This window comes from Macaca fascicularis, chromosome 20 (assembly GCF_037993035.2).
Source record: "Macaca fascicularis isolate 582-1 chromosome 20, T2T-MFA8v1.1".
In the NCBI taxonomy this organism is placed as follows: domain Eukaryota; kingdom Metazoa; phylum Chordata; class Mammalia; order Primates; family Cercopithecidae; genus Macaca; species Macaca fascicularis.
Genome location: NC_088394.1, coordinates 452,771 through 564,636, shown reverse-complemented (window position 1 = coordinate 564,636; position 111,866 = coordinate 452,771). Strand labels below are relative to the sequence as shown.

The following is a 111,866-nucleotide window of genomic DNA, read 5'->3' as shown; positions in this document are numbered from 1 at the left end:
CATCATCGACCCACAAATGAGAGGTACCGTTTTCATTCTAGGAGGGAAACACTACAAAACACGTATACTTTAGCCCTGTAAGTGAATTCTTCGGACATTCCTGTGTCCGCTATCAAATGCAGCATATCACCTCAAAAGGCAAAGTTCTATAAGTCACATCCAAGGAAGGGAAAAATCATTCTAAGTTTTAGCCATCCAGTAAGAACCTGATCCAGAGAAGCCTACTTGTTCCAGACTCTAAGCGGCAATATATTGCTACAATGTAATGAAAACAAAGGGATAATTAAGAAAATTTCAATGCTAATAAAAGGCAAAAACATAATTAGATTTATTCTACTCTAGACAGAGCAGCCGGGCAGTTCACCCATACGTTATGAACGTTGCTGTTTTTCAGACAGGGTCCCAACTCTGTCAAGGCTTGACAGCAGGGGCGTGATCTCCACTCACTGCAAGGTCCGCCTCCCAGGCTCAAGCGATTCTCTTCAGCCTCTGGAGTAGCCGGGACTACAGGTGTGCAGCCATCATGCCCAGCTAATTTGTGTGTTTTCCGTAGAGATGGGATTTCACCAGGTTGCCCAGGCTGGTTCCCTGGGTCTCGAGTTCCGAGGCTCAAGCAATCCGCCCGCCTCGGCCTCCCAAAGCGCTGGGATTACAGGCGTGAGCCATCACGCCTGGCCCTTTTTTTTTTCTTTCCTTTTTAAGCGATTAATGTGCTTCAGAGTCTTGTAGGCATTTAAAAAAAAAAAGAACAAGCAAATTCTGTAAGGGAAAGAAACCATTAACATGTTTTACACACCTCAAAACTCAAAACAGAAATACTAAGAATAAAATGTATTTTATTCACAGAGGCATTCTTAAAGTTCTGTAAAAGTGACACCATGGACACCACCACATCACAGACGAGTGTGGCAGGACTGCTCAGATTCAGAACACATTCTAAACAGTCCTCCTGCCACTTTCCTCAGTGGGAACACTTTATTCTGTCTTTTATTCAAATTAAGTATCTTGCAAGGGAGTTGAAGAAAACTGCAGAGCAGATTTTAAAACTTCAATGCTTTTCTCAATTTTCGTCACATTCTGATGCATTTTTACCTACTACACGGCCAATAAGTTTAAAGCTTTTTGCATCGATAAAGACAATGCTCCTTGTAGCAATAGGCTTTTTCTTTTCTATACAAAGATCTATAACTTAAGCTAGTAAACTGGGCATTTCACAAAGATTTTGCACAATTCCTAGCACAGATTTTAGCAAAATAAAACCATTATCTTTCTGCAATTAAATAACCAAACATAGGAAACTGCACAGTTAAAATAACCATTCCATTATTTTATATAAACACAAATGATAAAGGAGAGTATGCTTTGGAAAACAGTGTTTCCATAAGCTAATGATGAAGCAGAAGACAGTTCCTCAGCCTCATATGACATTTGACAACCGAAGTACTCTGGCCCAAGCCCAGCCCGGTTAAATGGAGGGGAAGTAAACATGTGACCGACCGTGGTGGGGCACTGTGATAGCCACAGTCCAGGAAAGAACAGCTGACATGTTTCTTCTTCATGGGAAAACTGAAACATACTCGAGACACCTTAATTCTTTAAAACGCAGTCTGCCCCAGTACTAACCTTAAGCTCCCATTGATAAAGATTGCGATAACCAGAGGTGTTTATCCAGGCCCTCGAAAATCACGGACATGGTACATACACAACATTTTCAAACACTCAATGCTGCCAGTATGTTAAATGCGCTGTGATACCGGAGGTCTTGTGCGGGACCAGAAGCATCGCAGCCTGGTTACCTTCCTGGTGTTCAATGCTTTGTATGTGCAAAGTCTGCTGTTACAATTTACTGGGCTTAATGTCATTCAGTTTGTCACAGAAGAGAGCTATGACATTTACTTAATTCCACACACAGATTCTCAAGTTCATCTTCCACCAATGACTGCTCTGTCCACAAGACAGCGGAGGGAAGACCCAGGAAAGGCCTGGGAGATGCCAGGTGCTCACAAACTGCTATCAGTCTGCTGGTTCTGGCTTAAAGGAAAACAGACATAGAAGAAACTAAAAGGACTCACTACATCTAATATCACAATGTTCTCAACTTTACCTTAGCCAAAAATAAAAGCGGAATAGCAAAACTACTCCAGGGCATGATTCCAGGGCTAATCTGAAACATGAAATATTTAGAAGACAAAGCTTATTGTGAGTGCAATTAATATACACATAAAACACTGGTTTCGCAAAACCCAGTCTTTGCGATTGCTTTTATAAAAAGTAAAATTCTCATGAGGATCACATACACTAACTGATTTTCAAATGAAGGGACTGGTAAACTTCAGGGCATATGATTTCTGCCACACACGAGGGGAGCAGTGAGAGAGAAGAGCTAGGATCAAGTGTGCTGAAGCTGTCCTAGGACTGAAATTCAGTTTCTGCCAAAACAAAAACACAGGAGGCTGTCAACTTCGATAGCAAGCTCTGCTTGAGAGCGTCAAGATGTTAAAATTGCAAAGGGGCTTCTCCCTGCTATAGGCACGCGTGATCCTTGCAAAAACATAGCTCAGCATCATCAAAAATCAGGAAAGAACACAAGCTTTCCAGACACGAAATCCAAGAGCAGAAGGGAGCAGAGTCCAAGCTTGCTCGGCAGAACTGTTCCCGGACAACAGCACAGAGGACGTCACAGGGAGGGCAGGGCAAGCAACAGCAGCTTCCGTGATGCCGCAAGCAGGGCCTGAGCCAGGAGAGCAGTCTCCTCCAACCTGACAAGGAGGCGCGAGGAGCCACAGAGAAGTCAATTCAGGGTGTTTTCAGAAAGGGGCAACAATGAGAAAATCTGGTCTTACCCAACCACCCCCCATCCACGGTAACAGCTAAACTCGCACGTGCGTCTGTCACCTTCCCCACCCCCTCTTGCAGATGCTCTTCCTGCACCCGGGTTCCTGTCTCCGTGCTGCTCCTGAGGCCACACCTGTTGCCATCCAGTAGTGACCACGAATTCACCTTTGTCCGGGCGAAGCAAACACAGAGTTCACACACTCTTGTACAGGTTTGCTGGCCGAGAATCTAACCGAGCTGTCCGATTCCAGATGTGCTGGTACCAAGGAGAACGCTCGATGTCCGGCATTTATAAACGGTATCAGTGGGTTCTCCTGGGACTCCCAGGCAGCCGAACGAGGGAGGGAGCTGTTGCCCCGTTGCCCCGAGCCAAAGCAGCGCTGCGAGGCAAACACCACAGGCCACATCACACTCGAGCACCGACTCTTGACAGTTGCTCGTTTGTGTGTTCAGAGTTCAGGGTACAGGCGACAGACAGGCCTGATCTCAGCCATGGGACAGCAGTGATTGCCCACAAGTCCCGTATCTAAGCCCCGACTTGCCCATCGGCCTTCCTTCAGGAACAATGCCCACCTCACAGTGCTGCCATGAACGCTAAGTCAGCACGTATATACACAACCAGATTCATTGCAATTGTGCTTTCTACCCCAAGTTAATACAACCAGGTGCTATCATCGAGACTGAATAACCAATATTAGAACAGAAGGTCAGGCCAGCGATGGTGGCTCAGACCTGTAATCCCAGCACTTTGGGAAGCTGAGGTGGGTGGATCACTTGAGGTCAGGAGTTGCAGACCAGCTTGGCCAACATGGCAAAACCCCATCTCTACTAACAATAATTTATCCAGACATGGTGGCACACACCCTGTAACCCCAGCTACTAGGGAGGCTGAGGCATAAGAATCGCTTGAACCTGTGACGTAGAGGTTGCAGTGAATGGAGATTGTACTCCTGGGCTCCACCCTTCCAGCCTGGGTGACAGAGCAAGATTCTAATAAAACAATAAAAGGTCAAGATGAGAACTGATTGCCAAGGTCCACAGTCCATATACTTAAAACACAAAATTCATTAGCTAGTACTTGATCAAGTTGCTGCTTTCTTCATTACAATCTTGTATATCCTTCTAACACGGCTCAAAATGTTTACATTTGAACACACCTCGAGTATAACAAAAAATAAAGTGCCTGTATTTCACAAACGAGCAATTTCCAGTAAGGCTGCATCCTGCTCTAGTTAATCCTTTGACAATGTAAAACTGAGCCATCCTGACATAGCACTGACACATGGTGCAAGAAGAATGACCTCCAATTAAATCGCTAGGTTTAGAGAACACGTAAATATAGTTTATCACTAATTCACTAGCCATTAGCAAGATTTTAAAGGAAGAAAAATTATCAGGACTGTAACTAGGAATAAAGGCAAAAATAAACATGAAGAAATTAGTCACGTTTAAATCAATACCCTTTCTGTGAGGCCGTAACAAAGTATACACAGCAGGGGCACAAACTGTCATGCTAAACTGTCACCAAGCTCTCTATGAAGGTGGTAAGAGCGTCCCAAGTCGCAGAGCCTCGTCTTCCTATTTAAACCCTAAACCGCCAATACCACTCAGCATGCAGTGAGAGCTCTGAAAGCTCAGAGGAATGCATGATGGGATGAAGGGCCCTAGCCCTGCCATCACCCTGCTGCTTATTAAAAATATAAAACAAACCCCTGCCTTCAAGGTGCCCAGATCTAACTAGTACAAGGTTTTGCTTTTAACAAGTTAACTACGAATGATGAAGACTCTCAACAGCTGTGCGAAATGTAAGGCAACCTCATAAGAGGAACTTGGCTGAGACTAAACCCAGAGATGGTTTTTTTAACCACAGAAGAGGAAAGAACTGAAGAACCTTACAGAAAGTTGACAGCAATTTCTATTTCTCTATGGTAGAACCTGGAATTTACCTTTGAGACAGACTGTCCTTCTGTTCTGAAAAATCAGATTATTCTTGCAATCCTCCATCAGGACTGAAATTCCCAAAGGCATGGAAAACCAAGTACTAATTTTAACCCCCCCCCCAAAAAAAACTACCTATGATCTTAGATGTGAGATTTAGTATTCTCAAATTCCAAATTTGGAAATATTTTGCACAAAGTCCTTATTTTCCCTGTTTACTTGAAAGCTCTCTATTCTTTTGTCCTAAACATCTTCCTTCTCATCCTTCCAAACAATATCTGAAGATGAACTTACATATCGTTTTCAATGTTACAAAGAAGATACTACATTTGTCATGAACTGTTTATATTCACAACTCTAGGAGGGATTTTGCTACATCGTGAGGAATAACACGAGGCAGTAAATACGCCACGAATAAAGAACAGTAGAAAGTGGACACATTTCCTGATGAGTGCCGATTTCTCATTGAGCTGCTGACAAAGTTATAATACAGAAAGCTAGACAGCTGCTCTGTTAGTTCTACCTCACTTAAGTGACCGAGTCATTGTTGTTTCGGTTCCCTCTCTCGTCTGGGGATGAGACACACCTCACAGAGCTGTTTATGATTTCAGGAACACACACATCAATGAAGTGACTGTTCCTAAATCGTTGCAAAGGGTAGAGTAACCTGCCAAATTTCAACTAGGTTGTAACAAACAACTGTTTTCATCCTACACGCTCCGGTGCCAGCGAGATGGTGCGTTCTTGGATCCCTGCGGGAGCCCTATTCCTGGTGCCATAGAGCGCACACACACATTTACATCCACATAATGTACGTATATGGCACACTGTAACACGTGTACCTGCATAGAGCGTACACGCATCCGAATACGTGGAGTGTACATAAGTGCATTACGTGCGTACAGAGTGCACACACATCCAGATCCATGTAGGGTACATGCAGAGTGTACACACATCCAAATATATATAGTGTACAAACAAGTTCACTACGTGTGTACAAGCATAGAGCATACACACATCCATATAGCAAATGTACATAGGTATGCTAACATGTATGTACATGCAGAGCATGTACACACGTCTATATGCATACAGTGTACACAGGTATACTTATAACCTGTATGTACATGCATATGGCATACACATGCACATCCGTATGTACACAGGTATGCTATTTGCTATATGTATACACATGCATATAACATACATTCTTATCCAATGTACGTAGGTGCACTACAGCATGCATACACATGTGCAGGGTACACATATGCACAGGTATACAATGTACATCAGTACACTAACGTATAAAACGTATACACATATGCAATAGTGTACGTACATATGCAGCATGTATACGTATTATTGTGTACATATCCAGAAGTTTATTCAGTGTGCATAGTGTACATGCATGCTTGTGTGCACATATGTATATATACATCTGCAGAAATAATGTGCACATACCCACATGGTGCACGTACACAGGTATGTATGTGGCATTAAATACATGCATGTATGTACACATGTAGAACAGATAGGTGTCCAACTAGTGTGCATATAATCATCCCCATACACACATATACACATGTACATGCATGCCTACAGCATGCACGTGTGTAGGACACAAATGTAGTGTACATACCTATACACTGTAAATACATGCAGTGGAAATACACGTAGTATGTGTACACCACATACACACATGTACATTTATACAGTACGCATACACCGAGACCCAGAACGGGTCATGAGTATTAACATGGCGCAAACGCTTCCAGTTCTACCTCAGTGAATTTTTTTCAAACTATAATAGAACTCATATAAAAAGGGTTTTAAGGAAATCAATACAGCTAGTGACAAAAACAGTGGGAAGGGCACAACCACTTTCCCTCAGAGTTCTGGGCCTGACCGTGGAAGTTCAGAGGTTTCCTAATGCAGTACACATCAGAACTGACTCACAATGAAGCACTCCTTAAAAATTAAAAATGTGTCCTCATGTTTTGGCCTTTGAGACAAAGCCTCTTAGTTAATCGATTTCTGACTGAATTTGACTCACAGTACTCTGGCAGATTCTTCATTTTCTGGTGAGACAGACGAATGTCCCAGGGTGAGGGCAATGCCAGCCGTTTCAGGGTCAGCTTTTCGAGGAGCGATGTCTGGCAGAACACAATCCAACACCATAGGAGGATCCCCCACCCAGCCACTTAGACGCTTTCTGGTACTTACTCTGTCTGTTTCCCTTTCTTGAATTCAGCTGGGGGGAGAAAAAAAACCAAAAAAATCAAAACCAAAAACAAACAGCCCATGTGTTTGTGTGTCTGAAAAGTGAATACATCCACATCCAACTTTCTAAATGATACACGGCAGGTGTTGATGGTCACCAACCAGTGGCCACTGTTGACAAAATACAAAGTCATCTGCAAACATGAACGAGTTTCTAGGAATACAAAAGTCAAGGGAATTTACTTCACATATTAAAGCTCTCAAGGGTGCTCATCAAAAATATATTTAGAGGTTTTCCTTTCAAGTTATTTTTGAAGATTTTTAAGTTGCAATACTTAAAAGCCTCTGGGAAAAGAAAGGATACAGGTATCTGGCAGATTTATACTAAATGATTTTCATGTCTTTTTGATAAAGTTAAATAAGGTCAGCCTTGAAGTAATGGCTTCCACTACTCTGAGGCTGTGGATGGAATCCACACCACCACCAGACAATTGAATAAACAGCAAGGCTGCACACACAGGGCACAGGCAGTGAGCCAGCCTGACTAGTTGTCAGCTTCTGGGTCAGTTCTACCCAGTTCTGGCCAGGCCCCACTGGAGATGAAAACCTGCCCTTTAGAAGCCTTCAAACCCCACCTTTCAAAATCTAATCCTCTTCAACTGAGGCCCAAGTCCAAAAATCTACTGACATCTTAGCCCGCGTTAGGCCAGCTGTCCCCCAGCCTTTTTGGCACCAGGGATGGGTTTCATGGAGGACAATTTTTCTGGGGGGTGGTTTTGAATTGCAACTGTTCCACCTCAGGTCAGGCAGCGGATCCTCATAAGGAGCACCTCCGAGACCTCTCACAAGCAGTTTACGATAGGGTCCCAGCGCCTAGCAGAACACACAGCTAATGATAGGGTCACAACACCTAGGAGAACATGCGGCTTATGATAGGGCTCCAGCACCTAGGAGAACAGGCGGCTTAGGAGAGAGTCCCAGCACCTAGGAGAACAGGTATTAAATGAGTTGGCAAAGCCAAAATCCACCGGATCTACCACTCCAAAGCAAACATACACCACTGCCCAATATTGATGTGAGCCAAAAACAGGGAAGTCCTGAGGGCCCACACTGACCACAGCCAGACACCACTTCTGCAAGAAGCAAGCACGCACCTAGAGATCACCAGTGATGACCCAGGAGAGCAGCTTTGAGCAGAGACAAAGGTGAAGGAGAGGCACATGGGCCAGGGTGCTGGGTGTGCCCGTCTTTGTGACCTCACTGAGATTGCTGACCTCTGGCCCTTGGTGTCCTTCCTGTGGAGGAGGTAGCCCCCAAATCCCTGCCTCCCTTCAGCACTGACTGAGGCGGCCCTGAAGTCTCCCCAGGGCTGAGACTGCTTCTAAATCCTGTTATCTGCACACCCACATGAAAAACAAAAAACAAAATAACAAGTATGCAGACAGGAAAATAAAAATACGTGAATCCTCCCTTATTCAACAGGCATTTAAAAAGTAACAGGAAAATTGTGATAGTCTTTAAACAACCACCAGCTATCACGTCCTGTTGAAATGTTTTAGCTAATCAGGAACATCTTTACCAAGCACTTGTGTGTTCAGGAAATCAGTTGACAGGTCCCAAATAACCTCGGAGCCTGCGACCTGACCCCCACTCACGCACATCACCTCTCCAGAGGAACGTGTCCTGGACACCTTTCAAATGGTGAGGAACAGGAACAAGGGTAGCTTTCCCTCAACACCACAAAACAAGCTCGACCCCGAGGAGCCCGGAGAACAGCGACGTTTGTTTAGATGCTTTCCCACTGTCCTTGTCAGAGCAAACATTCCCATCCCACACCGCCCAGTGTTTAACTCTCCCTGGGATACCAGCAGCCGTCAACCCTCAACAAGCTGGAAACAGAGGCCAAGCTGACAGGAGGCCTCTCTCCATTCCTTACTGAATTCGCTCAGGACACGGATGTTCCCAAACACATATGGCCCCGAGTATTCCACACCTGGGGAACATTCAAACAGCAGACTCTGCAAAGACGTTCCCCTCAAGAGAAACTCAGTTTCTAACTTCCCTTAGGGAAAAACAGGAGACCCAGAACTTTCCAGAAAATCAAGTGTGAGAGGAAGCCACTCACCTCTGGCACTTCCTAAATCTGCCTTCCCGCGGGTGCTCAGGGATGTCCCCGCGACAGCCCCGTCCACCCAGGACGGCAGCAGGGCTCAGGCAGCAAGCACCTGGGCAGCTGGCGAAGCAACCCCAGGGTGAAAACGCCATCCCAGGCACCACTTCCCGGAGCCCCTCAGCAAGAAAAACAGAGGTGGGACAGAACCGAGGGCTGACTCGAGGCTGGGGAGCCACAGACCCGCACAGCTCAATCATCGGACATGCTCTTCTGTGGACAGAGCCCAGGGAGAGGCCAGCACAGAGACCCTCGTGCCGGCTCCACGGCCAGCGTCCTCCAGGGCTGCAAGTTTGTGATCACAGCTTCAGAATTTGGTTCCAGAATCTTCCGGAATCAAAGACGCACCAAACTGTAAAGCTGCCAGGACAGCAGGGCCCAGGAGCAGGCTCAAGGGAGGACCACTTAGAAACCCCACACACAGCATACACGTGTGCATGCTTACTCCACACATGCCACCGCTTCACCCAATAGTATACACGCAAACACATGTATGTACTCCATACACACCCTCAAATACACTCACCAAATATGATGCGTGTACACACTCCACACACACCCTCAAATACATACGACACACATGAACATGCTCACTCCACCCACACCTGCTAAATACACTCAACCACACATGCACAAACGTGACACACGTGCACACTCATTCCGGACGTCACACCCCTCACCAAGTACACAGGTGCACACACCTCCAAGTTCAGAACCTGTAGACTCCACAAGCTTTGGTTTCCCCCACTGTTTCTCTCATCACATGAGATCCACACACAGGTGTCATTTACTGACATCTAACACCCGGGGAGGCCCTTAGACAGAACTGCAGTCACAAGTCGGCTTCATTCAGGCATTCATCACCAGCCTCCTGAAGCCACCTCCTGTCCCCAGGGGGAGCGGGGGCCGAGACCGGAGACGTCACTGGGCTTACAGATCCCCAGGCTGGCAACCCAGCGAAATGAGAAGGGCTGGGCCACGGCCCTGGAGGGAGACGGGTACTGGCTCAAGGATGCGGAACATGAGTCCTCATTTCCAGACAGTGTCACCTACGACAGCGTCAGGTGAAAGCCAGTGGTTTGGCATTCCTGGGATAGACAGTTCTGGAAATACAAGGGAAGTTTTTACTCCTCCCCTCTGAACACATGAGGTCCATGGTCCCCTCACATCTAACACTGGGAATCCGAATCGGTGACTCCTTGTCCACCTGAGGACCACCCAAGAGGATCCACACACCTGCTACAACAGCAGCACCGCACCTGGTCTGCAGGGGAGCAAAGCAAATCCCACCTTTATGACTAAAACTGGATTACCCTGACACTGGCAGCCTGCAGTGTGTGTATCGTCAAGCCCCCACGTCTGTGCCACCTGCAAGAGGAACACAAGCCCTTAGTCCCAGGTTCTCAGGACGGCCTGTGAGGTAGATGCTGGCACCTTCCCATCTCCCAGGGGAGAGGAGAGAAGGCCACGGTCAGGGCTTGCATATCAGGAGGGTCGGGATTCAAACCCCATCTGCCTCACAAAGCAGCCCTTACCATTCAAGTGACTTCTATCGTCAGCCTTAAAATGTACCACAGTTACCAGCAATTCTGAGTGCTGTTCCTTGGGACATCATAAGCAAACATTTTGTTAGAAAGGTTTTGCCAAATCTGCTTTCAAAATGCTATGGTATGAAATGACTAATGAAAATTTGAGCTATGAAATAAAGCACATAGTTAAATGAATCCCAAAATGACTATCGCGAAGGAAGTTTTAACTTGAAGTGAAAAATATCCTCCAAATGACATCAGCCAGAATTATCTTCAATCATTACTGATCCCATATGCTTCAGGAATTATACAGCATCATCTCAGATATGAACTTAAAACCATTAGCTGAATGCACATTTCAGCACAACCAAAGTTCTGCTATAATAAGCAGCACAGGCGTCTCTGGAGAGGATTTTAATTGGGACTACAAACGATGTGCACGATCGTGGTAAGAGGTTTCATGCTGGCTGTTCTCCAAGGTGCGACACAGAGAGACACCACTAACCTCAAAGACACCTGCTGCTTTGTAATGAGATGAGAGACGATGTGGACGGACTACTGTAAATATTCGAAAAGGAGAAACAATGCAAGGAAAGAATCGTATCAGTTACCCTTTACATTCTTAGAAAAAAACGATTTTTCTTTTGGGATGATTTTAAAAGAAAATGACATTTCTGGATTTTTTTTAACTTTTCTTTCTGAGACAGGGTCTTGGCTCTGTCGCCAAGATTGGAGTACAGTGGAGCAATAGCAGCTCACTGTAGCCTTAAGTGATCTTCCCACCTCAGCCTCCAGAGTACCAGGGACCACAGGCACGCACCACCACACTCAGCTAACTTCTGTTATACAGATGGGGTCTTGCTATGATGTCCAAACTGGTCTTCAACCCCTTGGCCTCAAGTGATCCTCCTGTCTTGACCTCACAAAGATTTAGCCTAAGCGACCATGTCTTATCGGAAAACAGACATTAGAGCAAATGCATTTCTGTAAGATTTTCTACCTCTTTTCACTGGAGAAAAAGGTAACTTGCCTCCAAGGGTCGGAGACAAAGACGTTACTGCAGACAAGAGCGCTGTGCATCCCGGGAACCGCTACACCACGAGGCACGGCCGTGCACACTGGACGCAGGAGTAACAAACGAGGCTAGCACAGGCCGATGCTGGCCCTCTCCAGAAGCAGGCCTATCCTTCCTCCTCTCCTCAGCCCCCTCTCCCTTCAGGCCTCAGTGGCTGCTGACAGCGGAGAGGCCACAACTAGAGGAGGCTCTCAACTCCACCAGGGACAGGAGTCCCGGACGCTGGGGACTCAACTGCTGTCCTCCGCATCCACCTCCTTCTGGTCCAGCCTTCTCAGGAGCCAGGCGTGGCCACTTTGACCCTCTTTTCCCTTCTGTGGCTCCTACAAAAAACCAGTTCAGAGAGCCCAGGCTGCCTTGCACTCCAGGGATACCTGGCACAGGCCCCCTCCATGTCCTTATCCAAGCTCCTGGGGCCAGAAGGGTCTTGCAATATTTCACTTTCCAGTTGACCATCCCCAGCCTGAAATCCAAAGTGCTCTAAAGAGCATTTCCTTCGAGTGTCATGAGGAAGCTCAGAATGTTTCAGGTTTTGGAGCATTTTGGAGTAGGGACTCTCAGCCTTAATTTGAACCTCTTCAAGGAAGCCACACACTGAAGCCCCCGATGTCCACCCTACACAATCCCAGCACACCATCTGAAGTCCTCAACAACAGATTTTCTTTCTTCAAAAATAACCACAAGTCACAAACTCACACGCAATCACAGAAGGGGGTTGTGGACACCCACACAGATGATGAAATTTAACTGTCACATTTTTACCTAGGTAATTTAAAGTCATTCCTCAAAACACACCTGTTTTACTGAGTTGCATTTTAAGGTGAACACACACAAATCGTTTCAGGGAAACAAACGTCACTTTGGGCTGCGTGTGGTTTCTTGACTCCCGTGAATAACTCAGCGTTCACCCTCACTTCTGGATAAGGGAGACGATGCAAAGAAAACTGTTAAAACAAAGACATGAAAACAAGTTTAAGAAGGGTTTGAAAGGTTCCTCCTGTCTTCCTGGAGGGGAGACGAGGATGCCTGGAAAGCTCACGGGGGACAGGAGCACAGCCTCCTCGGTGTGTCATGGACGCTGCCTCACCAAGGGGAGAGGATGATGCCTGGAAGGCTCACAGGGGTGGGAGCACAGCCTCCTCAGTGCTTTCTACACTCAGCAGCTTCAGAAATTCCTGCAGAAGCAGAACACATCATGAGAACTGAGACTGGAACACCCCAAAGAAAGGGATGAGGGGTCAAAAAAAGCATTCGATCATTACCAAGGAGCGCGGGCATGAAGCCGCTTCAAAGACCATGTGAGAAGTCACTCATAGGCGTTTCAGAAAATAAGGGTAGTGCGAGATTGCTCGATCAGCTCAAACAGGCTGCCGTCCCTCAGGCCATGAAGTCCCTGAGATGAGCCTGTCACTGAGCAGAAGTCACTCGCATCTCTGCCAGAGAAAGTACTACAAGCTGACACATAACCTCAGGAAACCTGGGCTTCAGCCGGTCAACAGTGAGTCTGACATGGTACATCCCTCCAGATAGTTAAAGACCCCAGGGGTTCATCGGACAACCTCGAAGGGCTGTGTCTGTCCAGCTCCTTTTCCAAGTTCTGGATGATTTTTCCTAATGCACTATAAGCAGCATGTTCCAATAGAGATGTAATTAACTGGATGGGTGTCCTCTTAATTTTGAAATTAGAAACACACTTGGCCAGGCACGGTGGCTCATGCCTGTGATCTCAGTACTTTGGGTGGCTGAGACAGCTGGACTGCTTAAGTCCAGGAGTTCAAGTCCAGCCTGGGCAACATTGCAAAACTCCATCTCTACAAAAAATACAAAACTAAGTCAGGCATGGGGACACGTGGAACATGTGCCTGTGGGTCCTGGCTACTCAGGAGACTGAGGCAGGAAGATCACTTGAGCCTGGGAGGTTGAGGCTGTAGTAAGCTGTGCTCACACCACTGCCTGGGCAACAAAAAGGTTTTTTTGCCTGTCTCAAAAAAACCAAAGAGAAAAAGAATTATATACCTGACTAGGCCAAAATAAAAGAGGCCTTCGCTCCCTACATAAAGGGCTTTCAGAATTCACTTCCATCCTTAGGAAAGGCGGCCAACACCAGGCTGTGTCCCTTAAGATGCCCTGTCTCATATGGGAAAAAAAATCAAGAGAAATCAAATAAAGGCCATAAAATACATCAGTTTCAACACTAAAATTTGATAGTATGCTTTAAATTGAAGATGAGTTAAGTCACATTTCCAAACCTCTGAAAGCACGGTTACTGGGAGGGAATGGTTTGCAACACACAAACGCAGCTCTGTAAAAGTGCCCAGGCTGGATGAAGGCTCAAACGTCAGTGCGAGGAGAAAGTCTGAACAAACTCTCTCCTGCCCTGCTGCTGTCCTCTTCCAAAACACACTGTTTATCTGTCAGTTTAGAACAAGGCCTAGGGAGGTGGGAGGCAGGCCTGGGAGGGTCACCTAGCATCCAAGCTCCTCACCCACACAACTGCACGAGGCTGAGCTGAGCAGTACACACAAACACAACTAATTCTCCCCAAAAAGAAGACGGAAGGCAGCACACTGCCATGCCAGGCACCCTGCAGATGAGAAGATTGAGGGGAGCCAGAGGTACCTTTAATCTTGCTTGCATGGTGGAGGGAGAGGAATAATGCCACTCACTTGAGTGTTGCACAATTCTTTCTAGCACTGAGTGGCAGAAAACAAAAATTATAGATGCTTCCTCAGATAAATGTTTCTGAAGAACTGAACATAAATTACGTTCAGGAAATAGCATTATGAATGCCTTAAGTGCTTCTGTTTTCAATAATCCCAGAGTAATTCTATAAACCCGGGAATCAGTCTCACCCAACTCCAGGATCACGGCCCAGGTGACGTGGGCACACATATCCTGAAGCTCCAATACTCAACTAAAGTGGGGCGAGTGAAAATGATCCTGGGTATAATTTACACGGACACAGGAAGGTGGCTGAGCCCCAAACCCCTAAACCAGGAAGACCAGTGTCCTTCAGGGGCCTCACCTCTGTCCTTTCGCAGCCTCTGGGAACCACCACTCTGCTCTCTACTGACACAAACGCCCCTCCCAAGGTACAACACCAGGAAGATCATCATTCAAAACTGAGGAACGTGGCAGAACAAAGCTGTCAGGAGATTTTAATCACCAACACCACTTGTTACATGACCCAAAGATGATTAAAATCTCAGGCCCTTCAAGACTGAATGCTATCTATACTTAAATGCATTTCATCACCATATTGGGGGGTTATTCCTTTGTTTTGCTGCAAATATATCCAACTGCTGTAAAAGGAAAAGGCAATTTGTTAACGAAGCTTCTTGGAGTGTCTCAACAGGCCTCGAGGTAGGATAAAAGGCAGGACTTCCTGGCAGAAACGCTCAGCTCTGAGGTCAGGTGGAGTTCTTGAGCACCAACCAAGGCAAAATAAGGTCGAAGACCACACCACACTTTCCTCAATCACATCTTCATTCCACCTTTCCTTCTATTTCTCACGACTTCACTGGGAGAAATTGTGCTAAAAGAAAATGGAAACACAGACATACATAGGAGACCCTACAGATGCTGAGAATGGGTGCAGCCATCACAGTCCGAATGTCCTTTCAGGGCCATCTGCCCTGGCTGGGATCCAAGTATCCGAGGGCAGGATTGTATGTCAGACCTGTGAAGCCAAGATTACAGCCACTGAACGGCAGTTTTCCATCCCACGGAAACCGGCCTTGCTAGGGGCTTCCTCGGGGACCACCGACCTCAAGCCACCACCCGTCAACTACTTCAACTAACCTACATCATGGCAGAGGCCTCCCTAGGCAGACCAGCCCTGCCCAAGTCCTGCTTCATGGCAAACCCTCCAGACAAACGTCCTTGGCCTCTTCCGGGAGGCTGTGCTCGGAAGGTGCCCTCATTTACTTCTGTGGCTCCGAGACATTTAACTAGAGCCCAACACATTTCTTCCTGTTCACATAGTATTGAGTTAATAGATTTTTATGAGTAAACTTTCACTGGGAAAAATACCATTTCCGGAGCCCCAGTGACCACAATGAAAATGTTTTTACCTTCCCTTACGTGACATCGGCAACGCCAGGTCCAGGAAACGTTCTGGATCTCAGATAATGGCAAATCCACTCATAGTAAGTCTTGGTCTTGTTTCACAAGCTATCAAATGCTGCCCAGAAGCAGGAAAAACCCCACAACGTGGCAGGGAGGGGCGACCAGCGTGAGTTCTAAGGCCAGACCACCCGGATCTGCTGACAGCGTGGTGAGGGGCAAACAGTGCAGGGTCTAAGGCCAGACCGCCCGAGTCCCGCTGACAGTGCGGCTTCAGGAGTTTCCTAAACCCTCTGCTCTCCAAGTTTCATGTCAGAAAAATGCAGTGATAACCGTGTCCACCTCGTTTAAATATGTATATATATACACACACATATATATATATACTCCAAACCTACAGCCCTATAAAGGTCATTAATCCTAGTTATCCTCAAGGCATTGAGCGATCAATAATGAGCCATCCCCCTGGCTGCTGACCTGCCACAGCCCCACCCTCCGGAAACCCCGCATCCACACCAGCCACACAGGATGAGGCCAGGGAAGGAGCAGGACTGTGTCTTGGGAACTTAAACTCTGGAAGCTGAGTTAAATCAGTGCCGCTCAAATCTTGTCACCAACTATCTTGTTAAATTGGGAGATTCCATCTCTGGGGATCTTGAAGGAACCTGAGGTTCTACATTGAGTGAGATGAGCACTCGTGCTGCAATGAGACGGCAGGGAAAGCAACCGAATCTGGGGTCGCAGCTGCCTGAGGCTTGGGTCCCACCGGGAAAGTGGCACCAGGGCCCTCAGGACAGTGGCGGAGGTCCCAGGAGGCAAGTCCTGGTGCAGAGACTCATGGACCCAAAGATTGCTCCAGGGCCAGGAGGGGCTGCTGCGCTGACAGCCACGAGGCAGGCAGCCTTCGAGCTCCTCCAGCTGCCATCCTGCAGGCAGGGAGGACAGTGCCCAGACCACCCTGGGGCTCCCCCCAGCCTGCCAGGCTGGTACTCTTACTCCAGCCACTGACAAGAGTCCCCATGTTGCAAGCTAGGTTGAAACAGTGCCTCAGGCCTCGGGGCACATGCACCCCCCTGCAGGGCTGGGATGGCTATTCCCACACATCCCCAACTCACAGCAAAACTTAAAAATGAAAGTTGGAAGATACAGCCAGGAAACCAATGCTCAAGAAGCAACTCCAGGGTGACTCTTCCTAGAGCTATTGCTATTGAACATCTTTAAAAACATTTCCAGGGTGACTTCCTAGAGCAATTGCTGTTGAAAATCTTTAAAATTCTTCATTTCAAAATTAGCTTTTATTACACTGTCTTCCCTATTCTACCAAGACTCTAGAAAACAAAACCATTACAATTTCCAATTCTATCTTATAGCAAGTTAGAAATACACGTTTCCTCAAAGGATTCTACATGTTTCCTTGGCAATATCCTTTCCACGCCCCGTACTACTGCCCACAACAGAGAAGGCTTTTCCAACTCAACCCAACCCAACCCAACCCAACCCAACCCAAGGGCCCTGAGACAGGCCCCTAACGAATTGTCTACAAACTCTTGAAACAGGCTTGCCCTGACAAATCATCTGCAAACTCCATCTTCCATTAAAAACAGTACCGAAAATGAGCATATTACCACTTTTTAAAAATTACTGTAAAGTGGACAGTGTTCAGTTCTGTGAATTTCGGCACAAATATTCCCATAATCATCATCACACAAGCAGAACAGTCCAACAGCCCCAAACCCACTCACGGGGCCTCATAAGCATACCCTCCCATTCTCAGCAACCACCCTCTCCGTGTCCTCCCATGACTCGGGTCTATCTTTTGCGAGCGTTGTGGCAAAACACTCGCAAAATCACAATTTCCTGGGCATCGTGCTTGGAGGTGCACCCAGGGTGTCCTGTGATCAACAGCCAGGCCTCGGGGCTGCTGGGTATTTATTATTCCACATATGGCTGTGGCACATTGTAACCTGTTTTGGACAACTATAGACAGCGCTATTAACATCTGGGCACAGTTTTTCTTAAACATCAGATTCTGTTTCTCTAGGGTAAATACCCAGGATTGGGGTCACTGGGACCCACGTTTGTGTGAGTTCAGTTTTGTAAGAAACCGCCAAGCTGTCTGCACCGTGCTGAACCCCAGCATCGCACAGGAGTCCCGACTGCCGGTCCTCACCAGCACCTGGGGCTGTCGGAAGACCTTAGTCAGGCGCTCCAGCAGGGGTGTGAACAAATTCACTGTGGCTTCGGTGCACATCTCGGTGCAACCAGTCATGCTGAAGGTCATTTCAGATGCTTTCGGGCCATCCTCCCGTCCTTCTCAGCGAAGCATCTGTTCAGGTCTCTTCCGCTTTTAAGTCAGGTGGTTTGTTCTCTGTCATGAGCCGTGGGAGTCCTGTACATTCTGGATACGAGTCCTTTGCCGGCTGCATGGTTCGTAGACATCTTCTCCCCATCTATCGAAAATATGTCTCTTCAATTCCCTAGGGGTGTCTTTTATATTAGAAGTTTAATTTTGATGAGTCTTACCTACTTGTTTTCTTCCTTGATTATGGATCATGGTATGGCTAAGAGCTCTCACCCTAGGTCTCCACAATTTCCCTTTCTTCTGCAGGTTTTGTAGTTTGGTATTTTACATTCAGGGCTATGATCCACCTTAATTTTCATACAGAAATTTCTCCCTGTTTTCACTCTTTTGCATACGGCTGTCCCATAATTCCAGCACCATTTGTTGAAAAGACTCAAATTCCACTGAACTGCTTTTGCATCTTTGGATCTGTTCTGGACTCCACTCTGTCAGCTGACCCGTGTGTGTGCATCCTGAGCATAATTTATGACTTTAGTGGCTGTCTCTGTGAAAAAAAGTAACTCTGTCTGGAAGCAAAAACTACATTAGAAGTGCTCTAAATAAGATTCTTCCTGTTGTCAGGAGAGCAAAGCCACTGCCCTAAGCAGAGGTGAGGCCTCAACAGCTCCCAGGCACAACCTTAACACACAATGGGGAAGGGAATTCATTTCAAGGGCCACAACATGAGACCAGCATAGCCATGAAAACTGCAATAATATCACAACAGAATGAAATTCATAAAGAATTGCTCAGAAGCGTGTGATAAGTTACATAAATCACTGTTCCTTAAATTCTGACGGTTGACTAGAACAGATACAGCTTCACGGTACAGTTCAAACAGCAGAAAGGTAGGTAGGGGTGGTTTCCACACCACACAGGGCCTGCAGGAAAGGGACACTCTTCCTCTAAACGGGAGATCCCGGGAGTGATGTGATAAGCCATGGTGAGAGTCACAGAACTGTGCAAGCCGGAGTCGCGGCCTTTGCCCCACCACGGAACCTGTGTCCATGAACGACGAGGCTCAAATGTCAGGCCGGGGCAACCGAGGCAGTTATCAGGGGACAAGAAAACGAGCGCACGGTGGAGGCAAAGGTCTGAAATCGCGCGGCAACTTCGAGTCAAGTGGGACAAACTGACTCAAAATACAGGTTCCAAAAACCACCACAGAGAGCTGCTCCTCGGCTCTGGAAAGGCTAAGTGACTAATGCCCACACTGAGCATCTGCTCCCAGAGACGACCCTGGTGACCTAAGGCCCAGCTGCTCCGAACCCGCGCCGAACCTCAGTGAGGAACTTTGTTGGTATCTTACAGCACATTGACATGTTCCCTTAAAATCTGGTATTTCATCAACAATGCAGGCGCCAGCTTGGACTCATACACATTTCGATTAAACAAGATAATTTACACCCTGACCGTGCCAGGTAAGAGGTTTACTACAATCTTTAAACAGAGCCAGAGGCTACAGTCTGCTCCTCCACAACACCATGTCTCTACAAGTTCCATGGGTTTTTACTTTCCATGTCTTCACTTGCCTAGTGCTAGAAAGCAGATAAAAACAGAAGGAACCCAGAAACACTATTGAATGAGACTCAAATATCTTGCAGTCATCATCGAGATGAGATGTTTATTAAACAGAAATGTTCTCCCCTGTAGAAAGCAGCACACATCAACACGCACCGATAACTGTCGCCAGCATTCCAGATCATCTTCCCTTCCATGGCCACAGTGCAGGGCAATGGACCACGCACACCTGCAGACCCACGGAAAGCGGGGTGACACGGCCGATTCTTGTAGCGAGCAGGCCAGGGTGCACTCAAAGAGCATCTCTTTCCAGAGGTCTGCCATGGAAAGTTACACATTTATTCCACGAGTTAATGGCACTGCACCGAACATTTCTGTAAGAGTCTCTAAGCAAGTATTTCCTTCTGCCTACAATGGCCCGACACAAACTGAAAAAGCTCTTGGAGCTGCCAAAGACTTCAATATCCCCTTAACTATTGTCATGCACATCCATGTGAAGAGACCACCAAACAGGGTTTGTGAGCGCAACATGGCTGTTTATTTAACCTGGGTGCAGGCGGGCTGAGTCCAAAGAGTCAGCGAAGGGAGCTAAGTGTGGGGCCGTTTTATAGGATTTGGTTAGGTAAAGGAATATTACAGTCAAATGGGGGTTGTTCTCTGGCGGGCAGGAGTGGGGGTCACAAGGTGCTCAGTGGGGGAGCTTTTTGAGCCAGGATGAGCCTGGAAAAGGAATTACACACACACAAAAAAAATCATCGCTTAAGGCAAGGACTGGCCATTTTCACTTATTTCTGGTAGAATGTTATCAGTTAAGTCCAGGCAGGGCATTTGCACTTTTGTGATTCTTCAGTTACTTCAGGCCATCTGGGCGTATATACGTGCAAGTCACAGGGGACGCGATGGCTTGGCTTGGGCTCAGACGCCTGACAACTACAGTCTTTACTTTTAAGGTGTGGGGTAAGATCATATAATCCCCAACTAAGCTCCTGATGCTGTGTGTGGCATCCAGCAACAGCACGTTCCATTCCTGGATTACATTTGACTCAAGAGTCCACAGTGAGAACAATTTCTGGTGAATGAAACACCAGGCAGGAGGGTGATTCCGCTGGGCAGCTCTTCACACACAGCCCAGGAGCTGAGGGGAGAGGAAGAGGCCCACGCGCGTCCACCGTGCTCACGCCCCCTTGGAATGCGCCCCACACCTAGAGACCCGGACCCAAGGGAAATCTGACCTGAAAATGGGCAAATCCTCACTTGGCAGAGGGACAGGGACTCGGGGCCACAACTTGACCTCAGAGCAACACAAGTGCAGACACAGCACCCCAGGACACCCTCTCCACCCAAATTCAAGGAGGAAAACCAACGCCCCGCCCCCTTGCGGAAACCCCCGGCTGCTGGAGCAGACGCCTGCCGGCGTGTGCAGCCTCTCCCGTCCCACGTTCCGGGCTCAGCACCTGTGCCTCAGCCCTGGCACTGCTCGCCACACCCACAGGTGTGCCAGGAGGGGCAGGTCCTAAGGTCTCCACTGCACCAAAGCCTGCAAGGCAAAGGGGCAGCTCCCTCCAGCAGGAGTCCAGAAGCACACACTGCACCAGCGTCAAGGCATGAGAATTCTCCCCTCGGTCTCCGAGTCTCCAGTCTGTTGCCCGCCACGGTCTTCTGCCAACGGCGAGGCCCAAGCTGGGCGGCACATTTGGTTCTCACCATTTCCCTTGTCAAATCAATACTGCAAACATATCCAATTCATCCTGTCACTAAAAATGAAATAATCCGCCATCTCCATCACAGATGATGCAATCAGGTTTTCATTACCGGGTTTTTCTTTTGTTTAGTTTTTTGGTTTTTTTCTATTTTGAGATGGAGTTTCTGCTCTGTCGCCCAGGGTGGAGTGCAGTGGTGCGATCTTGGCTCCCTGCAACCTCTGCCTCCCGGGTACAAGTGATTCTCCTGCCTCAGCCTCCCAAGTAGCTGGGATTACAGGTGCCTGCCACCATGCCCGGCTAATTTTCATCTTTTCAGTACAGATGGGGTTTCACCATGTTCACCAGGCTGGTCTCGAACTCCTAACCTCAGGGGATCCACCTGCCTCCTTCTCTCAAAGTGCTGGAATTACAGGCATAAGCCACCACTCCCGACCATTACTGGTGTAATTTCTAAGCCACTCTCTCACACCCACTCCCTTTTTTTTTTTTTTTTTAAGAACCAGCTTTATGCCTATATTTTTTCCAAGAGAACCAGTTACCCCATTTCAAGTACAAATAAGACACGGTGTTTAAAAACCAAAAATGCCCATTTGCACAGAAGTCTCCAAATACCCAGTCGATTTAAGCCTTGAGAATAAGATCAAGCTGTTGGCTGAATACAACTTCCCTTTCCATCTGTCTGCCTGTGAGTTAGACACAAGGATGAAGCCACGAGCTAGGGACATAAAGGCAGGAACCAAGGTAGCGGAGACTCCAAATAAAAGCTGGAAGACCAACACAAATGCACCACACCCTGCACACCCTCCTCTCCTTCCTTTTCAGAATTTCCAGAGGATGAAACAGGGACCTTCTCAGACGTCCCACGATGCAGGCGGCCAGAGGGGAAGGCGGCGGCAGCCTGAATGGGGCGACCGGGAAATCACATTCCACAAACAGAAATTCTCCATGTGCTTTACATCCTCTGTCTCTGAAGAACTATGCCAGGCTAACAGTCGCTAGAAAACCGCATTCAAGTGTCATTTCCCATTTCAAGCAAAGAAAACAGTGGTGGGGCATGAGGGAAAAACATAGCCATGTGTTCTGGGCTATTAAATAAGGTTTTTTCTGTTATAAACGTATAATTTTACATTCTCAGATTTCTGTATAATTGATATGCTTCCTAATTAGCAGACATAGTAATAAAAAGTGAATTCCAAGTGTAAGATCGGAGGAACCGTTCACATGGCTTCAGGTTCTGCTACTGTGTTTCAACTTAAGAAAATGGTTCTGTGTGTTGGTAACAAGGCCTGAGAGTCTGTGTGAGAGTCAGTGTGGCTGTAATCAGGGTTCGTGTTGGTTCCCTAGCAGAGGATGTTACACTGTTACATTATCTTCTACAAAAAATCCTGAAAAAAATGAAGACTGAATAGACATACACACCCTCCCAAAATAATCCAAATGTCCACCGATATGAAAAACAGATGAATTACGGCTTCCATCGTGGAATATTCTTCAGCAGTGAAAACAAACTATAGCCACAGGTGCCAACTAGGATAAAGAAAACCTTTTAAACACGCTTCAAGTGAACTGACTAGGCAGAATTCCTTGATTACAGGCATCTGCTCCAAAAGGGTACTGTTATTAATCCTGTGATGTAGAATGATAGTTAGCAACCCTGTTTCGGGGCACATCTAGAAAAAAGCAAAATAATGACTACACAATTTTAAATTCTTTGTAAATTATAACTATTACTATGAAAATTCTAAAAATGTGAAAATCTTCCCAACTGTTATTGGACACGCTTCAAAATAAATACCCTGGCATTGCTTGCCACACCCACAGTTGTGCCAAAATAAATGAAAATATAGCCCAAGGTAGTAGAACTGAAACCTGAAGATGTACGAGCCGTCCCTGCCTCGCTATCTATACATCGGGTAGAAATTTAAGAGCAGGTAGTGACACTGCAATGCAAGGCTCAAACCAACTGGGTATTTGGAAACTTCTATGCAAAGTGGCATTTTCGGTTTTTAAACACGGTGTTATTTGTACTTCAAACAGGTAACTGTTTGGTTCCCTTGGAAAAAATATAGCCATAAACCTGGTTTTTTTAAAAAAATACGGGAGTGGGTATGAGAGAGAGTAGCTTAGAAATTTTAAAAGTATCAGTAGGGAGCAGTGGCTCATGCCTGTCATCCCAGCACTTTGAGAGGCAGGCCCAAGGGGCCTTTGAGGACACCGGTCTCCTCTGCTGCCTGCCTGCTGGACTGACCCCCCATGACATTCACTGGGTTTCCACCCCTGTCTCATTTAACATCCCAAGGGTGGTCTTCATCCTCGTCTGGGGCTCCGCTCTGCCCCAATTTCCTAAATCTCTGCCTTCAGAGTCTGAAACACCCACGCCCAGGGTCACCTTAAGTCCACGTTTACCCCAGAGAGTCCCCATTTTATGTTTTCCCAGCATCGTCTTAGTGATAATTTATCCTGTAAATTCCAACTGCCTTCACACCTCACCCCTGCTGTCTCCCAGCAGACCCCACTCAGATGCACATGCCCCAGACCCACACCCAGGTCTGTGCATGCTGCCCTGCTCTGCCCATGTGGAGACCACCTCCCTTTCTTAAGGAATCAGCTGGCGATCATCTCCTTGTGGAGGGCTGCCCTGACTTCCAACTCTCTCCAGCAAAGGCAGAAGCCATCCTCGGTACTTCCCCAAAACTCAGGCCAAGTATGAAGATGGCGCAGACGCTAGCTGTGCCTGGGATGCCATGGGCAGGGTCCCCAGATGCTCTGCACATGGCCCGGGGCACCGCCTGAACACAGCAAGTACTGAAGAAACAAAACTGATGTGCACTGACCTCTGATAGGGCCTCCTTCACCATCCACATCTGTCTCCCCTCTGGACAGTAAAATCCACAAGACACGGAGGGCTTGTCTCACTCATCTTCAAACTCCCAGGGTCACCCTGGTAGGTAAAGGGGACTCAAATGTCTTCTGAAGGAAGCGACTGGTTAGCTGCCAAGTTAAAGGGCCTCTGAAATTCAGAGCTCTGCATAGGAGTCCAGCACACTTTATTATGAATGACTCCAACCACGGCAGAAGTGGCCGTGGAACCAGTGCTAACCAATTCAGGGTTTGTTCACTGTTTCTCAGTTCATTATCACAACTCATTCTCACAGAGCAGCCGCGCACAGATCCTCAGACGTCTACAGAGTGGGACGATGGCGCCAAGTCACGTGAACATCCTGTTGCAGACTGGGAGACACCGGTCAGACACGGACCCAGGCAGAGCACAGACCTCGCGTTAAATCTGCTCCCTGTAAACAGCACTCCCTGCCAGGCCCTTTCCTATCTGCACAGCTTCTACAAATTCAACTCTCGCACCTGACACCTAAGAATACTGCACACCCCCATGTGAACCCCCCATTTACCTCCCAAAATGACCCGGCATGGCCGAGTACAAAAAATTTCAACATAAGGGAACTGGAGGGCATGTGGGACTTTCTCGAGTCCCTGCTGCCTCCTGATGGGAGGGCCCAATGCTTCACACCCCTAGTGAAGGGCGGGTCTCTTCGGCCCCCCGGCTTTGACTTGGAGCTTAAATCAGCATTAACTAATTTCACTTTCCAGGACCAACTTCAAAGGCCTGCAAAGCCAGAGAAGGGAGAGGAGATGGAACACGCCCTCACCTCAGACCTGCCGCAAGCACGCACTTCTCAGATGCGTCCCAAGGTGCACAGCGTGTCCGATGCCTGTTTCACATCCACCGACCTGCAGGTCTTCTATGTGGCATCAGCCTCCTGGGCACTGGGAACAAGAGGTATAATGGCAAGTCCCCTCTGCAGCAAAGGTGAGGCAAAGGAACCCAACGCAATGGAACTGACCTTTTTCTGACAGTATCAAAACAGAAGGAAAATACTGTACAGTCAACTCCCCCTCACGCAGGTTTATTTACCTGTGACTCAGAGGCCATGACAGAGAACTTCAGGTTCTTACCGATTCCTATTTTCCCCATCCAGGAAGCCTTTGTTTTTAATATCGTACGAACTTGCCATTTTGTAGGCCAAAAACAGCAAATATCGGCAGTTTCCTACGGTTCAACTGAATAAAATATGATCATGGCCTTTTGTGAAACCATGACGAAAAGGTGGATATCTCAATATGTGTTTCCAGACTGGCTTTGTTCCTGAAGCAGTAACTCTGTTCACTCAGGATATTAGACACTGAAGAATAAACATCAATATCCCACCAAGAAAACCAAAGGAATGAAATAATTTTGCATCCACCTTGGAGCCTTTTTAGGACAAGGCAGGACACAAACTTTTAAAAAGCTGCAATTGTCCCTCTGTATACACAGGGACATGGATTCCAGAACACGCCCCGAGTTTACCCAAATCTACGTATCCACAGGACTCCACGGCCACCCTATGGAACCACATGTAGGAAACATCGGCCCTCCACAAAGCCAGGATTTTTCAGTAAGGGTTTGGTTGGAAAATAATTAACATAAGTGATCCTTCGAAGCTCAAAACCTATGTTGTTCAGGGTCAGCTGCATTTATTACTTGTGTCATATCTGAGGCCTGAAAGCCATCATTCTCGGTACCTTAACGTGATGGTTAACAAACTAACTGTTCTGATTAGAAAGAGGAAAAAGCTTATTTTTAAGCTGACAATGAGAGTGGATGCGGCTACGGTGAACGGAGAACAGACCTAAGCAAGCACCAAGGCTGGGGTGACTGCCTGTGCTCAGACCCACCAGGGCCTGTTCTTCCACCTCCCTCTGCTGAAAGGGATAACCGCTTCTCCCCCACGACTAAAGGGCTTTTTTTAAATATTCACACGAGAAGTGCTATGAAAAGCTGAAAGGTCACAGATAACATTTTAAAAAATAAACATTAACGTAAGCATTTAACAAGCCCATTATGATTTTAAAAAAAAATGGTATTAAGTTCTTGGGTTTGGTGGCTCATGGCCATAATCCCAGCACTTTGGGTGGCCGAGGTGGGCGCATCACCTGAGGTCAAGAGTTTAAGACCAGCCTGGCCAACATGGTGAAATCCCTTCTCTAACAAAAATACGAAAATTAGCCAGGCATGGTGGCAGACGCCTGTAGCCCCAGTTACTTGGGAGGCTGAGGGAGGAGAATCACTTGAACCTGGGAGGGAGAGTTTGCAATGAGCCAAGATCGTGCCATTGCACTTCAGCCTGGGCGTTGAGTGTGAAACTCCATCCCAAAAAGAAAAACTAAGTATAAAATTTTCCTTCCAATGAACCTATAATTCAGCCACCGAGGTATCCTATAGCTACTTATTCAGCCATGAGATACACCACAAGAGATATAGGCGAACAGGACACAGTTCTTCCCTTCAAGAAGGCTGCACCCTCAACAAAAGGGAGGCACATACTCCGAATGGAATCGGCATAGGAAACAGATGCTGCTGCAGGTTGAACTGGCTGCACAGAGCACCCACTCAGGTGTCTGAGAAACAAGGAGCCGCTGGTGCCATCACCTTCCATACCTGAGCTGGGACAGTGGGGAGCCTGTCATCACCAGGGACAAAGAGCCCCAGAACCACACAACGAGCTTACAAACTCACCGAGGCGATGACTGAGCAATGTGTGTGGAGTGATGCGAACACGCAGATGTCAGGGCCACGCGCGGCGTTGGTTTTGTGCATCAACCTGAGCATGCCCGGGGTGCCCAGATGGCTGGTTCTGCATTATTTCTGTGTGAGATGCATGTTTGTCTCCGGACTGAGTGGAGACCCATCCTCGCCGCTGTGGGGGGCACCACCCTATCCACCCAGGGCCCGAGTAAAACAGCAAGGCGGGGAAAACTGGGTTCACTCCACCTGTCTGGCTGATGGGCCAGTGACATCTGTCTTCTGCAGCCCGTGCTCCTGGGTCTCAGCTCCTCAGACCCTGGTGGGATCTGCACCCTCCGCTTCTCAAGTCTTCAAGCCACACCCTCTCAGGACTATAGCTTGCAGGCTGTGGGTCCTGGGGCTTCTTGGACTCTGTAGCCCCTGCAGCAGGCCTCGCCCTGGAGACACACGCACACCTGGCTGGCTGTCTCTCTGGAAGCCCTGACTAAAAGTCGCCCCTAAAAGTGGTCTTCAGGGTTTCTTTCTAGCCCTAAGATCCCAGCGCCCCTCCTACAATTCTAGGCGGAAAAGTGAACGGAGACCAATGGACAGAGGTGTGTGCGAGGACACGCCAGGCAGGAGCACTGGGCAGGAGGGCACTAACGCTCACTAAGCAAAGAATCAATGCTGCTTGCCACAAAAATGAGAGCAGTAAAGATTTCTTCAAACAGAAATGAGTTTGTTTCATGATTTGCTCTTAATACATAAGAAAGCATAAAAGTAGGCCTATTAACAATTACGTAAGTCTTTACACGCCCTTGAACTACTTCTGTCCCTTTGTGTTTTTATAGAAAATAAGCCTGAGGTTAAAAAGAATAACGTCACTGGCCACAGCTGGGGCCACGCGAGGACACAGCTTATACCCCTGAGGTCCCTGGGTGCCCCATATCCTTCCCTTGCTATTTATGGAAATATGGGAGAAACCAGGAGGTCTGAGCATGGACATAGCCGTGCTCCCAGGGGCCAAGGAAAGCACCCATCTGTCCAGTCTTCCCTCCACCCCGCGGTTTCCTCTTACTCAGACTCTTGGGCTGACGTGGCTCATGCACTCAGCAGCGCCATCATTAAACGTTTAGCTTCGCATCACGAGGGCCTCCTCTGGCCTCCTCTGACCACTCCTGAACCTGCAGTCAGCACTAGTCTGCAGGACACGCGTGGACAAAGTTGATGGATCACGGCTTCCAATGAGGAAGGTGCAGGCAAGGAGTCGGAGAGCCGGGGATGGAGCAGCACTCACCCAGGGAGGCGAAGGCCAACAGCGGCCACCACCGAGGGCCTCCCTTCCCACCCTGAGGGCAGCTCACCCAGGGAAGCGAAGGCCGACACCGGCCACCACTGATGGCCTCGAGGGCTCTCCCCACCCAGAAGGCAGTTGCGATCACATTTCCCATAGCACCAAGAGACCCTGTATTGAGCACAAACCTTTCCAACCTTCGAATCAATAAGGAATCACAACACAGACATTCCCTCAATCCAAATGGCCAGCCCACAAAACAGACACGCAATTATACACATTTCCTGTGGGAAAATCAGTCAGTCCCTGGGGCCTGGGTGACAGAGGGAAACTGTCTCAAAAAAAACAAAGGAGGTACACACATACATGCCATGTTCTTCTCTCAAAGAGACGGGCCTTTTTTTAAGATTCCAGAAGTAAATGTGGTTGTCACCCTGCTTTTGAGAGGATGGGCTGTTTTTTTTTTTTTTCTTTTTTTTTTCTTGAGACAGTCTCACTCTGTCGCCCAGCCTGGAGTGCAGTGGCCGGATCTCAGCTCACTGCAAGCTCCGCCTCCTGGGCTTACGCCATTCTCTTGCCTCAGCCTCCCGAGTAGCTGGGACTACAGGCGCCCGCCACCTCGCCCGGCTAAACAGACTTTCCTCCATGCACCAAGGATGCACCACGGGGGCAGTGCTGCCGCCGCCTCCCCAGTCTCTGCTCAGGGTGGGGCAAGGGGAGCTCCGTTGTCTCCCGTATACACCGTCAACAGGCCAGGTGCTCAGAAGGAGGCTTCCAGGACTCGCTGTAGGCATTCGTCAGCAGGGCAGGCAGTGCCTCGTGCTGGTGGGCATACAGCAGTAAGGGGGTCTTGCACTTCACTCCCTGGGCCCAGCCCCTGAAAGAGGGGAAAGAGACACCTGTATCGTAACTCATGTGTATTTATAGATACACAGAGACTCTGCAGTGCAAGGTGCAGAACTAGAAGGAATCATGGAAATAAGAGGGAAGACATTTGGTTACGACTGGCAGAGCCACCTCAAGCCTCAGCACTGCCTGCCGGAGCCCTCACTGACCAGACTCCTCCAGGGTCACTGCCACTGCCTTGCCCAGCTCATGACAGGGCAGACAGTGACAGAGCCTCAGAACAACCTCCCACTCTTTCCTCACCAGCCCAGGGTACGAGCTGTTCATGAGTGTCCCAAAGCCTCAATGCGGGAACACAGAGGTGACTGAGCAGAAAGGGGGACAGCCACAATGGCCGCGGGTGTGCAGATATTGCGGGGCACCCCAGCAGCCCTTTCCATCTTAAAGAGGACGGCCACTGGTGTGCGGATGCTCCCGCGTGACGCAGTCGTCCTCTCCACCTTATAGGGGAATGGCCACGGGTGTGCGGATATTCCCGGGTGCCCCAGAGCCCTTTTCATCTTAAGGAGATTTTCACAGTCTCATATCAGTCTCCAAACTATTCAGTGAGGTTGGAGGAGTATCACTGTGGGCCAACACTGATTGGCACCAAGTAAGGGCAATTTTATAACCATGTCTCAACCATGAAACAATCAGGTCTTTGGCCATCTGGTCTAAGCTTTTTCTGTAACAAAGTTGGATAATTTAGTTGAACTTTGGTTTTCCAAAGCTTGTTACAGAAACCACATCTTCCTAGGTGTGGCTCTGTGGTGTCACGTGCACACATCAGTAGCCAGGCTTGCCAAGACTCACAGCACGTTACACGTTCACCTGAGAAGGCTGCTGAATCATTGAGGGCTCTGGCGTGCTGTGAAATGAATTTGCCACTTCAGCCTACACTCTACTCCCTTGTTTGGTTAAAGAAACCCAAAAAGCAAAATTTGTTTTGGCCAATCGCGTGCTGACCCAACTACAGAGGTTTTAATTAGAGTACTTTCATTGCATCATAGAAAGCAAAGTCATATAGATCAACTCATTATTACCACTCCAAAGGTTTAGTAAATCTCCAGATAATCAGGCAAACATTTTAAGAAGCTACATTAAGGTTTACAATACTCAAAATTTAAAACTACATCCCTGCTTCAAAAAACCACCATTCCCATTTTAGATGGCCAAATGCATATGAGAAAGAAAGAAACGTGCTGAGCGCATTTTTTGGGTAATCTTATGGAGAAACTGCCACTTTAAAAATGGCTCTAGTTCCTGGCTCCAGATGGGTGTGGTGGGTTGCCTCACTCAATTTCAACTCCACCTGAAGCTGGGACACTAGAAATCCATTCCCACACTCCAGGGCACCAGAATTCCCACTTCTGGAAACAGCCTGGAATGCAGACCTGTAGCAGAGAATTCTTTCCTGCCCACCCTAACTGTCCTCTGTGGAAGGCGACAGTCAAAGACAAGTCCACCCCCCTAGTCGCAACTGCACCACGAAGAACCATTTCAAGGTGGGAAGTGATTGATCAGTGGGAACAGGCAGTTTAGCTAATCACTTATAAGGCTGAGAAGGGGGGTTTGAAGACCTGTATCTGGTCTTGTCCTCGGTAAATGGTCATCCGCCAGTCAGCCTAAGCCACATGGGAAGGGGCTTCTTGCAGTAAAAGTGGGGGCGCAGTTGTAGGGAAGGGGAATGTCTTAACCATCACTGTTTTGCAGGATCACAGGGCTCAGGCAATGTTCAGTATTGTCACACACCAAGGTTTTTACAGTCTGAAGAAAACTACAGTCCTAAGGTATCAGTTCTCAAAGCCTTAAGTTCCTCCTGCTAAGATTCCCAGAGGGTCTCCACTTCTTGCACCGAACCCCAACTTGCACAGGCACCTGCGTCTTCCTCCTGCAGCAAATGCAGATAAGCTGTGGCTCTGCTGCAGTAATGATGCCATGCAGCCCTACCACCACAGCAGAGCAATGGCTCTGGCCTGAATGTCCCCAAAACCTCATGCTGAAACCATCTCCGACGGGATACATTAAGAGGTGGGGCCTTTGGGAGGTCCTGCTCTCAGGACTGGGGTTGGTGTCCTTCTTGGGAGGCCTAGAGGAGCCCTCCTGCTCCTCCACCACGTGAGTTCTGACGAGACGACCGCTGCCACGCAAGACCCGGCGAGATGCTGCCGTCTGTGAGCCACAGGCCCTGGGGCACCAGATCTGCAGGTGCCTTGACCTTGGACTGCCTTGACCTTGGACTTTCCAGCTTCCAGAGCTGTGAGCAATAAATGTCTCTTTACAAATCACCCAATCGACAGCAGCCGGACAGAGACAGTAATGTCACAACACGAGTCACTTTCTCAGTGGGCCAGAGGACTCCCCATGAGCCACCACCGTAAAGCAAGAACTCCCTGGAGGATGGAAAGGGGTTCACAAGGAATTCTACCCAGCACCAGGGTGTCTGTCCTTTCTTGCAGGAAGACAGCTGAGCCATGGCAGGAAACTACAGGGTGGGTGGGGCTGGACAGTAATGTGTCACCTGCTCATCTAAGCCTCAGTCTCCTGCCTCTCATCACGACAGTGGGGGTAACACCCCCCTCACCTGAGCTGTAGGGGGAGGTAAGAGTGCTGGGTGATTAACAATTGTTAGTTCCACAGAAATAAGGCAAAGAATCTGCCCCATGTCTTATAAAACCAAATCAGCCCAGGAATTCCACATCACTACTAATTTGCATGGGAAAATACCAGATTCTCCTAAGTTCTGGCATGTCATTTGTATTAATAAAGTTTGCAGAGTTTTCACATACTAAGTATATAAAACAGGAAAATAAATCATGCAATTTGGAGGCTGAAGCAGGAGACTCACTTGAGCACAGGCGGCGGAGGTTGCAGTGAGCCGAGGCCTCGCCACTGTACTTCAGTCTGGGTGACAGAACGAGACTCCATCTCAAAAAATAAAAAAAAAAAAGATTTTGCTGCTTCATACTAGTAAAGTGGGCAGATTCTACACGCCAACTCTTATTCAAAGGTCGCCTAACACTGACTCAGGAACTCTGGCCCTGATGTGCTTGGAGTTTTAATCCTAACAGTGTTAAAGACCACTCCCCCAGGAGCTCTGAACAAGTACTCCAGGTACACGCTGAACAAGACCACACACTCTGACCGAAATCTAACTTCCCAGACCCAAACTACAGAACCACAGAAGACACTGCTTCTGTCCAACTTTGTGTTCTGCCATCGTTTGTGTCCATTATTTCCTACAAACCATCTCATTAGAATTTAGGGCACACAAAAGGCCGATACAACAGGGTCACTTTTCAAAGGTTTGGAGGTGAAGAACAGATACAATGCATTAGCTTCCTATTGCTGCTGCAACAAATTACCACAAATGCAAACCTCCTCTCAGCCCTGGAAGTCAGGAGTCCCAGGGCTGAAGTCAAGGGGTCAGTAGCTTGTATTCCTGCCTGGAGTCTCCCAATTCATAGAAGCCACCATGCAGCTTGACTCACAGCCCCACACCCCTCCTACCACTGCCCCGGCCTCAGCCCTGCACCCCTCCGGACCCTGCCCCTGCCCCACACTCGCCCTCACCCCCACAGCCCTCTGGCCTCTATCTCGTCCTCAGGTCTCCTCCTCTGAGACAGACCCTCGTACTGCCTTCTCAAAAGGCACATGTGAAGACACTGGACGCACCTGGACAACCCAGGGTCCTCCCCCATCTCACTGTCCGTTACACTCACATCTGCAAAGCCTCTTTTGCCATGGAAACTTCATTAGACTAACAATCATTTAACAAGTCCATTCTAATGATGTGAAAATTGGCATTGTTTTCCTCCTAATGAACAGATCAGTCACCCATGTAACCTATAAATATTTGACTATTAAATATACAATACTGTAGGAGACAGAGATGAGGAAGACGGTTCCTCCCTGAAAGACGACTGGACCCTAGACGGAGGGATAAACATTCTGAACAGAATCAACATAACTCAACATTTGAGTCGGAGAGGCCAAGCAATAAGACGTTCAAAGAAGCAACCAGAAAGTATGTACTGTGCCCGTAGTTCACATCTGCACCTGGCGTCATGAGTACGAGCATGCGGACACGCACACAGGGCCCAAGTGTAAGATCAAATATAAGGAGCTTTCCACTGTAGTATTTAACTAGATCTTATTACAAAATAGCCTCCTGATTTTTATCCAAAAAGTTCTCTGTAATTAAGGAAATTAATTTTCCCCTAAAAGGCATTTCTCTAGCTATCATTCCATATAAACTAAATGGGCATATTAAAGAAAAAAGACAAGGCCGGGCGCGGTGGCTCAAGCCTGTAATCCCAGCACTTTGGGAGGCCGAGACGGGCGGATCACGAGGTCAGGAGATCGAGACCATCCTGGCTAACACGGTGAAACCCCGTCTCTATTAAGAAATACAAAAAACTAGCCCGGCGAGGTGGCGGGCGCCTGTAGTCCCAGCTACTCGGGAGGCTGAGGCCGGAGAATGGCGTAAACCCGGGAGGCGGAGCTTGCAGTGAGCTGAGATCCGGCCACTGCACTCCAGCCTGGGTGACAGAGCGAGACTCCGTCTCAAAAAAAAAAAAGAAAAAAGACAAATGTTTGACTTTGGGGGTTTGCCTACGACTTGAATAAGCATGATTTTCTTCTGGCCAAGCAGGGAGCAGCTGGACCAGACTGGAGGGAAGGAAGAACAAATTTCCACTCTGACCTCAGTTGGGCACCAGAGTCTTCCCTGTCAGAATGTGGGTGTGGTGCTTCCCACACACCAGCCTCTGACGAAACTCAGCCCAAGGGTGTGGGAAAAGGCTGTCTACTTCTGAAAAATCTACAAAGTGCAGACACATCAAAAGCTTCAGAAGACTGTAAAGGGCCAAGGAGACCACTACACCCTTGGAGTTTACAGAAAATGGTCAGCATCACACGTGCCTGAGGTCCAGGGTCAGCTCCCGGCTGCCGCGACGCCGTGAACGCAGCCCTGGCTTCCCCTCTGATGCAGAGAGCTGGTCACTCTGCCGGCAGCACTCAGAGCTCAGAACATTCTAGAGGAAAGCAACGTGTTCCTTTTAAAATGGGGAACCGGGGCAGCACAACTGAAGCTCTACGACTGTCTCAACTACTGGGTTTCGGGGTAGCATTAGGAAATCGTGAGAATCCAAATCTCAATTTCATACAGATTCCAGATTCACTGCAGGTTCCAGAATTTCCTGAGACATTCTTCCAATTTATCACTCAGGATTCCCTTGCCAAAGCTAATAAAGTCTACATTCCTTACGGAAAACCCACCATAAGCACCACCACAAATAAGATCAACTGACTGACGCCCGCCCTTCGCACCAAACATAGAAACTGTTACTCACACAAGACTGTGCTGGAGGCAGCTCTCAGCTGAAGCCGAATCCGTGAGACTTCATTATCCCCCATTTTGGATCGAGTGTGAAGACTGTCAGCAAACCAGGGCCCCAGTGTAAAGCAGAGAACAGATCCTCTGATGCCTGCCTGAACATTTCCTTCCCACCTCTGTCTTGGATATTGAACACCCTCAGAGCTACTGAGTCACCCACATTTGCAGGTCATTTATCCAGCCACCAGGATAACACAATTATGCGATAAAAATGCCTTCTCAGGGCTTTGTCATACTCAACAAAGAAGCTCAGAAGGCTAGGTAAGCGCAAGAAAGGGGGAAGCGTCCTCCAAACAGACAAAAACCAAGGAAAACCGTGCAGAGACTCGAGAGAGAGCAGAAACACAGCCCGCTGTAGCCTTTCAGGTCCTGCTGGCCGCAGCCCTGCGTTACGTGGCACCATTTCCACAGATGCATCCTGCTGGGCCCACTTGAAAGGTCCCGCTTGCGAGACACTCACCCCCACTTCCAGCTCCTGCAAGACCCGCTGCAGCCCCACTCCATCCTGGGGGCCGACTGTGCAAGTCTTCTCGGCGAGACCCCTCAGAGCCTACTCAGTGTCTGAGACTGGGAAGCACCAAGGATCCAGAAAGGCACAATCCCGTTCTCCTCGTGCTGCTTTCTGGGTTCCAAGTTGTCTAACGAGTCCTGCATAAACCCCGGGCTGGGGAGCCAGCCAGGGCCCAGCAGCACCCAGCTCATGCGCTCCACTCACCCCACAGAGGACCACGGAGGCCCCAGCACGCTCTGTCCGCGGGGCAAGACACCAGAAACAGCCACAGTTCAGGGTTCTGCCACCCGCCCCGCTGCCGTCATTACCTCCTGGGATCTGAATTCTCATTGGTTGCAAAGGTGATCCCACAGCTCCGCTGCCTTAATTACCTGCTGGGATCTGAAATTGTATTGGTTGGAAAGGGGATCTCATTGCTCAAGCACTCCCTGCTGCCTCCTTGCAAACAACATAAAAAATCCAAAACCCCTTGTAAAGAACGTTTACTATAACCTCAAAACAAGACACATCCCGAGACCAAGGAAGATACACACGCACATCTGACACCCGGTGGACGTCAGTGACCGACGCCACGGCTTCCGTGTGGCGTGTGAAGCAGGAGGCCTGTCACGGTGACTCAGGCTGGGGTCTGAATGGGGGTCTTCCAAGCAACTAGGCAACCAGGACGCACACCCCAAAACCCAAGTCCCCGCACTCATGTACCTGGCAGAAATGCTGTGTGGCCATCGACGCCAGTTGTGAACCAAGACCGATCTGTGTCCTGTGGCCCTCACAACGTCCGTACATGCCTGGGCCCAGCAGAGGCCCGCACGGCACCCTGCTCGCCTCCAGTGGGGCTCTCTCCTGCCAAAGGGGATGGCCCTGAAGTCCGTTGAGATTTCCAAAGCTCTACAAAGTCGTGCTTCCTCCTGCTTGTTCAGAAGGCCTAAAGCCCTGAAGACACCAGTGAGAATTGACCTAGCCTCTTAAGGCAGCTCAAATACCTAAACACAGGAACGCTGGACCTCTCTGCCCTCGAGAGCAGCCGATAACACACTGGGCTAAGCAGAAGGTACAGATGTCACATCCAGAAGCCAGTGGCGCTCAAGATTGCATTCCAGGAGCCGCCCATGTGAGTCCCTCCAAGGCTTCCAAGTCCCACTTGATTGTTTTCATCGTATCTCTATAACATCAGAGACATTATATCTCACGGTATCTATGAGATCGTCTCCACTTTTATGAGCACATATGCTCCCTGACTTACCATGGGATGAAACTGTTCCAATAAACCCAGCGTAAGCTGAAAATATCCTAAATAGAAAGTGCATTTGACATCATAGTTTCAACTTACAACGGGTTCATCCAGAGGCAGCCCATCTTGGGCCAAACAATGCACTGAGTGTGACTAGTTCACACCATCACAAGGTTGAAAAAAAAAAATCAGATATGTAACAATTGGGAGCCAGGGACCCCTCTGTATTGGGGCTCCTGTCTTCAGAGACAACAGAAACCTCTTCTTAGACAAGAATCACAATTTATAATCCTCAAAATGTTAAACTTAGTTTAACAATCTAGACGTTCAAACAAAGCCAAAGTAGGCCCACAAGGCCGTTTGTGCCCTTCACTAAGACGCACGACTCTATAATAACCCTCACCACAGCCCCTCAGGGTGGGTCCCAGAGGCAGTTGAGGCTTGTGGCTACGGACACTAACGAAACCAAAATCAGAGTACGCAGGTGCAGTCAAGTCATATGACTTCTCCACTAGCATGTGCACAAATGTTCATCAGCAAATCTCATCTTCGCTTTACCTCCCTCCCATGACCTAAAAAGGAGTCCACTACACACACCCATACACACACACGCCACTTCAAAAACATAATTAGTACTTGCATTCAATTCTGGGCATTCGGAATAGACCTAATGGGTGATTAAATCTCTCCTCCAACCCATTGCTTAGTCTTCTTAGAGGATGAAGGATTTTGCATAACACAAGTCAACATATAAAAGATCTGCTATAGAAACAGACTTTCAAGTGGTCCTCATTAGAGTGATTCAACTAATATACAAAGGACCCAACACACTGTGTATTAGAAGAATGATTAATTTGTTCCCCTAAAAATCCTAATATCTACACAGAAAAAATACCCAATACACATTTTATCATTCTTTACCAGTATAGTCATACAAAGGAGTATCACAAAAGCAAAAGAACAGATTTGGTTTGACTCACAGTTCTAAGTTTAATATAAAATTGCTAAAACCACCAAGACAAACATGACTATGAAATATTTAACGATCTTCACCTAAATTCAAGTCACCATTCAACCACCAATACCTCTGCTCTCCTTACGGGAACTTTCCAAAAGTAAATTCTGGAATTAACAGGACAAAATTTTCTGGTGATAGAAATTAGGAAGAAATTGGTTGAAGGCCGTTCCTTGGCTGTCAAACTTTTTCTCAATAATATTTTGTAAAATAAAAGCATCAAACAGATCTTTACATTAACTTACAATCTATCAAGCAATACTGGAGCAAGCTTTAAATATTAGCCACATTCTGTCAGGGCTGACTAACATTAAATCAGTATCAGTCTCATGTCTTGTAGGATCCACAGCTCATCTTCTTAAAACCACTTAAGATTTCATAATTAACTCAATTAAACAATGTAAGTCATCTCCTTGATCTTTGACATGAAGGGGTAATTTTCCCCCAAAATAGTACCTCTTTCCTTGACATGATTTAATCTGTGGTTAGAGTATTTAACAGGATTTCTTTCCTTCTTAGAAAATAAAATATACACCTTTCCAATATGAAAAACTCTAACTGATAATGCCATAGCTTACCCAGGTCAAAAGCATTTTTTTTTTTAAGTTAAAAAAAGAACCTAACTGCATCTTTGGACCTTATGTGAGGTAGTGTCCAGGGCCACTGGGACCCCTACTTGGCCAGTGTAGCTGGGTACCAATTAAAGACAGAAACCCAAGCATTCACTCAAAGCCCCTTCCCAGCTGTTCATCCTAGTGGAAGAAGCCATGAGTACAAACGAATGCGGCATTCTACGGAGGGCTTTGGGGATAGGCTGCTTGAGAACATCAAAGTGGCTCACGTCCCCCGAGTATAAAGCCAGTGACTGCTCTCAGCTTCCATCCACAGTAGCCAAGGTCTGGAATCACCTGAGTGCCCGTCAACAGGGGATGAAGGGAACGTGGCCCGAACACACACAGGAGCAATACTCCACCACACAGCGGAGAGCCCTGTCATCCGCGGCAGCATGGATGGAGTTGGAGGACATTACGTTAAGCAAACGAGTCAAGCAAGGAAATGGCTCATGTTCTCACTCATAAGCAGGAGCTGAGAGCAGATCTCATGGAGGCCAAAAGTAGGTGGTCAACAGGGCCCAGCAGAGCCCACTCATAAGCAGGATGGGCAGAGGCTGGTAATGTGCACAAACACGAGACCTACTGTTGATAAATCAGCAGGGGGATGGCAGTGGGTCATCTACTGTGTATTTCAAAACAGCTAGGAGAGAATAACTTAACATAACCAGCACAAGGAAAAGAAACTATTTAAAGTGAAAGACATCCCAAGTACACAGATTTCATCAATATAGGGGTGAATCAAGGTATCACATGCACTCTGAAAATATGTACGTATATTATGTATCAACAGAAACAAAAACCAATGACAGAACCATTTGCGAAGCACGTGCAGGAGAAGAATGGGAAGCCTGACATGGTGTGGCTGTGTGTCCCCACCCAAATCTCATGCTGAACTCTAACCCTATGTTGGAGGTGAGCCCTGGTGGGAGGTGATTGACTCATGGGGGTGGTTTCTAATGGTTTAGCACAATCCCCCAAGTGCTGTCCTCATGATCGTTCTCCTGAGATCTGGTTGTTTGGAAGTGCATGGCACCTTCCCCTTCACTCTCTCTCCCCTTCCAGCCATGTGAAGACATGCCGGCCTCCCCTTCACCTTCCACTCTGATTGTAAGTTTCCCCAGATGTAGAAGCCTGTACAACCCACAGAACTGTATGCCGATTAAACATTTTTTTTCCTTATTACCCAGCCTCAGATAGTTCTTTATAGCAGTGGAACAACAGTACAGTCCTCAGGACCAGCAATGTTTTCCTTCTACCCAGCGGCCAACAAGGTCCTACACCGTAGCTGGTTTTCCAAAGCTTTGCCAGAATGCTGAAGCTGTTTTGGGGATACTAACTTTCCCCATCTCTGGCAAACCAGATGGGGCATCCTATTTGCCTCTTACCACCTTTCTCAGAGAAACCCCACCTCTGAAACAGCCTCCACCAGGGGCCTCCTTCAGCAGCAACAAAGCTGAGTGTTCCTTGCACTTCCCTTCTTCTGAACAAGTCAACATCTTAAGCTTGTTTTTCCATCTTCCCAGCTCATTGAAAAAAATATCTTATGCTTTCTATTTTCCTGACACACACACATGGAAGAGAAGTGCCGTGAGGGCAGGGGCTCTTGTTTTCCCGGATCTGAGCCTGGCCCTCAAACACTAGCCGAATACTAACACGATATCCAGAGGCAGAAATGCAAATATCCATATGACTTCAAATACCCTAAGGACCTAACAGGCCGAGTGGCCCATGTAACTATGGTGTGCTGGGCCATTCAACTGGTGTCCAAATCCCTGTCCAAGTGAGCTCTTTAATTTCGAGACTTTTCAGACAGCTGTTTTGTTGTTGTTGTTCTGTTTTGTTTTTATTAAAGGGATATGTTACAATTATAATCAAGAATATCCCAGGCCGAGTGTGGTGGCTCGTGCCTGTAATCCCAGCACTTTGGGAGGCCAAGGTGAGCGAATCACCTGAGGTCAGGAGTTCAAGACCAGCCTGGCCAACATGTTGAAACCCCGTCTCTACTAATACAAAAATGAACCAGCCATGGTGGCAGGCACTTATAATCCCAGCTACTCAGGAGGCTGAGGCAGGAGAATGGCGTGAACCAAGAGGTGAGGCTGCAGTGAGCCAAGATCGTGCCACTGCATTCCAGCCTGGGCAACACAGCAAGACTGTCTCAAAAAAATAAAAATAAACCAATACTCCCAGTTAGTTCTTCACCAATGTCAGATACCTCAGTTTAAAGAAAAATATGAAAGCATGTTTTCATATTTCAGTGTTGAATTTAACCATATCTTTTAAGAAGATATGAAGATAGAACTTCCTCAAGGATTGGGGGAGAGAAAAGCAGTTAAGAAAATCTTAAAACCTCAGGAGAAAAACAAGTATGGGTTAAGACCTCAAGGCAAAACTTTTTCTTTGCACTTTGATTTCAAAAGAACAGAGATGCCCAAATTATGAACTCTCCCATCTGCATTTTATATTCGTCTGTGTCCTTTGAAAGGCTGGAGATGGGATCCCAGGTTCCAAAGTGCCTGGCCGTGGCTCACATCAGGCGGCATCTTTCACAGCCGTTTACTCCCCTGACTCTGCCTAGAGAGCTCTGTGGCCCAATTTACAAAAAAAAAAAAAAAAAAAAAAAAAAAAAAAAAAAAAAGTCCTAATTTACTCACGTTCATCACTTTCAGCAGAGTCTCAAGAAATGAGACAAATATTGAGACTCCACAGAAGCAAGTACTCTCTTCCAAAAAGTCAAGTGTCAGGTTCCCATGAGCCAGGCAGCTTGCTTACAGAAAGCACTGGCTGACTTGCTGGTTGAATGTTAAATGCATTTAAAATGTTAAGTGATCAAACGCCCCTCCTAGTGGGTGTGCGCGTTGAGCTGGCTGCAGTAGTGATGCAGACCACGTTCTTTCCTTTGGTTTTGCTTCAAGCAGAGCACCCCACACCCAGGAAGAGGCCGAAGGACGGCATCGAGGTCTAGGACAGATTTAAGGAGAGCTGCAGGCTGACTGCCTCATCTGCAAATAGTCTCTCATTTCAGAGAAAATCACTGAACAGAGTTCATAACACGTGAATTTTTAAAATTCATATTTCTAATTTCATCCCATTAGAACTTTTGAACCTCCACCTCCCACCTAGAGAACGTCAGCTCAAGCCGATCACAGCGCAGTGCGATTTTCTATAAATAATGTGCACGCCTGCATCTGAGCTGAGATGTGAATGTCTGGAATGTGCCTGCCAGGCCCAGGAGGAACTGCAGCAAGTGTGGGGACACAAGCCGCTAAGGAATCTGATTTGGAGGGAACTGGAGGCAACTAAAACTAGGTCCACTGGTTTTTCTTGGTAAGGTTTGACCAGGCAAACTGTTATCACTGTTGCTAATTTATGGTAATTGGCATGGGGACTTAACAGTAAGTAATTAGAGTAATTACAGAATTTGCTACTCAATTACAATGGCACAGATTCCTGAGAATGGAAGAACTGTTGCCCAGGAATAGAGTTCAAGAGGTCCTCCCCATGCTCCGAGGAACATGGCATTTCCACGCACCCCTGCTTTGGTCCCTGGCCACCACCATCCTGATCTCGGCCATCTGATGGCATCAGTCCCCAAAGCTGGAAACACCTGACACCTCTTGTCACCCTCCCATCTGCCCTGCCTTCCTCCAGTCCGGGATATTCAGGGATGCCCACATACAGGACCAGGAAACCAGGGTTATCCCAAACCAGTGCCTGCATTCAAAGTCCTCCACGGCAGCACAATCACCAATGGCCAATACTCCCAGAACCTTCCACCTCAAAACGGGAGCACATCTGGATTCAAGCTGACAATGCTGCATTCTCTTTGCCATGTACACATGGAGGCATGTCAGGTTCCACCTAAAGGTATCAGGTTCCACGCTGCTCAGGAGCCCAAACCTAGTCACTCTGCATGATCTCAATTCACCATCCACAGAGAAGCCTGCAGTTTTCCTCTGGTGCACGGTGTGGATGGTGGATGGTGGATGCATTTCCCCTGAAGACTCGGAAACAGAAGCCTGGCCAAGGAGGCCAGTCACCCCAGCCCCTGCAAGGCCCGGACGTGACCCTCTGCTGTCTGCACACAGTACCCAAGTCTAGCAGTGCTGGCTCTGTGGTGGGATCCATCTGGGCCTGCAGAGGACCCGGGGCACAGGAACCGTGCAGCCTGGCTGCAGCCGGAGGCCTAAGGGATCCCCACGAGGCTCTCCAGCCTAGGTGCCCTCACCACAGGCAGAGCCATGCAAGAGAGTTGCCTGCTGAACTGGAAACGCCCCAATCTGCTCAGCCAACACAGAAAGACAACAGCCACCTACAGCTGCTGAGCCCCAAAACGTGGCCACTGGGCCTGAAGGGTTGAATCTGGAATTTAATCTGTGAAGTTCTTTTCAAATGTGTTTAGCTATGTAATCAAATCTTTATTCTAATTCAATTTAAAGGAGCCTCTGGCTATGGGCTCCCTTGTCGGGCTTCACAGCTCCAGGGAGTAAGAATGGGAGAGAGAGAGGCCCAGAGCCTCTCTGCATTCTCCACGTTAATTCAACAAGTCATCATAAGGAAAGGCACTCCAGCAGGAGAGGTGTACACGGGAAGAACTGGGTTGGCCCTGACAAGCATGACCCCCATGGCATCACAGCTGCCTCAGGCAACAGGCAAAAGACAATGATGCCCACCTGGACAGGCCACCGGATGTGATGATGCACCCCCAAGCCCTAGTCCCACAGTAGCCAGAGACCACCTGCTGCTCATCCCGGGTGAAACAGGCAGAGCTACCGGAGCCCTCAAAAGCAGGAAGAATTAAGGAAGCGATTCCCACGACACACGTGACACTCCTTGGAGACAGACACAGGCTTCGCTGTGAAAGTGCAGAGGACGGTGGAGTCCCTAGGCAGGCTGCTTCTTCCAACGATCAGGAAGAAACCAGATCCATTTCCTTGTAGGAGAATCATTTGTACCGTGATTAGACAGAAGACAGAAGGTGGCTGATGTTATCAAATCATCAAGCACCTCACGGCTGCTTCTCCAAGGAAGGCCTGGAAACTTGCAGCCACCCGCGTAGGGGCCGCAGTGTTTACAATGGAGATACGGGTGACCGAGGTCTGGCTTCCTCAGGGAAGCTACATTTGAACTTTCACCACTGAGGAATCGGTCATTTACAGTCACTCACCCTCAATGCAGAAGAGGGCTCAAGACACTGCACCAGACTTCAACACTCAGGGTTGGGGTCAGGGTCAAATTCACAAGTTTTACAAGATGTATTTCCTTGGGATGCCAGAAGAGATGCAGCTTCACACCCCTGACCTCCATGGTTTCCTTAGCCCCTTCACCAGTGGATCTCACCAACAGATGACACATCCACGCCTCATCCATGGCAGCACAGAAAACCACTTGGAAGACAGCCACTCCCACCAAGCTTCCTGACTTTGGTGTTTAAAATCTGCATCATTTAAAATCTGCATCTCATACGTGAGATTACACTCCTCCGAACAACGACATTGCCACTGTCATTTCACCCAAAAGGGCTTTAGGAAGTGACACGCGGTCCAGACGCCAGAGGTCGCCGGCCGCCTTACTCTAGCCTAATTCCTTTGTGCCTGTATGGAGGCTTCACAGATACAGCCCATTAATGACTGTATGAGAAGCTCAGGGCATAGACGAACTCAGTGCTGAATTTTTTCCATTTATCACCCTTTGTTTTGTCCAGAAGACAGCTGAGAAAGGCGGGGGCAGATCATCTCCTCGAGTGTAATGACTCTAGCCACTTCTCTTCACCCCAGGTCACCACTCAGTCAACACCCTTTTGAGAAACCAAAGCAATTCTGTTCCCTTCACTCTGGGTTCCAAGCACTAAATTCCTCCGTTTTATCAATTAGATTATCAAGCAGCCGTTTGTAATCTGGACTGCAATCTGATACGAAATTTAAAGCTAATTTAAGTTGCGGTAATAGCTCCTATTCACATTGTAGATAAGGCATGAAGGAAAACTTTAATCTGTTCATAGGACCAACTTTGTAAACAAACCAATTATTCAAGCAATGATTGTCTTCAGTTAGATGCAAATTACTTTGCTCATAAAAGATTTTCCAGTAGGAATTTTTAAATCCATGGTCTGTCTTTTCTGAGCCTGTCTCTGCACCTTCCCCTGAGTGCACAGCAGGACTTCTCAGGGCATCCCATCAGCAGACCCACTGAAGAGAATAAGCCCGCAGCCCCCAGCCCAGGAATCAAGTCCGAGCCCCAGCAGCCCCTCGTCCAGCCGGGGCTTCCTCACCAGCACAGCACCCAGAGGTCTTCCAGGTTTAATGCCACGTGTGCGTGGAAAGTAGAGTGCTGGAAGGAACACAATAGACATTCAACAATGCAAATTCCCCCCTGGAACAGCCCAGCAATCCTCTGTACCTTCCCCCAAAGTACCCATGCTAGGCAGGCGTAGAGTCCGATGGGGGTGCCTAGGAATCGGCATTTAACACTATTCTGATGAATAAAAGTTTGAGAGGTCGGTCAGCGAGAGGCTGTCGTGGCCTCCACTCATTTGCAGGCTCTGAAGAGACACAGATTCAGGTAACAGGCCAGACAGGACAGGACAAGGATGGGGAGGTGGAGGGCAAATTCCATGGACCACCATCCGCCCCGCCATCCCCACTGAGACTCCGTGATTTAAAGAGAGGCAAAGCCAGGGAGAAAAGATGCCCGCACCACACGAGCGACTGAGATTTCACCTAAAGCACGCAGCATGTGGCTGAGGGCCAAGGTTGGGCAAGCCAGGAGCACAGAACGGGGTTCACTGGCCCAGAGGTGTCTCCCACACCCACACCCCGTGCAGACCTCCCAAGCACTGCCTGTGTCTCCTGCCTGGTTTAGTTCCTCCCCGCCTTCTACTGTGTTGGTTTCTCAGCCGCCACCCACCACCACACAACCCTCTCTACAAGCTTGGTGGACTGAAAAGAGAGGGGGCGGGTAAGATCTGGGCTCTGGGGCCAACGTCCTGCCTGAGACATTAGTTCCAACCCACCTAGCTGTGATGTGAGCCCCCGAGATTTCTCAAATGTGAGATGGGAAGCTAACTGAACCCACTCACCAGGACGGCTGTGCAGACTGAGATTACATATAGCCACACCTCGGCATCCACCACACGTGGGACCCCAGTCGTGTTGCCCCTGATGGGAATCCCTCTATCTATGCCCCTTCTGCTACCAGAGCCAACTCCCAGCAGTAGCTGTGGAGGGTGCATCCTCTATTCCCACTCCACTCCCCTCCCATCGCTCCACGCCGTGACCTGCCACGCAGCGGCCACCAGCAAATCCGGCCCCACTGGATAACCGACCACCAGCCCCCCCTCACTTTGGGGCGTCTTCCACTTGCAGTTCCGAAGCAGGCCGAGAAACCGCCCTCAAGGGCAGTCACCTGTTCCTTAGTGCATGTAATGACCTGCCACGCAGGACCACCAGCAAACCCAGCTCCACCATCCAGGCCCCTGTGGATTAACCGAACCCCCACCCCCCACCTTGGAGCGTCTTCCACTTGCGGTTCTGAAGGGGGCCGAGAAACCGCTCTCAAGGGCACTCACCTGTTTCTTATTGCATGTAATGACCTGCCAAGCAGGGCCACCGGCAAACCCAGCTTCACCGTCCAGGTTCTGGTGGGTAACTGCCCCCGTCCCCCGCTTCCTCCTGGGGTGTCTGGGAGGCTCAGAAACTGCCCTCCACGGGCACTCACCTGTTCCTTATTGCACTAATACCTCATTTACAGAAATCCACTTTGACTTTCCAGCACTGCAGTTGTGACAATTTAGCAATCCTGCTTGCAAGCTACAAGAGCTTGAGGTCACGTCCACCTCACCAGTATCCCAGAGACCCAGCACTATCCCACTGTGTTTAAAATTCCAAAATACTCCTTCAAAATGCTACTGGCATTTGCTTTGCACATAAAATGCTAACAACCTTCAAGTGAAACAAATATCTTCAACAGTTTGGTACAACGACATGTGAGTTACACATCTGCCAAGTTGTAAAGCCTCATGCATTTATAACATTTTATGTACGGTCAAATGGTTCATTAATATAAATTATGAGAATCTCTAAGAAACAGGTTTTTTCTGGCATTAGATGACCTAAGGAAAACTGGGTTCTGGCTGGCTTGCGGGCCTGTAGAGACAGACATATCTGCTGACACAACCAAGCTCCTTCCCACTGATGTGGCCTCATCCCAGGCCCCTCACCCGGATGCCTGCAGGCCCCTGGAGGAGCAAGCTGACCTGTCCACATTTCTCAAATGCACAGCTGTTGCTCACACTGCAGATAGAGTTCAAGGCACGAGCAGGCCACCATGCTAAAAATACCACGCAGCGTCCACGCCAGGTGACGGTGGTTTTCACTCCATCCCAAAGCCCCAGGTATGAGTTTACAGCCATGATTACCACATGGATTTTTAGACCCTCAAGACATACTTTGTTTCCTTTTATGCAACAAAGTTAAAAGACTATCACTCAGATATAGGCTCTGAAACTGTGGAATAATTATTTGGGAACAGAGCCTCTGCCAGATCAGGATTAGCACTTGGGAAAACACCCCGTGACCTCGGTCCACACAAACCCATCCAGACCAGAAGCCTCCCGCACTGTAATTTCTGTGGATTTCTGTAAACGAGGTATTACTGCAATAAGGAATAGATGAGTGCCCTTGGAGGGCAGTTTCTGAGCCTCCCAACCACACGGCCACGTTCAGGCTGAAGCCGCACCACCTCCAGAAACACTGTCCCTCGCCGAGGTGTGCCTGGCTTCTCCCTTTTTCCAAAACTTAACAAAACTTGAAAAGGACAGGTCTGTGTAGAAAAACACAAACTACTTGCGATTCCTCTTCCCAGTTCAGGCTGTAGGAAGCTCGTCTCGGCCCTCACCGTGTTCTGACTGTGGCTTGGTTCCCATAAGAAATAAAGTCAGAATTCTAGTCCCTGTCTCCTGGGCAGTGTGGCAGGCATACATACCTTCAGTTATATGAGGAAAGGCGTGGCGAGCCCCCTTCCTTCAGTAAAACTGCACAGTTCCCAGAACCCTGATGCCATCTCCCTCACACCACTGTGAACACCTGGACAGAGCACATTTCAATGCGTGCACATTTGTGGGCTAGTTTTCTATTTCTCCACTAAATCACCCCAAATTTAGCGCCCTAAACTCTGACTTATTTTCTCACATTTCTGGAAGCTGGAGTCCAAAACAGGTCCCACCATCTAACGTCGAAGTGGCGGCAGGGCTGGCTCTGGGGAAGCCACCGTCTCCTTGCCTCCCGCAGCCTCTAGAGGCTTCTGCATCCCCTGGTCCATATGGCACCCACTGTCTTCAGGACCCACAGCGGCTCTGACGGCCCCTCAACTGGAAGACGCAGAAATGTCAGGAGCCCGGGAATCTAGTGCTAAGGCCAAGCCTCCCCACCCTCCCAGCTCCTCACACACTCCCGTGTGAGCTAATATAGATTCCACTTTAACTAGTGTCACCTGTGTAAGGGGTAAGTGCCCAGCTGTGAACTGGTTAACCTCGCCCACACAAACCCCGAGAATAAACTCACAGGCCATGGACCACTCCACAAGCAATAAGTGACCACCTGCTCAGGGACCTCCATGCCCCAGCAGAGCCCTCCGGTACCTCCTTGTGAGCTCAGACTGGCAGCAGGGTTCTGCAGCGCCACAGGGCCCTGGATAAAAAAGACAGCTCCCATATCGGGAGGCACCGCCCGCGGTTGGGTTCCCAGTACTTTAATAGCCCAGGTGGACAAGCCGGGGCGCATGCAACCCCATCACCAGAATAACGGCTGCACGTGGCGAGTGCACGGGTGGCCACCACTCAGCCCAGCTGGCCGCGCTAAGCACATCACCACCGTGACGCCCAATCAGATTGAACTGCTGGAACAGTCCCAGCATCGGCCCCCAAGAACATTCTGGATCACAATTCAGAGTAGTGATTGCGATCAGGGCCACATGTGGCTGAATGTTTTTACAGGAGGACACCACAGCTGGACTGACGCCACAGCTGGATCTGGCTGGACTGAGAGCATTTCCCACTGGACATTCTTACAACACCATTTTATTTGCGCTTTATTAAACTTCTATGGCTTTTTTCTGCTTATCTACTTTATGGGAGTGTTTCTTGTTCTTATGACTGCGGTGATACTTCAAGCTACAACTATCAATGTGTAAATTAGTTTGGAAGTCGCCTTATCATTAAACATTTCACAAGCAAGCAGTCAGAGGCACCTAACCCGGAGGCCTCTTTTCTTCTCTGAGCCAAAGCTACCTTGGACTCAAAGAAAATGGCACATGGAGGGGGGCTGGATCTCCAGCGCCCATTCCTAGGGAGCCCCCTGGGGAGCAGATATGGAGGGAGAAGCCCTGGGTTATGGCACTGTCGTACTAAAGAAAAGTCTGTTTGGGTAATGTAAGCACCAGACTTAAGAGATTAAGCAAACCATGAAAAGAAACTACTAACCACAGCTTCTCCAAAACAGAACTAAACTCCCTTCCTTTAGTTTGAATTGGAAAAGCAGAAGTGATGATCAGGATACAAAAAAAAAAAAAAAAAAAAAAAAAGAAATGACACAGTATCTGAACACAGGAGAATAATCAAGGGCCACTGTCTCTTCCTGTGTCAGTGGGAGCCTCGCATCTAAACTGGATTTAGAAGGTTGCTACTTTGGACTGAAAGGTATCCCCAACTCTAGTTTGTAAGCAAGTGGAGCAGAATGCTTCAATTATTTCAAGGTTTAGCGGTAAAGCTCTGCAACTCTCACAACCATTTTAATTGGTGTGAATTTTAAAGTGACTCAATCTGTTGGCTGGAGTATCTAACGGCTTAACCACGGGGTCACGTTGGAAAATTTTTCCAATTGCTTTTGTTTTTCCTACTGAAGATGCATTTGAACGTTCTTGTAGTTTGCAGTTGGCTGGTTCTGATGTTTGGTCCTGAGGAAGCCCAAGTATCCGTAGAGGAAGAATCTGAAACCTCAAGCCACTCGAGTGCTGTCTGGGCAGATGGAGACCCCAACCCGAGGGCCACTGACGGGCTCAGCATGGGCGCAGGGCCGCCCGATGCAACAGGCCACGTATTTGCCGGTTACAAAACATCATAAGCACACACCCCCAGGTGTGCACACACGCTCTGTACACATCTGTCCCTATCAACACCAGCACACACCCCCAGGTGTGCACACACGCTCTGTACACGCTCACGTCTGTCCATGCCAACGACAACATACACCCCGAGGTGTGCACACACGCTCTGTACACATCTGTCCCTGCCAATGCCAGCACACATCCCCAAGGTGTGCACACACATTCCATACGCGCTCACATCAAGGTGTGCACACACGCTCTGTACACACTCACATCCCTCCCTGCCAATATGAGCACACATTCCCAGGGGTGCACACAGGCTCTGCACATACTCATGTCTGTCCCTGCAGCCTGAGTCAAACAGTCACAGAGAGGCAGAGGAGGAGGAAGAAGGATGCGATGGGCACTAAGGTCCTGGGCCAGTTCCCCTTCCTACCTCGGGAGAGACCCCTCATGTGATCCTGCCATCACTCACCCTTCCGCCTCCATCCTCCATCCTCCCACAGGGATCAGGAGGATGCCCACTGCACAGAGCTGTGATGAGCATGAACAGAAGATGGCAGGAGCTCACGCCAAGGTGCTGAGCACGGGGCCTACGGAGTGCTTCTTTCTGCTGTGGCTGACATCATCAAACAGAGACTGACACAGCTTCTGCAGAGAATGCCACTTGCTAAGAAACTGAAACGTGTGACCTAGGAGCCTGTGAAGGTCTAAGAACAAACCAACAAACCAAATGGTTTTGTTTGTTTTTCAAACACCATAGCCTGTTTTTTCTTTTTTTTCATGCTCTACCTTGGGTATCATTTAGTTTAATTTCAAAGTAAGTCCAATAATTACACAAAATCACAGGACTGGGCATGGAGCATTGTTTCACTTCATGTCCTCCAGCCTTTAGGACACATTAAGGAAAGACATGATTCCAGGATTCCCATTAGAAAGGCTGCCCTGAGGCACCTGCTGGGGCAGCCAAATTGCAGCTGTTGATGCTGCCCCCAAGCTGCTTGGATGAAGCAGAAGATTCCGGAGATCTCCTCTCTTCTGCCCCTTGTCCAGGAGAGAAGGTGGGGGGAGAAAGGTGAGAGAAGATAGGAAGAAGGAGAGGGGAAGGAGGGAGAGAGGAGGGGAGAGGGAGGGAGAGAGGAGGGGGGAGGGAGGGATAGGGAGAGGGAAGGAGGAGGGGCATGTTCCATCCACCAAGGCAGCTACACTGCAGAGAGAATGGAGGGTGTGTTGCCTCTCAGGACAGCAAGTTCAAGCTGTTTATAATTGTTAGCATAAACAGTGACCAGCTGAGGACAGGGCTGTCATTGGAGTTGACGTTTTATTTTCATAGTTGATATTGGGGACCTGGACCTAAAGCAGCGTGCCTTGCCCTTTTGCCAGATGGGCCTATGCTTCTCTATACTTGAGTCTATTTGACTAAATACCCGATATTGACTAGGAATTATGACGTGTAGGATACCCCTTACCACAGTAACATCAAACTCATATTCTAAATGCAATTTATTCAGGGACTGGCTTCTAACTCTGGGTGGGAATGTTAAGCTCAGTCCAGTTCAATTCAGTAAGCATTTATCAAGAAACTCCTAGACCAAGAGCTCTGTTAGACACTGGGTATGGGGGGTGATGGGGATACGAAGATGTGGAATTAGAACTCGAGAAGCTCAAATGCTTCCATTTAATTCCCTAATGCAATTACTAAGCTTCAACCTGATGGCTGTAATGTCTAAATTCACTTTTTCTTTATTCCAGTTCTACATAACAAAGCACAAATAATCACAGAGGAATGATTCTGTGTTGGACTATTCAGTGGACAGAGAAGAGCATTCTGACCGGTGTGAGACACTGTCTTCCTTCCCAGGGAGCCCGTGAGGTGGCTGCACAGAGCACACGCGTGAAGATTCAGGAACACGAGCATCAGGTGATGGGAGGGGCACGGAGGCAGCACCAGAAAGATGCCTGCCGAGAGGCCGCTGCAGCCAGGCCGGCCGGGAAGGTCATGGGAGTGGGCGCAGGCATCTCCCTCCAGCCGCACTTGGTTTTCATGAGGACGCGTGCACGGAAGGGGATGACACCGAAATGCTGTGGCGCTGAGGGGAGGAAGGGAGGGACACAGGGCCGACGGCTGGCCCCCACCCCTTCCGTCCCTGCCCCTATGAACGCTGCCAAAATCAGCCCCAACGGGGAGAAATGAGGTGGGTGAAAGAGGTGGACAGACTTGGCTTCCATGGAATTCACAGATTCCAGTCATTAAAAATCCCTTCTGAGTTTTCACCTGGAAAACTTTGCCAATGTACTTAGGGACAAGAGGCGGAAGATGAAGCCAACACAATTGGGCTCAAACTGCCACCCTTCTCCTTCTCTTTTCATCCACCACTCTCCCTGGGCCCCTGAGTGTGAGAACCAGGAGCTGCACAGCCCAAGGGTGCAGCCCCTGACCAGAGGAGGGAGCCGCACGGCGGGGCCCCCAGCACGTGGATGGCAGGATCTGTGCTATGTCAGTCCCAGGGCCCCAAGCAGAGAAGGCCTGGGGCTCCCAGCTGAAGTTTTGCTGTCTACTCTCTCACCAAAGTCGAGAAGGACTGAGTGGGACCAACGCTGCACCTGGTGGCTCCTCAGTGGCTGCCGATGTGGTCCTCAGGCTGCAGGTGAGACCCTCTAGGGAAGCCCAGACAGTGGCGAGAATGACAGCCACGAGTGCTCCAGTTGCCCCAAAACTCCAGCATAGCCTGAGGAAGGCAGCGCCCGCTCAGATCCCCGTGCAGGCTTGTGTGGCACACTGGTGAGGCACACAGCACCAGAACATGGCACTTTAAGTGGCTTTGTGGGGTGTAGGAACACAAAGTGTGGTCTGGAGTGGCTCAGAAGTCACTCCCACCAGCCTGTGGGACCCGGACGGCCCCTTTGGACGTGGCTGGAGTCTCTCCAGGGCGGGCTCCAAAGTCCCAAGGATGAGGTGAGCGTCGGTCTTGCTCTGAGGAAGGCCCCTGACAAGTATCCTGAACATGCAGGTACACAGCTGGCTGACTCATCTGAAGGGACCTGCTGAGCTACGAGCTAGGGACAGCTAGAGAAAACTGCGTGAACCTTTGTGACTACTCACAGGTAGGTAGTACTGCCTGAGACACAAAGGTAAAGAATTAACCTGAAACTGCATATTATAAAACTTATTTTTAAATGATGGCGCTTAATTGAAAAGACTCCCAAAGACTACTGCATTAGAAAGTGACAGAGTGAAACCGTGAGGCTGACCACAGGAGTCCCTGGAAATTTCACCAAATGTTGTGTCAAAACTGGGAAACAGAAGAACTGCACCTGATGAAACATTCCATTAATCACTCGAGTCCTCCCCACATACGAAGCTATGTAAAAAGTGTTCCCAGAAGGTAAAGTGAGCAGGAGGGCTGTGAACACACAAAGAGAGAGCCACTTCGTCCACGGACCACAACAAAAGAAACGCTAATGAGTGCCGACGACACGCTGGAGTCCAGGGCTCTGGGCGCAGCTGGGACGGGGACACTCAGGGTCCCACTGTCCAGATGGGAAACCAGGGTGGAAACACCAGGGAGCCTGTCCCAGGGTGCAGAGCTAGTGAACAGTGGTTCATACTGCGACAATCCCAGCTGCCAGGCTCTGGGGCTCCTCGGGACAGAATCCTGTTGACTTCACTCTGGGGTGCGAGAGGCGGCAGCATCCCCCAAAGGCACCTGGAGAAGTGGTGTTACCCTCCATCCCCTGTCCCCGGCGTTACCCTCCATGCCCCTGTCCCCGGCCTTACCCTCCGTCCCCCTGTCCCTGGTGTTACCCTACTTCCTCTGTCCCCAGTGTTGCTCACCATCCTCCTCACCTCCAGGCCCCTCTCCCTGTCCTCCCTCGTTTTCCTGTTCAGCCAGAGCACATCACATGTCTCTTCCCTTTTCAAGAGGCTCAGCTGCACCCAGAGGCATTCCAGCCTATTCGGGATGGGGCACACACCCTGGGATGGGGCACAGCACAGGGCCGGAAGGGCCTGAGACCCTCTCACTGTCGCCCAGGAAGGATGGAACAGCCCACGGTCATGCTCATTGTCAGGCAGGATGAAAACTTCTGTGTCCGAAATGTTCTTTTCACTGGAACTGTTCGGACCATTCGTGAACGAATCAGTCAAATACCAGCAAGTGCCACTCCCACTTATTCTCTGGCTAGTTTTCCACCCACCAGCAACCACACTCCTAGGAATTATCCCTAACGCAGAATCAGCGCCTTGTGCCTTTAGGAAAACCTCTTTCTCTCCAGCTTTGTCCTCCTTCCACAAAAGGTGCCTCTGACTGCCTCACTGGCTGTACCAGGATTTCACTCGGCTATGGAGGAAAATCTGCGTGGGGCTCAGAGGTGGGTGGTCCCTGCATGGGCAGCAGGTCTGTGACATCCTCCGAGGAGCCTGGCCCAGGCCTGCCTCACACGCCAGGACTCTGCCTTCTGGCCCTCGGGCCCCCGAAGCTGCTTTCCCTCCAGGTGTCATGCCCCGGGCAAGAAGGCCGGACAAGGGCCCAGGGCTGCTGTGGGTCAGGAAAGCCTCCTGACACCTCCCACTCCAGGACCCCCCATCAGCATCCCAGCATCTGGACCTGTGTCACCACCCGCTCCGCCGTACAAGAGAATTGGATTTTCAGCTGGGTGTGCTGCTTCCCTAAACAAAGTAGGGTGTTGTTACTCAGGAAAAAGGAAAAAATTGGCATCTTCTTGGCAACCCTGCGACATCCAGCCACCGGTTCTCACCATCCCAGAGATGTCCATCCAGGGCAGATAGTGTCTTCAACCAAGCGCCACTGACCCAGAAGTGCAGTAATTAGTACACTTTCACCAGAATCACCCATTCCTTCACCTTTACACCCAAGAAAAACATGTTTGCCAGGCAAATTAGATGTCCAGGAGGTGTAAGGAAACCCCAAGCCTGCTTTAAGCCTCAGACTTTTGAGACCGTTGAGGGCTGTGCGCACAAGAGCAAGGCTGCACCCGAAAGCTCTGCTTCTGCCGGACGTCATGGACAGACCACACGGCTCAGCCACATGGACCCTTCCAGGACTTCACGAGAGGGACTTCCGTGGTACATGCAATGATGTGCACTTCGTTCAGCCTCGAACAGACCACGCCCTCGTTACAGGGTCGGTGGTCCACCTCCTGCCATCAGCCCCCCACCTCACCGAGGGTCTGTGTCTGCATCTGAAAGAACTTTGCTGTTTTACCTGGGTACCAAAATGCGGCATCGCGATGTTTAAAGGTCTTTAAATATCAACACTCCGGGTGCAGTCCTTGTCACTTTAATGCGGTCACTCGATGCAGGCCTCACTCACAACTCTGAGGTAGCTCATACCTTCCCTACCTAACCAAGGAAGAAACGAAGGCATGGAAGGTGCAGCTCCTAAGGAGCAGATTAGGATTCAAACCGGTGAACTTCGTCACATGCTGACCTACCTCTCAGGCTGAGATAACGTTGAAAATTAACCAGGTAGAACAGCGTTCCATAAATCAGCTGGAAATGGTCCTTGTGGATGGGCCTGTGGTTACTCCCTGAAGAACAAGACCATTAGCCCAAAAATCCACCTGTGTCACACTCAAATGTTTACATATACAACTATTTTTAAAATAACCCAATCAAGCATGTTCACAGCCATTTAGAGCCATATAGATTGTCTGCTTCGCTGACAATCAACCCAAGACCTCTGTCGGCAAAGGCCACGGTGCCAGGTCCAGAGAAGGCGGGACAGAGACACAAGCAGACACAAGCAGGAACCTTTCCATCCCTGGAAGCCTCGCTCTGATCGGTCCGTGAGGACACGGTACAGACCGTGGGGCACAGGCAGACGGCAGGCCAGGAGAAGGGGCTGCAATGCCGGGAGGCAGTGCTTTGAGCTCTAATGGATGGAACACTGCTAACCAGTGAAGGTGGAGAGAGGGCACACGTCTGAGAGCATGTAGAGGCAGCAAAGCACAGCCAGCCTCGGGGAACCAGAAGCCACAGGGACATCAGGTTGGGTGCTGCTGTCTGCCGGCCACTGGCTGGGGGACTGTACTGGGCCTGGAGGGACATCCCTGACACTCCCCACCAGATGCCAGGGGCACCCCCAGCCCCAGGTGAGAACCACGGATCCCATGGTGAATGAGGCCAGCCTGTGGGAAGTGGGCTGGGACAGCTCTGTACAGCTTAATAGGAAAGTTGGGTTCTATTTTGTGGGGTTTTGGTCACGCCGATGGCTAGTCATGGCTGTCCGTCAGGAAGTGATTTGAGGATAGACTAGAGAAGGGGCTGCCAAGACCAGCGGAGCATTCGCTGTCTGGGTCTAAGGAAAAGGAAATAAAGGCTGGCGATGTGACAGTGGGGGGGGAGCACAGAGCAAAGGAACTGGTGGAGACACAGGGCTGGCCCCGCACAGGGCTTTGAGCAGCTACCCGGGGGTTGTCCTATTAATTCTCCTCATGGCCCCAAGAGGCGGCTGTGAGGATCCATCTCCTGAGGACAGAACTGCTCCAGAGCCACACAGCGAGGATCCACAGAACCAAGATCCGGGCCAGCTCCAAAGCGGGTGAACTTGACCCCTCAGCCATGGTCCTAAGACAGGGATCGGAGCCCCCTGGACACACAGACACAGGAACTGCAGGAAGGGGAAACGGATGCCCCGGACCAGTGGCGGGACCCAGGGTTTCAGCCCTCCAGGGCCACTGGGACCAGCCACTGCACAGGTGGACACATGATGCTTTAACTCGCGCTGGGGGAAGGAGCCCTCACTCTCAGGGTGGAGACCGCAGCTCGATCGGGCCGGCCTCCCTGCTGGGCACAGCCTGAGCCACACAGGATGCTGAGGTGCCCCAACGTTGGGGTGCTCAGAGCCACTCAGCTGAGATCGTGGTGCTTTCTGTAACCACCCTCGTTTCTTCACGGTATAGATCTGGACTCCATCCTTTGCAATGTGTGAGGTTCTAGGAAGAGGCTGGCCAGCTGGGGAAGTGTCCTGGGCTCTGTCCCAGTGATGACGAACTTGGCTCCCCACAAGGGCGGCCTGTTCACCACAGTGACCCCCGGGGACCACGCCTGCACCCACCTTGCTGAAGATAATTCACTTCTCATCCGTGAAAGAATAAAGCTAGACTAACTCAATTTCACACTCACTTCCAACTTTAACAACTTGTGTTAGGAAATCAAAGACAAGGACTCTGACCACGTCACAAACCCAGGAAGCAAAATCCGAGACTAACGGAATGATGCCACCTTCGCAGTTCCGAGCTTTACTAGTTGTTTTTCTTTTCTGGCCTGTTTTTCTCTTTTGGTTTAAATAATTAAAGACCCTCGTTGACAAGAAAAAAAATTCTCTATGAAACTAAAAAAAGTGGTTCTAATTAAACATTTAAACATTCTTCCATATGCTTTATAAACAGTTGAAAGTACAGCTCTACTTAGTGTTAAGTACTTTAACCAAATGAAAGGTTAATTATACAGACTGGCAATTATAAAAAATAAGGCTACATATTCGTGGCATCATGAATAATTAATAAGAACCGTTTGATTTCATTCAGACCAGGGATTCTGTGCTAATAGGCTCTTAGCTGTCTTGAAATAATGGTGAAATTTTAAAATTACTTTTGTACTTAAACACGTCCCCGAAGTGAAGCACAGCGGTTAACATCCATCATGGTGCCCAGCAGAGCGACCCGCCCTACTATGGCCGACACCCTGATTCCCGAGGGCTGCATCCCGGGGCTGTACTCGTGCAGAGAACGTTCAGGAAACAGACCAGGTGGCAGGAGGGGGTCTTGTCCTCAAGGAACCTCATGAGTCTTGCTAGGGGGACAAACAGCGAGAGAATGAAACCGGCAGCCACGGAATCTGGACAGCGATGCCCAGGCCCCGCCATGCATAACCCCTGGCTGGCACCTCCCTGAGACCCGTCTGGCACAGGCAGCGGCAGGGTCCGGCCCTTGGAGCGCAGGGATGGCAGAGCAGGGCCATCAAAGCGGGTGGCATGCCGACAGCGGCTTCTCCGCAAGAGCTCCTGGCTCTCAGGGAGCTGAGGGCTCCTCAATGGGAAATTCTGGCTGAGCTCCAGGGGAAAGCGGGTGGGAGGCCTGTCTCCTCTGCCCCCATCTCCTCTGCCCCAACCCTGGAAGAGGGTCAGATATCAATGCTAACTCTTGTGCTGACTCAATTAAATCAAACAATTCAGAAAACAAACTTGCTTTAAGTATTAATTTCCTAAAAAGAACTAACATGAATTCAAATAATTCACATAATTAAAATGATTTTAATTGTTAATTTAATTAAAACATCTCCGTTTTCACAGCATCATGTACCCTGGTACTTTCTCCTTATTGCATTTCCCATCTTCCAGGGCAGGTTTCCTTCCACCCAGGGCAGCAGCGACTCTGGTGTCTCGGGTATTCCCAGGCTTCCGTCAGCCCCTGGGGGGCTTACAGTTCTGCAGCGGTCTCCATCCTCATTAATCTGCATAAGAACATCCGTCCGCAGGGATGTCCTGTGGCCCCGTGGCCACATCTGACGTGCAGCTAAACGCTGGGCGTGTCGCCTGGTGACAGCAGATGACACAACTGTGGGCAAGGTAGCACCTCTGGGCGCCGACACTCTCGATGAGTTTTTTACAAGACCATTCTTTAATGGGTGAACCCTGAAAGGAAACACTAAAGATTGTTTTTAACTATTTTTATATCGAGACAAATCTTTGTCAAACGTTCACTCAATGCTAAATGTCACTTCTCCAGCCAACCCCTTTAAGAATACCTAAAACTTAAGACTGGAATGACGCTTTCAAACACATACTCTACTCATGCATTCCCGGGAGCAGAGAGCAGCTTAATGTTTTCACGCTACACAGGCATGAAGTTTGGCGAAGGCATTTTAATATTTTTACCTGAATATTTTAATAAAATCAAAAGATCATTTTCACTCTAATACTCTACTTAGAATCTAATTTTCCATTAAATAAACAGTCAATGTTCAGTAACCCACATGCCGATAAACTTTTGAAAACTTTAGAAAGTATTAAGTATAATCAAAGATTACTTTTAATTTTCGAGCTGGTAAGAGCCTGTGTCAGGGAACAGAGTTGAGATTGAAGAGATAAAAGCACGATGATTTTCTTAAAGAAAAGCGAAATTCGTAAAAGAGACCAGGTGATTATATAAAGAAACACAGAATCCGTTTTCAGAAATGGCAAACATTGACCACAGAACACCAGTGTTGCCCGTGATGAGAGAAACAGTTAAAAGGAAGAATTCACGGTGGCCCAGCATAGATCAGGTGTGGGAGGACAGAGACGTGATGAAATGATCCTCCTTCTAACTTCCCAGAAAGGCACAAATGGCCAGCACTGTAACTGAAGACCACGCAGGCACCAGTGTGAACTCAGACTCCATGGCCAGCACCGTAACTGGAGACCACATGGGCAATGGTGTGAACTCAGACCCCACGGCCCGCACCGTAACTGGAGACCACACGGGCACCAGTGTGAACTTAGACCCGACGGCACGTGCCTGGGCTGCTCCAGCCACCACCAGAACCTGTTCTGCAGCTGAACTGGAAGCTGATTCTGGAAGGAACTGAGGAGCATGAGGACGAGATCCTTCTACCTCAACAGGGATCAATTTTTTAATGATTTCTTTCTTTTAGAAAACTGTTAATAAAATACTTTGTTCTAAAATGACCAGGATTTCAGCAGCCTCTACATTCCTTCATGTCAATCAAAGCTTAGGCACGTGGGTTACTTCACTGTTCGCGACACCCTTTTGAAATAAAACCCGGGGCCGCCTGTGTACCCAAGAGCCTGGGCACTGAACATTCAGACAAAACGTCCAGGGCGAGAATGTTCACGTCCCAGCGGTGCGGTAGAGTGGATGGGGGGAGTTCGAGCCACAGGTGGCCACGCCTCCCCTGCCTCCGGCCAGTGCCCACTGCTCACGCACTCCTTCCTCGGCCCATCCTGAGCCACGGGGCCCTCGCGTAACCAAGGCCACTGCGGTACCTCCAGGAACAAACTGGTTACAGGTGGACTGCTCTCTACGCAACGTACAAAGATTGTTTTTAAAACTGCTCGTCTCTGGAACTTATCCCAGTAACAGGCTAGATTAAGAAAACTGACTAAAAACAGTAGGAAGAAAAACTCACTCTACCCGTTGAGGCAAGAGAAATGCACACAGCCTCTGAAATAACTGCAGAGGAGTTTTCCTGGGTTAGGTACGCGGTGGGGTGACCCTACCCCATAGCGGGGCGATGGCACATGGTGGGAACCAAGGAACATCTCCGAGTAAATGTAGGAAAATGCACTCAACTCCCAAACAGAGAGAGAAACTGCCTTTTTCCTTAAAAGCTTCTCTCTTTTATTCTCAGAAAGACTCTCTTTGGTGTCTTGACTGCTGAAGGGACAAGCCTGTCATCCCCAGAAAGCAGCCCTGGACAGTCTCCAGATCCTATGGCCCTCAGGCCCACCTTGCCTACTGATGATCCCACATTACGAAACCTAATAATCAGAAAAAGCCTCCCAGTCCGCAGCTCACAAGTGACATTTTATTCAGGGAAATGCTAATAAAAACCTGGGGCTCTGTGTAAACGCTGTCCCCTAGGTACTGAGGCTCCACACAGATGGCACACAGGGAGACAGGCCTCACCCCTTCCTGGTGTCCCATGTCTCTCCTCACATTTTATTAGCTGAGTTTTGTGACGGTTTGTTACTTTTAACCTGACTGTCCAAGGCAGCTGCACTAAACTAATTGTCCAGGGCAGATCCACTCATAATGACCATCAGCTCAGAGTTGGAAGTAGCACTGGAGAATGAGGTGGTGTCAGGGCACTATGCTTCCCTGCCCTCTTTTCCAGGGATGCCAAGTAAGTTTCTGCCATGGCTGATGATGTCAGCACTACACTAACATTACTTCAACGGCAGGCCACCAATTAATACTTAATGAACAATGCCCTTAAGAGCAAAACCCCATCTCTGCCAAAAATACAAAAAATTAGCTGGACGTGGTGGTGAGCGCCTATAATCTCAGCTACTGGGGGACTGAGGCAGGAGAATTGTTTGAACCCAGGAGGCAGAGTTTGCAGTGAGCCGAGATTGCACCATTGCACTCCAGCCTGGGCAACAAGAGTGAGACTCCATCTCAAAAAAAAAAAAAAAAAAAAAAAAGAAAAGAAAGAAAGAAAGAAAGAAACGATTCTCATGACCCTGTCAACATCTTCAGTTTTTCCCAAGGATAGTGTAAAATTATCACACAAAACGTAAACCCAATTAGATCAACGTTCTCTCCTCACCAATCCATACCTAAATCCATATTTCAAAATGGTCCTCAATTTTTCACAATTTAAGAAGACTGAGAGGAATAACCATGAACAAGCAAGGTTTACACAGACGTCAGTCTTCCCAACTCTCGCTCAGGAGCTCACCCCAAACTCCTCCTGTGGAATCAGCCCGGATAACAGTTCCTGGTGGCCGCACAAGAACAGAGGGTCCCACGAACCCATGACAGACCCCACCATTCAGCCCCAGGCAGAGGAGGGAGGTGGACGGTCACGAAAGACAGAAAAGCAGGGAACTGTGATTCTTCTGAGTTAATGCAGGTGATTGGGCCAAAAAACAAGGCACATCCACCTGTGAATGGGGTGAGCTCCCAGCTGGCTGTGCAGAGGCTGTAGATATGAAGGAACTCACTTCCCTGCACACTGAAGTGCATGAGCATCTCCACATCGACCGCACCTGGGCTCTGCTCGCCCCTCACAAACTAAGATGACAGTGGCTGCTTCTGGACAGAATGTCAAGGACAGATGGACAGACATCCTGGACAGACACTGTACAGAGACCAGGGGCTGGGAAGGGGGAAGCGGCACAGCCTTGGGGCCAGCAGGGGCGAGGCCAGGAAGCCTCGGTGAAGGCCTGCATCTCCTCATCCAACAGAAGCAGGAGGGGCCACCCAGTGAGGGCTGCAGCTGCGGTGAAGTGGCCAGTGGGACATAGCAGGAGGCCGTGGCCAGCCTTACCCCCAGCCCAGGAGGAGGGGCCCAGCTGCGGGCACTGCCCCGGGAGCCAGAATCCTGAGCCCCCAGGGAAGGTGGGAAATTGCCCCTGGGCACTGGGTGCTCAGGCTGGAGGTGGTGAGACCTCGAGGCCCTGCAGTCGGGGAGGTGAGGGCAGAGATGGCCAAACTGCAGCTCAGTGAAGGGCTTTGTCAGGAAAGGCCCTCAGAGGCTGCCTCACCAGCCAGGGGGAGGTTACTTCCAGCCCAGAGGCTCAACAGGGCCCTCGGTGGTGATGCTTAACCTTGTCCTCTGACAGAGGACCATCGAGACAGAGTCACTCAAACCTCTGCCAAGCTCTGCACCCAAATGAAGCTGTTACCACAGACGCTGAGGCAGGTAGTGCTCATCTCAACTCTGTACAAGTGGTTTATTTAGCCAGTTCTCCAAATTCTTAATGACAAACCACACTAAACGTGTGTTTTCAGTATCACCTATGCTCATAGCTATGTATAAAATAACTACCACAAGGAAAACTAGGTGGTGAACCCAGGAGGAGGAAATCCCCACGACGAGTCGAGAGAACACCAACGGACCGTTGGCTCTTCCCGGCTGAACCCAAGAGCACTTGGCTGGGCTCACTTCCGTTCTAATTTCCAGATTTATTTTTACTTTCCCACATTTTCATTATGAAAATGTTCAAACATATTTAAAAAGTGGAAGAACAGTACAACGAGTGGTCAAGTTTTCTCCACGTGGAGCTCCAACAACTGCTAACATTTCGTTAGATTTGCTTTCTCACTCTCTCTGTAGATCAGACAGAGAGACAGATTTGTTTCTTCTCTGGAGCCACTTGAAGGTGAGAGGCTCCTGCTGCCTCACCGAGTCCTCAGGCACACGTTCCCTAGGAATAAAGGCCCCTCTGCAGCCGCAGTACCATCATCAGCAGACAAGAATGATTTCAGAGCATCGTTGTCCAGGTTATGTTCAGGTAGCACAATCGTTCCGAAAACGTCTTTTCTATCCGGGCCACACACTGTGCTGAGTGACTCTCCTTCCCCGTCTTAGTCAGGGACAGCCTCGCACCCCTTTTATCTGTGATCTTCACTTTTCGAGAAGATCATTGCATTGTCCTGCAGAATATCCCCTACCCCAGAGGCATCTGTTTCTAGGGCCATCATGAAATTCCCTACTATGCACCTCCATTCCCTGTAAACAGGAAGTTTCAGTCTCGAGGCGCGATCACCTTCTGTCAAATGCTTCTCGGCAGCTTCCGGGTGAGGCTGCTGCTTCACGAGGGGCGCGAGCTCCTACTCCTGGTCACTGACGGCACGGCCGCGACCAGCACCACACCCCGAATCAGAAACGTCTGGAGGGGCCGCGGGCAGCCGAGACACCTGGAGGTGCGAACGGCACAGGCGTGGGGCAAGAACAAGGTCAAATCATAACGGAACGTCTGATTCCAGACACTTCCACCTGGGTAAGATGGTGACATCTCCCTAGCAAGTATCTGAAGCCAGAAAGCATGACAGAAAATTCACGACCTGCCTTCGTTCACCCAGGCTGCTCTAACAACACACCACAGGCTGGGCAGGGGCTGGCAAATGACACAAGTTCATTTCTCACAGCTCTCAGTCTCAGTCTCAGGCTGGGAAGTCCATAGTCAAGGCCTGACAGGTTTGCCTGGTGAGGGCTTCCTGGTTCATAGACGGCGCTTCTCACTGGGTCCGCACACCATGGAAGGAGCGAGGGAGCTCTCTGTAGTCCCTTTTCTGAGGGCACAAATCCCATTTATGAGACCCTCACGACCTCCTCACCGCCCAAAGCTCCCCCTCCTAGCACTATCTCCTCGCGGGTGAGGATTCCAACTTGTGAATCTTGGGGAGACACAAACATTACAAAAGCCCATCATTTAATTTTTTTTAAAGGCATTTTTGCTTCTGCAAAGTCTCAAGATAAAATCAAAAGAAAGAGGTCTGAGTCAATCCACACAGTTCTCCCAAAAAGGGAAGTGATCAATTGCCACCACTTTTTATCCGAGACCTGCTGGGTGCCCCGGTCTGCATGACTGATTCTAAAACGCCATCCTCTCCTCTGCCACTCAGAGGTCAGAGTCAGTCCAGAGCTTAACACCAAGGCAGAGCTGACTGAATGACACCAGCTAATCCAGTAAGACAAGCCAAGACTCCTGCCCAAGGCCTAATCCTTCCCCCAGGGAAACATGGAAGGGCCAGACACCTGGCAGCCCTTCCTTCCTGCTCTAAAGCCCCAGAGACACAGCGCCGGCCAGGTGTGTGCCTGGGGCAATGCACAGTAACGTCAGCTGGGCACCGAGTCTGAGAACATGTTATCAAGTAAAAATGAAAACAAGACTGCTGAGAAAAGTTCATGCTTAATCACCTCTGGGCTAAATTCTAAATACAATGTTATTTCAGAGCTAGGTGGAAGTAATTCCTTAAAAATATATATGAACAGTGACTAGCAACCAGGGTGATAAGTACTCAATATGTGTTTGATGAATAGATGAATTTTTAAAATTTATGAAAAGAGCACGCTCTATTTAGGAGAATTCTATTTAATTGGATGTCCTAACTAGACAGTGGTTCCTTCGTGCTGACAGCAGAGTTTGTTTCAGTTAACTCAAAAAATGGTAAGTCACTCTAACAGAAAACCAAAAGGCTTTACAGAGAGTCAAATTATGGTGCCAATTCAACCGTGCATGGCAATTTCACCTTAATATTTAAATTCTCGAAGCACCATACTCAGAAAACAAGACATAACATACATAAATGCATCGACTAAAGCACCATCATCTAGAATTTGACAAAGTTTGACTGTGAGTTTCAAGAAAAGGGCTGATGAGGCCAAGAAGTTCCTTCCCCTCTCCCCTTACCTCCCATTTTGGTGACCAACTTAACGCAGAGAAATTCCTGTTTCAGGTTTGCACACATTGGAACAATCCTGGTATCTATTCCCCCAAGACACCAACAGGCTGAAGTCTGCAGGGTGCACATATTGAAAAATCACAGGAGCACTAGAGTGGCGGAAAGAGGTGCCCGTGAAGACGTCATCCTTTCTAAGACAGGGTCTGATTCCGCCTCCGGGCCCTTTTGCAAAAAGCCATTGGTACAAATTCATAGCCACCAGGAGGAAACACGCAAAAGACCCCACTGCCCTCCTGGCTTCCCAGAAGGCCTCAGAAGGATGAGACATGGAGCCTGCGTGCAATCCTGGACCCTCCTCCCTGCATTCAGTTTGACATGTGTCACTTGTTTGACTGACGGAGGTCCCACAATGGGCACAAGGAGACCCGTCAGGTCAAGAGGGTGCTGCCCGGCTCATGGTCCACACATGCGGACCTGTCAGGTCAGGATGCCCGGCTCATGGCCCACACGTGGGGATGCGTCAGGTCGGGAGGGTGCTGCCCGGCTCACGGTCCACACATGGGCATGCGTCAGGTCAGGAGGGTGCTGCGCAGCTCTCAGTATCAGCCACATATGCACATTCTCCACTGAAGCCACTGCATGAAACCACTGCATGAAGCCACGCTGGAAGCACTTTCTGGCAGGTTTAGGAGGCTCGTGTCCAAGGTCATTAAACACATGGCAAGCTCGCCTTGGAGGCATTTTACTTTGCTTATGACAATGAAGCATTCTCATTGCACTGAATAGAGCACGCTTTCTTGTTCAGTGCCTCGTTGAAATAGGCATTTTGTACCTGTCTTACAGATTACATCAAGGCCCTAATACATTTAGACCCTTGTCTCAGGTACACACAAAGCAGCGGCATCTCTAGAACATGTTTTGGACCACGGGAGGAAACCAAATCGCAGCATTATCCATTGATGTTGCTTAAAGTGTATTTCCAAATGTGTCTCCCGAGCCCGGCCTGTGTTCACGGCTTCCGCTGACCACACGCCATCTGCTGGGCACTCTGTGCACTTTCTCTCACACCCGCCACGTCTGTGGTCCTGTGCCTATCCCGCCACACGTCCCCACGTGGCTAAATCTCCCACACTCACCACGCCTGTGGGCCTGTGCCTATCCCTCCAGGCGTCCGCACCTACCACGTGGCTAACGCACACTTCCTACAGGCGGCAAGTGCCTGAACATCCCCACGGCTGGAGGGGCTTTGGGTAGGTTCTACAGAACCCACAGACAGGCATGGCCACCCCGCCCACGGCCACCAGAGGCTTTGCTTTGTCTCTAGAGGTGCCCTTCGATGAGGCGACATGGCAGATGACCCAGTGTTAGGTAATTAAGACTCAGGAAATCACGGCCGTCTTACCTTTAGAACTCACCTCTCTCCCCAGCACTATATCGCGAAGGGTGGGTCGCCAGAGTTGGGGAAGAGATGCCCAAGGCTCCCTCCTGCCCTGACAAGCTGGGACACTGCTCCCCTCTGTTGGTTTCTCACCGCACCTCAATAAACTGAGCTCACAGCAAGAGGCAGGCATGGGCTGAGTAGAAACACACAGCAGACCCCGGGTGGGCAGGACAGAGGACGAGGGTGCTCGCGGAGACGAGGGTGTGCCCCAGGAAGAACGTGCACGCGGGGTAGAGGGTGCGCGCGGGGAAGAGGGTGCACAGGCCCCGAGAACCTGGTGGCAGCAAGGCCGGTCAAGGCTGAACTCCAACAGAGGCAGCAGCAACGGTGTTGGGCAAGTCACAGAGAAAGCACCACCCAGAGGGGCTGCATGAACCAGCAGCGACCCCAACCCAACGTGCTCATCGGACTGGGCACACGCACACGCTGTGGACACGTGTGAATATGTTCCACTTAACGTGATGTTACATAATAATCAACAATGTTAAACCCACGACTTCATTACATGGCATCTGGCACATTGAGACTTTTTATTCTGTCTCTCTTCCTATACAAAGAAGTGGAAAATAGGTCCAAGATCATTCACAACAAATTATTGCTAATTGAAACAAAAAAAAAAATTCCTACCCTCACCTTGGAGGATCTCAAGGCAACACCTCTTTCTTTGAGGTCATGGTTGGGACCCTCTCCGGACCCCTAGATGGGTCTGAAACTGCAAGGAATCCCCAAATGGGCAGTTTTGGGGCCAGCACAGATGCCAGCCACACATCCAGGCAGGTCTTGGCAGGTTGCTCCGTGACTTCGGCTGGGTCACTAACCTTTTCTTGCACTCAGAACCTGCCAGGAACGAGGGCACTGGCCCGCACGTCTCTGCTCCCAAGGATACATCCCCTATGTTCCGCTGCACTCTGGGTTCCATGCCTTAGATCCCAGGCACCTTAAAGTTGACGTTTCCCCACCAGCCCTCATGAAGTTGATACTCAGATAACGTCCTTCCTCTCCCACCTGGTCAGTACCCGGGGAGAAAGGAACCCGGGTCTCAGATTGATTTTCTGCCAGTCCATCGAAAAAACAACTGGCCAGCAGCACTGGTGCACAGCACTGCCAGGTTACCCGTGACGAAAACAAAGCAAAACGAGATATACTCAAGTCAGCTGCGGCAAGTGCTTCTACATCCCTGCTCCAACAAGGAAAGACAGGAGGCCAGGAGTGTGGCTCACGCCTCTTGTCCTTCCTTGTTGGGTCAGGGGTACAGAAGCATTTTGGGAGACTGAGGCAGGACAAATGCTTGAATTTGAGACCACCCTGGGCAACATAGCAAGACTCGTCTCTACAAAAAAAAAAAAAAAAAAAAAAAAAAAAAATAGCCAGGTATGGTATCGTGCCTGTAGTCCCAGATACTCAGGGGGCTGAGGTGAGACGATCACCTGAGTCCAGGAGGCAGAGGTTGCAGGGAGCCAAGATTGCACCACTGCACTCCAGCCTGGGCATCAGGGTGAGACCCTGTATCAAAATAAAGAAAAAACAAAAAAAAAGATAAGAAATACAGGAGACCACTAATAATTCCAAATAGTGCCTGCTAATTTGAAATCTTTTCCAGATATGGTGAAGGAAATCATTTTTCTTCCTACGCCCATTCTAAGGAAACGTTTCTATTTTTCTGCTATACAATGTGGTAACCTGCCATTTCAGATCCTGGCCTCTTTAAGCAGGACTTGCTGGAGTGCCAACAAAGCAGCGCTCTGAAACCTCAGCATCCTCAGCATCACCCTGGAGGGCAGGTGAAGGATGCTGGGCCTCCATCTCCAAAAGTCACACTGGGGTGGGGCAGATCTGGGGTGAGGCAGGGTTTGCATTTCTAGTCTAGGGCCACACCACCCTAAACACGCCCATCTCATCTAACACATACCAGAGGGAGAAGCCACGTAGGGCAAGTCACAGAGCAAGCGTCCAGGCACCAGGTCACCAGTTGTCTATTTAAATGCAAACCCGTCAAACAGCTTAAGTCAAACAGGTTCACCCTCCTAACACATTGGCCAACACAGCTAGTGATAAATATCACTGCTGTTAGACCTTCTGCTCACTGATGACCAGAGCAATGGCCTGAAACATCAAAGCTGAAGGGTGTGTGCCACGGTCAGGGCTCTGAACACCCCCATCCCAGGCCATCTCACACGGGTGCCTTCACTGGCACCGGGGTCTCACAGACCAGCTCCACGCTCACACTTACTGGGACGCAACCACCCTTTCAGCCTTTCATGCATCTGTACCCTACAGCAGTGTTCAAGGGAGGCTAATTTAAGTAAGAAATGTAATACGGACATCTGTGAACTCTTCCTCCATATCCACTGAGTGGCCGTCCAGAAACAGAAATATTAAAAAGAAAAAGAAGATTTAAGAGTCAAACACAGGGCCGGGTGCAGTGGCCCATGCCTGTAATCTCAGCACTTTGGGAGGCCAAGGCGGGTGGATCACATGGGGCCAACAGTTTAAGACCAGCCGACCAACATGGCAAAATCCTGTCTCTACTAAAAATACAAAAATCAGCCAGGCATGGTGGCACATGCCTGTAATCCCAGCTACTAGGGGGGCTGAGGCAAGAGAATTGCTCGAACTGAAAGGCAGAGGTTGCAGTGAGTGGAGGTTGCAGTGAGCCTAGATCATGACACTGCACTTCAATCTGGATGACAGAGCAAGACTCCGTCTCAAAAAAACAAAAACAGGCCAGGCACGGTGGCTCACGCCTGCAATCCCAGCACTTCAGGAGGCCAAGGCGGGTGGATCACAATGTCAGGAGATCGAGACCATCCTGGTTAACACTGTGAAACCTCGTCTCTACTAAAAATACAAAAAATTTAGCAGGGCGTGGTGTGGGCACCTGTAGTCCCAGCTACTCGGGAGGCTGAGGCAGGAGAATGGTGTGAACACGGGAGGTGGAGCTTTCAGTGAGCCTGGATCGCGCCACTGCACTCCAGCCTGAGTGACAGAGAGAGACTCCATCTCAAAAAAAATAACAACAACAACAACAACAAAAACAAAAACACAGAAACTCGTGGAACAAGCCCTTGCCCCACTCCATGTCAGCTGTGCTGTGCCACCCAGGAGCATGCCAAGCTCAAAGAGTCATCCACCTGCCTTGCGTAAACGATGTCAAAACTCAAATCACAGAGACTGAGATTCCCTAGCCCTCGCCATGTGCATGTCACTCACAAGCAGGCATGAGGACCCCCGCAATTCACAGGGAATCCCTCTGGCCATCTGATGACCATCCATACATAAATAAAAAGCATTAATTCCAGCGGGGTTGCAGAGGTGTATACATCAATACTTGTTAGTGTTCACAAATGTTCCACTTGCGGATAGAGTGACGTTACAGAATTGGGAAGAACTTCACAGACATACGAGGGGTGCATTTAAGGAAAAAGTGTAAGGAAAAGGTGAGAAAATGGAATATGCTAACCTCTGTCTTTTCATCACCCTCTAAATCTTATGATTCCAGTTCTGTTCATTCTGCAGTGAAAAATAACAAGTGATTCACACTCAGACACAAGGTGGCTTAGGAAACTATGGCTGTTTTACAAAGATGAAACAATTTCGAAGATCAGGATTCCATGAACGTACTTACTTAAAGAGAGAAGAGACTGGGAGTTACACATCAACTTACCAAGGCTGTCCCGAAGTCCAGAAGCCCCTTAGGAGAACAGAGAATGTGCAGTCTCCACAGACCAATGCAGGTGGCTGGGCCCAAGAGTGGGGACGGGTAGGCTGCAGGAGGCTTGAAGAGGGAGCTGTACCACCAGCCTCTCGCAGAAATTCCTAATTAAACCCTGACAGCAACTCTGTTTAGTGAATTGTCTCCTGGTAACTAAGAAGAGTGAAGCTGTTGAAAGCCTACAGCCAACCCTCTGGATAACAGTTGAGATGTATTTTAGAGAAGGAAATGATCCTGTCACAATCCCAGTCCTGCCCACAGCTGCAAGCACGTCCTGGGAGTGCGGCTTCTTGCTCTGTCAGCACCAGAGCCCACTGTAGTGCCACACGGGTTCTGCCCGACCTTCCCACTTCAGGGAGTCTGGGCAGGTGCAGCTGAAACACCCAGGGGGCAACCCCCACCCTCACTTCTCAAAAGTACATGCAGAGGCAGACAGAATGAAACACGGCCCCCAAACCTCAGACGTACGGTTCAGCGGCACGGCCCACCATAGAGCCACATGGGATTTGCCCGACGCCCCCAATTCACAGAGTCTGGGCAGGTCCAGCTGAAACAGCACCTGGGGGGCAACCTCCAACCCCACTTCTCAAAAGTACATGCAGAGGCAGACAGAATAAAACACGGCCCTCGAGCCCCAGACATAAAGTTTGGCACGGGCATCTGTGAAACAAGAACAAAAGTCGCATGGGAAAGTGAGCACAAAAATGAAAAAAAATAACAGAATTACAGTGAAGATGGATGAGATGGGGAGGATTGCGAGGAAGTTGAGAAAGGGACTGAGGACCTGAAGGGGGACATAAGGGCTGGACATTCCCGACAAGGTAACAAACACACCTCTGGATGAGGTTGGACATCATCTTCATTATGGAAATAAAGGGGAAAAGCCTGAAAACATCAGTTTCCTACCAAGAAGCAAAAATCAAACTGGCTTCAGATTTCTCCTCTACAACACTGGGTTCCAAAAGATGAGGATGTGGCATCCGTGGGGTCTTGAGGGAGAGCTGGCACAAACGTCCCAGACCTGCCGTCTCCAGAAGCAGCTGAAACAGCCTCAGATCCAGCAAACTCTTGTCTTGAAAAATCTATCAGAGTACACCCCCTTATCAAAGGGACGCGTGGCTGCAGGGGTTGTGGTGTAAGGCAATTTAGAAATCTTACTCCGTGCAGACCCTAAACTTGGGAGGCTGCTGGTCACACCCTGGGAGGACCTCAGCCAGCGGGAAGCCCTGTGCCTCCTCTCTGCTCCATCTCTAATGCCAAGAAACATTTTATGCATAATATTACGTTATTTCCAATTTGTTAAATTGTATCTATTAAGTCCATAAAGAGACCAAGAAAATGTATAAAAACATTGATGACTTCACAGTGGTATTATAATTAATTTTTAAACAAAACATGTTGTCTAAATTTTCCAGACTGAAAAAATACTCTTTTTAGCAAGAAAGGTGCTTTTAAAGTCACCATAAACAATTATATATCCATCCTACGAACGTGGTCTTAAAACAAAAAGTGAAGAGCAAAAACAGCAGAAGGAAGTGCATGAATATGTTGATAACGTTTATCTCTGAATGGGGGCGCTGTTTTGCCTTCCATTTCCCTATGCTTGAAGTGTCACCTCTGTAATGTAATAATAGAGCAAACACCATAGTTGAGGAAACACTGCTGCCCACTAGGACATAAACCAAGTCTCCTCCACAATGCTGCGACCCCAACCTCTGATTTTATCTTTTAAATCAGCTAGGTTCTCTCCCCTAAAAAGAAGCATATTGTATCATTACTCTTTAAAGTTAGGTGACTTAACAGGCATACAGACTTAAACACCTTCTGGAAAGGTGATGTGTCAAGTTTAACTAAGATTTCTTTTGTTCTGAAAAGAGCAGGGGCACGTTCCCAGGTGAGGGGACTCCAGGAAACACTGGCTGTGTCCGATGGGCCCTCACCTGGAGAAACAAGCGCTCGACGCCTCCACCCTCCACCCGGACTCAGCAGGAAAGGGATGCAGAGCTGAAGACAGACTCATCTATAAAAACCCCAACGGCTGTTTCCAGGAGCTACTCACTGTCCCGTGCCGCTGCACCCTGCTCCCCTGTGCAGGTACCGGAGCTGCTGTCCAGGCTTCCCCAGGCTCTCCACGCCTCCTTCCACCCCACGTCAACCTGCACCACCCAACTACCCACCGTCTCTTACTGACCACCGGCCTCAATTCCCGCATAGCCTGGAAACTGCAAAGCTGCCTGGCAGCAAGAGGGGACGGGCAGCGAACGCACCAGCCAGGTGGCACCTGCTCCCACCAGACTGCAGGGTCACAGCCCCTGCCTCATGGAGCCGTTGTTATGCACAACTACACTGGGAAATCAATGCAGCTTTAGCTTTCCTTTGGTGCTAAATTAACTTTATAACACTTGGTTATAACATACATTAATTTTTACAGCAATTACTAAAATAACAACTCATAATGCATTCATTTACCATATTCAGAAAAGCAACTGAAAAACCAAACACACAGCAGAATTTTATAGGACTGTAGTAGTTTTTGTTAGGTTGTCAAATTATTTTAAGCTCAAAATTAAAGTAATTAAATCTGTGACTCTCAACTGGGGGAGGTGGGCACACACAGAGAGGGGAAGTTAAAATCCTTTTTTTCTTCCAAACCTCACACAGACCCACTCGGCTGGTCATTCCCATTGCTGGAATTATGTCCTGTTCCTTAGGTTAAAAACAACTGCCTTCATGCCTATTAAAAATAATGTTTCTTCCTTTCCTGAGTGATTGTGAAATGAGCCATGGTGGCAAGGTAGGCACGAACCGAGGGAAACTGAGTCCATGCCCACATTTGATGGTGGGCAAGAACAGAAGGAAATTGGGTCCATACCCACATTTGATGGTGGGTGAGAACAGAAGGTAACTAGGTCCACATCTATATTTGATGGTGGGCAAGAACAGAGGGAAACTGAATCCGTGTCCACATTTGATGGTGGGCAAGAACAGAGGGAAAGTGTGTCCAAGTCCACATTTGATGGTTAGCAAGAACAGGGGGAAGCTGGGTCCACGTCCACATTTGATGGTGGGAAAGAACGGGGGAAACTGGGTCCACGTCCACGTTTGATGATGGGCGAGAACACGGGGAAACTGGGTCAAAGTCCACATTTGATGATGGGCGAGACCAGGGGGAAACTGAGTCCACATCCACATTTGATGGTGGGAGAGAACAGGGGAAAACTCGGTCCACGTCCACATTTGATGGTGGCTTTTAATGCACTGCAGCCTGTGTCCCCTTGACCTTCACGAATTTTCAGGTAGTAAGAAAGCAATTTTTCTTACTGGAAAGGAGAAAACTAAGTGGCTGCAAAGTAATATAATTTCCTTAAAGCAAAACAACAGAGAACCAACTTTGACTTTTTCCACATTACCCAGTAATTCTAAGACTAAGGGTTTTGTCATGTTACAGCAAATGCCGTTCATTAGGGGGAAATTGGAAGTCAGAACAGTGTGTGCTATTCAAATTCTCAATGAATAATTAACTCAAATGGGTTCAGAGTGCTACAAAATGAAATTAATTTGTTTTTAGTTTAACCCCAAATCCCCAATCCCTTGCCAAATGATCCGCTATGTATCCTACATAAAGGACAGGGTCTTTCTGGCAGAAAACCATTAAAAGCTTTTATTTGCAGTAAGAGAAGCATGCCTTCTTATCAAACAGGTGCATGGCCCCCTTGCGGGGGGGTCACCCATCACCTGCATCCCCGTGTGTCACGGTGTTGCCGCACACCATTAACGCATCAAAATGGAAAAGGAAATGTAAGCAGTGTTTGCTGTCCAAAGTTCACGTCAACAACTCCTTATTATGAAGGCACTTCTGAGCCTTTCCTCCTGCATCTGGGAGCTGCCAGCAACCCAGTTCCAGGAGAGAAAATAGCTCGACACCTCCTGCAGCCCATGGAGTCCTCTTGTTGGGACAAGGTCCCCCCAGGAGAGAGGAGCCCCCAGCAGGGTCAACACTGGAGGTCCTGGGGGTGGGTGGTGCTGGGGAGGCCATGCGGGGAGGGCTGTTCCCTGTTCCCTTCCCCTCAGGAGACAGCTGGCCCAAGGTGACACAGGACCGGATGGGATTTCAGGGTCAGGGACCACGGAGCCCGGGGCTGTGGACCACACCAGCCCAAAGCCACTGCATGCCCCAGACCGGGGCTGTGGACCACACCAGCCCACGGCCACTGTATGCCCCAGACCAACACGAGAAGAGTGCAGACCAACAACATCTTCGTCTACGGTAGGTGTCACGGTTATCGTTCCTAAGAGAGTCCACGGCCACTTCTACCAGGTGCCCTCCACTCTTCCCCTGCCCCAGCTGGTCCCCCTGTGACAGCCGTGTCTTTGAGAACGGGGTGTGGAGCCAGGGGGAAAACACAAAATAAACCACCTGCTACTAGAAACAGCCTCGCTGTCCTCAGGGAGCCGGTCCCGGGGCCAGCCTCGCTGTCCTCAAGGAGTCGATCCCGGGGCCAGCCTCGCTGGACTCAGGGAGTCGGTTCCAGGACCCCATGGACACCAAATCCAGGCACATTCAAGCCCCACAGGTGGACCTGCCGAACCTGCGTGTACAAAGAGTCGGCCCTCCGACACGCGTTTCACATGGCAGGAACACTGTATTTTCTGCGTGTACAAAGAATCAGCCCTCCGACATGCGTTTCACGTGGCAGAACACTGTATTTTCTCCCTGAGTTTGGTTGAAAAAATCCACCTATAAGTTGACCCGCAAAGCTCAAGCTTGTGTTGGACAATAGTCAACTGTACGCAATTGACACTGATTCCTACCAACAATATCCAAATCTTACCATGACCAGCACGATAAAGAGAATGAGCAAAATTTAAAAACTAAAGCAGAGTTTTTTCCTGCTAGTTGGGGCACTGCGTATCCCCTGTGGGAAAGACAACACTGGCTGCTGACCAAACTCCATCGGCCTCTTCCTCCGTCCTGAGGGCATCTTCCTCCATCCTGACAGCAGCCTGGGCTTACCTCAGTCCCAGGGCGGGGGAGGAGGACGCACTGTGCACCCTCCCAGCTCTCCTCCGCCCCTTCCCTCAGGCTGGCCCAAGAGCAGCCTGAACAGTCAGGTGCTGGGAACACCGAGCTGCCCCTCCTCGGCCCACAACCTCAGGCCACCTGTCTCATTTGTGACGGAGAAACAGAGCTGCAGCTGCAGGCGGGAGGCGGGACACGCTGGGATCTACCCATGGCCAGGCCGAGCTACTCTGATCACTCAAGCTTCACTTTCATCACTTGCTCTACCAAATAAACTAGAATAAAATATGCCACTTCCTCCTTTGCACACACTCCCAAGCCTCCCATCCCACTTCCCGGCGCTGACCCCATAAGAACACTTTCTGTGCCTTTCCAGGTATTTTCTATCCTCCTCAAGCACAGAACCACATTCAGAGTGAATTTTTTTTTTTTTTTTTTTTTTTTTTTTACAGAAATGGCACCAGGGCAGATGATTTTTTTTGTACCATTTCTTTGGTTTCTTGGGCATTTTCCGCACCAGGACAGATGGGCTCTGCTCTCCTTCCTCCCCACCGAAGGCTGCCTCACAGCAGCCACACACAGAGCCGTAAGCCCTCGCAAGACTGTGGGTGTCTCGGGGTGCCCCACGTCCCCAAAGACCAAGGGGTCACAGATCCACACTGTCCAACAACACTTCAGACATGGCCTCGAGCCTGGGAACCCTGCTGGCCAGCCCAGGCCAGCAACAGAATAGAGGTGTGAGAGGTAACATTTGCACTTCTTAAAAAAAAAAAAAAAAAAAGGCAGATATTCAGTGCCACATTTAAAATGATCATGGCGGCCAGGCACAGTGGCTCATGTGTGTAATGTAAGCACTTTGGGAGGCCAAGGTTGGCAGATCCCTTGAGGTCAGGAGTTCAAGACCAGCCTGGCCAACACGGTGAGACCCCTGTCTCTACTAAAAATACAAAAATTAGCTGGGCATGGTGGCAGGCACATGTAATCCCAGCTACTTGGGAGGCTGAGACACAAGATTCTCTTGAACCCTGGAAGCAGAGGTTACAGTGAGCTGAGATTATGCCACTGCAATCCAGCCTGGGTGACAGAGCAAGATTCTGTCTCAAAAATAAAAATAATAAATAATAACAAAAGAAAAAATATATATGCATTCCTAGTCCCTTGGAGCTGCAGCAACAAAGCTGGTGATATATTTTGGGTGTTTCTAATCAATGTTTTCCATGAGCTACACTGCAAGTCTCAACCTTGACCCTGCTACAGTAATCATCTATTACAAATTAAAACAAGAGCCATAACTCTGTCTCCTACTAAAATATTCTAACTGAGACATGTTAACAGAATACATTTCTTTGGGTGAGAAAGTATCCACCAGGGTGGGGAACAGACGGCCCACCGATTGTGCTGTGGCCCTAACCACCAAGGACTCATGAATCATCCACAGCAAGGCTGGTGACTCAAAAAGAACACTAAATTGCTCTTTGACATCAATTCTTAAACCTTGAGAAACCAAAGTTCTCTTTGTAACAGACTTTAAAAAGGATGAAGTCAGAAGTAGCTCAGCAGAGATGCACCAACTCTTACCTGGGAGAGACACTCCTTGCTAATCACGTCTGGATTAACGGATGTGCTAAAAGCATCTCTTCCAACAGAGACACAAACTGAAAACAGGAATGCCATGAACACCTTCCCCAGATAACCCAGTCCTCACCCATCCACCCCTCAGGAGGTCCCCAGACAAGTCCAATAAGGAAATGACCCCACAGCAGATTCAGGTGCAGGCAGTGAGGGTAGTGGCGTCAGGGAATTCCGCCGTAAACCTTGGCAGCACGCAGGGAGGTGTACCCAGCTGGACAGGTGAAGTCAGAAGTGCAGGATGATCTGGCCATTCCAAATAAGCAGGGCATAACAATTTTGTTAAAATGAAACCCAGCCTTTGAAAAGGCCCGGACTTCCCACAATGTGTGGTATTTATAGTGTGGAGGGCACTGTAGAGAAGTTATCAGAGGGTTCACGACGGCAAGATCCACGGAGGCTCTGCCATGTGCCAGGCATGAGACAACAATTCACACAAAACACCTCATTTCACCCTACACAGAGTCCACAGACTGCTCCACAGTCTCCCAGGTAAGAGTTGGTGCATCTCTGCTGAGCTACTTCTGACTTCATCCTTTCTCAACTGCTTCATGTTTCACCCTACACAGAGTCCACAGACTGCTCCACATTTCACCCTACACAGAGTACAGAGACTGCTTCACAGAATACTACCAAAGGGGACCATCAAATGATCCCCAAGAAGTAATGAGCGCCTTAAAAGTAAGAAAGCCAACCTCCTCCCCCTCTATTAACTTCCTCTCCTCATTTCCGCAGAACCAAAGAAATATGAAGGGCCAGTGACGCCCCACTGAAGAACGCTCTCCTGGTGGTTACACTCTGTACATAGGGAGAACAACACTGCTCCGTGCTGCATGAGGCTACTATTCTATACTACACTAGTACGATCTGTTTGTTCTATTCTATACTATTCCATTCTCTATGATAGAATACTACAGCTTCACTCCATACTATAAAACGCTGTACTATCTGTTCTATTCTATTCTATTTTCTTCTATACAGAAAGGAGTTAGCCAGCTTGCTTTAGGCAGACAGTAAGGGAAGGGTCCCAGAGAGCCTCCAGCCCATGTTTTGTGCAGATAGGGGGACTTGCACGGGGGGGCCCTCCTAAACATGCTCACAGCAGACTAAAGGTCCCCATGCACACGAGGGAATGGGGTGGAACCACCAGATATTTGCTCCTTAGACAGCGAGACCAGCCCCATCAGCTTCTATATAAAAGCCCTTGTAGTCAACTGGGAAGGGGGCGACCAGCAATCTGCTCTCAGGACCCCTCTTTTCGCTGAGAGCTTAACTTTTAGCTTAACGAGTTCCACTGCACTCACTCTTCGATGTCCCCGTGCCTGTTTCTTCCTGGTCATTAGACAAGAACCTGGACCCAGCTGAGCTAAAGAGCAAAACTCCTTGCATCAGTGCTACAGAACACTATCCTCTCTGTTCTGTGCCATGCGACTCTACTATTCCACACCACACTACGTAATATTAATACTATGCTGTGTGTTCTAATCTAGATTGTATTATGCTATGCAATACTACGTCATTAGTTCAACTGTATACTCTACAATACTATCCCACTTGTTCTATTCTAGACCATGTAATACGATTTTTCCTATTGTATACTATACTACATAATGTTACACTGTTTCTTCTGTTCTATGCTACCCTATATAACATTATGCTATTTGTTCTATTCTGCGCTACTCTATATAATTATATTCTGTTTGTTCCATTCTATACAACACCTTGCATCATTTTACCATGTTCTACGATACAAGAGTAGAGTCAGTTATACTTTCATAATCTTTTCCAAGCTCTTACCCAGTAAGAAATGTGATGTTTTACTATGCCTCACATAAATGCACATTTCATGATAATCAATGCCACTTCCTATGGTTGTAGAATTCTGTCTCTATGATTCTACTGATGCGGCTTCTTTGGGCTTTTCTTTAAGTCCTTTGCAGTGTCTGGTTTCCTAGTGAAAAGATGACTAAGGTCCCGATAAGATCCTACAAAACCAGCATTCACACAGGCTCACCTGTGTGCACTCTGCTGGACTCCGTGTTGAAGGAGTGACAGGAAGACAGACGGCTGTCGGTGGATGGAAGGCAACAAGCACAGAGTAGATTCCAGAACTGAGACATGTACCAAGGCTCTGGCACAGCTGAGGGTCGATCCCAATTCTAGCCTCTCACAGAAAGGCAGAGGGGACTTAGCACAAAGAGCACGGAACTTTGCTTTAATAAAGCAAATGCTTACCATCCACTGTGAGGAGCTCAAGGAGAAATGGCAGTAGGCTCTACTAATGATACTGCTTTAAAAAATGGAAGGGAGAGGGTACATTTTCACATGGGCCATGTGGAAAGTTGGCTGGACCTGCCGCTGGACCTGACACTGGACCTGCTGCTGGACCTGCCCCTGGACCTGTCGCTGGACCTGCCGCTGAACCTGTTCCTGGACCTGATGCTGGACCTGCCGCTGGACCTGATGCTGGACCTGACGCTGGACCTGCCCCTGGACCTGCCACTCGGTCTGCTACTGGACTGCTAACAAATGCTGCAGATTTTTATGTAGAAAAAAGTACAATGCGTCTGAGAGCAGCTGTCCCAGCTCTGGATGAAGCCGGCAGAAAAAGGAAGCAGCAGAGACGCTGGTATCATTCAGTGGGCAGAGTCAATGACCCTCCTCTAAGTCCAGCAAAGCTCAACCTGCATGTCTGCAACTAGAAATACCAATCATAAGCCAGACCTCCTGGCAAATACCATTGACCTGCTGTAATTCTGTGTGGTGTATTATGTCCCATGTACAGGAAATCTTTCACAAAGCCTTTAACCAGGAAGTACTAACATGACTTTTAATGCAATATAACAGCTTTGCACCCATTTAACATATATTTAACCCCAGTGGTATATTTAAATATATATTTTATAGAACATCAGGCATGTTTACCTAATGGCTCGAACTTTCACAATGTCTCTCTCCCTGAGAGGACAGCGGAGGATCCCATGCACTGTCTCCAGGAACATGCCCCTCCCAGAGAGGATTCACAAATCAAATGTGCACATGCATGCATGCACAGACACATATCACACACACACACACACACATGGACACGCACACCTATATGCAATACATACATTCACACATGCACACACGTTCACATAATCACATAATACCACCACATAACAGACGCGTACACATACAACACTCAAACACACGCACACAAACATACAACACTCAAACACACACGCACAAGCATACACACAACACTCAAACACACATGCATATACATACACATTCTGACACACATACATACGTAAGTGTGTAGACATAACATGCACAAATATACATGTATAACTATATACACATGAGCATCCATGCATGCCTACTTGCACATATGTGCAGTCGTGCCTAAACACGTAACACATGCACACACATACATGCAACACAAATACACATGCACACATATACACATGCATGCACATGTACATTACACACAAAGGCACACATACATGCACAACACATATACATGCAATACACACTTTCATACACATAAATGCAAACACACATACATATATACATCCCTCAAAGACCCCATTATTCAATTCTAAACAAAGTGGTTTATCCCCCAAATGTACCTTCCCGTAATTAATAAGCTCTACTGCACATTTCTTGTTTCAAATAATGAGGTCTCACACACAGCACACACACATTTATACTCCAATACGTGTGAACATATAAATAGAAATAGGCACACGTGCACGAAGACCCTCTTCTGTAAAGGTATTCTCAAACTTGAACTGAACGAATTCTGCTAATTATAGTCAGAGTCAGCAAAGATATATATTTGACCTCGGAATGAATATACTCGTTCTTTTCGTTACCCCTGGCAACAGCAAGAATGTAAAACAGTTGTGCGATATCATGTCACTTATTCAATCCCACTTCCTGGGATCTGACCCACTTGGAATAGCGTTTCTGTCTGAGTGATTTCCTTCTGACTAAAATCATGAGACGATTCCTTCTCTTCCTGCTTTCTCTTTCCCAGGCCTTTTCACTGCCCTTTCATCATCTCAGAAATAAATCATACTTGTCAAAATGGAACGCAAAGAAACAGCCTTAGGAGAGAATCCCACAATGGAATGGACCCAAGAGAGGAAAAAATATTCTTTTTGAAAATGTACAAAAGGAAAAGTCAAGAGGCCTGGGTTCCCTCTCATGACAGAAACAGACGTCAGCATAGCAGGTCGCTCAGCACAGTTCAGCTCTGTGTATGAAACAGAGATTCTAGTCCTTGTCCCTGTTTCAAGCTCTGTGTATGAAATAGATTCTAGCCCTTGTCCCTGTTTCATGATGTTGCAGTGAAGGTAACAAAACAGACAAAGGGCACAGGCTGCAGAAAAGGATTTTAAAAGGATGACTTTTAAAATGTGAGCCTGCTTTTCAAGGGCACAATGAGGACATTTTCAAGTATATTAAAGCTGATTTATAAGAGATAGGTATAAAGACTCTACAAGGTCGTTAGACTTTAGGCTTACAAAGAAAACAAATCACATTCTCCTAGCATCACCAGTCAGGTGTTCCACAAATACTAAGAATAGCCACTGCAACGGGGTCCACTATGAGGGGTCAAAACATAACCCATGAAGCATGGCCGAGAGCTCCTATAACCTGATTTCTAGGAATCTAATTTTAAACATCCTCACAGCTAGCACATCACAAAAATACAGAGCTCCAAATGCTGTAACACAAGTGCTAACAACACCTAGCCAAAAATATACGAGGCATTTCAGGCAAAAATCCCAGAATCAGAAGAACACAAGTTTTCTAAGTTCTTCAAAAGCCGGTGCTGGTTGAGGCTCCTCTGCAGACTTCAACAAAAGACACGCTAGAATTAGCCATTGACGGTAACCCTGAGTCAACACGCACAGTGTTCGGAAAAGCACAAGGCCTGCTCCGGCTTGAGACCCCTGGGAACTTTCTCTGGACCGCACCGAGTGGACGACTTTGAGAACTCAAAATAACCAACAACCAGTCCATGAACAGAGAAAGAAGACTGCAGCCTCCCTGGGGACCTGGCTCCATGCCTGCCCCCTTTCTTCCGGATACCTTTGCCCTTCCTGGCTCCCTCCTCCACCTGGAGATGCTCTGGGTTCAGGCCCCTCTCCAGTTGTGTCTCGGTCCACAGCTGGCTACCTGTGTGAAGCACCAGGCCTTGAAGGACCATCTCCACCTGCTTCCTGCACTTCCCACCCACTTCCACCATGACACCCAGGCTCTGGCTGCTCTCAGGGATCAGGGCCGCCAGGCTCCCCCACAGGCTCCAACTGGAGTCCTGCCCCCTGGTTTTCAGCAACACTTGGGACTTTCTCCTGGAAACTCTCGGCTCTGGGCTTTAGTGAACTGCGCCATCCAGCTCTTCTCTGGATTCTAAGCAGGGCCTTCTCTGGGTCTTCCAACCCTTCCTCCATTTCCAAATGTGGGCTTTCCTTTGGCCTCCTCTCTCCAGACATGCACGCCTCACACTCTGGCTACTTGACCTGCACTTCTACCTAAGAGGCTCCCAAATGCTCCCTGCTCCAGATTTTCCCCAAGCCTCCTCCTGTATTTCCAAACTTGCAGCTTGCAGTGGTGTCTCTAAGTATCTCTGAGTCAGGTCCACACTTGCTTCTCCTGATTTCCGGCAAAGCGCAACGGCGACCTCGGGGTGCAGACTCGCAGCTTCATCCGCCTTCCTGTACTCCCTCTTCCCCTCCTGACCGAGGCACCGAATTGCTCAGCTCACTGGCTGCCTTCTCTCCTCCTCCGGCCACGGCGAGTGCCCTGCATGAGCCTGCCCTGTCACCCCCCGGCTCCACGGCATGCCGCACATCAGAGACACGATTCTCTCCGAAACCCTCAGTGGTTCCCTAGTATCCCACAGGTAAGGACTTCCACATTCTGGCCCCAATCTAACTTTCTGGCCTCAGATATGCACATGCATATTTTATCTGTGCAAAGAGAGTACAGGCCTCACACCCGCTCTCATTCCTGGGCTCCTAGTTCCTCTTAAAGGTGCTGTATGAGGTACCTATGCACTTTCCAAACACTAACTGAATATGCGCTTGGAGAACACTTACTTGATAATTTTGTGGCATTGCCGGATAACGTGGACAAAGTGAGAACTACGCAGGTGTGTGGACGCTGCCTTGCCCAGACCTCACTTACCCAGACACTCCCAGATGCTCAAGGTGACCAGCCCTATTGGCGCACAGGCAGGCGCAGGCTGCACCCCCACAGCTGGGCCCCGCGAGCTGAACTATAATTACGAAGCAGTTGTTTGCTCCTAAATCTGTTTATGCTGGTGCATTTGTTACACATTACTGAAACCAACAAAGTATGACTCCAAAGAGAGAATAATTGTATGAAAACTAAGTTGGATGCCTTTCAAAGACTTAATATAGGGGAATTTTTTTTTCATTTTAATCTTTTTAAAATTGCTATCAAATTAGGTATGGGCAAAAAATATATACAATGTTTGAGGAAATAATTTTTAACGGTTTCATATCTAACATACCTTGCTTCTCTTGTGTTGCCTATTCTCTTCTAGAAGAATAAAAACTGTGGCAGGCCTGCGATGGCTGTGGTTGAGGAAAGAGGCCACAGCCACAGCCAGCAGAACCATGCTCAGCAGCAGCCTAGCCCCGCGTGGAAGAGGCGTGAACACTCTCGGGAGAGGTGGATGTGAACTAACGGTTCCCAGCTCTGACCTCTTTATCTGAATGCGGTGATTGGTTTTATCTGAATGTCAGACAAAAGGGTGTCTACGTCCAGGAAAGACTCTAAACACTCTGGACGCTGCTGCGGCAGATGGTGACCGTGACCCAGTGATACCACTCTCCAGTGGGCAGCCAACCCAGTCTCCTAACCGTAAAGGACATTCATAGCAACACTACGAAAAAGAAACACTACTGTTCTGACCCAGAAAAGTGAAATGTAAAACATAAAATACACAGGTTCTAACTAAGAGGCAGACAGACCGGGCACGGTGGCTCACGCCTGTAATCCCAACCCCTTGGAAGGCCAAGGCGGGTGGATCACTTGAGGTCACGAGTTTGAGACCAGCCTGGTCAACATGGTGAAACCCCATCTCTACTAAAAATGCAAAAATTACCCGGATGTGGTGGCGGGCACCTGTAATCCCAGCTACTTAGGAGGCTGAAGCAGGAGAATTGCTTAAACCTGGGAGGTGGAGGTTGCAGTGAGCCGAGATCACGCCACCGCACTCTAGCCTGGGCAACTCCTTCTCAAATAAAATAAAATAAAATAAAATAAAATAAAATAAAATAAAATAAAAGGCAGAGAAACAAAGGAGATTTCCTCTGATCTTAAAAACAGAAGTATTTGTTTCACAGCGTGGATAATTGAAGATCTGCATAGAAATCACCTAGGGTCCCGCCCTCCCTCACAACAGACTGGGATAGAGGGAAGGAGGGCAGGAGGTGGGCCCCTTGTCCACGAGAGCCTCCTCCCACCCCATCCCCTTCCTCAGGAGGGCGGCCTGCCCAGTGCAGGCTCCCTTCTCCCCAGGTAAGACCCTGGCGTCTCTACAGGAACACCCACCTCCCTTCCCTGCAATCCACTCCAGCTGCTCACGGCCAGTCAAGGGGGGCGCTCTTCAGAGAGGAGCAAACGGTTTGGAGGACAGCCTGAACTCCAACGTCCCAGGTGTGGCTTGCCAGGAAGCACAGAGGAAGGATGCAGGTCCCCAGAAGGAGGAGGCGCAGGAGGACGATGAGAGAGAAGAGAGAGAGACAAGAGAGGCAGACTGCCCAGCCGGGGGCTGAGCACAGGATCTGGCTGAGGCCCCCTGGGGAGGGGCAGAGGCAAACAGGCTGCTGCTTCTAGGCTGCTCGGGAAGATACAAGCTTGAAGGGGATGCAAGGCAGGACTCACTGAGGAGCAGTCATGTGGATGCCACGCCTCTCACATGGCACACACTGACAACATGCAACTCACATGCAACACAACACAGCACGCATGTACAATGGGCTTATACAACACTGACAACACACACTGCACACAAACACACACAACCTATACAACACATACCCAATACATGTGACTCACAACACAATGTGCATTTATAACACACTCATACGACACATAACCAATACATGCAACTCACAACACAACATGTGCGTACAACACACTCATACACACATACAGCACACGTAACTTACATACAACACAACACGCACGTACAATGCACTCATACAGCACACACAACACACAACTCACATACAACACGCACATGCAACACACTCATACAACACACAACACTCATACAACACACAACACACGTAACTCACAACACAACATGCACACACAACACTCATACAACATACATACAATACATGCAACTCACAACATACACACACAACACACTCATACAGCTCACGTACAACACATGCAACTCACGTTCAACACAACATGCACGTACAACACACACAACACACGCAACTCAACACAACATTCACGTACAACACACTCATACAACACAACACTCATACAACGTACACACAATACATGCAACTCATAACACAACATACACATACAATACACTCATACAACACATACAACACATGCAACTCACGCATAACACAGCATGCACGTACAACACACTCATACAACATATAACACATACAACATGCACACAACACACGCAACTCAACACAAATACATGTACAATTCACTCACAACACACAACACTCATACAACACACAACACATGCAACCCATAAACACATGTACAACACACTCATACAACACACAACACTCATACATCACACACAATACATGCAACTCATATACGACATACACATACACACATACAACACACAACACTCATACAACATACAAAGCATGCAACTCACAAATACACGCACAACACACTCATACAACACACAACACTCAAACGTACAATAAGTGCAACTCAACACAATATGCACATACAACACACATACAACCCATGCAACTCACATACAACACAACACACTCATACAACACATTCATACAACACACACTATACAGATTCTAAGTATGAAATAGAAAACAGCACACTCACAGTTTCTAAATTTGATGAAAACTTTTTTCAAGAAAGTCATCCAACATCCAAACTGGTACCATGTCCTCATTTTCAGTTGCTGTTCAGATTCAAGCATTTTTATCATCTACTCTATGAATTATAATAATACAGCATAAACCCATTTTTCATTTTACACCCACTTTGCTGTGGGGTGCTCCAAAACAGGGGCCAGGAGCCTCAGAGTCGTCCCTCGGAACAAAACACAACCGACACTCAGAGGCCAGGAAGGGAACTCGGGGGGTGACACACACTCTCTCATCTGCAGAGCTCTGCTTCAAATACTTTACACGTAACCAGGCTGGAACGGGTTGGTGAGGGTACAGACATGGCAAACTGAGAAGAAACTGGCAGGTGGAGAAAGATCAGTCAAAATCCAAGGAAAAATGCTGAACATTTTCCACAAATAGTTCACACAACAGATGATACTCAGGCTACTGAAAGTTTATTGAGAGGGGTCTTGCTCCAAAGAAAAAGTTCTCTCCCAAAGTTATCAAAGATTCACAGCAGGCACCTGCCCCCAACACACCATCTTCCGAGGGCCTAGGAGTCAAAAAGAAGGTAAGACAGTAGTAAGGGTACAGGGAGAGGAGAGCGGGAGGGGACCGAGAACTCGGAACCAAGAGATGGGCGGACACTGAATGCCTGACTCCAAGGTTATCACCCCAGAAAACAAGTCTGTTTAAGTCCGTAGTAACAGTGTTAGTACTTTCACTGAACCTGCACTCAACACTGGAGAACCTCCCTGTGTTATAAAGACGATCTGAAAAATAACATTAATTCACAATGTAGAGTGATGATTCAGCCACAGAAAATAAAACTGACATAATCCACTACAAGTCACACTATGTCTGTCTTTAAGACTGGTTTATGATGCAGAAAAGAGGCAGTTTGAGATCTAAAATACTTAAACTGGCAAACACCTTGTTTCCCTGAATTCTCACAACCGTGGCACCAGCTAGAGTAAGACAGAGTGGTTTTCAGAGCTTCCAGAACAGCAGAACAGATCAATCATAAATATGCAAAAGTGATCTGAAAACAGAATTAATTAATATTCCACGTTTTGGCTTAAACTAGTCATGTGATTTCCAATAAGTGGGAAACATTCACACCGATTTTTATAAGAAAGTTCAATGTGAACACATAGTACAGAACATTGCCTTTGTTTTGGAATTTATTTATTTAATATGATAATTTCATTTGTATTTAGTTATTCTTGATGTTGAATGCTCATCTTTATTAATGATGAGCTACCCATTTTCTGACTGAGGAAACAGAAAGTTGTCACTGCCTAACAGCAATACTCAAAACAGCCTGTATGAAAGGAAAAGGTATATCTGTGTGCACACAGATGCATACACATGCATACACGTACCTATACATGTACACACGCGTGTACATATGTGCATACACATACACACATACACATGTGTGCATGAGCACACATGCATGCACACATATACACATACATGCATACACACGCATATGCACATACACGTACACTCATATACACACGTACACATGCACACACATACATGCATATACACGTGCACATGGACACGTGGACACGCACATACACACGCATACACACATGCACACACATGCATGCGTACATGCATACGTAAGTATCATCTCAGGTACGTGGATTCAAAATTCTGATGCAAACAAGAATAATTACAAAACAAGGTAGGGTGTCAACAAGTGAGAATTGAGATGAAAGTTCTGATATGTTCCAGAGACGATACGGGAGGTCGTCACATCACATAAATATCTTACCCATTTTAAACGTGACAATTCCTGCCAACATCGGCCTGGATTAAGATGATTTCATTGACATAAGGAACAGAAAATATAGTATTTATTCTAATGAGATTCTGTAATCATTACATTATTTTCACAATTATAAGTAATCACTAAATAACTTCCTCCCAAGGGTCTAAAAATAAAAATAAGATAACAAAAGAAAGTCACAGTCCTGAGAGCTTTATCATGCAAATCACAACTGTGAAAATCAAGCATGTTTTTGAGACTATGCCCTCCTCAAATATCCTTCCTGGAATTTTGTACCAGTAATGGCTGGTAATTAATTGTTATACCAGCTGGAAAGTATATCATTGGGGGTACGTGAAGTAAACATGTAAAGAGAAATGAACACACACACTTGAACCCAGGCCTCATTTCACAACTGTTTCCTACTTTCGATTTGCTTAGTTTACCTCATGAGGTACCTCGAGGAGAGAAAGCAGAGCTGGGATCTGCCCCGAGGCTGCTTCGGGAAGAGCTGGGTGGGCACCAAGACCCTCAGACCGAGGGCTGAGCTGCGTGGCTATGACCCCATCACTGCAGCTCCCCAAGCGTGTGTCCCTGTGTGTCACGCAAACCCCTGCCACACAGGTGACACACGCCACACGCCTGACACAGGCTCAGCACACAGGGAGCGATCAGTAAGTGGTGACTAGAGAGAAGTGACGGCCTTCAGCGTGGATGGAGAAAACAGGCCACAGACTCACAGAGGAAACGCCACAGATCCACAGACGGAGAAAACACCACAGACGCACGGACGGAGGAAACACCACAGACGCATGGAGGGAAGAAAAGTGCCACAGACGCACGGAGGGAGGAAAAGTGCCACAGACGCAGGGACGAAAGAAACGCCACTGACGCACGGATGGAAGAAACGCCACAGACGCATGGACGGAGAAAACGTGCCACAGAGGCACACACGGAGAAAACAGTCCACAGATGCACGAACAGAGGAAACGCCACAGACGCACGGACGGAGGAAACAGGGCAGAGACGCCTATACACCAGTGTGGAACGTCGGACAGGAACGTCCCGGCCATGCACTGTCCACTCCCCCTAGAGACTTCCCACCCCAGAGCACTCAGGATGACTGTGGAGCGCCTGCCACGCACCCCAGAGGCGAAGCTGGGGAGCCAGAGATGAGCAGGTTCACGTCCATCAAATGCAGCTGCAATCCCTGTAATAACTGGAGGTCACTATTAAACAGAAGGGCACTTCACTTGGAATAAAAGCACTCTGCATAAAAGAACTAAAGATTGGCTGGAGACAGCTTAGAAACCGTCACCATTATTCTTGTTAGTGACAGCGAAGCTTCAAGAGTGGTCACTTTTCCTGTAGAAATCCCACAGAGGTGATTCCTGGAACTCATTTAGAATATTTCTTTCCCAGAAACCACACAACCAAGAACTTAATAGTGCCGTCTCTTGACCAGAAAGATTCAGATTTCTGATGAAACTAAACCCTGTCCAGCCTCCTGATTCTAGAAGATGCTGTACAGAAAAGCTAACTCAAAGGGGTCTCATTTCTTTTGTCATCCACGACACATAAAAAATTTTTTTAAATATACAAAAAATGTAGGAATTGTACAGTGAATACCCATGTGTCTACCCCCTGGATCACAGACTAGATTTAAATGTAAAGTTCTAAAGGTTCCCAGCTAAGGAAATGTGCAGTGTAAGCCTCTACCTGGTTAGAACCAAGGGGAATGGAATGAGCTTTCCCCAGCCTTGCTGCTCAGCTGGGAGGGGCTGCCACAGCTCAGCCACCCCACCCCAGAGCACCCAGGATGGCTGTGGAGTTCCTGCCACCCACCCCAGAGGTGAGGCTGGATCCCCATTCGCGGTGTTAAGAATGAGCCAGCCTTTAGAGGCCATGTGGTCTATACTTGAATAGAAAATGTTCCAGGAAACTAAAGATTCCAATGCGTGCACTGAATTCCTAACCATTTGAAACCCAGGCTCCTCATCTATACACGAAGAACAACGCTCTCTCCTGGGAAAGCATTTCAGAAGGACGAAAAAGGATCCACATGAGAGCAGCTGAAAACTACAAGGCATCATGCAATTATAAGCCTTTTTCTATATCTTTGTTTCAAGGAATGTCAGCATTCTAAATATTGCAGTTCATCCCACATCACCTTTCAGGAGCAAATCATAACGATCAAAAGTATCAGCAGAATCACTACCAGCTCAGTCGCCATGTGCTTCTTCTTCCTGCATGACAATTCCTGCAGAACGATGGGACCATCCAAGAATGGCTCCCTGCCATCATGTGCCCATTCTCCTTCCCCAGGGGGCTATTCCTGTACTCCCGGGGCATGGGAAACCTGTATAACGCCACCAGAAAGTCCTTGTTTGACTTACACACTTCCCAGAAGGGCTGATTTTATCCAGAATCCTAACTGTGTCAAACACTAAACCTAAGAAATCATCAAGAAACCAAGGAAATGTAAGGCCATGTCCTGCCCCGGGTGCATGGCTACTAGGGGAGAAATAGAAAATGAGACATGAAAGGAAACTTTTAAGATATTCAGACCATCACTGGATGATTCCAGGAACCCATTACAGATCATTGCTGTTCCTAATAACAGGAAAGAAATTCTAAAATCCCAACAGGCATGGTGAGTCCCTCACTTGCATGAAGTCAAAATAATAATCCATCACTCTCTTCAAAAGGACAAAAGAAAAACTCTACTTCCTCTTCATATTAATTTGTGTACAAGCGACTTAAGTGAGAAAATCTTAATGTCTGGACTGTGATATCAATAGCAAAATAATCCCAAGATTCCCAATTAAAAGATAGAGACGGCCTGAATGAATTTAAAACAAGAAAAACCGACTATATGCTGCCTACAAAAAACACAGTTCAGCTGCAAAGACACACATAGACTAAATGTGAAGGGATGGAAAAACACATTCCACATTAATGGAAATCAAAAGTAAGCAAGAGTAGCCATATTTATTTCAGATCAATCACAATTTAAGTCAAAAACTGTAAAAAGGAGAAAAAAAGGTAATTATATATATAATAAAGAGATCAAAATAGCAAAAGGATATAACAATTACGAGTATATGTGCACCCAACAACAAAGCACTCAGATATATAAAGCAAATATTAGTAGATCTAAATGGAGAGAGAGGTCGGGCGCGGTGCCTCACGCCCATAATCCCAGCATTTTGGGAGGGATGTGGAGGCAGGTGGATCACCTGAGGTCAGGAGTTTAAGACCAGCCTGGCCAATATGGTGAAACCCTGTCTCTACTAATACAAAAAATTAGCCCAGCATGGTGGCACATGCCTGTAATCCCAGCTACTTGGGAGGCTGAGGCAGGAGAATCACTTGAACTCAGGAGGTGGAGGTTGCAATGAGTTGAGATTGCACCTCTGCCCTCCAGCCTAGGCAACAAGAGCAAAACTCTGTCTCAAATAAATTTATATATACATATATATGTATAGAGAGAGACAGGGAGACACCAACACAACAATAGTAGGAGCTTCAAAATCCCACTGTCAGTACTGGAGGTCATCTAGACAAAAAATAACAACAAAACATCAAATTTAAAGTCCAGTGTAGACCAAATGGACCTAACAGACATTTACAGAACATTTCATCCAACAGATACAAAATGCACATTCTTCTCAGCACATGGAATATTCTCTAGAATCCACCACATGTTAGGCTACAAAAGAATTCTCAATACATTTTTTCTAAAATTGAAATAACATCTAGGATATTCTCAGACTCTAACAGAATAAAGCTATAAATCAACAACAAGGAACAGACACTTCTCAAAAGAAGACATTTATGCAGCCAATAGAGACATGAAAAAATGCTCATAATATAGAATGAGACCACCACTTCTCCTGTTGTCTTTCCCAGCTTTTCCCCGTCTCCCCTTTTCCCTAGTTTATAAGACAGGAGAAGGGGGAGAAAACAAAAAGTTAGAAAGAAACAGAAGGAAGATAAATAGCTAGAGGACCTTGGCACCACCACCTGGCCCTGGTGGTTAAAATAATAATAATAATATTAACCCCTGACCAAAACTACTAGTGTTATCTGTAAATTCCAGACATTGTTTGAGAAAGCAGTGTAAAACGTTTTGTTCTGTTAGCTGATACATGTAGCCTCCCATCATGTTTTGTCTGAGGCTAGTCCTGCTACAATAATCACTCGCCATCAGAGAAATGCAAATCAAAACCACAATGAGATACCATCTCACACCAGTTAGAATGGTGATCATTAAAAAGTCAGGAAACAACAGGTGCTGGAGAGGATGTGGAGAAATAGGAACACTTTTACACTGTTGGTGGGACGGTAAACTAGTTCAACCATTGTGGAAGACAGTGTGGTCATTCCTCAAGGATCTAGTACTAGAAATACCATTTGACCCAGCCATCCCAATACTGGGTATATACCCAAAGGATTATAAATCATGCTGCTATAAAGACACATGCACACGTATGTTTATTGCGGCACTATTCACAACAGCAAAGACTTGGAACTAACCCAAATGTCCATCAATGACAGACTGGATTAAGAAAATGTGGCACATATACACCATGGTATACTATGCAGCCATAAAAAAGGATGAGTTCATGTCCTTTGTAGGGACATGGATGCAGCTGGAAACCATCATTCTCAGCAAACTATCGCAAGGACAGAAAACTAAACACCGCATGTTCTCACTCATAGGTGGGAAATGAACAGTGAGATCACTTGGACACAGGAAAGGAAACATCACACACTGGGGCCTGTTGTGGGGAGGGGGGAGGAGGGAGGGGGGAGGGATAACATTAGGAGATATACCTAATGTAAATGATGAGTTAATGCGTGCAGCATACCAACTTGGCACGCGAATACATATGTAATAAACCCGCACATTGTGAACATGTACCCTAGAACACAAAGTTTAATTTTAAAAAAAATCAACAACGAGGAGAACTTTCAAAACTGTATGAATACATAGAAATTAAACAATATGCCCTTGAATAGCCAATGGGTCAATGAAGAAATGAAGAAGGAAATTTAAAAATTTCTTGAAATAAATGAAAACAGAAACACAACATATCAAAGTTTATGGTATACAGCAAAAGCAGTATTAAGAGGAAAGTTTATAACAATAAACTCCTACATTTAAAAAACAGATTTAAAATAAACAACCTAACAACGAACTGCAATGAGCTAGAAGAGCAAGAACAAATCAAATCCAAAAGTGGTAGAAGAAAAGACATAACAAAGATCAAAGAGGAACTAAATAAACTTGAAACTAACAAATATAAAAATGAAGAAAAAAATGTTGGTTTTTTGAAAAGATAAATAAAATAGACAAACCATTAGCTACACTAAGCAAACAAAAAGAAATCCGAAAGAAATAAAATTAGAAACAGAAAAGGAGAATGACAGTTGATACCACAGAAATACAAGGGATCATTACAGACTATTTTGAACAACTATATGTCAACAGATTGGAAAACCTAGAAGAAATGGATAAATTCCCGGACACGTACAACCTACCAAGATGGAACCAAGAAGAAACGGAAATCCTAAAACAGACCAATAATGAGTAACATGTATGACTAAGTAATAATAAAAAGTCTCCCAACAAAGAAAAGCCCAGAACTAGGTGACTTCGCAGCTGAATTCTACACATTTTTGTTTCAATTCTTCTCAAACTATTCCAAAAGTATTGAAGAGGAGGGAATCCTGCCAAGTTCATTCTTCAAGACCAGCATTACCCTGATACCAAAATAAGACAAGGACACAATAAAAAGAGAAAACTATAGGTCAATATCCCTGATGAACACAGATGCAAAAATCCTCAACAAAATACTAACAAACTGAATCCAACAGCAAATCAAAAAGATTATACACCATGATCAAGTGGGATTTATCCCAGGATGCAAGGATTGCTGAACAAACACAAATCAATAATCATGCTACATCACATCAACAGAATTAAGGACAAAAACCATAATATCATTTCGATAGATACAGAAAAAGCATTTGATAAAATTCAACGCTGCTTCATGATAGAAAGTCTCAACAAAAGAGGCACTGAAGGAAAAATACCTCAACACAATAAAGGCCATATGTGACAAACCCACAGCTAACATAATGGGGAATGGGGAAACACTAAGAGCTTTTTCTCTGAGATCTGTAACAAGACAAGGACGCCCACTTGTGCCACGCCTATTCAACACAGCACTGAACGTCCTAGTCAAGAGCAGTCAGGCAAGAGAAAGAAATCAAGGGCACCCAAAGCAGAAAGGAGGCACTCTAATTGTCTGTTTTCAGACAATGTGCTCTTATATATTAAAAAAAAAAAAAAAAAAGACTCCAGCAAAAATCTCTTTGAACTGATAAACAAATTCAGTAAAGTTACAGAATACAAAATCAACATATAAAAATCAGTAGCATTTCTATAGACCAACAATGAGCCAGTGAAAAAAGAAATCAAGAAAGCAATCCCATTTAACTACAAAAATATAAAATAAAAATAAAAATACCTCAGAAGAAATCTAACCAAGAAGGTTAAAGATCTCTATGAGGAAAACGATATTCTACCCTCGGAAGGTAGAACAGTGGCTTCTAGAGACAGGAAAGGGCGGCGGGAAGGCAGAAAGGGAGAGGTTATCTAATGGATACAAAATTACATCTAGATAGTAAAAATAAGGGTTAGTGTGCTATAGCCTTGTAGGGTGACTATAGTTTACAATTTATTGTATATTTTCAAGCAGCTAGAAGAGAGGATTTTAAATATTCCCAGCATTAAGAAATGACAAATGTTTGAGATGATGGACATGCTAATTACCCTGAGTTGCTAATTACACACGAAAAACATGTATTGAAATATCATACTGTATCCCATGGATATGTACTATAATGTGTCCATTAAAAATAATAATTGTTAAAAACCCAAGGGTCATTTCTCATGTGTCCTATGTCAGTGTTGTGGTCCATTGGTGGAGACCCAGCCATTTGCAAGTAAGACTATAGTCACTTGAGCTGAAAGCAAATGAATCGTCACAAAAATTACCACTGGCACCGAGTCTTCTTTCCAGAATTTCCTGCCCACAGCACTGCCACAGTCACTGTGGGCAGGAAAGACACACTAGCACCCAAGTTTCAACCCCAGTACAGTTGATGCTTTTATTTCTCTGGTTTGGAATAGGTGTGTGTGCATAATTTACGTTTACTCCAACTGTCCCCTTGCTTAAATAGCTTCTTAAGGATAACTTCCTCTTACTAAATCCCAACAGCTTCTGAGCATCCGTTATATTCTCCAAAGTAAATAAAAAGAGAAAACGTGTTGAAAGCCTGATAATGTTCACTTAAGAATCCAGCATGATGTACAGCTTGAAATGGCTACTCCACCTTGTTCCTTTACATGACTTTTAAAGTAGCCCCAGTTATTATACATAATTGAGGTCATAATTTCTGCAATACCATTAGGTCCACGAACGGTAGGGCCAGAGGACTTCAAAGTCTGTCTCCGATTTTTTTTTTTTTAAAAGGGAAAGCTCATGAGAGTAGGTAATGAAAATAAATATTCACACAACTCGGAACAGGGGATGGTGAAACATAAAACTCCAGCCTGGCACAGGTGTCCAGCCAGTGAGGGTGGGGACACAGACTCATAGGGTCCCCACAATCCCTCAAAAATGCCACAGACAGGTGGGTGGCCTGAGACAGAGCCAGGCTCCGAATTCCGGGAGCTGTCTGGCTCATGTGCACCTCATGTGGTCCACACTGCACGAGGATGCCCAACGTCACCAGTCCCGGTGCAGAACACAAGAATGCCCCATGGCATGAGCCCCCGCTGCACAGCATAGCCCGAAGGTGCCAGCTCAGACTCCTACACACGCCGGTCACCAAGGCACTGCCCTCCAGGAAGGAGGACCCCAGAGGTCGTGGCAGGGTGAGGTTCTGCTCTTCATCATCCGCGAGCAGAGGGGAAAGTCCCAGCAGACATTTGGGGAGCCTCTACACGTGGTTCTGGGACTCTGAGTGGAGGTTCAAAGATGTCCCCAGGTACGCCAGACTCAAACCTAAAAAAGACCCATTCTTCCAGATATGCCCAGACTGGAACCTATATAGGCCATCCTTCCTAGCTTTTCTCTGGAAAAGCAGGCTTAAAAGAGTATCGACTAAAAGGGGCCACCAGGAAGACAGAAGTCCTATCTTTAAAAAAAGATTTTTTTTTTTTTTTTTTTTTTTTAAAAAAGAGGCACTGAGGCTCTGACCCATCTGAGCACAGAGTACATGCTCGGCAGCCTCTGTCAGAGCAGAGCAAGTACACACATGCTCTCCATGCCCTGTGCTCCCAGCACCCGTGCTCCCCGCACCCATGCTTCACACGCCCGTGCTCCCCGCACCCGTCCTCTCCACGCCCATGCTCCCTACACCTATCTGTGCTCCCCATGCCTATGCTCCCTGCAGCCGTGCTCCCCGCACTGTGCTCCCTTCGCCCATGTCTGCTCCTCGAGCTCTCTTCCACTGGTTTCCTCTGTACATCCCTCTTGATAGTCACTGTCACTGTCACCTCGAATCACCTGGCTAAATGGAGGTAAAGAAAAAGTCTAGAGTAGCACATTGGAGGACAGAGTGGAAGTGGCTATTTACCAAGCAGGGCTATGAGATGAGCGCATCTGATCCCCATTAATCCTGACGGTCAGTTGATTAGCCCTGTTCAACAGCTGGGGACACTGAGGTGTGGAAGGACGGGCTTGCTTACCCCAGACGATGCTGACAGTGTGGGCCCAGCCCAGTCCCACAGCCACCAGGAGGAGGCTCCTCACTGGGCAGGCGCGGATGTGCAGCCCAGAGAACGCTTGGGACCCTGGCACAGACTCCTCAGGAAGGAAACAGAGAAAGGCCCACAGAGACTCAAGCAGCACAGAAGAAGGTCACCCACAAGTTAAAAATAGATGTTTGTGCTTTACCGTCCCAGAGTGCTAAAAATCCAACCCACTCACACGCACAGCCTGACGTGAGCCTGGCCTCCTGCAGCACTGGGCTAAGCGAGAGACGTACCTGCCTCTCTCCCGACAATAGCAAACTTGGCAGCTATTCTTCAATGTACTTGACACGCTTCTGTGAGGATTAAGCGACACTCTGTCGACACTGGCTAAGGTTAATCCTGACACAGCCAACCATCTAGATCTGCAGTGAACAAACAACTTACTTTGGATGATTCTGCCACTAACAAAGACCCTGAATCTCCCACCAAAGCTTAGTGACACGACTTACCTTTCTGTTTTCATTTCAGGTACACTGGCCCACATGATCTAATTTACCTGCTGATAATGCCTTGGAAAGACCACCAGGGGGCCCCACACCATTTTCAGCTTTAGAGGGATGTGAATTTCCCTTTGATGAGAAAGGTGATGGGGAAATAAAACAAGGATCCAAAACAGATGCCTGTGTGTTTCCTGGGAGTGATAAAGTCAGGAACTGCCTCTGTGTGTCAGGCGAGGGAATAACAGAGACAATGGCACCAACTCCTGAGACAGAAGACCTGATGCATGGTGCAGCCACCGCCTGTGGCCAAGGAAATTCCAGGGAATGTAGACCCCAGTTGTATGGTACAGCCACCATGTGCGACCACAGAAATTCCAGGAATGCAGACCCTCAGTCACATGGTACAGCCACTATCTGCAGCCACAGAAATTCCAGAGAACGCAGACCCTCAGACACATGGTACAGCCACTAGCTATGGCCATGGAAATTCCAAGGAATGCAGACCCTCAGTCACATGGTACAGCCACCATATATGGCCACGGAAATTCCGAGGAATGCATACCCCAGTCGCATGGTGCAGCCACAGCCTGCAGCCACAGAAATTCTGGAGAACGCAGACCCCAGTCGCATGGTACAGCCACTACCTATGGCCATGGAAATTCCAGAGAACAGAGACCCTCATTCCCATGGTACAGCCACCACCTATGGCCACGGAAATTCAGGGGAACGCAGACCCTCAGTTACATGGTACAGCTACCACCTGTGGTCACAGAAATCCTGGGGAACACAGACTCCAGTCGCATGGTGCAGCTACCACCTGTGGTCACAGAAATCCTGGGGAACACAGACTCCAGTCGCATGGTGCAGCCACCACCTGCAGTCACGGAAATTCCAGGGAATGCAGACCCCAGTCACATGGTACAGCCACCATCTATGGCCACGGAAATTCCAGGGAACATAGACACCAGTCGCATGGTGCGGCCACCACCTGTGGCCATGGAAATTCTGGGGAATGCAGGCCCCAGTCTCTAAAGTATGAACTTCACTGCAGTGAATGTGGAAGAGTTTCTCTCTGTGCAGAGCTCAGTATCCAGAAGGGGAGATGGCCCCAGGAATGCCTTCCTCCTCTTCAGAGCTCAGGGCCTAGGGCTGACACCCTTGGGAGGGGTCCTTGTTCAGCAATTGTGCCTGTGGAGGGTCCCCCAACACTCACCGTGCACCTCCTAGGAGCGGAGGCTACAAAAGGGAGCCAGAGACCAAGCTCTGCTCAGACAACAGTGAGCTGATGGCCTTCCACTCTAAGTTCAACAGGGACCCAGGGACCAAGCTCTGCTCAGACAACAGTGAGTTGATGGCCTTCCACTCTAAGTTCAACAGGGACCCAGGGACCAAGCTCTGCTCAGACAATAGTGAGCAGATGGCCTTCCACTCTAAGTTCAACAGGGACCCAGGGACAAAGTTCTGCTGAGACAACAGTGAACTGATGGCCTTCCACTCTAAGTTCCAACTGCATGGAATGTGTATTCCATGAATGCTTGTTAAATGAATGATTCATATAAGGTCATCTGTGCTGACCTTTGCTGGTCTGCTGAATGTGAGCTTCAGAGCATAGGCCTCATTCCTGGAGCAGCCAGCTCTTCCCAGAGCGACGGCCGCTGCAGGGCAAAGCCCAGAGCTTGTCCTGCAGCAACACACTCAGGACCCTGCGCTGGGCACGCTGGGGGCCTCTCCAGCAGAAGATCCCCAGCCCGGACCGTGCAATACCAGTGAACCCCAGGGGAGTCCCAAGTGCTCAAAATCATGTAAATGTCCATTGTGATTTAACATATCAATTTTAGAAGAAAGGGCATATTGCCACCTCTCTCCTCAAACTAGGGACTATAAATCGATCCATCACCCTAACTGAGACTCTGCCTTAAATTCTGCTAAAACTACCATCCAAACACTCAAATTTACATTAGCGTTAAGGGAAAAAAAAAACTAAACCAAACACCTGTAAGAAACGGTCAAGTAACCTGTGATACATCAACCCAAAGATTAAACATGAAAACAATGAAGTAGCAAGATATTAAAAGAATATAAACTCTATGTACATCATGGCCCAAGGTTCTAAAATTACACAGAAACAAAGACTGGAATGGAAGGGGGATACGTTTACAGATACATTTTTTATTTTTTAATTTTTAATATTACTTCTCTAATGTATGATTTGACTAACCAGATAATTCAGCAAAAAATAAAAAAATAAATTGTGCCTATAGATAAATATGTAAAGAATCCTTTTCTTTGATGCCAATGGAATTAGTTTGGGTCTGACCCACAGTCTTCAATCTTTTAATTAAGACACAAAAATCATCTTTCAAGCTGTTAGGAAAAAAAGAAGAAAAAGATTGAAAACCAGGAGCCCAGAAAAAAAGGACTCGCTATGTATCACAGCGTCTCTCCACACCTCTCCACCCCGGACAGTGCTCCCTCTTTCCCCATTTTCATACCTACTGCACAAAACACTTAGTAAAGAACTATCTCAATTCATGAGTCACACAGCACAAAGGGCCAGTGTCGCTGCCAAACATACCCTGCAGCCCCAAAACGAAGAGGCAACTGGTTCCTTCCTTCCTCAGTGAAGGAAGAATGAGAGGCTGCTGGTTGTCATTTTAAATCTCACACCTCAATGTCTTAGCACTTTCCTGCTTTGTTGGTTTCCAGGGCTTATTAAAATTAACCACCCCCCCCCCCCCCGCGGATATTGAAGAAAGAAAGCAGGAAGGTTGTGCAGGCTTCCAAGAGGCAGAGCCCTGCTTCCGCGGCCACCTCTGACTTTTTACCCACAGCAGCCGGGTTTACCAATTAGTCTCCCTTAAAGAGCAGTTTATGCTCATCGCGAACAAATGGATGCAATTGCTTCTTTTGAGATGCAGCAAGTTTTGGGCCCTCGACAAAGAAAGAAAAGAAAAGAAAAGAAAAGAAAAGAAAAGAAAAGAAAAGAAAGAAAGAAAGAAAGAAAGAAAGAAAGAAAGAAAGAAAGAAAGAAAGAAAGAAAGAAAGAAAGAAAGAAAGAAAGAAAGAAAGAAAGAAAGAAAGAAAGGAAGGAAGGAAAGAAAGAAAGAAAGAAAGAAAGAAAGAAAGAAAGAAAGAAAGAAAGAAAGAAAGAAAGAAAGAAAGAAAGAAAGAAAGAAAGAGAAAAAACAGGGCACTGGCACAACAGTCATAACCTCTGCGTGGCACACACACAGAAGGAAAGTTAAAGCCCTGGAGGCGGAGGCGTTCGGAAAGGGAAGGTGGAAGCAGGAAGGACGCCCACGGGATAGAGTGGTCAGAAACAGACCACCTCACCAAAGGGCGCCTTAGACGTTCCAGAGGACAAAATGCCCCTCTTTCCAGGGTAAACACCCATTTGCCAAACTCAGCCAGTGACGGCAAGCAGGAGTTTGCTTTTTTTTTAAGGCGTCTGAGTAACGATGACAAGAGCAAGAAATGAGCTTAATAATGGGACTGACAGGGCCCCGGGCTGGTGACTCAGCTGATGTGCACAGCATCAAAACCCAGGTTCCTCAATGCGCTCCCTCTGCAGTTCAGGACAGCACTACAACTCACCCCATCAATCACTGCTTAAAAAATCAGTTCTAAAAAAAGACGACCCATTTGAAAGCAGCCGGAGGAGGAAGACAGAGAGTGTCTCACAGAATCCAACCGCTTGTAGCCTCGGAACCATAACAAGAATATGAAACTAGCGGGTCCAGTGTGAGGCAGAACAGAGACGCCGTCACGGCTCTCAGGAGGCTGAGCAGGAAGCGCATGGCTCAGGCCCTGCAACGCCCTAAGGGCGCCTGGAGCAGCCCACAGGCCTGTGTCCTTCGTGTGGGTTCACCTTCCTAGTTTCCTGGGTAAATTCAATGTACAGCATTTATTCGCCAAGAAAAGAACATTCAAATCAAACTACTGTCATAACTCTGAAGGGCTCTTAACACTCCAGTCCACACGTTCAAAAGCCCACAAATATCAGTGCTGCCACTGTGCAGGTAACAATGTTTTGGATGCATCATGCACGTAACCAGTAACGACGTTTTCATGTTTTCCGTAGCCATCTCATTCAGGATACTAAAATGATCTGTGACGACTTGATACTTAGTTATCTGTGATTTTCAGATAGATTTAACAAGGCTACCTGGCCAAGAAGGCCTCACCCTCCTGAACCCGGGCACCGGTGCCCCTACGTGCACCCGGGGCCTGGGGAGTGCAGTCTCCACCACCTCTCACTCTTCAATGTTAAATGTCCTCCCGGAGCGCCTGCGTCGTGGGCCCAGGCTCGGCCCCTCCTGGAGAGCCCTTTCCACATTACAGGACAGGGGAAGCCCAGAGCCCGCGCTGCGGCGCCGCTGACGTCCCGGAGTCCCCGCTTCCTGGCCCTTCCCGTCCGCGGAGGCTGGCGGGGAGGGCCTGGGACCCATTTTAGTTTTCGGTTTTGTCACGAGCCGGAAGGCGACAGCACATGCGAGCGCAGGAAACCCTTTTTTTAAATCTTCCAGCGGAAACGCGAGGGGCTGCCGGACTGCCTCGGAGACGCCAAGCGGGAACCCAGAGCACCCCTGCCATTTCCCGCATTGCAGCAGCCGGGACCCCGCCCACGCCGCGGGGGGCCCGAGGCGACAGGAGGCCCGCCGGGATCAGGCCGTTTCTTCCTCGACATGCTGGGGGGTGGCGTGGGGCGGAGTTGGGGGGCGGGGGCAACTTAAGAAGTGATCGCGCTGTACCCAGGATTCGGAGGGGAAGCCCGGCCCCATCCTACAGCTCAGAGGCAGAACGACCCCGGAAGGTGTTCCAGGCGACCCCCTCTACCAGGCTCAATTTAAAACATAAACCGGAGAGGGTGGAAAGCTCACTATTTTCCGAATGGAGGTTCCTACCGCCATGTTCCTTCCTCCTCCGCCCCACCCGGCAAGGACCCCGGGGCTGCCTTGCCGGCTCCCGCCGCCCCGCAGGTACCCCTGTCGCTCCCGGGCACGGGCTTCTCCCCAGTTCTTCCCATCGCTTCCCCGCTCTTCTCCCCAGTTCTTCCCATCGCTTCCCCACCTTTCCCCGGGTCCTCCCATCGCTTCCCCCTCTTCTGCCCGGTTCCCCCATCCCCTTCCCCTGTTCTCCCCTTCTCCCTCTTCTCCCCTTCTCCGTCCGTCCCTCCCTCGCCGCCCGGAGGGGGGCGCGCACCTTGAGCATGTCCCCCGCTGGTCAGCACGCCGATGGCCTTGCCGGCCCCGGAGAGCTGCTCCAGGAACTTCCGCAAGGAGCCCTTGGAGGCCCGGGAGTCGTCCGCGTCCAAGGCGAGGAGGCCGAGGGCAGCCGCTAGTCCGGGTGCGCAGCAGGCAATGGAGACCCTGCCGGCGCGCGCCCGACTCGGAAACGCTGCCCCGCCCGCGCCCCCGCCCGGCCCTAGCGTCAAAGGGCCTTGACGGGCGGGGCCCAAGCGCACAGGAGGGGCTGCGGGGGTGGGGGCGCGGCTAGGGGCAGGGGCAGGGGCAGGGAAAGGGGCAGAGAAAGGGGCAGGGGCTGGCCGGGGGCGGGTGTGGGCAGGAGGACCTACGCGGGGGTCGTCGTAGGTGGCTGCCGCGCTAGAGGTGGGTGAGGTCGCGGAGGCGGGGGTAGCACCACAAGTGGGCGGAGTCCCTGGGGGTGGGGCCGCGTTGCCGGTGCGCTAGCCTCGCGGGTGGGTTGGAGGACTCTGGTTGGGGCCTTTAGAGATGCCCGGAGCGCCACAGGTGGGGGCAGGGGCAGCGACCGGGGGAGGGGAGACCGCAAGGGGGCGGGGTCACATCGTTCGCTGGGCGGGCCAAGGCAGGGCGGAATAGAACGCCGGGAGCATCTCCCGGGGGCGGGGGGGCAAGGGAGACCGTGAGTGGGCGCGAACGCCGGGGCCGGTGGAAACCCCGCACTTGCGGGGAGCGCCGATGGCGGGGCGGGGTGGAATTGGGGCGCGGAGACCCCACCTGGACGCGGAGGCTCGCGGCAGACCCGGTAGATCCGGCTGTTGTCAGCGCCGAGCCCGGCCGCGCGCACAGCTTCTTGGTGGCGGCAGGATTCCTCCTGGGGCTGCGCTAGGAGCCTCTGCGCGCGGCTTCCTCGATCCCCGCCCCCACGTTTTCTCTGCAGCCTGAGTTCGGGAAGGACGCTCGGAGAGTGGATCCTCCAGGTGGTGGGAAAAGCTGAGCGCGGCGAGCTTAGCTATGACGAAGCAGCGATTTCCCGGGTCCACGGGGTCTGTGGCGCTCCCGGGCCCCCAGCTCGTCCCGTGGGGAGAAGAATCCTTGGGGTGGGGAAGAGTATCGGGGCGCTACACTCAGAGACGCATGGGCGCGCGAAAGTCAGAGTGGGATAGGAGGAGGCGCAACGGGACTGACCTGGCGGGGAGGCGGGACGACACTTCCTCCCTACGGACAGGCGCGCTGCTGTACGCTGTGCCGACCTCGGCTGACTTCACCGGCCAACTCCACGTGCTGAAATAGGCACATTCAAAGCGCTGTGCCAGTTGCCCATCCACAGCTTAACAGCCTGGTGCCAGTTACCTGCGATGGGACAGGGAGCAGCCCCTACAAAAGCACGGGCTTATGGGATCCCGGTTCCTTCAGTGCTCACCCCACGAAGAAGGGCTCCCAAACGGCCCCACTCGAGGGCTTTCCGGAGGATGGTCCTGCGCAGTGGGTGTTTGTTGAACAGATAGGAAACAACAAAAGAGACTAAGAAGAGGTTTGTTCTATGAACCCGGGAAAGTGAAGCAATCGCAAAGGAGAGTCTCACCAAAGGGCAATCCTGGGGAAAAGATGGAGAGGCATGGATTTTTCTTGGATGTGTGCCTCATCCTGGGGCTCATCCCGCTGAGCATCAAATATTCATTGCAAAAGAGGAAAAAAAATATATGCTGCAGACAATGCTGGATGGTCTAATCTCTCCCTTGGCCAGAATTAACGGCGAAATTCCTAACCCCTCGTGGTCCTCAGAATCACCTGTCCTATGCACACCCCCATTAAACCACTGAAGTCCAGTTTCTGGGAGCTCAGCCAGGAAATGTGTAGTTTTAAACAAACCACCTAGGTTATCCTGATGAATGCAAAGTCAGAGAGCGCTGCTCTCATGCAGTGAACCTGAGCATTATTCTATTAATTAAAAGGGAGAGGCGAATCCTGGCTGTCTTAAGGTGGCAGTTGAGTGGCCTTTGCCTTCTGGCGGGCAGAAGAGCAGACCGAGGCTCTAAGCACCTGCACCCACAGTTGGGCTCAGGATCTGTGCTGGAGAATAGAAGGGCTAATTTAATTATTCATGCCTTTTTAGAGCACGTTACATGTGGAGAAGGTGGGCCACACTGAATTTTATTTTAGCCAAATACCCGTTATCTCCTTATACAATTGATATTTTTATATTGAACATTAGGGGATTGGTCATTTGTCATCAAATTGTCTGTAATACAGAAAATGATAGATACAACCTAACAGTTCAAACATGATGAGTTAAATAAATGATGGTAAAAATATGCGCTGCAATAATATTTAGTTGCTGTTACCGCTACAAAGATATGTGTCTACTGACATGGAAATATGTTCAGGACATACAAATAAGTGAAAAGGCAGGCCTAGACGCAGTGCGAGCCTGTGTGTGAGTGCGTGCGTGCGTGTGTGTGTGTGTGTGTGTGTGTGTGAGTCTGCATACATCTGTAAATGTTTCTGAGCATTTTATTTCCTTTCTTTTGCTTAGTATAGGCAATGCCATTTTTCTCTGCGATGAACAGGTATTGTTTAGGGAATAGAAATAGCTAATGAAAAACAATAAAATTTAGAGTGTCAAGACCCCCAAGGTTACGGATTATGTTCAAAAGTTTGTCTGTGTATAAGGGCTGGGGTCAGGGTGGTCACTGACGGTCCTCACACATCTGTTCTTATGAGTTTGGCCCCTTGCTCAGTCAGTCAGGGAATTAACATATATTAATATATACCTGTAGCAAAGATGGAAAAGAATAGCTATGGCTTTTTTTTTTTTTTTTTTTGAAAGTCATGTATTTCAATGTTGCTACAACTAGAGGTTTTTTTTTTTTTTTTTTTAACTTTGGCCTTAGCAATGAATCTTCTAATTCAAGAGGAAGATATTACATGCCGTGCTGACCGTACAGCTTCCACCCAGTAGGACCTGAGGTGTGTGCTTGTTCTTTATTGTCCCTTGACAGATTACTCCAAAGGCCCACACCAGCACACACTTATACCCCAGGAATGATTACTCCTTGGGCCAGGAGTTCAGGCAGGCTTCACTGGGCCCTCTGCCCCAGGGGCTCTCCAGGGCTGCAGCAGGTGTCTGCCTAGGGCTGCTGTGTCTTCTGAAGGCTCAGGCTCATCAGGGGAGGAGCTGCTTCCATGCTCACTTCTGTGTTGCTGGCAGGATTCTGTTGCTTGCAGGCTGTTGGACTGAAGGCCCCAGTCTCTCTGTGGCATCAGCTTCAGGTTGCCCTCTGCCCTGGGCGGGTGACTGGCTTTGCCAGAACTAGCACCTACCAAGAGCCAGGGGGAGAGTTCCAGTGGACAGAACCTCAGCTCCTCCCAATCCAATCTCAGGAGAGACCACCATCTCTTTTGCCTGGTTCTATTCATCAGAAGTGAGCCGCTGAGTCCAGCCCTCTTCTAGGGTCTGGCTGTGAACACTAGAGACAGCGGCCAAGGGGAGCCACTTGGGAGGGTGGTGCTGCCTGGGACCTGCCTAGGACAAGGTGAAGGAGAACATGCATAGGGACAGCTGCCCTTCCCACTTCCCCTCAGTGGTGAGCGCAGGAGTTGCCGATGTGCCCTAAAGGAGTTCTGGCATCCCAGGAGGGAAGCAGCTCCCAGCCATGAGGACACCATGACCCAGTGCCCCAGCATGTGGGGCTGCACATCCCAGGGCTACCTGAGCTGCAGCCTCTTCCCCTTCTCTGCTGTCTCGGCCTGTGCATGGAGTGGGCATCTCAAATCTGCAGGGGCCAAACTGAGCTCAGGCCTCTGCACCCCCCACACAACCCCCCATCGCTCAGTCTTCCTTACCTCAGCTCCTGGTGACTCCATCCTCCCAGGGGCTCAGGCTGAAGCCTTGCAGTGCTCTTCCACCCTGGCATCTAAGTCCCTCAGGAAAGTCCCCATTGGCTCTTCATTGCATCTGGAGCCACTAGGGCCAGGCCACCACCTTTGACCTGGACCGGAACAGGCTCCCTCCTCATCCCCTGCTCTGCCCCAACCTCCACCCCACCTCCATGTCTCGGGTGTCCTCAGCTTCAAAGTCAGGGTGCACCTATCAGGATGTAATTCAGGCATCTTCTCTGCTGACTCGGAGTCACAGACCCCACACAAGCCACACTGGCCTGTCCTCTGGTCCCTTCAGATCCTGGTGCTGCCCAGAGGCCCATGCAGGCACCCGACAACCTCAGGCCTAGCCTGCTCTTTCCTCAACCCAGGCCCTCCTCTCCCTACCGACTCTGCCCACTTTCCACAGGTCTGTCCTGCAAGGTCTCCTGCACGGTGAGGCCTCCCCAGATCACCCTCTTAGAAATTTTGGGCTCCATGCACACTCCTGTTCCCTCCCTGCTGCTCTTAAAACATCCTCGTCAGTGTCACACATGGGGCATTTCACCTATCTGCTGGGCTTCTCGAAAGGTCCCCTGGCTGAACTCTGAATGCCGTGGATTCAGAGATCTTTGACTCTTCCCTGCTGCAGTCCCAGGGCAACAGCAGAGCCCAGGACAGAGTGAACCTGTCATGGGTGCTGCTGAATGAATGAATGAAGGAGGGAGGGAGTGAGTGAGTGAGTGAGTGAAGGAGTAAATGAGTGAGTAAATGAGTGAATGGGTGAGTGAGTGTCAGTCAGTGAATGAGTGAGTGAGTGGATGAGGGAAGGAGAAATGAGTGAGTGAGTGGGTAAATGACTGAATGAGTGACCGTGAGTGAATGAATGAATTGCCAAGGGAGTCAATGAGTGAATGAGTGAGTGAGTGAATGGGTGAGTGAATAAGTGAGTAAGTGAATGAATGAGCGTCTTAGTGAATGAGTGAGTGAATAAGCAAGTGAATAAGTGAGTGAATGAGTGAGTGACCGAGGGAATAAATGAGTGATGAGTGAGTGAGTGAGTGAATGAATGAGTGACTTAGTGAATGGGTGAGTGGGTGAATGAGTGAGTGAACAGATGAGTGGGTGAGTGAGTGAATGGGTGAGGGAAAGAGTGAGTGAATGAGTCAGTGAGCGAACAAGTGAATGAGGGAGTGAAGAATTGAGTGAGTGAATGAACGAGTGAGTGAATGAGTCAATAAATGAGTGAGTGTGTGAGTAAAGGATGAGTGAATGAGTGAGTGAAGAGGTGAATGAGTGAGTGAATGAGTGAATGATTTGAGTGAGTGAATGATTGAGTGAATGAATGAGGAAATGAGTGAGTGAGTGAATAAGTGAGTGAATGAGTGAGTGAATGAGTGAATGGGTGAGTGAGTGAAAGGGTGAGTTAGGGAATGACTGAGTGAGTGAATGGGTGAGTGAATGAGTGAGTGCGTGAGTGAATGGGTCAGTGAATGAGTGAGTGAATGAGTAAATGAATGAGCAAGTGAGTAAAAGGGTGAGTGAATGAGTGAGTGAGCGAGTGAAGGAGTGAATGAGTGAATGAGTGAGTGAGTGAATGAGTTAACGAGTGAATGAATGAGTGAGTGAATGAGTGAGTGGGTCGCTCAGAGGAGATGAGGACAGGAGTTGCCCTCTGACTGCTACAGTAGACAGGAGCTGAAGGAGTCTGAAGGGTGGGATGTGCTCACTCGGTACATACACCCTGCTCCACACATCCCCAGAGAAACCTAGTCTCACCAGAGTGGTCGCTTGAGAATTATTAGTAACAACCTTTTTCCCAATATTTCATATATGCAGGATGATTTCTTACTTTCCTTGAAAATGCCAATCGTTTTTTGGACTTGGAATTCTCCACTGCTGGTCCACGCCACTGTATTCTCCCATAGGGGTATCCCCCGAGTTGGAGAAAGAGTCATTCCCAGGAATGGATAAAAGCCAGAAGGGCATCATCAGGTGGGGCACCTTCTCCTATCATCCTCCCCTTCCTGTCTGGGTTACCCTGAGTGACTTGGTTTGGAGGTCTACAAAATGCGGACATATCAAATTTAGATAAAAGCCTAAGCAGTTTAAGAGGTTGCAGTGCTAGCAGGAAGGTCTTTGGCTCCCGGCACCCTCCTCCTGTCCAGTCTCTGCTGGACCCAGGACTCTGACTCCACCTTCGGCCTTGGGGGTTTCCTCCCTTCCTTCCCAGCCACTGAGCCGGCTTGGGCTAATCTGCAACCGCAGAGGTGCAGCCCTCCTCCTTTCCTCCTGCCTCTTCCTCTCTTCTCACTTTCCTTCTGCTTCTTTCAGGACTTTGGAAAGTCCAAGAATAAGCAAAACTGTAGACCAGAAAACGCTGCCTTGAGCCCATTCCCCTCCCAGCAGCTTCCCTTCAGACTCCTTGATCTTGAAAACTTATTTTGCTTCGTATCTAGATGCTAAACTTTATATAGAAAACAGGTGGGGTTGGTTTCTTGGCCGGGTACAGTGACTCACACCTATAACCCCAGTGCTTTAGAGGCCAAGGGGGAACGATTGCTTGAGGTCACATGTTTGAGACTAGCCTGGGCAACACAGGGAGACCTCGTCTCTACAAAAATTCAAAAAAAAAAAAAATTACCTGGAGCGATGGCACATCTGTAGTCCCAGGTACTTGGGAGGTCGAGGCAGGAGGATCACTTGAACTCAGGAGTTTGAGATAACAGTGAGCTATGATTATATCACTGCACTCCAGCTTGAGTAAGAGAGTGAGACACTATCTCCTAAAAAAATAAAAATAAAAAGTGCTGGAGTCCAAGCCCACAGCCAATTGCGACATGTAGATCTTTCATTTTTACAATCCGCCTCTCTTGTCTAAGTGCCAAATGACACTTTCATTGTGTGCAACTACTTCCACTTTTGACTGGCTTCTCTTTCCTTATGTATTAAGAATCAGGTTGCATAGAGTTCTGAGAAAATAAACTAATAAATCAGCTGCGTGCCATGGCTCATGTCTATAATCTCAGCACTTTAGGAGGCTGACACAAGGATTGCTTGAGACCAGGAGTTTGAGACCCGCTTTGGCCACATAACGAGATCCTGTCTCTACAAAAAATAAAAAAATAAAAATAAAACGTTAGCAGGACATGGTGGCACACCTGCAGTCCCAGCTACTCAGGTGGTGGAGGCCTGAGGATTGGCTCGAGCCTGGGAGGTTGAGACTGCAGTGAGCCGTGATCATACCACTACACTTTGGCCTGAGTGACACAGTGAGACTCTATTTCTAAATAATATAATATAATATAATATAATATAATATAATATAATATAATATAAAAACAGATGGAAGCTTCCCAAGACTTTGATGCAGAAACAGGTCGCCCTGAACCAATTAAAATTCATGTCCAAAAACCGGAGAGAAATGAAAGAAAGAAGTTGGATTATTTCTGTAAAGTATGAGGCCACTACAAGTTTTACTTTCTCTAGGACGTTTTCTCAGTGGTGTCAACTGAAGTCCACTTCACAGAATGACTTCATCTCCTGAGCACGTTGGAGAACGATGATTAAAGAGACTTCCTGGCACTCCCGATATTTTTAGTGTCACATGGAAGCAGCAAGAGTCATATGTGTGAAATAGGTGGTATTAAAGCGGAAGACACTGGTTTGTTCTTTCATGAACATCATCGGAACATTTCTCTAACGACTAGCGTTATGTCAGAAAATGGGGAGAGAGAGATGGTTGTTTATTGGCAAATAAGTTACATAAATTTCCCAGTTAGAAAAACAATCATGATTTTAGCCTTGTCAGATGAAGTCAGATATGCCCTATGCTTCAGTTATGGAATGCTACCTCTGTATATTGATTGACCAGTATCTTCCACAGACCTGTGATCTGTCGCTGTGTATAAGCTTGAATTCATAACTACCAGTCCTTGAAGCTCCCTTGCTTCCTGCGCTGAACTGAAGTGGCTCCCAACTGAGGCATTCAAGGGAAAACTCACTGAAATATTTGAAACCACCGCCATGAACAAGAATGCTCTTCCTGTATGCTAGGATGTACACCCAGAGCGTTATCTCATTAGTTGTATATGCCAGCATCCCGCAGGATCTTTTACCTTTTTTGGGTGTCAACTTCGAGATTCTGATGTAAGCTGCAGACCTCTTCCTCTTCCAGGCGGGCTGGAGGAGAAGGCTGGGCTGGAGAGGAAGGCTGGGCTGGAGGAAAAGAGTGGGCAGGAGGGAAGGGTGGGCTGGAGGGGAAGGGTGGGCTGGAGGAAAATGGTGGGCAGGAGGGGAGAGAGGGAACCTGTGGTCTTCCTCAGGTTGCAAGAGAAAGAGAGCAGATGGGGAAGGATCAGTTACGTCTTCATCTCACATGCGGTAAATCAGTCCTCTACATAAGCCTTTATATAAGATAAGGTGAACATAGACCAGCTTCCTGTGGAGATGTAGCTATCTGTAACTATCTGCTTAGGAACAAAAGGAAAGGCAGTTTCTTGCATGATTCAGCTTCCAACTTAATGATTTTTTTCCGTTTTGGCTGTGAGTTGGGGTCTCAAGGCTTTATTTTTCCCTGTACACTATATTGTATGTGAAAATTGTTGTTTGGGACCTAAAGTTGTTTACTTACTCCACCTGCATCCGTTAGCTCCATTTCCATTTGGAGTGGCTTCTGGAAGGCTGGAATTGAAATCCACCAGTGCCCATTTCAAGGTATTCCCAACATTGCCTGGGAAAAAGGAGCCCGGATACGCTTCCCTGTGGATGCAGGTCAGTCATCATAACGCACAGAAACAGCGTTGACCTCAGCCTGGAGCCATCGTCCTGAAAGGGGATTCTTCTCAGCTCGGGCCCGAGACTGATCCCTGAGAAGCGGCCGCTCCATCCCTGAACCCTTCCTGCTTATGTCTCCTTACTTCCTAGTGATCACGACATTCAGGCTCAGAATGCCGCAGGCCTATCCCACTGGAAGCTGCCGAGGTGCCTCCTGCCACTCAGGACGCCCGGCACAGCAGCAGGATCAAGGGACCAGCAGGGAAGAGGCTGCAGTGATTTGGGGGAACAGCCCGAAAATCACCTGGAGCCTGGTGGCAGGTGGTCCCACCTCCTCCCCAATATTAGGTCCCAGAGAAAATGACAATATGAGCAGCTCGCGTCACCATTATTAGCAGAGTCTTTTTATTCTTTCCTTAATTTTTTGCCATTAAATGGAGCTCTATAGGCCCATTTTCTTTTTTCTTTTTTTTTTTTTTTTTTTTTAGACAGAGTCTTGTTCTGTTGCCCAGGCTGGAGTGCAGTGAAGCGATATCGGCTCACTACAAGCTCGGCCTCCCGGGTTCACGCCATTCTCCTGCCTCAGCCTCCCGAGTAGCTGGGACTACAGGGCCCCATCACCATGTATGGCTAATTTTTTGTATTTTTAGTAGAGACGGTGTTTCACTGTGTTAGCCAGGATGGTCTCGATCTCCTGACCTCGTGATCCACCTGCCTCAGACTCCCAAAGTGCTGGGATTACAGGCATGAGCCACCCCGCCAGGCCTATAGGCCCATTTTATGCTTTTAACGCCACCAATACATGAAATTCCAGAGCTGCTTCTGTGAAACATACTTTCATTTTCATTATTTTATTATTCATTACATTAATTCTAGTATTTTATTCTCTTTGTTTTTTTAAGAAGAACTTCAGCGAGAGAGGGGCTATCCCTGCTGCCTTGTGGCTGCAGAAGGAGAGAGAAGGAGCCTCTCCTAAAAAGGGTTTCATGAAAGCCCTGAGGCGAGATACTCACTTCAGAGGGTTCAGGACAAGGACACTCACTTTGTTCTGTGCGGTGTGGAGACACGGGTGAGCGTTCCTCAGTGACACCAACTGGTTCCCTCTTGTCCTCAGCTGCCAGTGCCCTGGGACGTGTCATTTGGACAAAACCATTTTCCATGTCCTGCCATCCATTCCACGGAGGCAGGAGAAAAGGGTCTGGAGGCAGGAACATAAGGCCGATTCACCTTGACTTCCGAGAACGAAATCAAATGGAAACTCTTGCGGTATGACAAGAAATATCCTCTCCATTTACACAGGGCTTACACCGAGTACATGACTTTGTAATTTTACTTCATCCTCTTCATTTACGTAGGGTACACACCAAGTAACCAATGGAAACCTCGAGAGGGGATTTAAGCCCTAGAAACTTCAGTAACGGGCCCCCTGTGCTCAGGCGCTCTCACCCTGTGGAGCGTGCTTTCATTTTCCGTAAATGTCTGCTTTGCTGCTTCATTCTTTCCTTGCTCCATTTTTGCATTGCGTCCAATTCTTGGTTCAAGGCACCAACAACCTGGACACTTTCAACCAGTAACATTATCTTAATATCTTGTTTTAAAACTGAATTCTGTTTTTCATCTGTTCACCTAGTTTTTAGAAAATAACAATGAAATACCAATTGGAGCTTACCACAGCTTAATAGGAGGGTCACTATGAGCTATACAACAGGTTTGATGTTTAAAAGTTTGCAACAATTTTTATTGCTCTTTCATTTACAAACTACAGTAAACATTTAGTTTTTTATGTTTAATTATGAAATATATGACACCTAAGAGTCTATAAAATTTGGCTGGGCATGGTGGCTCATGTCTGTAAGCCCAGCACTTTCGGAGGCTGAGGCGGGTGGATCATTTGAGGTCAGGTGTTTAAGACCAGCCTGGCCAATGTGGTGAAACCCGTCTCTACTAAAAAAATACAAAAAGTTAGCTGAGCATCATGGCAGGCACCTGTGATCCCAGCTACTCGGGAGGCTGAGGTGGGAGAGTTGTTTGAACCCAGGAGATAGAAGTTGCAGCGAGCCGAGATCGTGCCATTACACTCTAGCCTGGGCTACATGAGCAAAACTCCGCCTCAAAAGCAAACAAACAAACAAACAAAACTGAATGCATAATCTGATAGATTAATAATTGCGCTGTTGTCATCATGCATTAGCATCG

The 111,866-nt window shown here is 48.3% G+C and overlaps 1 protein-coding gene and 1 pseudogene across 1 annotated transcript; one reads left to right on the top strand and one right to left on the bottom strand.

Moving 5' to 3' along the window:
- Window positions 1-57,268: 57,268 nt before the first annotated feature.
- On the bottom strand, window positions 57,269-102,332 carry LOC141409334 (uncharacterized). Its single transcript, XM_074028240.1, has 5 exons — window positions 102,256-102,332; window positions 101,836-101,974; window positions 101,035-101,518; window positions 86,566-86,600; window positions 57,269-57,665 (listed from the first exon to the last, which is right to left on the bottom strand). The coding sequence occupies exons 1-5, from the start codon at window positions 102,330-102,332 to the stop codon at window positions 57,480-57,482; spliced, it is 921 nt and encodes a 306-aa protein (XP_073884341.1). The 3' UTR covers window positions 57,269-57,479.
- Window positions 72,978-82,976, top strand: LOC135968766 (uncharacterized; annotated as a pseudogene).
- Window positions 102,333-111,866: the final 9,534 nt, after the last annotated feature.

Bases quoted from the DNA above. Each gene is read 5' to 3' on its own strand.
- LOC141409334 (XM_074028240.1), bottom strand. From the start codon at position 102,332: ATGTGCCTATTTCAGCACGTGGAGTTGGCCGGTGAAGTCAGCCGAGGT. The intron at 101,975-102,255 runs GTAGGGAGGAAG...TCCCGAACTCAG, and splicing joins GTACAGCAGCGCGCCTGTCC to GCTGCAGAGAAAACGTGGGG. The intron at 57,666-86,565 runs GTAAGATATTTA...GTTTCCTTTCAG, and splicing joins AATTGTCACGTTTAAAATGG to GGTTCACCCATTAAAGAATG.